This window comes from Schistocerca serialis, chromosome 8 (assembly GCF_023864345.2).
Source record: "Schistocerca serialis cubense isolate TAMUIC-IGC-003099 chromosome 8, iqSchSeri2.2, whole genome shotgun sequence".
NCBI classification, from domain to species: Eukaryota; Metazoa; Arthropoda; class Insecta; order Orthoptera; family Acrididae; genus Schistocerca; species Schistocerca serialis.
The window spans coordinates 178,302,682-178,446,860 of NC_064645.1; positions in this window are offsets into that span (position 1 = coordinate 178,302,682).

The following is a 144,179-nucleotide window of genomic DNA, read 5'->3' on the forward strand; positions in this document are numbered from 1 at the left end:
TTTCTGGGATTGCGTCATTAAGGAAGCAATGCATATCCGTACAGCTGATAACGTTATCAACAGGGATGCGGGATTTCAATCGAGTACAGCCTGGTACCCTATATTGGCTGCTGTTAAATCACGACGAGAAAGCAAAGAGCTTTCGGTAATAGACTCGTCATAACGTTGGCAGCATGTTAGTAAACACAGCGTCAGCGCACGCGCAGAACGGCCGCACTGCGTTTCCCGGCAGAGGGCGTTTGAGTCTGGCGCCATCTATCTGCAAATTTTTGCGCATGCGTGGTTTCAGCGCCTGCGCAGTCTTCACGCGCGTGCAGTATATACAGCGGCGTCGACATGCGGATCTTGTCAGTCGTACCTAGCCACCAGCGAGGTTCAACCACCTGATGATGTCGGACAGTTGCTCCGAGGAAATATTGTGGGATTTGCACAACGTCATCCGGTGGCACACCCATGAAGACTATTTACAACATATCCGCCAGGAAAGCCTGAAGAGTCTCAAGGATATACCATTTTCCGAATGAACTGCAAATACCACACACCTAAATCGACTTCACAAATTTGGAAAAAAAGAGAAAACCATTCCCATCAACCATATTTTGTTTATACGTCACCAGCGACATGGAAACTACGCGGTCCAGTCTCATTAACGTGGCTACCGCCTATGCTGGACAATATTCAATACCCACTCGCAGATGGCAGGTGGCAACACCACAGCGGAAGATGTGTAAAGCATGTCAGGAGGACGCGGACAACAGTGCAGTCGTTTTAATGCAGAAAGGCGGCGATTTATCTGCCGATATAACCATTGGCTTTCAGGCCTAGGGAGGAAGCATTTCCGAAAAGGCTAAGTTTGTAAACTGTTCGCACGCCGCCGTGGTTAAAGTATACCGTGCATGGCCAAGTGCCCCCGGTAGCTGAATGGTTAGCGTGGCGGATGGTCAATCTTCCGATTCCCGGCTGCGTCGGGGAGTTTTCTCTGCTCATGAACTTTGTGCTGTGCTGTCCTCATCATAATTCTATCATCCTCATCGACTGCAGGTCACCGCAGTGTTGTCAAATTGAAAGACCAGCACCCGGCGAAAGGTCTGCCCGACAGGCGGCCCAAGCCATACGACCTAAAAAAAAAAAAATGGCCAAGTGAAGCTACCCAAAATTGCAGCCAAGGCAACTGTGGTGCACCATGGCCCATGGCGTGAACGACGGCTGCACAGATATGTATGGGGAATAGACGTTCAACTGGTGAGAAACCTATCGCCCAGAAGAACGAAGTGGCAATCAACAGTGTCTCATTAAAGACCGATCAGCGAACGTTGCTGCGTATGAGCCTTCGCGTCTGGCGCCTGGTTTATGCACCCACGCTAACAGCTGTTCATCAGTGACGAAGGACGGAATTAGCACGCCAATACCGCAACTGGACGTGCCTTTTGAGATGAATCACTTTTTATGCTCCATCGGACAGATAGCCGTTGGCGTGTATGGCATGAAACGTCTGAAAGGAAACAATATGCACCCCGGCAACTATGGGCTATCTTGTCCTTCTGGAAACAACAAAGGATCAACAGAAGTAGGCTTCTGTCCTTGGGGTCCGTGTCCACAGCTACATGCTGTTTGTTTGGCCTCGGCACAGTGGTATCTACCAACAGGACAATGCAACGAGTCACACAGATCGCAGTGTACATGCGTGGTTCAAGAGGTCTGGAATTAGTTTGCGGCATTCCTCTGGCCACCAAAATCTTCCGACTTAAACCCATCGAGAGTATCTGGGGACACATCGGTCGGACTGTTCGCACCATGGATCCTCAACCATGAAACAAAGAGCAGCTGACCATGGCTACGGTGTCGGTATGGCTCCACATCCCCTGTCAATACTTTTCATAACTTCATTGACTCTCTTCCTGCACGCCCACCCTGCAAAGGGTGACTATTCAAGCTTTTGGTTCAAAATGGTTCAAATGGCTCTGAGCACTATGGGACGTAACATCTTAGGTCATCAGTCCCCCAGAACTTAGAACTAATTAAACCTAACTAACCTAAGGACATCACACACATCCATGCCCGAGGCAGGATTCGAACCTGCGACCGTAGCAGTCCCGCGGCTCCGGACTGCAGCGTCCAGAACCGCATGGCCACCGCGGCCGGCTCAAGCTTTTGACTTTCGTGTCATTAACGCGACTGTATAGCGTATTGGTCCTTCGACACCAGGTCTCCTATCTTTCCGCAGTGACCCAGATCGGACATTGCCTATACATGACGGGATCAGTATGGAAGGAAGTGGGCTACCGATGTGATGAGTTTGCACTTTTTTATGTCTGTAGATACTCCGACAGTAAATACCACAGTAGGTGGTTAGGTTCAACAGTAACGCACACCCCTAAAAATGGCAATCACAGAATATGGACAGACGGACCTAGGTACAATGGAGGTAACTGCGAACAGACACTGTGGAACAGAAGAGATATTTCAACTTACCGACGGAAGAATAAAGTATGAAAATGTCAAGGGAAAGACAAGAATTTGGCGGTATAATTCACTTAGAAATGAAACACGTAGGAAGTGCAAAGAAGACAAGGCAAAATGGCTACAGGAAATATCTTAAGACACCGAAAAAAATTACCATCGTAAAGACTCACTCAGCATACAGAAAAGTTAAAGCAGCCTTCGGACAAATTAAAACTAAGGATACTTTGGGTATTCGATTGATAAAAGCTGATGAGAGAGCGGATAATTTAAAAGAGTGCACTGTAGCCCTCAACCAAGGAAGGAACTGTAGTAATAGAACAGGAAATAGGATTAGGTATGGGAGACATGGGATCCAGTATTAGACAGAAGCACAGTTTCAGAAGACTGGTGAGCAGATAAGGCCAAAGGGATGGATAAATTTGCTTCAGAATTCCTAAAATCGATGCAGGTGGTGGCACCAAGTCGACTTCTTAAATTTTTGTGGGGAATTCATGAAACTGTCGACATACCACCAGACTTTCGGATAAATATCGTCGACACATTACCGAAGAAAACAGGGGCAGACAAGAGTGAGAACTACAGCAAAATCAGATTAACGTAGCATGCAGCCCAGCAGCGGACGAGAATAATATAAAGAATAGTGGAGAAGATTATAAAGGAGTTGTTAGGTGACGATTACTTTGCACTAAGCAAAGCTAAATGAACTACGGATGTAGTTCTGACGTTGCTCTCTATAATGGAAGGAAAACTTACAAGAAATCAAGATAGGATTTGCCGACGTGCAAAAAGCATTCGACAAAATAAAATGGTGCAAAATATTCGAAATTCTCAGGAAAATAGGGGTCAGCTATGAGGAAGACGGATGATACACAACATGTACAGGGTGTTTCAAAAATGACCGGTATATTTGAAACGGCAATAAAAACTAAACGAGGAGCGATAGAAATACACTGTTTGTTGCAATATGCCTGGGACAACAGTACATTTTCAGGCGGACAAACTTTCGAAATTACAGTAGTTACAATTTTCAACAACAGATGGCTCTGCGGTCTGGGAAACTCTATAGTACGATATTTTCCACATATCCACCATGCGTAGCAATAATATGGCGTAGTCTCTGAATGAAATTACCCGAAACCTTTGACAACGTGTCTGGCGGAATGGCTTCACATGCAGATGAGATGTACTGCTTCAGCTGTTCAATTGTTTCTGGATTCTGGCGGTACACCTGGTCTTTCAAGTGTCCCCACAGAAAGAAGTCACAGGGGTTCATGTCTGGCGAATAGGGAGGCCAATCCACGCCGCCTCCTGTATGTTTCGGATAGCCCAAAGCAATCACACGATCATCGAAATATTCATTCAGGAAATTAAAGACGTCGGCCGTGCGATGTGGCCGGGCACCATCTTGCATAAACCATGAGGTGTTCGCAGTGTCGTCTAAGGCAGTTTGTACCGCCACAAATTCACGAAGAATGTCCAGATAGCGTGATGCAGTAATCGTTTCGGATCTGAAAAATGGGCCAATGATTCCTTTGGAAGAAATGGCGGCCCAGACCAGTACTTTTTGAGGATGCAGGGACGATGGGACTGCAACATGGGGCTTTTCGGTTCCCCATATGCGCCAGTTCTGTTTATTGACGAAGCCGTCCAGGTAAAAATAAGCTTCGTCAGTAAACCAAATGCTGCCCACATGCATATCGCCGTCATCAATCCTGTGCACTATATCGTTAGCGAATGTCTCTCGTGCAGCAATGGTAGCGGCGCTGAGGGGTTGCCGCGTTTGAATTTTGTATGGATAGAGGTGTAAACTCTAGCGCATGAGACGATACGTGGACGTTGGCGTCATTTGGACCGCAGCTGCAACACGGCGAACGGAAACCCGAGGCCACTGTTGGATCACCTGCTGCACTAGCTGCGCGTTGCCCTCTGTGGTTGCCGTACGCGGTCGCCCTACCTTTCCAGCAAGTTCATCCGTCACGTTCCCAGTCCGTTGAAATTTTTCAAACAGATCCTTTATTGTATCGCTTTTCGGTCCTTTGGTTACATTAAACCTCCGTTGAAAACTTCGTCTTGTTGCAACAACACTGTGTTCTAGGCGGTGGAATTCCAACACCAGAAAAATCCGCTGTTCTAAGGAATAAACCATGTTGTCTACAGCACACGTGCACGTTGTGAACAGCACACGCTTACAGCAGAAAGACGACGTACAGAATGGCGCACCCACAGACTGCGTTGTCTTCTATATCTTTCACATCACTTGCAGCGCCATCTGTTGTTGAAAATTGTAACTACTGAAATTTCGAAAGTTTGTCCGCCTGAAAATGTACTGTTGTCCCATGCATATTGCAACAAACGGTGTATTTCTGTCGCTGCTCGTTTAGTTTTTATTGCCGTTTCAAATATACCGGTCATTTTTGAAACACCCTGTATAAGAAGCAGCAGGGAACAATCAGAGTGGAATGCTCGGATTAAACTGGATGCGACACAGAGGTGCTGTTTGTCGTTTCTACTGTCCACACTATAGTTTAAAGTAGCAATGACGAAAATAAGAGAAAGATTCTAAAGTGTCATTGTGAATTGATATCAGTGTTAGCATTTGCTGATGACATTGCTGTTTCTAGTGGCCGGTTGTGATTCGCAATTTCATTAGACAATGAGTTATAACTAAAACTCTGTGCAACGGATTAAATCAATTAGAAAACGGTGGCCCTGATGTAACTGTAGTCAGGGATGAAATAACAGCTATATAATTGATTAAAGAGATGACCTAACTATGAAGTGGAATAGGACTCTAAATGAAATAAATTTATTACAACAGTTCTGCTATTTAAATACATGAATGTAAATGAAATTACAACAGCTAGCAAATACAAAAACGTTAAGAACAGAGAGTGAATAATCGTCTGAGATGTGAATCACTCATGTTTCGGCAAAGACTTGAAAGTAATGGGAACACGTGAAGTCATCATCTGATAAATCAGTTGTGAAAGTTCAAACTCACATTGCCTGCTCAGTGCTTACATGATTAGGCCAAAAGAATTGTTAAATAAAACATGCATACTACGTCAGAGGATGAATCACGAAAGACGCCTCAAGCTTTGCAAGAAATTACTAGGTTCGCAGCAGTTACATGGCTCTATGTTCGTGCCTACAAATAATCTGAGTCTCGTTACCCATTCGCCTAAGAACGCCGAATCTCTGCACGATATGGAGTGAAAAACTTTGTTTAGCATAATCCGCTACTGACTGCTACTGGTCGAAAAGGAGTACATAATCGCTAACTGCCATGGAAGTAGGGCTCTTTCACCGATATCGGAGAAGAAATAAGACCTCGTTGCCAAAGGAAAACATGTGATTGCTTAATCATTAATTTTCCCTTCGTGGAATACACCATCATCCGTACGTGGATTTCTCATCCTGGTACTAGTCCAACAACAGTCCTCCCTTGCCGTGAATAAATCTTCATCTTCAGATATTATCTCTTCTTTATTTATGGTGTGCTGGGGTTCCTTCCTCTTACAGATGCTTCCTCACAACAATGAAACTTAAACACAAATCCTACGATATCATTTCCCAATTCGACTTGTGTTTCCGTCAAGTTTTAACTACGTAACAGCACAATATCCTTAAATCGTTTAGCCACTAGTTCAGTGCCCCCTCGCATCTGGTTCAATTAAACTCTCTTTCTCATACTCCAATGAGCGTAGCCTCAAAAAACGATTTCACTGTTTCTCAAAATGTCACTTAATAAAGATTCATGTAACACCTATAAGTTATCTTCACTTATGGTGCGCTCCCTCAGTGACTAACAATTATTGACTAGCAATTATAGTCATCCGCCCTGTACCCAAGAATCACACCTACGTTGACGGAGTCTCCAGCACACAGAAATTACTATATAATAAAACAATCTAAAAATTAACACAAGTACAAAACCCAAATTGATCTAATAACCAGTGTTAACATATTATTTATCTAGTAACAAAAAAATAATATCCCCAGGAACGAAGAAGAAGAAGAAGAGATACTTGCAGAAAAATTTTGGCCAGTGCACATAAAACTACTTACTATCCAGTAAGATCCTTATGGATGCATCACAGAGATCTTACCCCTTACTGTTTGTCAGCTGGCATTTATATAGGCTACCTGAGTTTCCATCTCCATGCCTGTCATATCAACAAGTAACTAAAACACGTTCATTATAAGAAGTAGTTTGGTGACCCATTACATTACTTCCTCAACCGCGCTACCGTGCTACAAAACGTCACTGTTGATTGAAATATTCTCTCCTTATTCCGCTTCATTGCTTACAGCCTACTGTAATTTACACATAGAAAAATGAAAATAAACGATCAACGTTCCTGCATTGATGACCCACACACTCCATGTTCTTTACCATGATGGGACCAGCATTCTCGTTGAGGTAGTCTAACCCACTGTGCATTGTTATGCCTCGGAGGGCATCTACTTCCGAAATTTTCTCCTCGTCACCTTCTTTAAAATTTAACAACAATTCTCGAACAATCTTCACGAAAGGCGTATCACTTCCAACAATATCAATTTCTTGCTGTAGATAATTCGGCAGTTTCGCAACAGACTCCGACCGTCAACAGCTCCATCAGTGTCTGAGTGACATGCTTTTTCGTTGTAAGTAAAACCGTTCAAATTGACGCCTACCAATTCCACACATTATTTACTGGCTTGCCTGCAATGTCTTAGACCGAGTGTCAAATCAGTTTACGCGCTTCAACCTCCTGTTGGGCAACCTTCTTTATTTTATGTTGGCGATTGCCAAGATTAACAAAATTATTGGACATCCATAACCTTCAGTAATGAATCATACATAGTTCTCGTAAACAACATGATGAGGGTAAAAGTCACATAACGATCGATCGTGACACCAAACACCTTATTCAGTAACGTGAAGAACATTAAATGAGAAATAAGCGAGCCACTGTTACTGATTTCTCTCAGCTCCGCAGTGTGTCTCACCATAGTGTACAAGATATCAGTTATTAACGCCCACAAAAGACCGAAAGACTAGTTGATCTATATCTTGCACACGCAAAAAAAAGTTTTGCATCACCCCGGTTCCCAGAACTCCTGAAGATAGACGTTTACTGTGGATATTGTATGACAGACACAGTCCCTTTGACTGTTCAGAGACGCCGGCCGCGGTGGCCGAGCGGTTCTAGGCGCTGCAGTCCGGAACCGCGAGACTGCTACGGTCGCAGGTTCGAATCCTGCCTCGGGCATGGATCTGTGTGATGTCCTTAGGTTAGTTAGGTTTAAGTAGTTCTAAGTTCTAGGGAACTGATGACCTCAGATGTTAAGTCCCATAGTGCTCAGAGCCATTTGAACCATTTGAACTGTTCAGAGATGTAACTAAAGCCGCCAAAAGACGTAAACAATCTTGCGTGAGCAGCGCCTATTAGACAGAGGGAGTCCGACAGCCGATCAGTTCACGTCATTGTACCAAGAAGGAGGTACACGGCTCGTGTTGTCTGTAGTTCAACCATGACTAGACGGTCAATAACGCGGTTTAATCACGTCCGCATTGTTACTTTGTGCCAGGAAGGGCTTTCAACAAGGGAAGTGTCCAGGTCAGTTAGGTTTAAGTAGTTCTAAGTTCTAGGGGACTGATGACCTCAGATGTTAAGTCCCATAGTGCTTAGAGCCACTTGAACCATTTGACTAGGGTGGCCAGCATGTTCCCCAGACATGACCCCTATTGAACATGCCTGGGATAGATTAAAAGGTCTGTTTATAGACGACGTGACCCACCAACCACTCAAAGGGTTTTACGCCGGATCGCCGTTGAGGAGCGGAACAATCTGGACCAACAGTGCCTTGATGAACTTGTGGATAGTATGCCACGACGAATAGAGGCACGCATCAATGATAGAGGACGTTCTACTGGGTATTAGAGGTACCGGTGTGCACAGCAATCTGGAACACCACCTCTGAAGGTCTCGCTGTATGGTGGTACATAATGCAATGTGTGGTTTTCATGAGCAGTAAAATGGGCGGAAATGATGGTTATGTTGATCCATATTCCAGTTTCTCTCGGAACCGAGGTGATGCAAAACTTTTTTTGACATGTGTATTATTCCTCAAAATGTTTTAAAGCGTTTTCAACGAACACTAAAGTGTACTTCTCCCATAGATTCGTCTCAAATCTGGTAGCTACGATTACACAGTTCCTTACATGTCTAATAGATTCATCTCCTTCCTTTTGTGAAGAGTTAGCCACTCATATTCCCTACATTCACTCGCATAGGGTCCATACTGTTTACACTTTAAACGAAGTATTAGTGATGTCCATCGAAATTACAGTGGGTACATCTTATCGTACGCCAGCGCTGTCCATGTGGCTAGTGTAGCCTCTAGATTCTCTCAAATCAGGCTTTGGTCTCTCGGTCATCAAAATGCCCTTAAATAATGGAAAGCGAGATCTGATTCCTGTTCTGTTGTTTCAAAATTTCTAGACTGAGTCATCTTGCACTCAAACTCTCATCAGTCTGGGTACTGCCTAATAAAGCCTCAGAGTACAAGTTATAATGGACGTATGACCGGAACAACTAAGTAAAACGCAGACATAAAACAATATCACAGGTTTACTAACCTCTCACAAAAAATGAAATTCTCCATGAAATTCGAAAAGCCGAAAAACTGCATCAACAAGACAGAGAAATCAGCTCCGAAGAATGCTGAAAAAGAACCACATTTATTAATTATTCGTACAAGTAACTTAATTTTAATTCTCCGGCCCGTCCTTACTGTTCTAACTGCGGATCAGAGATTCAAGGTAGACAAAATCTCAGGCAGGCTTTGCCAAATATGCTAGTGTACAGCTGTAAAGTGTGCACATCCGTAGGCTCATGTATGTTAATTAAAACTGTCCACAGCGGATGAAAATAATTAAAAGAGTGTAGCCCTGATGGTCATGAAACAAAAACGTAGCAATAAGATTAATGAAAGTTATCATCTGACTGCGAAATGAAATAGAACTCCAAATTAGATTAATTTATAACGATAGTTGTGCCGTTTAAATAACTCTCCACGTTAGTCGAGAGCGCTTATGCGCTGCTTCCTGGTCTCGGGTAGGTGCGCCGGCCCTGGATCGAATCCGCCCGGCGGATTAACGACGTGGGCTGGTGTGCCGGCCAGCCTGGATGTGGTTTTAGGTGGTTTTCCACATCCCACTAGTTGTATACCGGGCTGGTCCCCACATCCCGCATCAGTTACACGACTCGCAGACATTTGTAACACGTTCGCACTATTTCATGGTTTACACTAGACGCAGACAGCTGGGGTGCACTGATTCCATCCTGGGGGATATGGGGTGACGACAGGAAGGGCGTCTGGCAACCCCTTTGAATTAACCAAGACAAATCCGATTGTAGCCATACCGACCCTGCGAAAATTGCGGCACAAAGGCACAAGCAAAACAAGAAGAAGATGAGGAAGCTCTGCTGTTTAAATACTTGTATATAAATTTTATTACAAGATCTAACAAATGCAGAAGCGCCAAAAACAAAGAATGAATTATCATTTAACATGAGAGGCACTAATGTGTTGGAGAAGACCTTAATGTGCTTCTAGGCGCTTCAGTCCAGAACCGCGCGACCACTACGCCCGCAGGTTCGAATCCTGCCTCGGGCATGGATATGTGTGATGTCCTTAGGTTAGTTAGGTTTAAGTAGTTCTAAGTTCTAGGGGACTGATGACCTCAGATGTTGTCCCATAGTGCTCAGAGCCATTTGAATCATTTGAACCTTAATGTGCTGGTAACATGTGTGCCCTTCATGCAGCAAATCATGGGTCAAAGTTCAAACCCACGGCGCCTGCTCAGTTACTGCGCGATTATACGCGAGGTTAGATGAATCATGAATAAGCCCTGAAATTTTGCGAAAATTTCAATGTTGGCAACAGTTACACGATCGTCATCATCCGCCCGCTTACGCTCGCCGAAATTTTGTAAGTAGTGGAGCAAAAATCTGCATGCGCCATGATCTCTGCTGATTGCTACTGGAGGGAGGAAGTCCTTACTCGCTGCCTGCCATTGAAGAACGGCTCGCCTGCCGACGGTTGGACAAGAAGTGATTCCTGCTCGCACTTCTTTCTAAACCTCCAAGGTGAGTCTGCACGAATTCATGTGCGCCAATGAGAAGCTTATACAATATTCTAACCAGTGGTACACTAGTAAATAAACCAGCTATTGATAAGTTTTTCACTACTAACTTATAGAAGAAATCACCTGTTAACAATCCTGACTAATACATCTTCTCTGCAGTTGCGGTTTTTCGCCAGCCATTACAATGGGCTTCACGTTAGGAGTTCCTGGGCAGTAGCGTTTGGCTCGTACTCTCTGCTAAATGATTGCTGTTAACCAATAAGACGTTCAGTTGCAAATTTTCAACAAGGTTCGGTCTGTTTAAAGTGGAGGACCAAGGCTTACTCATTCCTCGCGGTACCGTTCCACTCACTTTCTTCTGGAAAGGAACTCCCATCGCAAAAACAAAGTTCTATTGTGAAGAGTTTCGGTCGCTTACACTAGCTTTTTAGACTCGTGAGTTGACCAGAACTCAAGTGATCGTTCTCTACGTTACCTGATTTTCACAAGAAGGCAGCTAGACCAGACATAGCGTGAAGTGTACTTCCTGAACCGCTGTGCAGGTGGCAGTAGGACAGACACGACCCACAAACAAACCCAGAACTCTGCCGGTTTAACTTTAGGATGCAAAGGGTCCGCTGTTGATATTGTTAATATTACACACCTCGGCCTCACCGATCACAGGGTGAGTTCCATTCTGGGATTTACAAACGGCAAGAATGCATGCAATTCCCATCAGTAAACAGAGAGAGAAGTAAGATATTAATAGATTTTCTGATCTAAGTTCCTTGCTATTAACGTCAACATTCATTTGCTAATACTAATCAAACTCAGAAGAAACGATTTAAAATAAAAAATTGAAACATGTTTCTGTTTAGCAGTAGACTGTCACGTATTACCATGGTCAGTGAAAATGCTGAAGAATTACAAGAATAACACGTTTCTTGTAGTGGCCATTTTCGCAGCAGCTGTATATAAATTGCAGTTGTTTCAAAGAAAATGCCTTTTTGGCATGCTGCACATCGAAATTTTTATTTTTATTTATGCACCCAGACGCCTTTCATGTTTTTTACAAGGCATCTTCAGTGGGTCCTGAAATATGACATGATTTGTCCATTTTTACACATACGTTATGCTTTCACATCTAGGTTATACATTGAAAACAGTTTGCGTAGATGCAATGAATTAGAAGTTACCTGTAAGTACCTTTCTATTTCATAAAAAAAGTCAAGGAACTGTTTATAAATCTATAACCTAGATGTGAAATCATGACCTATGAGTAAAGGTGGACAAATCATGTAATATTTCAGGACACCCACTGAAGATGCCTTGTAAAAAAGGCGAAATGCGTCTGGGTGCATAAATAAAAGTAAAAAATTCGATTTGCAGCATGCAAAAAAGGCATTTTCTTTGAAACAACTGCAATTTAATTACAGGACTTGTTGAGTGGAATGAATATGGACTGAGAAGAAACCGATGGAAAATGAAATGAGAAAGAGTCACAATGTGATTAGCAAGAATCCTAACAACTAAATAGGTGTCTAGAAGGTAGACGAAGTTAAGGATTTATGCTTCCTCGGAAGAAAAATAACACATGGCATACGACCTGAGGAGAACATAATAAGCAGACTAGCACAGACAAAGAGGGAACTCCTGACCAAGGAAAGTCTACTAACATGAAGCAAGGGCCTTGGTCCGAGCAAGAAATCCCTGAGAATGATCGCATGCAGAACAGCATTATGTTAGTGAATCATGGACTTCGGGAAAGCCGCAAGAGTAGAGATACGAAGCATTTGAGATGTGTTACTGCTGAAGGATGTTGAAAATTAGGTGAAGTGATAAGGTAAGATTTGGTGAAGAAAGGAACATACGGAAGGACTGACAAGAAGAAGGAGCAAGACGACAATACCTGTGTAAAGACATCAGGGACTAACTGCCATGTTACTAGAGGGAGCGGTAGAGGATCAAAACCTTAGATTGGAAAGTTTGCAGCAAGTAATTGAGGACGAAAGTTACACGTTCTGCTCTGAGAGGAAGAATTTTACACGGGATACGAACTCAAGGCTTTAATATTAAATCCGTTAGGAAGCCGATGTTAAAAAAAAGGAGAAGTTTCTATTGATATTGCAAATAGCAAATTAGATACACGAAGGCTCAAACCGAAATCGACACAGACCGATGAACTGCGTGTATCCGTTGTGAGTGTTGATTCTATTCTTATCTAGGTTACTTTCATTCTTTTTTATAAGCTATGCCAACGATTACATCATTTATACTCGCTGCCTGGGTTCCAACCTAGCAAGGCTCTACAATTCACATTCTAGGTGCCAGACCTGTACTTCTACTACCTGACATAATAGTTGGCCTACGGCAATATACAATAATAACATGCAGAGACATAAAATCATCAATTCTAGTTAAATATATTCAAGCTCTCTCAGCAATTCGACGTCAAAACGATGGTGATTACTGCGACACCAGGATTACATCTGAGGGAATCGAGCGGAGGCAGAATGTATCACCCTCAGAGGCGTCTCAGTCACAACAGTTCAATTGTAGAAGTAAATCGGAAAACGTTGTGATATTGTGACGCCGGTTGCTTGGACGCGGAAGGACTGGGAAAGTGTGGGTGTGAACATCACCCGCAACACCGAAAACTTTCAGAGCTGTATTTATCTAACATGCAAGGACATTTAATGAAATCTAGGACAAGGCATGAAGATGAATACAGATTTGCCAGTATTGAAACCTGAAAATACCGTAACTAAACTTTTTAAGCCAGTCCATAAAAAAAACTCTCATCCCTTATTACAATATGAAACAGGTTTGCCAAGATTAACAACATTTAAGGATCTATCAGTACAGAAACGTGAAAGTAATTTAACTAAAATGTTCAAGCCAGTTCATTTATGGGAACATTTCATTATGGCTAAAACATGTAACTGGTTTGACAAGATTAACAACATTTAAAATTTACCAGTATTCAAATGCGAAAGTAAAAGATGGTTCAAATGGCTCTAAGCACTATGGGAATTAACATCTGAGGTCATCAGTCCCCTAGACTTAGAAACTACTTAAACCTAACTAACCTAAGGACATCACATACATCCATGACCGAAGCAGGATTCGAACTTGCGACCGTAGCAGTAGCGCGGTTCCTGACTGAAGCGCCTAGAACCGCTGGGCCACAAAGGCCGGCGCGAAAGTAATTTAACCAAACTGTTAACATTAAATGTGTAAATCAACACACCAAAAGTCTCCAGAATGAAACTTAGCTAATCTCTGGCAAACCAAAATATTATCAAACCCCATCAAAAAAAATAAAATAAAATTATATATATAAAGACAGTCGATCCACATCAACCGAGCTAATGGCCCGAAAGGAAAGTTAACAAAACGGACGGCTAGAATTCCTGGCTCTCGCCTTCTAGGACACAGGTAGAAGACACATGTGACTATGCAGATACATAATATAGTTAACAATTAGACAAGTTGAATTCTTTCTAAAAGTAACGCGCCACCATTTGACACTTTTATTTAAGTACAACCGAGGTTCCGGCCTTTTATGCCATTTTTAAGTATTAGATTTTATGTCTTTAAAAGACTGCAGGGCACTCAACATGTTGTGAAGTTCAAATTTGACCATAAATTAAGAACCAACTTTGGGCCTGACTACACGTTAAGTGTCCTACAATATTTTAAAGACATAAAATCTAATACTTGAAAATGGCATAAAATGCCGAAACCTGGGTTGCACTTAAATAAAAATAAAACAGTCAAATAGCATTGTGCTCCTGTGAAAAATATTGTATGACTATTGCTCAGTAACATCAAAAACTGCTTAAGTGCAAATCTGGTGGCGGATGGAGAAAGCGGAAATGGAGAGGGGGGGAGGGGGTTAATCAGACAACACCGTAACGTCTAAGGCAATTATATTGGGAGACTGATATGACTCTTGCAGAATTTGCGTACCAGTTATAGAACCACTGCTAGGCAATAAATTGACAGCAATGCACTCAGAGAAGTTTGTAATTAGAAAACCTCTCAAACCGAGGTAGCAGGTTTGAAAAAACCACTTCCATCAGGTCCCTGTAGACAGGAATCAGTTTAACAGCTAACCATTAATCAAATTCAAATATCACGCCTTTGGTGTGCCGAAACGAACTCACGTGCCGGCACGTGGAACAGGCTCAACGTTAAGCAAATGCGAGCCTGCGGGAAGCGTTTACAAGCAGCGCGCGCGGTAACGCTGGCTGTTCAATTCAGATTTGGAGACAGTACGTGAACGGAAACCACGAAATTCTAATTCTAATTAGAAGGCTGTGCCGAAGCACGAACCGGGAGATAAGGCCCTTCACTAAGTCACAGAGTAAAGACCAAAACAAAGGCTCCTACTATAACAGGAGAGACGCTAGGAGCGCCAAACACTGAGACCAGTTAAGTTGGCCCCGAGCAATGCGAGAAAGTGGCTCAAATGGCTCTGAGCACTATGGGACTTAACACCTGAGGTCATCAGTTCCCTAGAACTTAGAACTACTTAAACCTAACTAATCTAAGGACATCACACACATCCATGCCCGAGGCAGGATTGGAACCTGCGACGGTAGCGGTCACTTGGTTCCAGACTGAAGCGCATAGAACCGCTCGGCCACAGCGGCCGGCGCAATGAGAGTGTTCCCAAACGTGCTTACTGGGAAGATCGTGCGAGGTGTCAGGTGAAAAACAACTTCCAGTGTTGTCCGAAGCTCGGCGGTGCAGCAAACGGCTTCTTCCCGTTTGCTCCCCTCAGAGTGTGTCCGTGTCGATCCACTGAGTTGCCTTCCACCCGTGCTCGTCGGAAACACGCCCAGCGTGTTCAGAAGACACAGCGGCAACGAATCATATGATTCGCAACACGGGGGCCCACATCCAGCACACATGCCGTTCTCATAAACGAAGCTCGCGCATAGCTAACCACCACTTCTCCTCGCCATCGCTCATGTCGGCCGTCCGATACCAAATCTTCGTCTCGTAGCTTTTGCAAGCCACGGCGTCCACGCTCTACAGATAAGGCTATATGTAGCGCGACCCATCGATTCTCGTACGTCTTAGACATTATTAGCCGTATCCTCGGATTATCTAAATCAACAAGTATACTCAACAAGGCACTGTATCATTCGTGGCGGAGGGTACTTCGTACCCTCATGAACTATTATTTATTCATTCCATTCGCTATTGATGGAGCATTCTCCAGTAAAGAGTGAGAGATTCATTGTGGAAACGTCCGCCCCGATAGCTGAATGGCCGCCGGCACGGTAGCTCAGCGTGTTTGGTCAGAGGGCTGCGTGCTCTCTGTAACAAAAAAACGAAAAAACAAAAAAAAACCTGAGTCAAGGAATCAACGATCAACTTGATTGGATGTCTTGTGACGTCTGCCCAGACCGAAAGCAATGAACTATATAGAACAACAACAAAAAAAAAAAATGGAAAAAAATTGTCAGCGTGACGTACTGCCGTCATCAGGGGCCTGGGTTCGATTCCCGGCTGGGTCGGGAATTTTCACCGCTCTGGGACTGGGTGTTGTCTTCATCATTATTTCATCCCCATCCGGAACGCAGGTCGCCCAATTGGACGTCGAATGTAATATGATCTGCACCAAGGCGGCCGGACCTGCCCCGTAAGGGGCCTCCCGGCCAATGACGCCAAACGCTAATTTCCATTTCATTGAGGAAAAGAAACTTAGCTGTGGTTAAGCCATCTCTTCATCACATTTTTCTTCCACAATTCTTATGCATTCGACTGGCAAAGTTTGTATGCATGATTCTGTAAAGGTCTGAAATTAAAGGAAAGGTACTGTCACGACACATAGGCTACTGTGAGTGCGTGTTGTGCTTCGCCCAAAGACACCTCCCTCGGTAAGTGCACTGCCTGTAAAATGCAAATTCCGGTTCGACTCTCAATTCGGCACAGTCTTTCAGTCTGCCGTTAGGCTTCAAAATCGGAGCAGAGTACGCTTCAGAGTGCAAGATCATTCTAGAAGTAATATAATTCTTCTTAAAAGCAGTGGAGGAAAATATTAATGAGTGACAGTTTATAGCACATGAGATGGCAAGCAGAAGAGGGACATGAACTCGACCGTGTCATGGTGATGAAATTTCGGCGAACTGGAGCTGTGGCGTAAGCTTGGCCTCGCCCCTGCGTACTCGAGCGTCGCACTTATGAATATGCTTTCCGGGCCATGTACGGCCCCTTTCTCACATTGGAAGATATTTATCAATATCTTGGCCACTGAGCTATTTACCGTCAAGGCTCCTGCAGCCGCCATGGCGTATGGGGCAGTACCTCCCCCTTACTAATCGGCCTATTCTGCTTGCTATATAAAATATGACCGTGGATCGCATGTATACCTAATGGAATTTTTCTAATTGAATAAGGGTATCTTCCCGAACAAGTAATACCGATAAGTGGGGGGAAGTGTACAACAGATGTTCCTGATAGAAAAGTCTACTAAAAATAAAAAAGTAATTAAACCGAACAGGGCTACAATTTGGAAAAATGTTATTTTGTGCATTCACTCACGAACAACACTGGACAGAAAACGGGTACCACTGATCATGAATCCAAAAGTTGTACTAATGAACGAAAAGGAAATAATTACGGTCGCCAGCCCGCTAGGTCGTTTTACATCCAAAATCCTATACAAGATAATCGGAAAGAAAAACATTTATTATTAAACACACTGACGTGGCAACTGATGGTCGTCACGTTTTTGGACACTAATTTTACGTGAGTATGTAATGATAAAGAAAACTGGGAAGTGGCTTTTAGGCTAAGTTAGTCACTAAATTTTGAAAAAGGCAATCGAATAATGTATGTTAGTATTGAACTTCGTTACGTGGACGATGACTTTCAGAGACCTCAACGTAACGTCATCAAAGAAATTTACAGAAAGGTAAGCACTTTTTACTTTGCAGTTACTTAATTTTCAAAATGGATTTCATATTATTGTCTGAACGACTGGACCTTTTTTCTACTGACTTGGACAGAATTAAATACTAGAATACGTGCCAAACCAAACAGCCATGTGCTCCAAGCTATATGTGAAATAAATAAAACTTCGGCACTCCTCATTTGTGCATTTTCTTTAGATTTGGATTTTTCCAGAGATAGATTCTCAAACTTCGGTCAGCATATAAGGAAAAAAGGGAAAAAGGACCCTGCTTGATAACAATGTCTGGGGGCCATGAAGACACAATCGCCCTGAATTTCACTGATTATTATTTAAATAAAGTTCATTAATCAAATCACATTCAGTTGTGCTGCTGGGTTAGCCGTTAATACTTTCTACCAATGAACAGCCTTACTTCAATGCTGTGCGCGCGACGAAACTCGGAGCCGACGACGAATCTGTGTTGCTGGAACTGCTGCTGTTGTTGAAGACGGTAGCATCTGGTGGGGCCACGGCTAATTACAGGAACGGGCAATCGTAATTAATACAGCCTCTTCCGCCTGTCCACTGTCCTTCCTCCGCTACTAGTCATCTGGCAGGCGTACGTACGTGTTGCCGCCGAAATAGTACTCTCCACTGAGAGAGCGTTAACACCACACATCCGCACACTACAAGCGCTGAAACGCCTGTCGCTCTCTCCGCGCGCTCTGCGCAACAACCCCCTACCCAAGGATTTTACAACGCACTAGCACTGCTATTATCGTCGCTAGTCGATGCAGATAACAATTCCTTTGGCTTTTTCACAGAGCTTATAAGTGTCACAGTAAAACACAGATAAATACAATAAAACGTCAACAGACTTCTAACTAAATGTACACATACAGTGAAGCAATGTCCTTACTTATTAAAAAGAAAGCATTTAAATTACAAATATTTACATACAATTAAAAAAATTATATATCGGTAGCAGATGGCCTGCCACCAGGGTGCCATCTCGCTCTCGTGGAGACACGCATAAAGCCGTCGGCACACGTGCCGTGCTTTTGAACGTCACCGTTGATCGTGCCGAGTTCAACGTGCGGCTGAACGCTCAGAAGCGAAGCGACTTGTGCGTACGTTACGTGTGCCCCACCGCGGTATACGCGATCGCATCGTGCTCCAGCTGCAAAATTAGAAATTCGTGGTAAGGTCTTGTGGGACCAAACTGCTAAGGTCATCGGTCCCCAAGCTTACACACTACTTAATCTATCTTAAACTAACTTACGCTATGGTCAACACATACACCCATGCCCGAGGGTGGGCTCGAACCTCCGACGGGGGAGCCGCACGGACCGTGACAAGGTTCCCGAGACCGCGCGGCTACCCCTCGCGGCGCTCCAGCTACAGTTGTCGGCTGTGTCTAGCTCGTAAATCACACTGTTTATGAAATGATTCCCACCCCCATGAACCATGGACCTTGCCGTTGGTGTGGAGGCTTGCGTGCCTCAACGATACAGATGGACGTACCGTAGGTGCAACCACAACGGAGGGGTATCTGTTGAGAGGCCAGACAAACGTGTGGTTCCTGAAGAGGGGCAGCATCCTTTTCAGTAGTTGCGGGGGCAACAGTCTGGATGATTGACTGATCTGGCCTTGTAACACTAACCAAAATGGCCTTGCTGTTCGGTACAGCGAATGGCTGAAAGCAAGGGGAAACTACAACCGCAATTTTTCCCGAGGGCATGCAGCTTTACTGTATGGTTAAATGATGATGGCGTCCTCTTGGATAACATATTCCGGAGGTAAAATAGTCCCTCATTCGGATCTCCGGGCGCGGACTACTCAAGAGGACGTCGTTATCAGGAGAAAGAATACTGGCGTTCTACGGATCGGAGCGTGGAATGTCAGATCCCTTAATCGGGCAGGTAGGTTAGAAAATTTAAAAAGGGAAATGGATAGGTTAAAGTTAGATATAGTGGGAATTAGTGAAGTTCGGTGGCAGGAGGAACAAGACTTTTGGTCAGGTGAATACAGGGTTATAAATACAAAATCAAATAGGGGTAATGCAGGAGTAGGTTTAATATTGAATAAAAAAATAGGAGTACGGGTAAGCTACTACAAACAGCATAGTGAACGCAATATTGTGGCCAAGATAGACACGAAGCCCACGTCTACTACAGTAGCACAAGTTTATATGCCAACTAGCTCTGCAGATGACGAAGAAATTGATGAAATGTATGAGGAGATAAAAGAAATTATTCAGGTAGTGAAGGGAGACGAAAATTTAATAGTTATGGGTGACTGGAATTCGAGAGTAGGAAAATGGAGAGAAGGGAACACAGTAGGTGAATATGGATTGAGGGTAAGAAATGAAAGAGGAAGCCGTCTGGTAGAATTTTGCACAGAACATAATGTAATCAAAGCTAACACTTGGTTCAAAAATCATGAAAGATGGTTGTATACATGGAAGAATCCTGGAGATACTAGAAGGTATCAGATAAATTATACATTGGTAAGACAGAGAATTAGGAACCTGGTTTTAAATTGTAAGACATTTCCAGGGGCAGATGTGGACTCTGACCACAATCTATTGGTTATGAACTGTAGATTAAAACAGAAGAAACTGCAAAATGGTGGAAATTTAAGGAGATGGGACCTGGGTAAACTGAAAGTACCAGAGGTTGTACAGAGTTTCAGGGAGAGCATAAGGGAACAATTGACAGGAATGGGGGAAAGAAATACAGTAGAAGAATAATGGGTAGCTTTGAGGGATGAAATAGTGAAGGCAGCAGAGGATCAAATAGGTAAAAAGACGAGGGCTAGTAGAAATACTTGGGTAACAGAAGAAATATTGAATTTAATTGATGGAAGGAGAAAATATAAACATGCCGTAAATGAAGCAGGCAAAAGGAATACAAACGTCTCAAAAATGATACTGACAGGAAGTGCAAATTAGCTAAGCAGGGATGGCTAGAGGACAAATGTAAGGATGTAGAGGCATATCTCACTAGGGGTAAGATACATACTGCCTACAGGAAAATTAAAGAGACCTTTGGAGAAAGGAGAACCACTTGCATGAATTTCAAGAGCTTTGATGTAGACCCAGTTCTAAGCAAAGAAGGGAAAGCAGAAAGGTGGAAGGAGTATATAGAGGGTCTATACAAGGGCGATGTACTTGAGGACAATATTATGGAAATGAAAGAGAATGTAAATGACGATGAAATGGGAGATACGACACTGAGTGACGAGTTTGACAGAGCACTGAACGACCTGAGTCGAAACAAGGCCATCGGAGTAGACAACATTCCATTATAACTACTGGCAGGCTTAGGAGAGCCAGTCCTGACAAAACTCTACCATCTGGTGAGCAAGATGTGTGAGACAGGCGAAATAGCCTCAGACTTCAAGAAGAATATAATAATTCCAATCCCAAAGAAAGCAGGTGTTGACAGATGTGAAAATTACCGAACTATCAGTTTAATAAGTCACACCTGCAAAATACTAACGCGAATTCTTTACAGACGAATGGAAAAACTGATAGAAGCCTACCTCGGGGAAGATCAGTTTGGGTTCCGTAGAAATGTTGGAACACGTGAAGCAATATTGACCCTACGACTTATCTTAGAAGTCAGATTAAGGAAAGGCAAACCTACGTTTCTAGCATTTGTAGACTTGGTGAAAGCTTTTGACAATGTTGACTGGAATACTCTCTTTCAAATTCTGAAGGTGGCAGGGGTAAAATACAGGGAGCGAGAGGCTATTTACAATTTGTACAGAAAGCAGATTGCAGTTATAAGAGTTGAGGGACATCAAAGGGAAGCAGTGGTTGGGAAGGGAGGGAGACAGCGTTGTAGCCTACCCCCGATGTTATTCAATCTGTATTTTGAGCAAACAATAAAGGAAACAAAAGAAAAATTTGGAGTAGGTATTAAAATCCAGGGAGAAGAAATAAGAACTTTGAGGTTCGCCGATGACATTGTAATTCTGTCAGAGACAGCAAAGGACTTGGAAGAGCAGCTGAACGGGATGGACAGTGTCTTGAAAGGAGGATGTCAGATGAACATCAACAAAAGCAAAACGAGGATAATGGAATGTAGTCGAATTAAGTCGGGTGATGCTGAGGGAATTAGATTAGGAAATGAGACACTTAAAGTAGTAAAGGAGTTTTGCTATTTGGGGAGGAAAATAACTGACGATGGTCGAAGTAGAGAGGATATAAAATGTAGAATGGAAATCGTAAGGAAAGCGCTTCTGAGGAAGAAAAATTTATTAACATCGAGAATTGATTTAAATGTCAGGAAGTCGTTTCTGAAAGTATTTGTATGGAGTCTACCCATGTATGGAAGTGACACGTGGACGATAAATAGTTTAGACAAGAAGAGAATAGAAGCTTTCGAAATGTGGTGCTACAGAAGAATGCTGAAGATTAGATGGGAAGATCACATAACTAATGAGGAGGTATTGAATAGAATTAGGGAGAAGAGGAGCTTTTGGCACAACTTGACTAGAAGAAGGGATCGGTTGGTAGGACATGTTCTGAGACATCGAGGGATTACCAATTTAATATTGGAGGGCAGCGTGGAGGGTAAAAATCGTAGAGGGAGACCAAGACATGAATACACTAAGCAGATTCAGAAGGATGTAGGCTGCAGTAGGTACTGGGAGGTGAAGAAGCTCGCACAGGATGGAGTAGCATGGAGAGATGCATCAAACCAGTCACAGGACTGAAGACCACAACAACAACAACATGAAATGATTAAGAAATGGTTCAAGTGACTGTAAGCACTATGGGATTTAACATGTAAGATCATCAGTCCCCTAGACTTAGAACTACTTAAACCTAACTAACCTAAAGACATGACAAACATCCATGCCCGAGGCAGGATTCGAACCTGCGACCATAGCAGGAGCGCAGTTCCGGACTGAAGCGCCTAGAACCTCTCGGCCAAAGCGGCCGGTTTTACGAAATGGATGCGCGTAAAATTCCTATATTATCTCTATCAAAAAGTACATGTTTTTCTTATCAATACCCTAGTCATGTTGATCTGTCTCTAGCCTACATACACAAAACTTCAGTGTCCATGGACATATAAAGAAAAACGGATAGTACCGTAAGGCAAAACTGGAAGGCTGAGTAAGGAAATTGGCGTATAAATTTTCCACTATAAATAATTGTCCACCTGAGATAAAAAATGTTTCATCATTTTCACTTTTTAGCAAAACCCTAAGTCATTGTAACTTGGTTCGTTGGTTGATTTGGGGGAGGGGACCAAACAGCGAGGTCATCGGTCCCATCGGATTAGGGAAGGATGAGGAATGAAGTCGGCCGTGCCTTTTCAAAGAAACCAACCCGGAATTTGCTTGAAGCGACTTACGGAAATCACGGAAAACTTAAATCAGAATCCAATGTGCTAACTACGGAGCCGCCTCGCTCGGTGTACTTACCTGATCACTGTCTCTATTAAGTAGTAGAATTTTTACAACATATGAATTACAAAACTTAAAAAGAGGTCAAATTATCTTACTGCAAGTAGGTAAGCTCTCCTGTAGATTAATCCAGTGGATAAAACTCATTCCTCAGATAGAGAGCAAATAACAGCTAATATTATTGTACTTGCTTGTATTGAACTAATAAGAACGTACGAAAAACGCATGGGTTTCAATGTTGCGGGACACGAGCCACCAACATATCGCACCGTTCATTGTAAATCCGTGACGCTACTTATTCAGCTAAAACGGCCACATATCGGCTCTGAGTATATCTAGCATCTTACGGTCTCCTGAAAGCTTTAATCGTAGTTATATTACTAACTACAATTAAATTATAAGTTGTACCCAGAACAATGTGGTTTTGACTGATTTTCAGCACGCCGAAGGTTTGAAATACCATACGAAAGTTAAAACAGTTACCACGAATATTACTTTCCTCGTCATTTTACGAACAATCATGCAGTTAAGGTGTAGGTTTTCGAGAGATCCTCAATTTGCTGGTGCTCAGAAACGGCATATATACATACGGGCTTCAACGGGAAGCCAATATGGCGCGTCATAACTCCGTGCTGAATGGAGATGGCGCACATGTGATTGAGGTGAGGTTGTGACGTCTCATTGGTAAACGTTCGAAGGCACGTTCGGAATATCGATGGCAGATATTGCCGTGCATATTTGGAAAGACTTCCCAATGTGCTATTCCACGCTGTGACGTCAGAAACTCGGCACGCTCAACGCTCAATGTCCGGATGCATGGCCTGTGTGCCGATAGCTTAAGACTTTCCACTTCCGTCAGCCGCTCCCGAGGGCATCGCTTCGCAGTAGCTGCATGTGTCTGGTGACTGTCCACTAGCTCATCGCCTCATGGAGCTGTGTCGTCATGGAACGGAGCTGCTTATCACTGGACCGCCTATGACCTGGCACCCTCGTGTGGACTGTGTCGTTTCTTATCTGTCCTGGTCCTCGCCACTTCGACGTTTACGGACTTAGCGTGAATTTCTGTTATAAAGTTGTGCGGACATTCGTTTTCAGAAGCTACTCATTGTGTAATCTTGTTAATAATGAGGTTTCTAGAAAAGTGTGTATCTCAATACTGACAGTCAAACCACTCGATTAATGACACTTCAGTCCGCAGCTCGTGGTCGTGCGGTAGCGTTCTCGCTTCCCATGCCCGGGTTCCCGGGTTCGATTCCCGGCGGGGTCTGGGATTTTCTCTGCCTCGTGATGACTGGGTGTTGTGTGATGTCCTTAGGTTAGTTTGGTTTAAGTAGTTCCAAGTTCTAGGGGACTGATGACCATAGATGTTAAGTCCCATAGTGCTCAGAGCCATTTGAACGATTTTGAATGACGCTTCAGGAGTAATTGTGCGGACCTCTGTCACATGTGCACCATCTCCATTCAGCACGGAGTTGTGAGGCACCATATTGGCTTCCTATTCCAGTCGATCTAAAAACGAACCCTTTATCATAAGACAATCTAAGGATAGTACATGAAAGAAGAGGAGAGTTAGAGTATTAACAAACGTAACACGGAGAATACAAACTACATGTGGAAACTGAGGATGGTTCATGAGAATGATTTGCAGTACATCATCGGAGTGCGAACGACAGCCAAGTCGGTGAACGAAGTTACGGACATAGAAGAGATATGAGTCACACAAGAAAGAAAATTTAGAGAGAAATAGGAAAAATAGCTGCGTCAAAAGCCTCAAGACACTCTAGGAAAAACTACATAGAAGTAAAGCTACAGTTGTATTATCAGAGGAGCAGAGAAAGTTAAGACATGAAAGTATGTAGATTTGCAGAAGTTGATTTTCTTATCACTTCCTAATACAGTAGAGTGGTTGTTTGATTTGTGGCGAGACATTTCCCTTTCCAGATACCCTACAACTATCAGCGGCATTCCTTGACATCGCATGTGTCGAATTTATGTCGTCTCTGAATTAAGTTTAATTCTTAGCACCAATTACTATTGTTTTCAATCAATTAAATGAAAGCTGGTTTCTTGTAGTTCCCTCAAAATAAGACAACAGAATCAGCAACACAACATTCGTATGCGACAGCGGGACAAGGAAAACGACAAACATTGCCCAGCTACAGAAAAAAACACAACTGAAACGTTATTTCAAACCACAAGCTGAATCAGACAAAATCAAGCATACAATCCTGTAAGTTTCTTTTTACTTCCCATATGATTCCAGTAGTTAGCAATTATTTCAAATGAGCCTTACGACGTTTTAGGTCTCGTTAATGCATATTACTGGCCTTCCCAAACTTGCGTTGGTACTTACGCAGAAGCTTTAAGTAACTAAGTTAACAAAGCGAATAAATTTTGTAATTACCTGATATAGCCGGCGTCGAGAGACTTCGTAAACTTGATTCCTGCAAATTTTTTATGAAAATTTTTGTCTGCCAAAATTTCAGTGTAGAAAACTGTGATTACAAGTTTCAACCGCTTAAACGGTCATCCTTAGATGCGTAAGCTGTTACAAGCGATCACAAATTAGAAATACTTTGGAATACAATAGCATTAGCAAAAATGATGTGAAAATTACCGAACTATCAGCTTAATAAGTCACAGCTGCAAAATACTAACACGAATTCTTTACAGACGAATGGAAAAACTAGTAGAAGCCAACCTCGGGGAAGATCAGTTTGGATTCCGTAGAAACACTGGAACACGTGAGGCAATACTGACCTTACGACTTATCTTAGAAGAAAGATTAAGGAAAGGCAAACCTACGTTTCTAGCATTTGTAGACTTAGAGAAAGCTTTTGACAATGTTGACTGGAATACTCTCTTTCAAATTCTGAAGGTGGCAGGGGTAAAATACAGGGAGCGAAAGGCTATTTACAATTTGTACAGAAACCAGATGGCAGTTATAAGAGTCGAGGGACATGAAAGGGAAGCAGTGGTTGGGAAGGGAGTAAGACAGGGTTGTAGCCTCTCCCCGATGTTGTTCAATCTGTATATTGAGCAAGCAGTAAAGGAAACAAAAGAAAAATTCGGAGTAGGTATTAAAATTCATGGAGAAGAAATAAAAACTTTGAGGTTCGCCGATGACATTGTAATTCTGTCAGAGACAGCAAAGGACTTGGAAGAGCAGTTGAATGGAATGGACAGTGTCTTGAAAGGAGGATATAAGATGAACATCAACAAAAGCAAAGCAAGGATAATGGAATGTAGTCTAATTAAGTCGGGTGATGCTGAGGGAATTAGATTAGGAAATGAGGCACTTAAAGTAGTAAAGGAGTTTTGCTATTTGGGGAGCAAAATAACTGATGATGGTCGAAGTAGAGAGGATATAAAATGTAGGCTGGCAATGGCAAGGAAAGCGTTTCTGAAGAAGAGAAATTTGTTAACATCCAGTATTGATTTAAGTGTCAGGAAGTCATTTCTGAAAGTGTTCGTATGGAGTGTAGCCATGTATGGAAGTGAAACATGGACGATAAATAGTTTGGACAAGAAGAGAATAGAAGCTTTCGAAATGTGGTGCTACAGAAGAATGCTGAAGATTAGATGGGTAGATCACATAACTAATGAGGAAGTATTGAATAGGATTGGGGAGAAGAGAAGTTTGTGGCACAACTTGACCAGAAGAAGGGATCGGTTGGTAGGACATGTTGTGAGGCATCAAGGGATCACCAAATTAGTATTGGAGGGCAGCGTGGAGGGTAAAAATCGTAGAGGGAGACCAAGAGATGAATACACTAAGCAGATTCAGAAGGATGTAGGTTGCAGTAGGTACTGGGAGATGAAAAAGCTTGCACAGGATAGAGTAGCATGGAGAGCTGCATCAAACCAGTCTCAGGACTGAAGACCACAACAACAACATAGCAAAAATTATGCAAAAGTTGTTGGAAGTACTTACTAGGATGTAAATAGCGCTGTCTACATCAAGAGGAACATAAGGCTCATGGTCATTCCAGTGTTGACAACCTTAAGTAAATGTCAAATATAGAACAAAATATAGTAAAATTACATGGATATGATCCAGTGTCGATGTCAATAAAATTCCAGTGATAATATAGCTTCAGATCGTATTTTCAATATATATATATATATATATATATATATATATATATATATATATATATATATATATATAAGATAAATACTGTTCCAAGATTATTGTAGCTAATTGAATGTGACTTAATGTAAGTCATTCTGTCTGGCCACAGTACCAGTCAAAGTTAAAGCGATCAAGACAGCAAGTAGACTGTGTGGCACTGTGTACTTGGGCTCATATGTTATCGAAGACGCCACCCGGTGGCAGTGCAATATACTGAAGTGAAATGGGGTGTACTGCAGTAGCTAAAAGGGGGAAGTGCTCTAAAGCAATTAGAAAAAAATGATACAACCATACAACCAATGGTTACAGCTGTAAAATGATTATAATTTGTGTAATACATCTGAAGCTGCACAGACAGAAGGCGCCCACCAGTGGGTTAATATTGTGAAAAATAATAATATGACATCGGGGGAATGAACAGTAATAACATTTCATTCATTACAAAACACTGATTATTACACACCCAGAGGCTAAAAAAACACATTGGACTTCACTGTACAATACGATAGCCAGAACAAACACCCTCTATGTATGATAGCAAGTATAATTAAAATACAATTTTACTGATGTAATATTGTTATGAGAGATATAAAACATTACCTATGGCATTCACGTAGCAACTTTTCGAACAAAATAGAATGGTCTGAATAACTGTCTGGTAATGGAAGTGATACTAATCAGATGTCTACGTGAAGTATTTACTGATTTTCAGCATTCATGCTGGTTGTTGTCAGTAGTATTAGTTACACGCAGAACATGTCTGTATTATGATTTTTACAATATAATAAGAGACAAAGCAGCAAACCAACAGTGCAAACGAAACTAAAGTGTAAGAATAATTCATAAACCAATGTTATTCTGAAAGAAAATTCAGTGCAATGTAGCATATACAACTATTCATACAGCCTGTCGTCAGGGTTTACAAGATTAGATTAGAATTAATAATTAATTAATTAATAGGAATGCAGAGGTACTGGTCAATGATATGTAGACCTGTCTGTGTTACAAATTCTAGATGTAGAACTAATGTTTTTGTGGAAGACTCTGTAATGTAATGTATTGTAAAATATACAACATTTATGAAGGATGATAAAATAGAAATAATCATTATTATGGAATCTTTAGTGGAATATACGATATATAGAGATGTTTCTACGTTGCAATCGTAACCAAATGCTAAACTGAAATGAGAAGTCAGTCTTACTACACACGTCAGCCATAAAAAAAAGAATCGTAAACGACATGGTAACGTGAGCTCAGGCAGTGTCCTCAGTCAGTTCAAAAGAGTTTGTGAAAATAGGGAATGGCCAACATTGATGCTGGATGCCTAGGTTTTCGGCAAAAAGCTTATTAATTAACAGCATTATGATACATTGGCCTTTGACTGCGATAAAGGCTTGAGTAAATAGTAAGTTGTAGTGTGATGTTACTGCCACTAACTGCCCATGGAAATGCACCATGCTGCACGACGTGGAAAATTGAGCTTAGCGGGTGCCTCGCCTGAGTTTAGGGTTCTAGACAGTGAGAATATAGTTATTATGTGGTACAGCATGCGACATTTTAATTACTCAATGGCGCGTAGTGTGTATGTGTCAGGGACCAAATGTCTATGTAATTATGAGGTCTAAGGGTACACCCGATGTTCTCAAGGTTGTTTCGAATACATTCACAAGTTTCTCTGGAAATCCTTTAAATCCTCCATATAGTCCCCGGTCTCTTCCCATAAGATTTACATATTTTTGGAGTTATCAAGAAAGAGATTCGTGGCCATCGATTAGGTAGTAATGAAGATGTGCAACTATGTAAGCAACCGCAAATATTTTCCCATGTCGGCATTGACCATATTGCCTCACAGTGGGGAGAAATATAATGACAGTTACGGTGATTACCTTTGAAAAAAGGAATAGTTTACTTACATTTTTCATCTACCTCAAAAAAATGGCTCTGAGCACTATGGGACTTAACTAATGAGGTCATCAGTCCCATAGAACTTAGAACTACTTAAACCTAACTAACCTAAGGACATCACACACATCCATGCCCGAGGCAGGATTCGAACCTGCGACCGTAGCGGTCACGCGGTTCCAAACTGACGCGTTTAGAACCGCACGGCCACACTGGCCGGCTCATCTACCTCATTTTGAGTTGACTGCCCCTTATAAAACTGGCCCCAAAATATTTAATGCGCTTCAAGACAGGCAGTTCAATTTACATCATTCACAGCTGGTTGCGTATGATGTAATTTATGTCGACCATCTTAAAGTGCAGAAAATATATTTTGTGCCAATTTCATTTTGCTCACCCTGTGTAAGCTTGGCTTTCATAATCTGGAGTTGCTCACAGAGGAGTTTGTGTTAACCAGTGATGCTCAGGCATCATTCCAGAATAGAAATAGCAACCCATGTCTTCATTTGTTTCATATATATTCCAAAATCTGTATTCCCCTGCGGCCTCTACTCACTATGGCTCCATCTAGTATCATTGAAGTTATTCCCCGATTTCCAAACATGTGTTCTGTCATCCTGTCCCTTGCTCTGGTTAGAGTTTTCTGTATAATCCTCTCTTTGTCGATAATACAGAGAATGTAATTCTTTTTCTTATCTGACCACTTAATTTTCATCAACCTCTTATAACGGCAGATCTGGTACGCATATTACACAGAGCCCGTTATCTACACTACAGTTCATCAAGAGTAGTGACTGGCATATTGTGACGAGCCAGTTGCTCGGCCACCATTGACCAGACGTTTTCAATTGGCAAGAGGTCTGGAGAATGTGCTGGACAGGCCAGCAGTCGGACATTTCCTGTATCCAGAAAGGTCCGTACAGGACCTGCAACATGCGTTCGTGCATTATCCTGTTGAAATGTAAGGTTTCGCAAGGATCGAATGACGGGTAGAGCCACGGGTGGTAAGACACCTGAAATGTAACGTCCACTGTTCAAAGTGTCGTCAATGCGAAGAAGAGGTGACCGAGACGTGTAACCAATGGCGCTCACACCATCACGCCTGGTGACACGCTAGTATGGCGATGACGAATACTCGCTTCCAATGTGCATTCCCCGCTATGACGCCAAACACGGATGCGACCATCATGATGCTGTAAACAGGACCACGATTCATCCAAAAAAAATGACGTTTTGCCATTCGTGCACCTAGGTTCGTCGTTGAGTACAACATCGCAGGCGCTCCTGTCTGTGATGCAGCGTCAAGGGTAACTGCAGCCATGGTCTCCGAGCTGATAGTCCATCCTGCTGCAACGTAGTCGAACTGTTCGTGCAGATGGTTATTGTCTTGGAAACGTCCCCATCTGTTGACTCAGGGATCGAGACGTGGCTGAACGATACGTTACAGCCACGCGGATGCGTGTAATCTCGACTGCTAATGATACGAGGCCGTTGGGATCCAGCATGGCGTTCGTATTACCCTCCTGAACCTACTGATTCCATATTCTGGTAACAGTCATTGGATCTCGACCAACGCGAGGAGCAATGTCGCGATATGGTAAACCGCAATCGCGATCGGCTACAATCCGACCTTTATCAAAGTCGGAAATGTGATGGTACCCATTTCTCCTCCCTACACGAGCCATCACAACAACGTTTCACCAGGCAACACCGGTCAACTGCTGTTTGTGTATGAGAAATCGGTTGGAAACTTTCCTCATGCCAGCACGTTGTAGGTGTCGCCATCGGCGCGAACCTTGTGTGAATGCTCTGAAAAGCTAATCATTTGCATATCACGGCATCTTCTTCCTGTCGGTTAAATTTCACGTCTATAGCACGTCATCTTCTTGGTGTAGCAATTTTAATGGCCAGTAGTGCAAACGAAATAATGTGATCCTGCAGACACGGTATGACGCAATTGTAAATGTCAATTAGAAATTGGTTTTCTTTGAACCAACCGTGAGACTATTTTGTTGCAGTGCCTTTTGTTCAGACTGTGCGCGTCTTAGAAGACGAAGCAGCGGCGGTCGTATCCGCTTAAGGCATGGGCGATTGTGCCTGATTATCACTACAGTGAAGGAACAGTTTGGAGATCTCCAGCGGGGGTTTCGGCTGCTGTGCCGTTGTCGCCCTGTCTGGCGCCGGCTCTTGCTCCGTCCGCTGGAGTCTCCCATGGCAGTCCGAGCCACTTAGAGCGCGGCGAGGACTCGCCGACCAGCCGGGGGGCTGTGGCAGGAGGAAATAAAACGGGCTGACGCCAAACACAGGCCTCGCGGAGCGAGCCGTTGTAAAAAATACAGGCGGTGCCTCGGGGAGACGGCGCGCTAGGCGCTGACGCGGGGGCGAGTTTCTGCGGGACAAAGCCGCGCGCGCGGGCGCCGTTTGCCGGCCATTACGGCGGCGTCCGCTCTAAAAGTTCCATTTAGATAATTGTCCCCGCAGCAGTGGCGGCGGCAGCAGCGGGATGCGGCAGATGGCCCCGGCGGGAGAAGCGAGCCGCGCCGAGGCTGCCGTTCCCGTCCGTCAGGGGGCAATAACAAAGCCGTCCCGCTCACCAGCTCCAAAGTGAAGAGTCTAACCGTAAAGATTAGCGTACCTCAGCACCGACAACTGCGAAACCAATGTGTTAAGTGAAAAGTGGTAAATGGGATCTGGATAGGTTGTGGTAGTTCCAGCGTACGTCGTGGGGAACATCATTAGCGTGGTGTCGTTCGTCCTAGACACCATGACGGCGTGTCTATTCGTAACTGATAATTCTGAGGTTGGTTCCCGACATCTCCAGTACCTACTTGAGAGAAGGTGAGTTTCTTCGCCGAGATCGCTTGTAGTTCCTTCTCTAGCAGAGATGGCAAAATGGAAGATATCGAAATAGACGACAGAGGGATAGAGTAAGAATTAAAATCGCTCGAAAGAGGAAAGGCCACTGCACCTGATGGGATACCAGTTCGATTTTACACAGAGTACGCGAAGGAACTGCCCAGCCCATCGCCCCCCCCCCCCCCCCCCCTTCGTGCAGCGGTGTACCGTAGGTCTCTAGAAGATAGTAGCGTTGCAAAAGATTGGAAAAGGGCACAGGTCATCCTAGTTTACAAGAAAGGACGTCGAACAGATGTACAGAACTATAGACCTATATCTCTAACGTCGATCAGTTGTAGAATTTTGGAACACGTATTATGTACGAGGATAATGACTTTTCTAGAGGCTAGAAATCTACTCTGTAGGAATCAGCATGGGTTTCGAAAAAGACGATCGTGTGAAACCCAGCTCGCGCTATTCGTCCACGAGACTCAGAGGGCCATAGACACGGGTTCCCAGGTAGATGCCGTGTTTCTTGACTTCCGCAAGGCGTTTGATACAGTTCCCCATAGTCGTTTAATGAACAAAGTAAGAGCATATGGACTATCAGACCAATTGCGTGATTGGATTGAGGAGTTCCTATATAACAGAATGCAGCATGTCATTCTCAATGGAGAGAAGTCTTCCGAAGTATGAGTGATTTCAGGTGTGCCTCAGGGGAGTGTCGTAGGACCGTTGCTATTCACAATATACATTAATGAGCTTGTGGATAACATCGGAAGTTCACTGAGGCTTTCTGCGGATGATGCTGTGGCATTTCGAGAGGTTGTAACAATGGAAAATTGTACTGGAATGCAGGAGGATCTGCAGCGATTTGACGCATGGTGAAGGGAATGGCAACTGAATCTCAATGTAGACAAGTGTAATGTGCTGCGAATACATAAAAAGAAAGATCCGTTATCATTTAGCTACAATATAGCAGGTCAGCAACTGGAAGCAGTTAATTCTATAAATTATCTGGGAGTAGGCATTAGGAGTGATTGAAAATGGAATGACTATATAAAATTAATCGTCGGTAAAGCAGATGCCAGACTGAGATTCTTAGGAAATGCAATCCGAAAACAATGGAAGTAGGTTACAGTACACTTGTTCGCCCACTGCTTGAATACTGCTCACTAGTGTGGGATCCATACCAGATAGCGTTGATAGAAGAGTTAGAAAAGATCCAACGGAGAGCAGCGCTACAGGATTATTTAGTAATCGCGAAAGCGTTACGGAGATGATAGATAAATTCCTGTGGAAGACTCTGCAGGAGAGACGCTCAGTAGATCGGTACGGGCTTTTGTTGAAGTTTCGAGAATATACCTCCACCGAGGAGTCAAGCAGTATATTGCTCCCTCCTATGTATATCTCGCGAGGAGACCATGAGGATAAAACCAGAGAGATTAAAGCCCACACAGAGGCATACCGACAATCTTTCATTCCAATAACAATACGGGACTGGAATAGAAGAGTGAAGCGATAGAGGTACTCAAGGTACCCTCCGCCACACACCGTCATGTGGCTTGCGGAGTATGGATACAGATGATTGTAGATGTAGATGTAAGCAATCTTTATTGTCGGTTATGGGTTTCGGCAGCATGCTTTCCGTCTTCAGATCTCGATAAGAGGTTACCTCATGTCTTCTATGCCAGTTGTACAAGAACTTTTTCTAAAACAGTGACATGTATGTGAGGGACTAGATGAAAAGTGCATGGAAAGTTAGGGGTAAAACCACAGTATACAGAAATAAACAACCGCTTGTGTCCAATACCCAGTTAGTCTAGAGGCTAGCGGTGCCTGGCTGCAGTGAAGTACACAGTAGTGTGTGGTATGGGACTGTGGCGTCGATAGTTACGATGCCACAACGTAGTTGCACGCTTTCGTAAGTTGGCACTACGAGAGAAGACTAACTACGCCGACCACAGCGCCCTCTGGCCGACGCTGTGGAGCTCAGGGAGTGCCGTCTGGATTTCGGCCCATTTCGTCAAGAGCACACGGCATGGAAATATCGCTTCTACTACCGAGTGGGCTAGCTTGCTATTGAGACTTTGTATTAGTTACGTTCAGTTAAAGTTTGGACAGCAGCGAGTATTTGTTAGCTGTGAGATTATACAGAACAGACATTCTAACTTCACAGGATTGGACATTGACTACGGCTTCACACCTACGTGCTCATGCTAGCCAAAGTTATGTATGCATTTGATATTTACTTGTGTTTTGACTCTGTTAAAAGTGTTAAAGTTACATGCAGTACCGAAGTGCTTCACCTCTCCTGCTCCTACTGGCTTACTTCACTTTCGGCCTATATTACAGAAGCAGTTCACGGGAGCAGACCCACGCGCCGCCTATCCAGGCCGGATACTAAAGGGACATGAGCATTTGGCTAATTACTCAGTATATTGTGGTTTTAACCTTCACCTGCCGATGCATCGTTCATCTCGTCCGTCACGTACGTGTTTTAGAAAAAGTATTTGTACAGCTGCTACGGGAGACATGTAATAACCTTTTATAGAGATCTGAAAATGATAACCATGCTTGCTGAAACCCCGTAATCGACAGTAAATGTTGTTTATAAGCGACGCGCACTTACCACTCAGGATAAGTAAATTAATTGCCAGTAACGCCGCTGGACCACAGCCTCCCACGCAGCAAGCTTCGGGCGCCAACCGACGGCCGCTACACTAACACGTCCTCCACAGCCGGGGCAGGCACAATCCCTTCCGCACAGTATAACAGGCCGCCACAAGCTGCCATCCGCCCATAGTGTATAATGAACGATGCCTCCAAGAACCCAAGTACACAGCCTCTATCTTCCAGTGATCACATATCACATACTTGGGTATCGACTGGTACACTATGGAACATCCTGTTTGGATCTGATTGCATTGTATTCGGCAACACATTGTGTTAAGAAACATTTTCACATACCTGGTTTCTGCCTTCATAGCCAAAGCATCATTGCAGAATACAACAGCTATATCGTAATCGCATTAGGAATTATATTAGTCACTCATTTAAAAGAGCCCACTGCTCTCTCTAGCGCGCTGTAAATGGTGTAGAGCTGTTGCGAGACGATGATTTTATTCGCCATCGCTAATGCAATTCGTGGCAGCGAAGTGATCTGGATGTGCCAATAGATTTTACAGTATCAGCGGCGTGTGATGGGAACACGTGGCGACGTGCAAGAGTGGCAAAAAGGAACAGTTGCGTCTGGACTTGCCCGTGACAAAACCGCGTACAAAGTTGTTTGATTTGTCAATATGTCAACGCAGACTGTCCAGCGTGTCTACAAGAAATGGTGCCATACAACACAGTGTGAGAACAGTGGTCGGAAAGAGATCCTGATATGGACCGACGAATGTCAGGACTTGGAAATCAGAAATTCTGCAAGAACTCGTGCTCTCAGTGAATCTCAGTGATACAGATATTCTGCAGCAACTGCTGCTGTCAGTGAATCTCAACCATTTTCGCATCGAACATATCAAAGGGGACCTAACGCAGTGGACATTTGGAGCAGAGTAGGGGAAAGTGTCCTAAAATGACATATTCTAGTAAAACGACATAACTTGCGTTTCGTGATACTAGCACAAGAGGCAGCACTTTATGGTACAATTTTATGTTCTTATGTTGGCGACACTGTTGCATGAGAAATGACGGCGTTTTCTTAGAAACTTAAGTGTTACATGCAGAATCTGTGCACATCGTGTTTTACAATTTGTGATAATTGTTCTTGTGGCATACTACCCCTGGATCTTTTGATTTATAATATTTCTTACACAGAAGGTGAGTGAGTAAAACTTCCTTTGCAAACGTTTTAAGTCTATTTTTTATATTTAGCGCAAAGTGTTTATGGAATTCTGAAAGTTCGGATAAAACGACATATCACAAATGTCATTTTACCCCCAAGAACAGTATGTGCTTCCTGTCTATCCATTCATTTATCATTACAGTAATATATAGTTCATTATTAATATCATTATTTCGTTAATAATGGTTCGAAATTGTGGGAGAATTGGTAATCGCTAGTCATGGGATGCAGAAGTATACAGAATGCTATTTCCGGGATGAGATTTTTCACTCTGCAGCGGAGTGTGCTCTGATATGAAACTTCCTGGCAGATTAAAACTGTGTCCCGGACCGAGACTCGAACTCAGGACCTTTGCCTTTCGCTGGCAAGTGCTCTACCATCTGAGCTACCCAAGCACGACTCACAGCTTTACTTCTGCCAGTCCCTCGTTTCCTACCTTCCAAACCTACCTTGGAAATGAAGCGTGAGTCGTACTTGGGTAATTCAGATGGTAGAGCACTTGCTCGCGGCCGTGCGGTTAAAGGCGCTGCAGTCTGGAACCGCAAGACCGCTACGGTCGCAGGTTCGAATCCTGCCTCGGGCATGGATGTTTGTGATGTCCTTAGGTTAGTTAGGTTTAACTAGTTCTAAGTTCTAGGGGACTAATGACCTCAGCAGTTGAGTCCCATAGTGCTCAGAGCCATTTGAACCACTTGCTCGCGAAAGACAAAGGTCCCGGGTTCGAGTCTAGGTCCGGCATACAGTTTTAATCTGCCAGGAAGTTTCAGAATGCTATTGATGCCATTAATAACAAGCAAATGAGCTGGCAGTATGCCTCAAAAATGTTGGTATGGTGTAACATATCGATACCACCCCATGGGCGCCAAAGTTTTCAATGGAATTGAACTTTCTGTCACATGCTGATGACAGTCACGCGGGATCTGGAGGACCCCGTGGTGCGCGCCCACTGAACCACGCCTCCAGTGGCTCTGAATTACGAGTGCCCTCTGCGACTGGAATATAGGATCGCTGGAGGACTTCAGGTAGCCCACTTGTGCTCAGAGTCACTTCGCTACGTGATGCTACAGAGATGCCACCTAGTGGTGGCTCTCACACGGTCGTTCATACTTTAGTTCAGAGAGCCTCAGCCTTGACATTGAGAGTTGGACTTTATTTCATGCTGCGTTATTTCTAATGAGGCTTCATAGACTTGGAGAAATACAAGTTAAGTAAATTTTCCGTTTGCTGCATTGACTTGTTTGGTAATAATTTCTGTTCATGTCCAGCTTTCTTACAACAATAATTGCTGCACCATTCTGTGAGTTACCACTCTTTACCATTGCCTATCATGTCGTACACAACAGTTCGACGTTCTTCAGTCTATTTCAAACAGCGTAGTACAAGACAAGAATGAGCAAGTTCTAGGTTTTCACAATGATTTAGGTGTGTTTCGTCAAACGATTCCAACAGAGCTAGAAATTGAACTATTAAGTCATATTGAATACCCTGAATCAAGGCTATTTGGACTTACATTGAGTGATGTGAGCAATTTGGCATTTGAGTTAAGTAAGAGGAATGAAACTGGCAATCGATTGAGCAAGCAGACAGTTGTAGCATATAATTACCTACTTAATCTAATGAAACAAAGTGAGATCCCCTGCTATGCCCGCAGGACAGAACAGTTAGTTTAATTTGTGGGAAGGGGCCAAAATGAGTGCCCGTCAGTTGCACTCTAATATACTACTTTATTCATTTGACCAACATTACAAGTGTAAAGGAAACATTAAAACAGAGCAAGCCAAACATTAATTTTAGAACTTACTTCTCGGCTAAATCCGCCATTCAGTCTCACGCCTAAACGGCAAGACAACTTTAATTTAAAACCGGCTGAAGGCCAATCACTTAAGATTCAAAAAGAAGAATTTGAATTTTAAATGGCAGAAGGCCTCATCTTAAAACATCTCTCTAAATTAGGCTGAAGGCCCAAACAATTTCAGGCCTTGAGGGCAAAACAACTTTAAATTAAAATCGGCTGAAGCCCAATAACTTACGACTCAAAACAGGAATTTGAATTTTAAAAGGCAGAAGGCCTTATCCTAAAATTTCCTTAAATCAGGCTGAAGGCTCAAACAATTTCACGCCTTAAGAGCAAAACAACTTTAATTTAAAATCGGCTTGAAGCCATACATAAACAAACAACAAGGACAATTAAGAAAAGGCAACACCTCAAACAGCACTCAGAAGTTTCCAAGGGTCGGCCAGAAATTCAAACACTAAAGCTCGCGTAGGTGAGACAGGCAGTCGGCCCAACAATTCTCAATCCAATGGCAACCCAACCGAAATACAGTCAACGGACCAAGGAACAGGATAACTTTCGCTCCACACGACCAGCACACAACAGGGAGTTAAATGGAACATCGCAGAAGGTATCGGCGCCCACAACGAATTACACATTTAGCTGTCAAACACCACGCCATCCTGGACAGCCACAACACGACGAAGAAGATACACTGCCTCAATTTACGTCAACGGTCAGGGCAGGTAACCGAAACGTTAACGGCCACAAGGCAGAAGATTCCGCTGGTGCACTTCAATCCAAAAATAACCAAGTTAAACTCCACAGGAGGGTGGCTAGAATTTTGCCAATTTGAAAACACACGTAGTTGCTTGCGGGAATGTCCCAATAGACCACAATGAAATTCAAACGACACAATGTGAACAGATGGGGCTGTCTGGTAGATTAAGTAAAGTGTTAACTTTCGTGTCCGGGATTGGCGAGCCACGGATCTCGTAGCAATGGGAACAGCCCCCACACTCCGACCGCGCGTGGACGCCGCCAGCGTCCCTTGCCAGACACGCGCCACGGAGACTTCTCGCTGCTCCACGCCAACCAACAAACTGCCTGCACACGGCACAGCGGGAAACTACAAGCGCGAGGCCAAAGATAGTTCAAGGGTGCGAATATCGATACACGCTGTTGCTGCGACTCGCAGAGAGAGAGGATAACAGCATAATCGCGGTAACTGCGGGAGACTAATCACAGAATAGCAACCAAGGTTTAATCCAACGCATAACACGAGCCAGCCATGGCACACAAAGAATGAGAATTTAACAGTTTATCTACAATACACTAAACCACACTTTCATAGTGTTTATATGTGACCGTTGTAAATAATAGAGAATATCTGTAGATGACATAAGAGTATGTTATTTTGAAGAAAGATTCTCATGACATGACATTGTGTTAGCTTTCTAGTCATACACTTTAATAATCACATAAGGTGCAATGAAGTTTTCTTTCGTGAATCACAATGTAGTTAATAGTTTTCAATGTTAACCTGCAAAAAATAAAGATTAGAATTTAAAAAATGTAAACATTGTAGAATTTTTCCCTTAGGTTGTGCCATTTTAGGATGTCTTCCTCGACACAACAAAATGGTATTTCTCATAGTGGTACATAAAGTGATACATAAATCTGAGTCATCATTTCTTTCAGTTGGTCAAACAGTACAAAAACTGGACCGTAGTAGTCCGGGAGCGTTTTCTTTTTCCTTTTTTTTTTTTTTTTTTTTCATCAGTCTACTGACTGGTTTCATGCGGCGCGCCACGAATTCCTTTCGTGTGCTAACCTCTTCATCTCGGAGTAGCACCTGCAACCTCCGTCCTCAATTATTTGCTTGACGTATTCCAATCCCTGTCTTCCTGTACAGTTTTTGCCCTCTACAGCTCCCTCTAGTACCATGGAAGTCATTCCCTCATGTCTTAGCAGATGTCCTATCATCCTGTCCCTTCTCCTTATCAATGTTTTCCACATATTCCTTTCCTCTCCGATTCTGCGTAGAACCTCCTCATTCCTTACCTTATCAAACCACCTAATTTTCAACATTCGTCTATAGCACCACATCTCAAATGCTTCGATTCTCTTCTGTTCCGGTTTTCCCACAGTCCATGTTTCATTACCATACAATGCTGTACTCCAGACGTACATCCTCAGAAATTTCTTCCTCAAATGAAGGCTGGTATTTGATATTAGTAGACTTCTCTTGCCCAGAAGTGCCTTTTTTGCCATAGCGAGTCTGCTGTTGATGTCCTCCTGGCTCCGTCCGTCATTTGTCATTTTACTGCCTAGGTAGCAGAATTCCTTAACTTCATTGACTTCGTGACCATCAATCCTGAAGTTAAGTTTCTCGCTGTTCTCATTTCTACTACTTCTCATTACCTTCATCTTTCTCCGATATACTCTCAGACCATACTGTGCACTCATTAGACTGTTCATTCATCTCAGCAGATCATTTAATACTTCTTCACTTTCACTCTGGATAGCAATGTCATCAGCGAATCGTATCATTGATATCCTTTCACCTTGTATTTTAATTCAACTCCTGAACCTTTCTTTTATTTCCATCATTGCTTCCTCGATGTACAGATTGAAGAGTAGGGGCGAAAGGCTACAGCCTTGTCTTACACCCTTCTTAATACGAGCACTTCGTTCTTGATCGTCCACTCTTATTATTCCCTCTTGGTTGTTGTACATATTGTATATGACCCGTCTCTCCCTATAGCTTACCCCTACCTTTTCAGAATCTCGAACAGCTTGCACGATTTTATATTGTCGAATGCATTTTCCAGGTCGACAAATCCTATGAAAGTGTCTTGATTTTTCTTTAGCCTTGCTTCCATTATTAGCCGTAACGTCAGAATTGCCTCTCTCGTCCCTTTACTTTTCCTAAAGCCAAACTGATCGTCACCTAGCGCATTCTCAATTTTCTTTTCCATTTTTCCGTATATTATTCTTGTAAGCAGCTTCGATGCATGAGCTGTTAAGCTGATTGTGCGATAATTCTCGCACTTGTCAGCTCTTGCCGTCTTCGGAATTGTGTGACTGATGCTTTTCCGAAAGTCAGATGGTATGTCGCCAGACTCATATATTCTACACACCTGAGTGAATAGTCGTTTTGTTGCCACTTCCCCCAATGATTTTAGTAATTCTGTTGGAATGTTATCTATCCCTTCTGCCTTATTTGACCGTAAGTCATCCAAAGCTCTTTTAAATTCCGATTCTAATACTGGATCCCTATCTCATCTGAATCGACTCCTGTTTCTTCTTCTATCACATCAGACAAATCTTCACCCTCATAGATGCTTTCAATGTATTCTTTCCACCTATCTGCTCTCTCCTCTGCATTTAACAGTGGAATTCCCGTTGCACTCTTAATGTTACCACCGTTGCTTTTAATGTCACCAAAGGTTGTTTTGTCTTTCCTGTATGCTGAGTCTGTCCTTCCGACAATCATATCTTTTTCGATGCCTTCTCATTTTTCCTGCAGCCATTTCGTCTTAGCTTCCCTGCACTTCCTATTTATTTCATTCCTCAGCGACTTGTATTTCTGTATTCCTGATTTTCCCGGAACATGTTTGTACTTCCTCCTTTCATCAATCAACTGAAGTATTTCTTCTGTTACCCATGGTTTCTTCGCAGCTACCTTCTTTGTACCTATGTTGTCCTTCCCAACTTCTGTGATGGCCCTTTTTAGAGATGTCCATTCCCCTTCAGCTGTACTGCCTACTGCGCTATTCCTTATTGCTGTATCTATAGCGTTAGAGAACTTCAAACGTATCTCGTCATTCCTTAGTACTTCCGTATCCCACTTCTTTGCGTATTGATTCTTCCTGACTAATGTCTTGAACTTCAGCCTACTCTTCATCACTACTATATTGTGATCTGAGTCTATATCTGCTCCTGGGTACGGCTTACAGTCCAGTATCTGATTTCGGAATCTCTGTCTGACCATGATGTAATCTAATTGAAATCTTCCCGTACCTCCCGGCCTTTTCCAAGTATACCTCCTCCTCTTGTGATTCTTGAACAGGGTATTCGCTATTACTAGGTGAAACTTGTTACACAACTCAACTAGTCTTTCTCCTCTTTCATTCCTTGTCCCAAGCCCATATTCTCCTGTAACCTTTTCTTCTACTCCTTCCCCTACAACTGCATTCCAGTCGCCCATGACTATTAGATTTTCGTCCCCCTTTACATACTGCATTACCCTTTCAATATCCTCATACACTTTTTTTCTATATGTTCATCTTCAGCTTGCGACGTTGTCATGTATACCTGAACTATCGTTGTCGGTGTTGGTCTGCTGTCGATTCTGATTAGAACAACCCGGTCACTGAACTGTTCACAGTAACACACCCTCTGCCCTACCTGCTGTAGTGTGGCCCAATGCACCGCGAATTTCCCACTTTTCAAACGATGCTACGCGTCGAGTACACCGACGAGTAACAGGTTTTAACCCAGGGAGTAAGCAGAGGCTGGTTTACGCTGGAGGTGATTATTTTTTGATATTTCGAGGGTGTTTTTGGTAAATGATGAATAGGGGCCACTCATTCAGAAGACAGTGAGCACGAACCACTATAATTATTTCCTAGTTTTCTGGAACCAAGTGTTCCCTTATTTTCTGTGTCTTGAAAGATGACAACAGCCACATTCATGTGGCTGCACGCATGCATTCCTAGTTTGACGAACACCTTATCGCACCTGCACTGGTCTGCTAAACCGTCTCATCGCAACCCTATAGTAAATTTCTGAAACTACTTGCAACATCGACTCAAGCATAGACAGTGACGTCGCCCACAATCTGGTAGTTCTGCGGAATGTAATCATAAATGAGCGGCGTCAGCTGGTTATGGTACTCTCTCGATCGCCAAAACTTATCGATTGTCAAGACCAGAGACGTATAAGCTAGATGTCTGGAGTCTATTGGATACGTATTACAGAGGAAAGAACGATGTTCTCCTCGCCTTCCCTATTTGGTGGCACACAGCTAACGTGAAAATAATTCATTTGAATATTAGTGCAATAAATTATAATACTTGAATTAATGGGTAAGACAGCATGTTCGTTGTTTGCGTATATAATATGAGCTCTGAATTCTCGTCTCACGTAACTGTCGCTCCAGATAAGGTCTAATATGCCACATACTATCTCTCATTAAAAACCATCACATCTTTAAACTGACATATTTTCCGGAACGCAGTAAGAATGCGGTACACGAGATTATATTTTATCACCTAGTTCTTGTATTACTACAAAACATACAAATGCCTTTATATTTCGGCCACTGTACTCAACCAGAAACTGATATCGAGTAGGATTTTAGAATGTCCATAACTGACATGATATTATTATTCTTTAGTGACCACCGAGTCACGTCAGTTTTGGCAAGGTTTCATATTCCGCGCCGTCGATCCCTCTTCATCGTTTCGTACCTCTGACCAAAACCAGAGGCAAGGCGTATCTTCTAATATTTCGTTAGTGATAAGTTGTGTGACTCCTGTGGGTGACTAATGTTTTGTCTCTTCTGTTTTTTCTCACACATTCTATATGCAAGATGAGTGGCAAAATTATGTGTTCTTTATTCTTCTCTTTTCCTGGTCTTACCCAGTGTCTTCACAGGGTCGGCAACTTATTCTGCATTTGATAATGTTAGCGGCAGAGGATAATCGGATGCCCTTCCTGTCGCCACCCATCTCCCCACCCTGACTGGAATATGTGCACCCCCTGCGCCTATGTCTACTGTTGTCCTGTGTGAAAGTATGTGAAAGTTTTCGCAATGTTTGCGAATCATGTAACCGAGGTGGGACTAAGGACCAGCCTGGTATTCACATAGTCGGATGTGGGAAACCGCCTAAAAACCATACCCACACTGGTCGGCACTCAGGCCCTCGTCGTTCATCCGTCGGACAGATTCTATGCGTTGCCAGCGCGGCACCCCGAATCGTGGAAGCGGCGTGCTAACGCGTCTGGCTATCAGGGCAACTAAGATGTTGGTAACGACGGAGTTTCATTCTCCTCCTTCACCATCGAAATCCGTTTCTCTGTTATTCTTTCCAGACGGTCAGTCACAGTGAGTAAACGTATTTAACTATCTGACTTAGTCCAACTGCCGTTATCGAATTCGTTAAGGAACGGATTGTGATCTGGCAAGCAGGACTGCAATTTAGAACAGCTAATTGCGGATCGGAAAGTACTGCTTATTGAATGAATTGTTCTCCAGTCTCCAAGAAACCTGAAGCCACATTATAATTCAGTAAACCCTTCATATGTATCAACACGCAATGAAACGCTTCACCACCATAAAAGAATTGTACACGGTCAATCTCTAATACGTGTCCGATTATGAAACCACACACTGCAGCGTGTCTACACCTTTTGAGCTGGCTGTGATTCAGATGCTGTGTCCAACAACAATAATTCCTAAAACATTGTTGGTGGGCAGAGAACACTTCTCTGCACGATAAATTTTAACCAGCTGTGGACAATCGACAGTTGACGTTCCGATATTGAGCGGAACGAAAGAACAGTGTCACGAACAACGTACAAGTAGTTGATCGACGTTTGAGAATATACGATCCTCACAATATCTTTCATTTTCCTAACCTGGCGAGGAATGAAATGCGAAGAGAACAGATTGTCAGGTGAAACGCAGGTTTTTTGCAGTGTGGTGGTTGGAAAAGTTAACGTCATAGAGGACGTATGTTAATGGTCACAGTACGAGAATGAATTTCGAGTAAAAATAATTATTTAACGAACACAAATGTTTATGATATCACGTTCTTAATTAGGACTAAAAAGTATAAAATAATTTCTCCCAGCTACATAGATTTCCTAACCCAATACAGATAGTCCTGAAAATTTGGGACTATAAATTTTTAATAGTTAGGAAAATAATTGTGAGATTCAAAATGAAAAACCTAGGGCGTGTGCAATGGGTGCAATATTAAGAATGTGATCTATTCTTGCATCACTTAGTAAGTTGGTGATGATGTTTGGTTTGTGGGGAGCTCAACTGCGCGACCATCAGCTCCCCTACAGAGTCCCAATTTTTACACATTTCAATGTTTATTTAGATCCGTTCTAGCAACTGTTACTAATGATGATGATGAAATGATGAGGACAACACAAACACTCAGTCCCCGGGCAGAGAAAATCCCCAACACGGCCGGGAATCGAGCCCGGGATCTCGTGATCCAGAGCCAGCAACGCTAGCCAGTAGACCACGAGCTGCGGACGGTTAGTAAGTTGTGTAATACTAAGGAGGTGCATTATACGTGCATCAGTTATTTACTGCATGCGTCCCACGTTTTATGTTTTAAATCTTAGAAGTATTTTCATAACTATTAAAAATTCAGAGTTACAAATATTCCGGGCGGTCTTATAGGGTTAGGAATCTGTATGGAGCTTGGAGAATTTATTTTACACTTTTCAGTCCGATTTAAAATCGTGGTATAGAAAACATTCTTTTTCATTTAAATAATTATTATCTTCTTTCCACTGTTGTGTCTGTGAAACTTTTCAGTCGATTGCCAACATTTCTTGTTGTTGAGATTACGACACAATCTTTTTGCACATTTAAAACTTATTTCACTTTTTCTTCACCTAACTCAACCAATATGCTGCTTACAGATATTCGAGCTCACACCTTGGCTTACCAGCAATCAATTTGCGACTGGAACAGGAAATTGGGCAAATGGCAGTTTTACAGAAAGTATCCTCCGACACAGACCAAACAAGATATCTGGATGATATTACATTGTCACTCAGTTCTGAACTTCGTTCAAAATTTGAAGTTCCTTGCTAATTGGGAAGTTAGTTTAAAATCAACTGCACAATTTATACCGCACAGGCAAACAAGAAAGCGACCTAACCTACTAATGTTTACTGTTTCCCATAATTGGCCGACAACGGAAAAATTTAGCCGTCAGCATCAGGGATTGTGCTGCACACGGTGAATTTATGTGGTACAATTGAACATTTAGCTTTGGGCGTTGGCTACAACGTGATTGAAACTACTCGATATTGCACGTTTCACGTGTATCTCTGCGGCATTGCTACACGAGCTGCCAATGACATTTAGCGGCTGCAGAAAAATTAGAAAACACCGGAACTACAACACATCACCCTGTGTAATATGGTGTAGGAAAACCCTTTCCTTACAAAACAGCCTCCAGTCGTGTCGGAATGGATAGAAACACGTCCTGTATGGTTTTCAAGGGAATCTCTTTGCACAGTTACAGCAAAATAGTGGCACGTAGAGGTAACGATGGAGGAGGTTGATAGCGAAACATGCGCGCTTCTCTCCAAAGTGGACTTCATAGACTTGAGATCTGGTGACTTTGGTGGCCAGAGAAATGTGAAAATTCATCCTCTTGCTCAGAAAACCAGTCCCGGAAGATGCGAGCTGTGTGGTGCATGATCATTTATAGGTCTAAGTCGTAGTTGAATATTCACAGAAGGAGACTGCGATTTACCGGTAAGCGCTGCACGCAGCCTCTTGATGTAAAGTCAGGAACTACTCGAACGATTGTTAACGGTTCTAAGGTCGTGAAACTCGGCAACGACCTGGATAGTGGCGGGCTGATCACATTCCCCTTCATGCCGCATGCGATGACGCCATTTTCAGAGGAAGTCACGGTGGTCGGTCGCAACGAATTGGCCCGTCTAGAGCCAGATATCGGAATTTTCCTTTGTAAGTCTATACCAACAAAAGATCCGCTATTACATTAACTGGTTAATACCTAGGTATGGTTTGGCATCAAAAAATTAAACATTTCCCATAAAGAGAGCAAGTTATGCTGGAGTTGTTGTTGTTGTTGTGGTCTTCAGTCCTGAGACTGGTTTGATGCAGCTCTCCATGCTACTCTATCCTGTGCAAGCTTCTTCATCTCCCAGTACCTACTGCAACCTACATCCTTCTGAATCTGCTTAATGTATTGATCTCTTGGTCTCCCTCTACGATTTTTACCCTCCACGCTGCCCTCCAATGCTAAATTTGTGATCTCTTGATGCCTCAAAACATGTCCTACCAACCGATCCCTTCTTCTAGTCAAGTTGTGCCACAAACTTCTCTTCTCCCCAATCCTATTCAATACCTCCTCATTAGTTACGTGATCTACCCACCTTATCTTCAGCATTCTTCTGTAGCACCACATTTCGAAAGCTTCTATTCTCTTCTTGTCCAAACTGGTTATCGCCCATGTTTCACTTCCATACATGGCTACACTCCACACAAATACTTTCAGAAACGACTTCCTGACACTTAAATCTATACTCGATGTTAACAAATTTCTCTTCTTCAGAAACGATTTCCTTGCCATTGCCAGTCTACATTTTATATCCTCTCTACTTCGACCATCATCAGTTATTTTACTCCCTAAATAGCAAAACTCCTTTACTACTTTAAGTGTCTCATTTCCTAATCTAATCCCCTCAGCATCACCCGATTTAATTTGACTACATTCCATTTTCCTCGTTTTGCTTTTGTTGATGTTCATCTTATATCCTCCTTTCAAGACACTGGAGTATCACCAGTGAAATAAAGAGATGTAAATGTCGTGTGACTAGGGCCTCCCGTCGGGTACACCGTTCGCATGGTTCAAGTCTTGATTTGAGGCCACTTCAGCGACCTGCACGTCGCTGGGGATGAAATGATGCTTAGGACAACACAACACCCAGTCCCTGAGATGAGAAAATCTCCGACCCAGCCGGGAATCGAACCTGGGCCCTGGAGATTGACATTCTGTTGCGCTGAGCACTGAGCTACCGGAGGCGGACAAATAAACAAATAAGTGGATATGATTAACTGCATGCAGGAACAGCTCTCTGCTTCGAACGCACCCCCATTACGGGACGCCATATTGGACGATAAGTATAGTGCCACCACCAATCAGAACTATATTAAACTACAGGGTCTGAAGAGGGAGCATTCCACCGAGTCCCACAACATAGTCTACATTTTTTTTCAACTGCAACTGGTCGAGTTAAAAAATGAGTTGCATTACTTACTGAACGCTATCCGTATCACATGTTCCAGAGTATGAGACCATCTTCTGTTTCAAGCTGCAAGATGAAGCACCACCGACAAAGTATCGGTGAACAATCCCCACGTGTTTTTCTAAATAGTTTCAAAAATTTATAGCATTCTATTAAATATAAAATTGCGTCCATGAAGAATAAATAATACGTTCCAAACCTCTCCTATTTTCTGTTGCTCTCATGAGAGAATAGGGCTTCGACGAAGCTCCGAAAGCTTACTCGATATCGAACGAGAATCTTCAACTATACAAATGTTTTTCTTTCGTTCTTGGCCTCTTCCTGCACTGTCCCCCTCCATGACGTCCTTGGTCTTCTTTCATTTCTCTTACCATGTGGATCCCAGCAGAGCGCTTGTCTCTCTGCAGTCTCCAGGCATTTGGGATGGTGAGTCAGATCCAGGTCCACTTGGCTCTCTTCATTTGGATGGTGACAGGTTCTTCGTTTAACATATTATACAGACATTAACTGTGTAGAACGCTAAATGTTTACGAATTCAGCACAAAAAACAAACTCGTGCCTAACAACAACAGAAACTGTATAAAATAGCAGAAACTTCATATGGCGGTCTCAAGTGCGATTTCCTTCTTGTGATTGTAAAACCAGTCACTCGATTACAGCGCAGACCAAAAAACATCATATGTTTCTATGTACACAATCACTTGGGCAGAAAACTCTCCCCTACACCTTCAATCATTACTCGATTAGTTCTTCTGATCTTCAACAGTCTGCTGTTGAAAGGTTCCTAACAATTTCATTTCTTTCTTCTCCAATACCCGAGAAGTAAACTATTTCAGCACCTCCAATTTGTTAAATGATATGTTTTTGTAAGTCAAATAGGAGCATGCTTTCACTACAGCGAATATGATGATTAGGCTGTATCTTCATTGAATTCAATAAGAAGGTAACGGCCCAGTAGCAAGTCTCTTTCTTTTATTCGATCCTGTCAGGTCCATTCAGAGGAAGCGCTTTACGGGTTATGCGATCCGTTTCCTGTTCTCCGGCAGTCATAAAGCGGAATCTGGTGAAAACAGATACGGCTTGATAGAAGGAAAAGTTTCTTAAAGGAAGTGCTTCGACTGATGACACGGACCTTGTCGGCCGCTGATCAAAAGCTCCGGCAGAAATCGGTAAAGGGCTGCGAGGGCCCACATCCATCCCCACCTGGCGTCTCCCACTCAGAACTTTCCGCTGTGCTCAAGTCGCCGGCTGAGTCCGTCTGCAGGCTTTCGCGATCGCTATGGAGCCTGCAACCTGCTGGTTTCTGTCGAGGGAGATCCAACGCAGGAATGAAGAAGTACGCACCTGCCAACCCTCACGTGTGCATAATTAAAATGCAGCTAACCACAGAGGTTTAGTGTGTGCTGTAGTTATCGCATAGTAGCAAAACTTGATAGATATTCTAATGTGTTGATACGGAACCAATTCACGCTGGGAAAGAATTAGTTTCAATTTTGGCCACCAGGTGCAAATCTGGCGCGGTGAATGCAAGAAAGACATACAGAAATGTTTTCAGTAGTAATGGATTAGGAATGGGACGTGAGAAGAAACGGGCGAACGAATGTAAAAGGCATCATGTTGATTTTATTATTAACCATCGTTTACACAATTTGTTCAATGTGAGCACCGAAGACGAGATGCTGCATACGTAAAGCGATGTGATCAACAGCTGCTCTCAGCAGTTTCGATAGAAGCTTGGAAACATTTAGCTGTACTTCCGGTCTCCAGATCATGTAAAGACCCAACGTGTCCGTGGTAAACTGGCTCTTTTAGATATCACCAGAGCCAAATTCACATGGATTCACACCGAGTGATCTTGCAGGTTATGTAACTGGAAAACCACGTGGAACATTGTAATAAACAGATCATTCACTACGCGAGCGACATGTTGAATGAGAACAGTCGTTTCCACCCAGTTATGCTCTTATAAAGCACGAATCACATGTTTTGCGATAACGTGCAGACGTCAGGGTACCCCTGACCGCCCTCTGGTGGTATTCTCTTCAGCGAAGAAAGGATCGAAAATAAAGCTGAGTGTGAAGCCACACCACACGGCAACATACAGCAGCTGCAATGGTTCTTCTTTAACAGTACCACAAATATGGCAGTTCTGTGTATTCGCAACACTTTGTAGTGTGAAACGTGCCTCGTCATCCATAGAATCTTGCCCGGCCACATCGCATCAACTACAATTCGTGCCGGAAACCGAAGAGCAAATTGTGAACGTCGCTGCCGTTTCAGTTGCTGCATCGACTGAATCTCGAACGGTTAGTAGTGTAAAATAGACCTCAAAACTTCCCGTAGTGTTGACCATGGGGCGAACAATTCTCGTGATACTGCACCAACACAGGCACTGCCCGGGACACATGCTGCATAGTCAGTTACAGCAACAGCAACTTTGTCAATAACTTATACCGGGAAAGACGAATTCCTATTCCAGGTTCACACTAATCTCACTTGTGTTTTCTAATTTCATTATCTTCTTCTTTAAGCCATTTGATGGCGTCAGGCCTTTACTCATATCTTTCAGTGCAGCACTGTAGTATTGCTGGCGTTCACATAAAACAATACCACTAACAGGGTCTCCATAGTCATAGTGTTCACTCACGTTAAGGCTCGTCAAATGACAGTGTGGATATCATACCATCACAAAAACAGTATACAGCACCAGATTTAACCCTAATGGCCACAAATGAAACTATTTTTCTTTCCAGCGTAAATTGGTTTCGCAATAACGCACTAGCATATCTACCATGTTACGCTGCCTTACGATGATTATGGCCCACACTGTAAATCAATGAGAACCTGCACTGAAATTAGTTAATATCGCTTCGGAATTTACGCAGCAGCTGAGAGAGAATGGAGCAGACAGTAGTGCGCTCTCTGAAGAATATTAACTCCAGAGCGTCTTTTTCAAAGAGTCCTGAATGTGTGTGCGCCATCACAAGTAGTAAGCGATGTTAGCACACAACATAATCATAGTTGTAGGGGCCCAGTCTTGTACCCGTAGTCTAGGGGTAGCGTCTTTGATTTATAATCAAAAAAACGTCTTCGGTCCCGGGATCGATCCCCGCCACTGCCTAAATTTTGATAAATAATCAGCATTGGCAGCCGAAGACTTCCGGCATAAAAAGTCAGCCTCATGCTGCCAACGGCCTTGTCAAAGAGGGCGGAGGAGCGGATAGAGGTTCAGGGCACTCTCTTGTCCTAGGGGTGGGAAATTGCCCCTAAAGGCGGAAGAATCAGCAATGATCAAGGACATGAGGATGCAGAAGGCAATGGAAACCACTGCATTAAAGACACGTAACGTGTATCCACAGGACATGTGGACTGTAATTGAAGAAGTGTCGTGATGATCTCTCCATTAGCAAAAGATTCCGGAATAGTCCCCCATTCGGATCTTCGGGAGGGGACTGCCAAGGGGGAGGTTACCATGAGAAAAAGATTGAATAATCAACGAAAGGACAACGTTCTGCGAGTCGGGGCGTGGAATGTCAGAAGCTTGAACGTGGTAGGGAAATTAGAAAATCTGAAAAGGGAAGGAAATGCAAAGGCTCAATCTAGATATAGTAGGGGTCAGTGAAGTGAAGTGGAAGGAAGACAAGGACTTCTGGTCAGATGAGTATCGGGTAATATCAACAGCAGCAGAAAATGGTATAACAGGTGTAGCATTCGTTATGAATTGGAAGGTAGGGCAGAGGGTGTGTTACTGTGAACAGTTCAGTGACCGGGTTGTTCTAATCAGAATCGACAGCAGACCAACACCGACAACGATAGTTCAGGTATACATGCCGACGTCGCAAGCTGAAGATGAACAGATAGAGAAAGTGTAATATTGAAAGGGTAATTCACTATGTAAAGGGAGACGAAAATCTAATAGTCATGGGTGACTGGAATGCAGTTGTAGGGAAAGGAGTAGAAGAAAAGGTTACAGGAGAATATGGGCTTCGGACGAGAAATGAAAGAGGAGAAAGACTAATTGAGTTCTGTAACAAGTTTCAGCTAGTAATATCGAATACCCTGTTCAAGAATCACAAGAGGAGGAGGTATACTTGGAAAAGGCCGGGAGATACGGGAAGATTTCAATTAGATTACATCATGGTCAGACAGAGATTCCGAAATCAGATACTGGATTCTAAGGCGTACCCAGGAGCAGATATAGACTCAGATCACAATATAGTAGTGATGAAGAGTAGGCTGAAGTTCAAGGCATTAGTCAGGAAGAATCAATACGCAAAGAAGTGGGATACGGAAGTACTAAGGAATGACGAGATACGTTTGAAGTTCTCTAACGCTATAGATACAGCAATAAGGAATAGCGCAGTAGGCAGTACAGTTGAAGAGGAATGGACATCTCTAAACAGGCCCATCACAGAAGTTGGGAAGGAAAACATAGGTACAAAGAACGTAGCTGCGAAGAAACCATGGGTAACAGAAGAAATACTTCGGTTGATTGATAAAAGGAGGAAGTACAAACATGTTCCGGGAAAATCAGGAATACAGAAATACAAGTCGCTGAGGAACGAAATAAATAGGATGTGCAGGGAAGACGAAATGGCTGCAGGAAAAATGTGAAGACATCGAAAAAGATATGATGGTCGGAAGGACAGACTCAGCATACAGGGAAGTCAAAACAACCTTTGGTGACATTAAAAGCAACGGTGGTAACATTAAGAGTGCAACGGGAATTCCACTGTAAAATGCAGAGGATCGAGCAGATAGGTGGAAAGAATACATTGAAAGCCTCTATGAGGGTGAAGATTTGTCTGATCTGATAGAAGAAGAAACAGGAGTCGATTTAGAAGAGATAGGGGATCCAGTATTAGAATCGGAATTTAAAAGAGCTTTGGAGGACTTACGGTCAAATAAGGCAGAAGGGATAGATAACATTCCAACAGAATTACTAAAATCATTGGGGGAAGTGGCAACAAAACCCACTATTCACGCTGGTGTGTAGAATATATGAGACTGGCGACATACCATCTGACTTTCGGAAAAGCATCAGTCACACAATTCCGAAGACGGCAAGAGCTGACAAGTGCGAGAATTATTGCACAATCAGCTTAACAGCTCATGCATCGAATCTGCTTACAAGAATAATATACAGAAGAATGGAAAAGAAAATTGAGAATGCGCTAGGTGACGATCAGTTTGGCTTTAGGAAAAGTAAAGGGGCGAGAGAGGCAATTCTGACGTTACGGCTAATATTGGAAGCAAGTCTAAAGAAAAATCAAGACACTTTCATAGGATTTGTCGACCTGGAAAAAGCGTTCGACAATATAAAATGGTGCAAACTGTTCGAGATTCTGAAAAAAGTAGGGGTAAGCTATAGGGTGAGACGGGTCATATACAATATGTACAACAACCAAGAGGGAATAACAAGAGTGGGCGATCAAGAACGAAGTGCTCGTATTAAGAAGGGTGTAAGACAAGGCTGTAGCCTTTCACCCCTACTCTTCAATCTGTACATCGAGGAAGCAATGATGGAAATCAAAGAAAGGTTCAGGAGTTGAATTAAAATACAAGGTGAAAGGATATCAATGATACGATTCGCTGATGACATTGCTATCCTGAGTGAAACTGAAGAAGAATTAAATGATCTGCTGAACGGAATGAACAGTCTAATGAATACACAGTATGGTTTGAGAGTAAATCGGAGAAAGACGAAGGTAATGAGAAGTAGTAGAAATGAGAACAGCGAGAAACTTATCATCAGGATTGATGGTCACGAAGTCAATGAAGTTATGGAATTCTGCTACCTAGGCAGTAAAATAATCAATGACGGACGGAGCCAGGAGGACATCAAAAGCAGACTCGCTATGGCATGAAGGCATTTCTGGCCAAGAGAAGTCTACTAATATCAAATACCGGCCTTAATTTGAGGAACAAATTTCTGAGGATGTACGTCTGGAGTACAGCATTGTATGGTAGTGAAACATGGACTGTGGGAAAACCGGAACAGAAGAGAAACGATGCATTTGAGATGTGGTGCTATAGACGAATGTTGAAAATTAGGTGGACTGATAAGGTAAGGAATGAAGAGGTTCATCGCAGAATCGGAGAGGAAAGGAATATGTGGAAAACACTGATAAGGAGAAGGGACAGGATGATAGGACATCTGCTAAGACATGAGGGAATGACTTCCATGGTACTAGAGGGAGCTGTAGAGGGTAAAAACTGTAGAGGAAGACAGAGAATGGAATGCGTCAAGCAAATAATTGAGGACGTAGGTTGCAAGTGCTACTCCGAGATGAAGAGGTTAGCACAGGAACGGAATTCGTGGCAGGCCGCATGAAACGAGTCAGTAGACTGATGACAAAATAAAAAGAAAATGGGCCCAGCATCAACGGGCTGTCACAATGTAAAGAACACCATAGCCTCTGGTTAGCATACCTTGCAATTTGAAGATAAACTCCGATACAGAGCGTGATGGACTATTTCCCTGCTGGGCAGGTTTTTCAGATTTCTCACGCAATGAAAATATCTGTTACGGGCAGTCACTAACATACCAAGGTGACAAAAGTCATGGGATACCTCCGACTATCGTGTCGGACCACACTTTGCCCGGAATACTGCAGCAACTCATCGTGGCATGGATTCCACAAGTCACTGGAAGTCCTCTGCAGAAATATTGGTCCATGCTGCCCCTACAGTCGTCCATAACTGCGAAAGTGTTGCCGCTGCATCGTGTTGTGAACAAACTGACATCTCGATTATGTCCCATAAATGTTCTGTGTGATTCCTTTAGGGCGATCTAGATGCCCAGATCGTTCGCTCGAATTGTCCAGAATACTGTTCAATCCAGTTGGTAAGAATTGTGGTACTGTGAGGTGGCGCATTGCCATCCATAGTAAATTCGTAGTTGAAACTTCCTGGCAGATTAAAACTGTGTGCCGGACCGAGACTCGAACTCAGGACCTTTGCCTTTCGCGGGCAAGTGCTCTACCAACTGAGCTATCCAAGCAGGACTTACGTCCCGTCATCACAGCTTTACTTCTGCCAATACCTCGTCTCCTATCTTCCAACCTTTGGTAGCTCAGTTGGTGGAGCGCTTGTTTGCGAAAGGTGAAGGTCCCGAGTTCGATCCTCGGTGCAGCACACAGTTATAATCTGCCAGGAAGTTTCATATCAGCGCACACTCCACTGCGGAGTGAAAATCTTATTCTGGAAACATCCCCCAGGCTGTGGCTAAGCTATGTCTCCGCAATATCCTTTCTTTCAGGAGTGCTAGTACTGCATGGTTCGCAGGAGAGCTTCTGTAAAGTTTGGAAGGTAGGAGACGAGATACTGGTAGTAGTAAAGCTGTGAGGAAGGGGCGTGAGTCGTGCTTGGGTAGCTCAGTAGGTAGAGCACTTGCTCGCGAAAGGCAAAGGTCGCGAGTTCGAGTCTCGGTCCGGCACACAGTCTTAATCCGCCAGGAAGTTTCTTACCAGCGCACACTCCGCTGGAGACTGAAAATGTCATTCTGGAAACATCCCCCAGACTGTGGCTAAGCCATGTCTACGCCATATCCTCTCTTTCAGGAGTGCTAGTTCTGCCTGGTTCGCAGGAGAGCTTCTGTAAAGTTTTGAAGGTAGGAGACGAGATACTGGCAGAAGTAAAGCTGTGAGGACGGGGCGTGAGTCGTGCTTGGGTAGCTCAGTAGGTAGAGTACTTGTCCGCGAAAGGCAACGGTCTGCAGGTAGATGAACATAACTGAGTCGTGCACGGCTAGTGTTCATGCCATTTATTGTTTCTCATCTTCTATTACGGTACTGCCGCTCCGTTTTCTTATTCCATTTGCTGGCACCACTAACTTCCTGCCTTACTTGTCCGTGAGTGGCAGCAACAGCGCATATCGACCGATAGTATTTCCGGGTCGTCATGTGTCTGGCAGTCGGTTGGAGACGGAGCAGCAGTGTAGTCGGGACGTAGCAGCAGTGAAGTCGGCGACGGAGCGCCGGTGAGGCGCGGACAGCCAGTGCTCGCCGACCGCTGACGACACACATGAACTGTCCGACGGAGGGAGATTGGAGCGGGGCGACCGTTGGTTGGTCGTTCTGTTGGTCGTCTAGCCGGCCGACGTATATTTGGTCCCTCCACCGTTTCCGGGCCTAGGAGTCGGTCGGTCGGCGTGGAGTAGTATGGAAGTCTCCTTCGCGCATACTCTGGCTGTGGCCGCTGGCGGTGTGCACGGGCGGTTGGAGTGTGGGGTGCTGGTTGCGAGATCAAATGGCTCTGAGCACTATGGGACTCAACTGCTGTGGTCATCAGTCCCCTAGAACTTAGAACTACTTAAATCTAACTAACCTAAGGACATCACACACAGCCATGCCCAAGGCAGGATTCGAACCCGCGACCGTAGCAGTCGCGCGGTTCCAGACTGAGCGCCTAGAACCGCTAGACCACCGCGGCCGGCTGCTTGCGAGTGCTACGAAGTTCGTCGCCCAACGATCTTGGACATGAAAGTCGAGTCATCACTTCGCCTACTATCAACCTTCAACTGCTTACATTTCTTCGTTTGACCCTGGTTGTCTCTTTTGGGACATTCCCTGAGCAAGAACGTGTGTGTATTCAAGTCGGCTAAGATTCCAGCCGTCTTCCTGTGGAGTCTAACTTAATTTATTCCCTGCTATTTAAGCTGTCCAGCGTTATCTTCTGCCTTGTCGCTGTTGACGTTCCGGTTACCTGCCCTGGTCGTTGACATAATTTTCGGGAGTGTATTTTCCTTGTCGTGTTGTTGCTGTCCACTGTGGCTTCTAGTTTGACAGCTGAGGTATTGCTGGTCGTTGTGGGCTCCAATATTCTGTTTGTCGTTCTATTGAAATCTTGTGCGCGTTTCGCTGATTGCGTGGAGCGGAACTGATTTTGTTGACTGAGCTGTCAGCTGTCTGTCAGTTAGGTTGCCTTCAGATTAAGAAGTCGTTGGTCAGACAGCCTGTCACGCCTAAATGGGCGTTAGTGTTACAATCCCAGACCGACCCTTGGAAACTTCTGAGCGCCGTTCCTTGTGTGTTAGATAGCAATAATTTCCCTGTTATTTGTTGATGTGTGGTCTTCAGCCGAGTATCAGTATCTCTTAAAATACTTTTCTTGTGTTGCCCTTAAGGCAGGAGATTGTTATTCTGTATAGGGGCCTTCAGACGAAATTTATATAATTTGTTTTAAGATACGACTCTCTGCCTTTTAAAATTGAAACTCTTCTTCCTAGGGCTTAAGCGTTAAATTATTTGTTGATGTGCGGCCTTCAGCCGAAATTTAATATCTCTTAAATTAATGTTCTTTTCTTGCCGTTAAGGCATAAGATTTTTATGCTTTTATATGGGGCCTGCAGCGGAATTTTGCATGAAATATTTTATGATAAGGCCTTCTGCCTTTTGATTTAAACTCTTCTTATTGCTTAATATGCGTCCTCCAGACAAGTTCCATTAAAATTAAATTGCTAAGGCCTTCAGCCTGTCATATTGAAGATTTAGGTAATATTCTTGGGTGAAACCTCCAGAAGAACCTTGTATTTCAATTTCTTGTGGAGGCCTTGTGTCTTGGATTTTGAGCGTGGCCTTCAGCCCATCTAAAGTTAATCAAATGAGGTCAATTAAAGTTTTTAGTCTTTTGCATCCTACTTGTAGTATTGTGTGTTGATAAATAAAGTTTGTATGTTGAGTGCAAGTGACAGCAACTTATTTTGGCCCCTTCCCACAACCTAATCCTCTCTGTCCTGCTAGCCCAGGCATTTCAGTAACCATTTCCAGTTACTAACCGGTTCAGTTCCGTCTTAACACAGCCCGCATCATTCTGCAGACACCACCAGCTTTCACAGTGCCTTGTTTGACAATTTGATCCATCCCTTCATAGGCTCAGCGCCGCACTCGAACCTTACCAGCATCTGTTACCAACTGAAATCGGGACTCAACTACGAGGCCACGGTTTTCTGCGGCCCATCTGATGTGGACACGAACCCAGGAAAGACGCTACAGGCGATGTCGCGTTGTTACCAAAAGCACTAGCGTCGGCCTTCTGCTGCCATAGCCCATTAACGGGATTTTGCACCACGCTGTCCTAACGGATACTTCCTTAGTGCGTCCGACTTTGATTTCTGCAGTTATTTCACACAGTGTTGTCTGCTAACACTGAAAACTCAAATGTAGCTGCCCTCAGTCGTTAAGTGAAGATCGTTCAGCCTTGCGTTGTCCGTGGTGAGAGGTAATGCCTGAAATTTGGTGTTCTTGGCAAACTCTTGACACCGTGAAATGAGTTATACCAACACAAGTACAAGGATAGCGTACCTATATGGACAAGAAAGGAGGCATGAAGGGCGCCAACAGAAATAACAATCATCGATTTATTGCACCATTACACCCGCACATCATGATATATGAGACATTATGACAAACAGTGTGCGTAATGAAGGCCGCACAATTTTACCAATGTAAGAAATTAAAATAATACTAGCATAAAATTAACTAAAGTGTCTTGAAGGGAATGTTTATGAGAAGAACACGACAGGGCCGCCAGGAAGGATGCCACAATCCTTAACTCAGGTGCACCAAAACAAACAACGGACACCAGGCCGCGCCAACAACGGACACGTAAGGCACGCAACTACTCTCTGCATTGCCGTTCCGCGCGTTCCACCCAAGTAATAGCTACCTGAAACATTTTAATACTTGGGACAGTACACCAATGATCAGCAAATTTAAAAAAAAAACAATAACATGACATAAAAATACAATAAAATAAGAAAATCACATCACATGAGTATGAGCTTAAGGTCTTTCGGTTATTAGCAGATTACGAAAGGTAAAGGGGCATGTGCCACTATTAATTCTTGCGTGATTACATTACTAAATGTCTCAGTTTGAAATTAACGCAACAAGAATTAAATCATTTAAGTGCTAATGTTACTTTAAAATAATAATAAAATTATTTCATACCCACAAAGCCAAGAATGGCCCGATCAGTACTCCTCAGTGAAGCAGTTCACGCAAATGGTACTCCACGGCTCCGGGCACACAGCCCCATACAAAATGCAACACAACCACAGCGACCCGGCGTACTACCAGAACCACCAGGTAGTAAACCAAAATCGTACTAAGCCAAAACAAGGACCGATTTTTAACATAACGAGACCTAGCCCCGGCCGGACAACAGACCAAATGCCGGGAAATCCATAAGAAACCTCAGCCAACTTAACACCAAAACAACAGTTTATGAACAATATGCAAAACACAAGACCTCTCAGTCCAAAGGCTTCCCTTTAGTCGCGAAGGTGGCTCCGACCCGCCTGCTGAGGTGCCAAGGGTCGTGCGTAGTGCCGAATCAACCTTAACCTTCGTTAACGGAAAGTGGAAGCACCACAAGACAAAATAAACTCCAATCTAACTGCGCAAGGCAACTCTAAGGAGTGCCACTCGAAGACTATGCACTTTAAGATCAAACATAAAGCACCTAGACTAACGTGCTGCTGAACGACGCACTTCCATCACCAGCGTCTAGTAGAGTACGGAGAGGAGCGTACCCCATCGATATATATCCATGGGGCGGTAAACGAGGATAGCAATCTCAGCGACGGAGAGACAGGATGAAAGACATCCCGCCGCACATAGAAGGTATTTCAAACTCAGGCTCGACAAAATACAACAGGCGAGATTTTGCTCCCTTTGCGAATCAAGTTAAACGGCACACCACGCTGTCCACACTATTAACCGTAAAATCACGGTCCGGTCTTCCCATCGGGCCCCACTCGGCGTCCAGACGCAAAACAACCCCAGCCGAGCCGAACCGTCTTCACGCCAAGGCAGCCACCTCCAACCTCTTCACACGCCTTCAGCTAACCCCGGCCAGCGATCACACACGGAAACAACCGCCTAATGCCAAAGCGCCATCTGAATGAAAACTCAGCACTAACATCGATACGGACCTGGAGATAAGCGAGCACCGTAACAGCCGGCCGCGGTGGCCGTGCGGTTCTAGGCGATGCAGTCCGGAACCGCGGGGCTGCTGCGGTCGCAGGTTAGAATCCTGCTTCGGGCATGGATGTGTGTGATGTCCTTAGGTTAGGTAGGTTTAAATAGTTCTAAGTTCTAGGGGACTGATGACCTAAGATGTTGAGTCCGATAGCGCTCAGAGCCATTTGCACCATCTGAAGCACCGTAACACTGTGGATCCCGGAATACAGTATTTACTATCGATTTCCGAAAGGGAGTGTCCCATGCGACTAGCGCCATCTACCATTCCGCTTTCAGAGTCGGCAAAACCCCGTCGTGCGGCCACAATAACGTCGGAAACCTTTCCATGTGAATTACCTAAGTAGAAGTAACAGATCCACTAATGCACTGCCTTATTACACCTTATAATACAGCCATCTGTCTATGTGAGTGTGGGGTCCCGTCACATCTATCATGTCACTGTGATGATGAACTGGCACAGATTGGAGAACCATGGACCGACGTAATCGTGTCTGTCACCCAAACTCAGTGCAACTCGAAGAGTCGACGGGTTGGAGCCGTTGTTAGACGGGTTGACGTCATTGTTGCTGTCAGAGGAGGCAGCACTGTGTTCTAAAATTCACAATATTTATACTTACAATACAACTAAACATTTAATCATGGACTATTCTTCCTATACTGTAAAACATCGTACTTCCTCGTATTGGAGCCTCATGGCCAAAACTGCGTCAGGATACAGTAATGGGAAAAATTATGGTCTTCGTAACAGCGTGAATGATTTTGATAAACGTTAGAAATATATAGTGAAATGCTTAAGAATATGAGTCTCGTTATTAGCATGCAACAACACGTGTCTTGTAGTTTCATATTGTTAGTGTGTACACAATGCCATCATTTCTCTTTGGATAATCAGTCTTCTCACTGCTTCCTGCGGGCAGACACGACTTCGCCTCCCGTACTTAACTGTCCGTGTCAAAGTAGCTGCCTGCTGCACCAAACATCCTCTATTATTTGATGAATATGTTCATCCCTCTGTCATCCCACGCAGTTTCTACAATTTTTGCTATCCATAGCTCCCTCACCCTCACTCTCTCTCTCTCTCTCTCTCTTTCTCTCTCTATCTTTCTTTCCCTCTGGTACGATGGACATTATCTGTAATGTTCATACACATGTACTGTCATCCTGTTCCTTTTTCTAGTCATTGTTCTTTACATATTGCGTCACTCCCCGGTACTGCAGAGAATCTCTTCGCTTCTAATCCTGTGAATACACGTAACTTTCAGCTACCTGCTATAGCATCAAATTTCAAACCATTCGAATCTCTTCAGTCATTCCTGTACAATGCTGTGCTCCAGATATACAGTTATTGAAATTTATTCCGCGAATTGAGGCTAATATTTAATAGTAGTATCCTTCTTGGTCTGTTCTAGTCAGCTTCTCATGTCCTCTTTGCTTCGTCAGTGATGCATTAATTTGCATCCAATGAGCGGGAACGTCCTCGCCTTATGTTCTATGTGATCCACAAATTGCAATATGCACCTCATGTCATTTCCTCTTCCGTCTTTTCTTTAATTTTTTTGTTAACAGCCAGTCCATATTCTGGGTCCAAATCTTGTTTCTTTCATTCGGTAGTCTTGTAATTTTTCCACACTTTCACTGAATATTTCAATGTCAACAGGGATTTTTATTCTTTAACATTACCGAGCTAGGTGGCGCAGCGGTTAGCACACTGGACTCGCATTCTAGAGGACGACGGTTCAATCCCACGTCCGGCCATCCCGATTTAGGTATTACGTGATTTCCCTAAATCGCTCCAGGCAAAAGCCGGGATGGTTCCTTTGAAAGGGCATAGCCGACTTCCTTCCCCGTCCTTCCCTAATCCGATGAGACCGATGACCTCGCTGTTTGGTCTCTTCCCCCAAAAACAACCCAACCCTAACCCCAACAACGTTCTTAAACATTGAATTTCAGTGTTACTGCTTAAACTTTTGGCTGCGACCAGAAGAAACTAATTAGTTTTGTCGCAACTGTAGATTCTTTGATTGGTCTAGGAGAAGGCTCATCAAACTAGAACAGATGAAGTATTAGTTCACTTTATTACATAAATGAATAAAAGATTTACTTGATTTTGACTCACACGTTTCCCACAAAAGTTTGGATAATTTACAGCTGTCGTGAACTAATAAAGCATCAGTTGATACACTGGTTAACACACTTTTCTCTTGCACTACAACTTTCAACACTACAATGTTCAAGCTGAGCCCTCGAACTGGGGCTGAGCTCTTGCATGCTCAACACTATACCGACCTCAGCGTGAGGGCGCTGCTGATGTTGTGTGGGAGGTGTGATCCTCCGGAACGCCTCCCTTACGTCACTGCAGATTGCAGTGTACCGTCGATAACTAACGCTGCTGTGCCAACGCAGTCGCGGGACAGCTCCTCACTTTCTCTTATTTTCGTTATTCATTCTTTGATGTAAAGGTTAAAAAGTAAGGAAGAAAGACTGCGTCATTGTCTTACACCATTTTTAACCTGAACACATCTCTGTTGATCTTCTATTGCTGTTGTTCGCTCTTGTTCTTGGACATATGGCATATTTTTCAATCCGTAATGTGTGATATTTTGAGTATCAAATGTGCAGAATGTAGCCACAGTATTCGAACTAAACAAAACGTGTACAAGATTTATATAAAAGGTTACTATCCTTACCAGAAATGATCATTCAGTGCAGAAGGTGATGTACAATTTTGTACTGTAGTCTTCTTTTGAAAACCAGTATATTTGCCAAGATCGCTACGTCAATACAATTACTGGAGTACTACCTTCGGCAATATGTGTTGATATCCTAAGATGTATAAAAAGGAAACATGTCAAGGTTACAGTCTTACAGTCACAAAATAAAAAAAATTACAGGGGTATACACAACAGCTCTGTGACTAAAAAGACGCACTCATAAAACAGGCAGTGGTAGTTTCATCATACAACGCTTGTGCCACTCTTTCACATGAAGATTATGCAATATGCTGTAAAATAATAAGTCTCCAAAATTCTGCTCATATAATCTGATACAATCCTAAGTCAGTGTATAATAAAGAATGCCCCAAATAAGCAAAATGTTTCTAGTTAATGATGTACCGTAAAATATCGAGGCATTACAATGACATGTCAGGTGTTCTATTATATTCACAACAATGAGCACGCGTGGCACGAACAAGAGAGATACATGGTATATTTTGCCACTACATGGTGTAAAGCCTTTTTGGCTGCGAGACAGCAATTGACAATTAGATTTTGAGTACAACGGGAGATAGTGCTGAGATGTCACTTAACGGCTAATGTAACAAGGTCACACTTTTGTTTTACCAACAAATTAACAGAAGAAATGTAACTTCCAAACAGTATACACCAACTAAACATAAGAATAAATTTACCCAATTGTATATAAAAGAAACAGTATGCTGCAAATTGTCATGGATGGCTGCCCACATTATCAGATAAAAGTTTAGGACATTTTGTGGCGTAACGATGCCATAATAGATTACATACATTAAAAAATTCATGCCGTAAAATGCATTTAATGGAATTAGTGGTAAGGGAAAGCTACACAGTCGAGATTTACAGAATTATGTAATAGGATTTCAACTTATCGATAGGTTTCGCTGGAAGCGAAGGAAGACAATCAATAATTATGTATTAGGAAGTTCTAAAACAAGTCCCCAAACGATATAGGAGAATATAGGACAGTAATATAAAATACAATCCCTGCGAATAAACTTTTTTTACTGAAAATATGCACCAATATGAAACTACAGACAAAATATAACCTTTACTTTTTTACTTTTTCCTACCTCTAGATCAATGTGCCATTACTGTATCAGTGAAACTTCAGTTGGTATATAACCAATAGGCATCATTTCTGAGGATACATAGCAAGGCTACCTATGAGAAAAGTTAACATAAGTTATACTTATCCGCCGACTACGTTATATAACGTCAGTGGTACCTAATTTCACGTCATACATCAGTCAGCATGAGTACCTAAATAATTATACCATATTTAATATGCGCATTGTATCTGATGTACCCGACCCCTGTGAACCACTGACCCTGCCGTTGGTGGGGAGGCTTGCGTGCCTCAACGATACAGATAGCCGTACCGTAGGTGCAACCACGACGGAGGGGTATCTGTTGAGAGGCCAGACAAACACGTGGTTCCTGAAGAGGGACAGTAGCTTTTTCAGTAGTTGCAGGGGCAGCAGTCTGGATGATTGACTGATCTAGCCGTGTAACACTAACCAAAACGGCCTTGCTGTGATGGTACTGCGAACGGCTCAAAGCAAGGGGAAACTACAGCCGTAATTTTTACCGAGAGCAAGCAGCTTTACTGTATAGGCCCCGGGAGTAGACAACATTCCATTAGAACTACTGACAGTCTTGAGAGAGCCAGTCCTGCCAAAACTCTACCATCTAGTGAGCAAGATGTATGAGACAGGTGAAATACCCTCAGATTTCAAGAAGAATATAATAATTCCAATCCGAAAGAAAGCAGGTGTTGACAGATGTGAAAATTACCGAACAATCAGTTTAATAAGCTACAGCTGCAAAATTCTAACACGACTTCTTTACAGACGAATGGAAAAACTAGTAGAAGCCGACCTCGGGGAAGATCAGTTTGGATTCCGTAGAAATATTGGAACACGTGGGGCAATACTGACCCTACGACTTATCTTAGAAGCTAGATTAAGGAAAGGCAAACCTATGTTTCTAGCATTTGTAGACTTAGAGAAAGCGTTTCACAATGTTGAATGGCATGCTCTCTTTCAAATTCTGAAGGTGGCAGGGGTGAAATACAGGGAGCGAAAGGCTATTTACAATTTGTACAGAAACCAGATGGCAGTTATAAGAGTCGAGCGACATACATGAAAGGGAAGCAGTGGTTGGGAAGGGAGTGAGACAGGGTTGTAGCCTTTCTCCGATGTTATTCAATCTTTATATTGAGCAAGCAGTGAAGGAAACAAAAAAAAAATTCGGAGTAGGTATTAAAATCTATTGAAAAGAAATAAAAACTTTGAGGTTTGCCGATGACATTGTAATTCTGTCAGAGACAGCAAAGGACTTGGAAGAGCAGTTGAACGGAATGGATAGTGTCTCGAAAGGAGGATATCAGACGAACATCAACAAAGGCAAAACGAGGATAATGGAATGTAGTCGAATTAAGTCGGGTGATGCTGAGGGAATTAGATTAGGAAATGAGACACTTAAAGTAATAAAGGAGTTTTTCTATTTGCGGAGCAAAATAACTGATGATGGTCGAAGTAGAGCGGATATAAAATGTAGACTAGCAATGGCAAGGAAAGCGTTTCTGAAGAAGAGAAATATATCACCATCGAATATAGATTTAAGTGTCAGGAAGTCATTTCTGAAATTATTTGTATGTAGTGTAGCCATGTATGGATGTGAAACATGGACGATAAATAGTTTGGACAAGAAGAGAATAGAAGCTTTCGAATTGTCGTGCTACAGACGAATGCTGAAGATTAGATGGGTAGATCACATAACTAATGAGGAGGTATTGAATAGGATTGGGGAGAAGAGAAGTTTGTCGCACAACTTGACTGGAAGAGGGGATCGGTTGGCAGGACATATTCTGAGGCATCAAGGGATCACCAATTTAGTATTGGAGGGCAGCGTGGAGGGTAAAAATCGCAGAGGGAGACCAAGAGATGAATACACTAAGCAGATTCAGAAGGATGTATGTTGCAGTAGATACTGGGAGATGAAGAAGCTTGCACAGGATAGAGTAGCATGAAGAGCTGCATCAAACCATTCTCAGTACTGAAGACCACAACAACAACATCTGATGTACTTGTAGAATTTTGATTTACGTATGGCTCGTACTTTGCATTGCAACTACTGTATGTACTTATTGTTATAAGATCGACGACATACGCAATGTAATATTATTTTATTCACATTGCGGCATAACGTACATTACAAGATTAGCTTCCTATTACATACTAACGATATGATCAAATCGGAGTTTCCCTCCTTAGCTCGAGGCCTAAGTCATACAGGTACACTGACTCCCAAGAAAGTACACTCCTGGAAATGGAAAAAAGAACACATTGACACCGGTGTGTCAGACCCACCATACTTGCTCCGGACACTGCGAGAGGGCTGTACAAGCAATGATCACACGCACGGCACAGCGGACACACCAGGAACCGCGGTGTTGGTCGTCGAATGGCGCTAGCTGCGCAGCATTTGTGCACCGCCGCCGTCAGTGTCAGCCAGTTTGCCGTGGCATACGGAGCTCCATCGCAGTCTTCAACACTGGTAGCATGCCGCGACAGCGTGGACGTGAACCGTATGTGCAGTTGACGGACTTTGAGCGAGGGCGTATAGTGGGCATGCGGGAGGCCGGGTGGACGTACCGCCGAATTGCTCAACACGTGGGGCGTGAGGTCTCCACAGTACATCGATGTTGTCGCCAGTGGTCGGCGGAAGGTGCACGTGCCCGTCGACTTGGGACCGGACCACAGCGACGCACGGATGCACGCCAAGACCGTAGGATCCTACGCAGTGCCATAGGGGACCGCACCGCCACTTCCCAGCAAATTAGGACACTGTTGCTCCTGGGGTATCGGCGAGGACCATTCGCAACCGTCTCCATGAAGCTGGGCTACGGTCCCGCACACCGTTAGGCCGTCTTCCGCTCACGCCCCAACATCGTGCAGCCCGCCTCCAGTGGTGTCGCGACAGGCGTGAATGGAGGGACGATTGGAGACGTGTCGTCTTCAGCGATGAGAGTCGCTTCTGCCTTGGGGCCAATGATGGTCGTATGCGTGTTTGGCGCCGTGCAGGTGAGCGCCACAATCAGGACTGCATACGACCGAGGCACACAGGGCCAACGCCCGGCATCATGGTGTGGGGAGCGATCTCCTACACTGGCCGTACACCACTGGTGATCGTCGAGGGGACACTGAATAGTTCACGTTACATCCAAACCGTCATCGAACCCATCGTTCTACCATTCCTAGACCGGCAAGGGAACTTGCTGTTCCAACAGGACAATGCACGTCCGCATGTATCCCGTGCCACCCAACGTGCTCTAGAAGGTGTAAGTCAACTAGCCTGGCCAGCAAGATCTCCGGATCTGTCCCCCATTGAGCATGTTTTGGACTGGATGAAGCGTCGTCTCACGCGGTCTGCACGTCCAGCACGAACGCTGGTCCAACTGAGGCGCCAGGTGGAAATGGCATGGCAAGCCGTTCCACAGGACTACATCCAGCATCTCTACGATCGTCTCCATGGGAGAATAGTAGCCTGCATTGCTGCGAAAGGTGGATATACACTGTACTAGTGCCGACATTGTGCATACTCTGTTGCCTGTGTCTATGTGCCTGTGGTTCTGTCAGTGTGATCATGTGATGTATCTGACTCCAGGAATGTGTCAATAAAGTGTCCCCTTCCTGGGACAATGAATTCACGGTGTTCTTATTTCAATTTCCAGGAGTGTATTAATGGCAAAGCTGACTCTCTATCACACTGGAGAACTTTGGCTTCATATGTGAAGCCACCATATGTTGCTGTCATCCATAAATTAACGTAGAATTTTAAGTAACAAGGAAGTACTACTAAAGTGTACAAAAATGTAATTATAGCTCCAAATTGCCTTAACTCGTGTACTAATCTTCGGTTATTGGCTGTTTCTCGTATTTTGTTGTAATAAGATTGACGCTGGAACTATGACTACAAGAATTCTTAGCCCAGTGTACCGTTACAAAGTAGTTAAAGGTCTAGTCAAGTGAGTTCGTGAAACCAAATGCTATATTACCGAGTATTATACACAAATACTTGCTTATTTTGACCTAGAACACGAATTACATTGTAACAGCACAGTTCTTGCAACCAGTTCTACTACCATTCATATAACAACAAGTAGAGGAGAGCTTCATTAACCAAAGGTTGCAAGCTGAGTTAACAATATCGAAGATTTATATACTGAGTATTATAAATGGGACTTAACATCTAAGGTCATCAGTCCCCTAGAACTTAGAACTACTTAAACCTAACTAACCTAAGGACATTACACACATCCATGCCCTAGGCATTATTCGAACCTGCGACCGTAGCGGTCGCGCGGTTCCAGACTGAAGCGCCTAGAACAGCTCGGCCACAACGGCCTGCTGAGTATTATTCATTTTTATATTTATTTTCTTGTCACATAGTGTAGGTCTCCTACTATTTTAGCATGGTACCGACATACTGGAGAAAAGTAAACTGCTATGGAGAGAACATTCTCGAAGTGTCCTGAATGTATGTTTTTATCGTTTCTACTTGGTTTGGAGGTCACTTTAGCCCTGGCGTGGGCCCGACTTAGACCTCTGACTACGCCACTTGTGTGTTCATATGCCTTACCAATTCGATGTCGTTGGAAAGATTTTAATGATATGTTGATCGCTACGTGTTTACCAGACCAGTTAACTTGAATACTTTGACCTAGAGAGACGGCCGAGGTGGCCGTGCGGTTATAGGCGCTGCAGTCCGGAACCGCGGGACTGCTACGGTCGCAGGTTCGAATTCTGCCTCGGGCATGGATGTGTGTGATGTCCTTAGGTTAGTTAGGTTTAAGTAGTTCTAAGTTCTAGGGGACTGATGACCTAAGATGTTAAGTCCCATAGTGCTCAGAGCCATTTGAACCATTTTGAACCTAGACGTTGAACTACACCGTAACAGAGCGCTGGGCCAAGGATTCGTGTAATCTTATTTCTAGTACCAATCTTATTAGAACAAAATACGAGCGGCGGTCAATAATCAAAGGTAGACGAGTTAAGGCAACCATGTGCTACACGTACAGTTTTGTGCAGTTTAATAGTATTTTCTTGTTACTTAGGAAGCAACATACTTTTGCCTCATACATGAAGCCAATATTCTGTATTGTCATAGACTGTAAGCTTTACCATTATTACTTTCTTGGGAGTTAGTGTACTGTATGACCTTGGCCTCGAGCTAAGGAGGTTGGCACCGATTTTGTCAAATCGATAGTACGTCACAGAAAGGTAATCTTGTGATGTATGTTACGCCTTACTACGAACAGAAGATTCTCATGCTGCATATGTCGTAATCTTATGACGAAAAGAGTAACATAATACTTACAACGCAACCCACGAGTACACTAGGTACAGTACGAATATTAAATGTAAAATAAATATGCTGGCTAATGTAAGACATGAAAATAAGGAGCCATTGCTGTTTTATAAGGTAATCGTTTTCTAAGTGTAATTTATGTCAACTTCCCTCGTAAGTATCCTCAGAAACTGTTGTAAATCAGCTGCCGTTTTACTTAGACAGTGATGGCAGGTTAATGGAAAGATGAAAAAGTAAAACGTATGTTTCATATGTAGTTCAGTACTGATACATATTTTTAGTGAAAATATTTTATGCATGAACTGCATTTTATTTTACTATTCTACTTTGCGTGAGGGCTTGTCTAACAACTTCCTATTAAATAATTGTTAATTGTCATCCTTCGCTTGCAGTAAAACCAACCAGTATGTTCAAATCCTATTTCATAATTCAAGCTGTCCGCAAAGCCTCATCGTTACGACACAAATGTTCAAAAATGTTTAGCTGATGTAGTAGGCAGCCATCCATGACAATTTATGGGATACTGTTTCTTTTATATACAACTGTGTAAACTTTGCTGTTTTAATTACTTGGTGTGTACTACAGTGATGATACATTTCTTCTGATAATTCCAGTGTTAAACAAAAATGTGACCCTGTCACACTAGTTGTAAATGGCGTCAGACAGTACAGACCGCTATCTCTGTCATACCTTTAAGCACTAGCTTAAGTTATACTCCGAATCCAGTCGTCAGTTACTCCGTCGCAGCGGGTATGGATTTATACAACGTAGCTGCTAGACGTGGTATATGTCTTGTTTGTGACAGGCGTACTCAAGAGTTGTACACAGGGTGTTACAAAAAGGTACAGCCAAACTTTCAGGAAACATTCCTCACACACAAATAAAGAAAAGATGTTATGTGGACATGTGTCCGGAAACGCTTAATTTCCATGTTGGAGCTCATTTTAGTTTCGTCAGTATGTAAGCTCAATGGAGCACGTTATCATGATTTCGTACGGGATACTCTACCTGTGCTGCTAGAACATGTGTTTTTACAAGCACGACACAACATGTGGTTCATAAGCGATGGAGCTCCCGCACATTTCAGTCGAAGTGGTCGTACGCTTCTCAACAACAGATTCGGTGACCGATGGATTGGTAGAGGCGGACTAATTCCATGGCCTCCACGCTCTCCTGACCTCAACCCTCTTGACTTTCATTTATGGGGGCATTTGAAAGCTCATCTCTACGCACCCCGGTACCAAATGTACAGACTCTTCGTGCTCGTATTGTAGACGGCTGTGATACAATACGCCATTCTCCAGGGCTGCATCAGCGCATCAGGGATTCCATGCGACTGAGGGTGGATGCATGTATCCTCGCTAACGGAGGACATTTTGAACATTTCCTGTAACAAAGTGTTTGAAGTCACGCTGGTACGTTCTGTTGCTGTGTGTTTCCATTCCAGGATCAATGTGATTTGAAGAGAAGTAATAAAATGAGCTCTAACATGGAGAGTAAGCGTTTGCGGACACATGTCCACATAACATATTTTCTTTCTTTGTGTGTGAGGAATGTTTCCTGAAAGTTTGGCCGTACCTTTTTGTAACACCCTGTATACTTTATGTTAGAACACCAGGTATGTCATTGTAATGTCTCACTATTTTATGGTATTTTGCTATTTAAAAATTTATTTACTTATTGCAGGGATTCATTGCTATGCGTTGACTTTGGACTGTATACCTCCGATGACGATGATGATGATGATGAGGTCCCATACTCCGAGGAGCGAAGGGGACGATGCGGTAGACCCGCTCCGCCGACTAGGCGAGGTCCTAGCGTAGGTGGTCCGCCATTGCCTTCCCCCGACCGTAATGGGGATGAATGATGATGATAAAGACGACACAGCAACAACCAGTCATCTCGAGGCAGAGAAAATCCCTGACCCCGCCTGGAATCGAACCCGGGACACCGTGCGCGGGACTCCATCCGACGAGCAGAATTGTTTTCAATGTTGTTTTTAATAGCTTATGGCATAATCTTTATGTGACAGAGCGGTGAAAGCTTTGCAAGATGTAACTACCATAGCCCGGGTTTATGGATACACAGTTTTCGTCATGGGGCTGTTTTGTATGACCTACAAGATTTTTTTGTTATTTTTTGACTGTTAGCATGTAACCTCGACATATTTTGTATTAGTTGGTCTGAAGATGACAACACATTTTGTCGGAACTAGTAATCCAGTAACTGTGTTAACATAGCGATGTTTCCAAGTAAGCCGGCCGGTGTGGCCGAGCGGTTCTAGGCGCTTCAGTCCGGAACCGCGCGACCACTACGATCGCAGGTTCGAATCCTGCCTCGGGCATGTATGTGTGTGATGTCCTTAGGTTAGTTAGGTTTAAGTAGTTCTAAGTTCTAGGGGACTGATGACCTCAGATGTTAAGTCCCATAGTGCTCAGAGCCATTTGAACCATTTTTCCAAGTACACTGGTTTTCAAAAGGAGAATCCAACACAAAAACTGTTATTGTGCTCAGTTTGTTTAAATGTTGCGGTTTAAAAATGCACCGGTAGAGTACACGTACCTGCTCAGCTTACATTTTAAGGCATGCCCCTCCCCTCCCCGTGCGGAATTATCAAGCGTCATCCTGCCTCGTCCTCCTTACATTTTCAGATACAACATTCACAGCGTCATTAGCCGTGACGCCCTACTTTCACTTATCTCACTTACTCAAAAGTCTTTAAGAGAAGAAATAAATATGGGTCACCGGTCAGTAACAACGGGGTGAAACGTTTGCTGTGTATAAACTTTGAACTACAAATTTAAAATAATATTTTTTTTAATTTTCTATTTTATTTTATTGACTTATTTTGAGTCATGATGCGGCCGGCCACGAATCTTCTTCTGTGTCAACCTCTTCATTTCAGAGCAGTTATTTTGTTTTAGTAATTAGATGGTGGTTGGAGAGGGAGCCAGTCTGGTATCCTTTTAGAATGCCTTTTAACTGAGCATGTATCCTGCATTTCCGTGTGTTAACCACAGTAGGAACATACGATCCGTACCATATTTTTCTTCATTTGTTGAGGAACGCTGTACAAATCACCAGTCCCTGTTCGTTGTGTCCACGACACAGAAAGGAAAAACCGCTGAGGTCGAATATCGAGAAGACGTACTTTCCGACATGCCACCACCATCACTTATGACAAAAACTAATCAGTTTGGAAAGCTGAAAGATATTTCTTGTAACGAAAAGTAACATTTGTAATCGATACGCAAACCGGGTGAAATGCGACAAGACAAGATAATCAGTTGTTGCAATGAATTTTAGTCGCTTCAGCTATAAAATAAGATGTAACAGCTTTTTTCCGTAGCCTTTAGCTTCAACACCGAGAAGAAAAGGGATTGAGGGAAAACTAAAAGTCCGTGAGATCTTAAGGGCAGTGCACGTTTTACCTATTCCTTCTCCAACCATTTCGAAGTATTTTTGTCAGGGACACTCCTGCAGGTATTTAAGAAACTTTTCAGACCATCATATGCTGACGTTTATCTTTATTTCTTTGTAACAAAGCTTTCTGTAGCGGCTTTCGAACAGATGTGCCCATATTTCTGGTTTTGTGTACGTGCGTGTTAGAAATATAATTGTGAATACAGCCAGTTGCAATCTTCACAATTTTGTAAGACGCAACCAAGGCGACCAACTCAATGCTTCCTTTGTCGTCTGTTTCACAGTATGACTTTACTTTCAATGAATACTTTGCATTTATAACTTACTCTCACACTTCGTCATTTGTACAAAACTTTCATTGTCTTGTGTAATTCCTCTTTGTGTTGCCATTTTAAAATTTAAATGCTGATTCATGGACGTAGGACAAGTGCCAGACTTACTTTGCACGTAGTCGCAAAGATTGAATTAAATTGCAGACAGCAACGGATACCTGACTCAAATATTTGCCAAGGGTACGGCAAAGATAAAATTCGTGACCAGGAAGCTAAATTATACATTTTAAATCATACATACTACAAAACAGTATAAATAAGAGGTAGGTATAAAAATAACTGGCAGAACCTGTTAACGTGAAATATTTGTGTGTATCGTACAGCGTCGTATTGTAAATAACGATCTCCGATGAAACGAGCTACAAGACTAATATTAAAAAATTATAGTTATTTACAATATGGAGCGGTACCAAGCCCAGGAAAGTTTCGCGTTGGGTACATAAGTGTTAGGGATTGTGGAGTATTACGAGGGAAAATATTTCTCTTCCCATATTAAGTTTCCTGGGTATACTAAAGATAGTGGAATATTTTGTATCGAAGATGCATGAGACAAAATATTTACTTCTTATAGTATTACCTTCCATCTGCAGACCTTTTAAGACAGACCTGCTAAACGCACAGTGAATGTAATGGGGAGGCAGGAGAATAATCATAGTCCTGAAGTCTGATCGACGATACACTATGTGATCAGAAGCAACTGGATACCTGGCTGAAAATGACTTACAAGTTCGTGACGCACTCTATCGGTAATGCTGGAATTCAATATGGTGTTCGCCCACCCACAGCCTTGATAACAGCTTCCACTATCGCAGGCATAAATTCAATTAGATTCTGGAAGTTTTCTTGGGGAATGACAGCCCATTCTTCACAGAGTGCTGCACAGAGGCGAGGTATCGATGTCGGTCGGTGAGGGCTGGCACGAAGTTGACGTTCCAAAACATCCCTAAGGCGTTCTATAGGATTCAGGATAGGACTCTGTGCAGGTCAGTCCATTACAGAGATGTTATTGTCGTGAAACCACACCGCCACAGGCCGCGCATTATGATCAGGTGCTCGATCCTGTTGAAAGATGCAATCGCCCTCTCCGAATTGCTCCTCAACAATGGGAAGCAAGAAAGTGCTTAAGGATCATTGTTGGCTCCTTGCAACAAGCGAGGCGTCGCTTGGCATTTACCGACATGATGTGTGGCTAATGAGCAGCCGCTTCATCATGAAATCCAAGTTTTCTCACCTCCAACCTATCTGTCATAGTACTTGCAGTATATCCTGATGTAGTTTGGAATTCCTGCGTGATGGTATGGATAGATGTCTGTAGATGTCAGGTGCCTCTTCACCTGTCAGCGATCTCTATCAGTCAACAGACGAGGTCTGTCTGTACGCTTTTGTGCTATACGTGTCCCTTCGCGTCTCAACTTCACTATCACATCGGAAACAATGAACCTAGGGATGTATAGGAGTGTAGAAATCTCGTGTACAGACGTATGTCATTAGTGACCACGTTCGAAGTCAGTGAGTTCCGCGGAGCGCCCCATTCTGCCCTCTGACGACGTCTAATGAGTAATGAGGCCACTGATTTGGCGTACCTGGTAGTAGGTGGCAGCAAAATGCACCTAATATAAAAATCGTATGTTTTTGGGGGTGTCCGGATACTTTTGATCACACCGTGTATGTGGATTGTATTTAGTTATTACTTTGTCTGAAGATGTTCGTAAATTGTGTAACATACGTATTACAATTAAACACGTCTATAAGTAATGATTCGCGTAGTTGTGTTAATCTGGTTTAGATAATATTATTGTAAGAAAATGGATAAAGAATTAAGAAAATTTGTTCCACGTGTCGGCCTCGCCTCAAAACTTTACCATCTAATCATACAATGAAGGCTTTCACGACCGGATGGTACTGTTGTTGATAATTCTTCCGGGTTATATAGCTGTGGTCCATGGAATACTTCTGTTCCGAACGTTTCATCCAATACTACGTTGGACATCCTCAGAGGTATGGCTGGTTCTGTTGAGGCCTGCAGGACCCTTACAGGACCAGTCATACCTCTGAGGATGTCCAACGTAGTATTGGACGAAACGTTAGGAATAGAAGTATTCCATGGACTACGGCCATATAACCCGGAAGAATTATCAACAACTTTACCATCTGTTAGTGACTTCACTGCTTTTCTGAGCTCTCCAGAGGAGTGCCTCATGGATCAAGAAAGGGCACTTCATAATTTACACACACACACACACACACAAAAAGACACACACACTCACTGCACGATGCGGCATGTCTCAGTGGAGGAGGTGAGGCTTGGCGAAGCCGTGACGACAAACGGCCTAATTTCTGCGCAGCGCGCCCCCGGCTCTTTGGCGGCAGGCAGCGCGCGCCTGACTTTTGTTCTGCCTTTATTGTTCCGCCTTGCCGCCGCCGCGGTGCGCAGCGCCACGCGCGACCTCATTAACGAAAACCAATACCCGATACCTCGCCTTGCCCCGCCTCTCCTCGGCCGGGCTCCTGCGCATTCCTGTTACTAGCTACGGGCCCCACTTTCGCAGTACGCGTCCCACCTCCCCCGATCAAACTGCCATTTACTTCCCCGAGCTCTGTTAGCCGTTACCTGGCCGTGCCTGCAGTCGGAGCAGCGTGTAGCAGAAACTGCGCACCAGGTGTCGTTTCCTCTCCGTCACGTTCTGGAGTGTTGTACAGCAACTAAATCCAGTGACTGCGAATTTCCCTCCTTGTGAACAACCGAAAGGCGTCAATCAATCAGCCTCTCATATAACTGCATGGTTTTTCTTCGTCATCTCCTGCAGAGTATGTGTTAGCCTGCTTTTGCAAATATTTTCATGCCAGGGAGGGGAAGTTTACGCTTGGAACATTTTTTTAAAATTTTAATTTTAATTTATTGGCTTTCGATTCGCGCCCGTTCAGCCAGCTCAATAGTGGAAAGACGATACTACAATGTAGTCGAGACGACTTTCTTGTCAGTTACAACCATACGAACGAAAGGAGAACATAGCACCCAGTCTGACCCAGACAGGAATCTATCCAGTATCCTTCTTTTGTGAGCAATCTACCACGCTGACACCCATTCCTCGTCCCCTCCGCTTTGAGGCGGACTAGGAATTAAATTAAGAGTGTTCATTTTACTATGACTGAAAATCCGAACAGCATGACCCATAACCACTTGTCCTAAACGTGACTGATCATTCGTTTTGAATGAATGTGGGTGTAATTACATTACTGAGCGTTAAAATTGCTACACCAAGAAGAAATGCAGATGATAAACGGGTATTCATTGGACAAATATATTATACTAGATCTGACATGTGATTACAAAAGTGGCTCTGAGCACTATGGGACTTAACATCTGAGGACATCAGTCCCCTAGAACTTAGAACTACTTAAACCTAACTAACGTAAGGACATCACACACATCCATGTCCGAGGCAGGATTTGAACCTGCGACCGTAGCGGTCACAAGGTTCCTAGAACCGCTCGGCGTGATTACATTTTCACGCAATTTGGGTGCATAGATCCTGAGAAAACAGTACCCGGAACAACCACCTCTGGCCGTAATAACGGCCTTGATACGCCTGGGCATTGAGTCAAACAGAGTTTGGATGGCGTGTACAGGTACAGCCGCCCACGCAGCTTCAACACGACACCACAGTTCATCAAGAGTAGTGACTGGCGTATTGTGACGAGCCAGTTGCTCGGCCACCATTGACCAGACGTTTTCAATTGGTGAGAGATCTGGAGAATGTGCTGGCCAGGGCAGCAGTCGAACATTTTCTGTATCCAGAAAGGCCCGTACATGACCTGCAACATGCGGCCGTGCATTATCATGCTGAAATGTAGGGTTTCGCGGGGATCGAATGAAGGGTAGAGCCACGGGTGGTAAGACATCTGAAACGTAACGTCCACTGTTCAAAGAGCCGTCAACGCCAACAAGAAGTGATCAAGACGTTTAACCAATGGCATCCCATTCCATCACGCCGGGTGATACTCCAGTATGGCGATGACGAATACACGCTTCCAATATGCGTTAATCGCGATGTCGCCAAACACGGATGCGACCATCGTGATCCTGCAAACAGAACCTGGATTCATCCGAAAAAACGACGTTTAGCCATTCGTAGACCCAGGTTCGTCGCTGAGTACACCATCGCAGACTCTCCTGTCTGTAATGCAGCGTCAAGGGTAACTGCAGCCATGGTCTCCGAGCTGATAGTCCATGCTGCTACAAACGTCGTCGAACTGTTCGTGCAGATGGTTCTTGTCTTGCAAACGTGTCCATCAGTGGACTCAGGGATCGAGACGTGGCTGCACGATCCGCTACAGCCATGTGGATAAGTGCCTGTCATCTCGACTGCTAGTGATACGAGGCCGTTGGGATCCAGCACGGTGTTCCGTGTTACCCTCCTGAACCCACCGATTTCATATTCTGCTGACAGCCATTGGATCTCGACCAGCACGAGCAGCAATGTCGCGATACGATAAACCGCAATCGCGATAGGCTACAATCCGACCTTTATCAAAGTCGGAAACGTGATGGTACGCATTTCTACTTCTTACACGAGGCATCACAACAACGTTTCACCCCGCAACGCCTGTCAACTGCTGTTTGTGTATGAGAAATCGGTTGGAAACTTTCCTCATGTCAGCACGTCTTAGGTGTTGTCACCGGCGCCAACCTTGTGTGAATGCTCTGAAAAGCTAATCATTTGCATTTCACAGCATCTTCTTCCTGTCGGTTAAATTTCGCGTCTGTAGCACGTCATATTGTTGGTGTAGCAATTTTAATGGCCAGTAGTGTGAAAACACAAGGAACTGGGTAAATTCAGGTGGAATTTCTTGTTTTAACTTCGCAGTATCCTCCTGGGGAAAGTAGTCGGAAGCAATCTTCGGAGCCAAGTCAGGTGGCGACGATCTGTTGCTACACTCTGCCACCACATTCGGCTGAACATCCATAGACGTGTGGTCACACTGTTGCTCTCTCTAAATTCAAGAGTAGGGATACCGTCTTCAGATTTTCAGACTTTAGGCTGAAGGAACTACTCGCTTCCTTTCCTGTTTTTTGATATGAGAAAACGCCTAACACACCTGGCAGTTTCGTCTTGCTGACTGGCTAGCATACCCCCACCAAGTATTTTCTCTCTTCCTGTGCGGAGGTGAGGCAGTTTGGATTTTGAACAGAAGTTAGCAGTGTATTGAAGAGTCGAGTTGCAGCGCTCTGTCACTGCTCCGTAGTTTAGTAAATACGACGTGACTGCTATGTGCACACGTGAACAGTGATCTTTTTGATGGGACGTGGTCCGATTTTGAGCCAGGATTCCCTACATCGATTAAACTTAATCGTTATGAGCAGTAGGGGATTCCCATGAGTGATTATTTTGTACCGTTTTACGGAAATTCAGACAGAACCGAAATTGGTCCTTTTCATATGATTAGGTGGCCAGTTAGTTTTCATGGGACTGCTTTCATGAGCTTGCTCTTTAGATTCTATTATTAATGGAAAGAAATGCTTATGATTATTTTTTCAGTCTGAATCTATTTGTTTGGGCAGTTGTGCATCCATGTTGTGATCTGCAATTCACTCTAAATGATCATCAGTTCGTTGTTACTCTTTGTTAGTTCGGAACCACAGGTTTAGTATTTTTTTGTGTGTTTCATCTGAGTGCAGTATCACGAGTACTATCTGTCTGTTAAATAAATGTTCATTATGTAGCTATTTCTTCCGTTGAACTTTGCCACAACGTGCGTATCATTCTGATGGCCATTGCATATAACATCACTCACCTTTACAGAATATGTATGCATATACATTGTGATAACAAAACTGCCAGCATCAAGCATGTGCTATATAACCATTACTAGTTACAAATATACGACATAAGTCTACTTTGCTCCAAGATATTACTTGTTTTTGTTTTCAAGTATTAAAGTCGATGTATGGGCACTTACTTTAATCAAAGCTAGAGTATACATGAAAGCAAAAATAAGTAAATAAATTACAACGAAAACAAACTTCATATTATATGACATCTTTATTTATGTTCTTGTATTAACGTATAATACTGTCAGTTTATGAGAAAATACTTTAATCAAGATTGACATTAACATGAAAGCCGAGGAATAAAATATTACAGAGCTATAGCATTTGCAATGAACTGCAGCTGTTTGTATGACCATTCACTTTATATTTAAATTTAAAAATAAGAACAAAGCTTCAAATGAACTGCTACTTATTTCTGTTCTTACATTAATATGATCTGGATTATTAGTAGAGGTAGATTCTGTTTATTTCAGCCAGAGACAATTGTATATACGTTTTAGTATTTGTAATGAACTGTAGCTGTTGATAGGACCATGTATTTAAAACGAGAGCAAGACATGTTCAAATGTAGTTGCGTTTGTTCTTGTGCTGGACTTTCTTTCAGTTTTCGCTTCCATAACATCACCTAATAACAAAATCGATATCATAGGTTTAATAAAGTGTGGGTGTAGCTACAAACTGTTTCTCTTGGCGATATATAGCGAGTGGAATACAGGTTTCACGCAAGTACCCTATGACTAATTGCTTCCGGTGCAGAGTTACAGGTGACGGATTTCAGGAGAATTACGCGACTTCGGAAGCGAGAGTGCGTGACTTGGGCGCGGACGTCGGCGGGCACAACGTCACCTCACGAAGCGGGAACAGCACGCCATGTCCACCTCCCAGCGTTAATTTAGGAGCAGAACCGCCCTACACAATGTTTGCGTACCTTTATCAGCAACACCCAGTTCTTGTTCTACAGCGACGCGTGAGGAGGTTTTTGTCCAATTAGTGCACGCATGTTACCTTTTAAACACGCAATCGAACTCTGTGTTTCTCACATTTCTCTTAGAACCGCGGATAATTTGAAATAGCCACACACACGAGGACGGGTTGAAGGCAGAGCAATTCGTTTGTGGCATTGTTCAAAACAATTCAACAGCCAAAATCGCAAATAACATTTTTTGCTTAAGACAACCGGTTGCAATAGGTCTTGTTGAAAAATATGTTTATTTTACGCCGACCTCTGGCACAAGATGTCGAATGGATAAAAATGGCACATTGTAAAAGGTTATCATTGCTAAAATACCTTAACACATAAAGCACCTTCTGCAATAGGCAACGTCCATATACATATTGCTCACAGTTCTTTGCTGCGTCATGCAAACACGATACAGCACAGCACATGTGCTGCACATCGTATGTAAATGGGATAAAATTGGGTTTGGACAACAGCTTACAGCAGGAGGTTTTTTACAACTTGGGAACATGATGTACTAAAGGTTATTAAAAGACTTACAATACGTATTGGTTCACAAATCGCGAAACCCTTGGTTCACACTGTTAATTTACCAATCACTAAGGGAGTTTTCCCCAACGATTAAAATCTTTATTCAAGAGTGGAAATAGGATGAAAGTTGAAATTTACTGACTCAATTTACTCCTCTCGGCATTCTCTAAAGTAATGAATGAAGCAACGAATCGCCAAGTACTTTCAAGACCAAAACCGACTGAATCTGGTAACTAAGAGATGCAAGGAAAGGCGAAATAGATGTATCCCAGGGAAGAGTGTTAGGTTCCTTTCAGGTACGTAAGTCCTCAAGTCCTTGCACACATTGTTCGTTATCAACAGAGTGATACTTGATGTGAATAAAGCTAACAATATACATTCTGAGAGGACTAATCAAAGCTAAGATTTCCATCGAGTTCGAAAGGGTATGATGCCCTAACGTTTTAGGAATGTATCTTGACCAAATTTAAACTGATAAGACCATGTAACTAATCTCTCCCAGAAACTCATTTCTGCATGTTTTGCTCTGGGAACTATTTCTTACGTTTGCTCCTCAGATGGTGTAAGAATAATTTAGTTTGGTTACTTCGAGTCTCTTGTAGCTTATTGAATAGTTTACTGGCTTCCAATTAATAATCGATTACACGAAATTTTTATCTTACAGGAAAGACCTGTGTGAATCTTGTCACATAACTCGGCCAGTGCAAGATCCTATTTTTGCTTGCTTTACTCTCCTTGTACATTTACAAACCCAGAATGGACGTATTTTTAACATTCGTACAGAAAAACTAGAACCGTTGCGCGATAGAAAGTTCGCGTCACGGTCTCTAGTAGAAGCTTTTTGGCTTAGGGGGGCGTGGTTCACGTGGAGATCGGAGTGACGTCGAAAAGGTGAAACTGTTCGCTCGGGGTGAGACGGCAGAGTTGAAGAAATTTGGAGGCGAGGCGAGTAGTGTGCCAGTAGTTGATGGCTGGTACAAGTTCGGCAGTTAACAGTCACTGGCTCTGAGCGCAGAGTCCATACCAGGGCCGGTCGGTGTGGCCGAGCGGTTCTAGGCGCTTCATCTGGAACCGCCCGGCCGCTATGGTCGCAGGTTCGAATCGTGCCTCGGGCATGGATGTGTGTGATGTCCTTTGGTTAGTTACGTTTAAGTAGTTCTAAGTTCTAGGGGACTGATGACTTCATATGTTAAGTCCCATATTGCTTGGAGCCATTTGAACCATTTTTTGCAATACCAGGAAGAGACACTCAGGCGGATTCTTGGACTGCATTTTTACATCGGTTACAACCGGCTGAAAACCTTTGGACGTGTGGAGCGCTTTCCGAGGGAAGGAGCATGTTGTGTGCTTCACCGACCGACCGGATCTGGACGACTTGGTTAGCACACTGGACTCGCATTCAGGAGGACGACGGCTCAAACCCGCGACCGGGCCTCCTGTTTCAGGTTTTCCATGATTTCCGTTAATCGCTTCAGGCAAATGCCCGGATGGTTCCTTCGAAAAGGCACGGCCGACGTCCTTCACCATCCCTAATCCGATGGGACCGATGACCTCGCTGTTTGATCCCCTCCCTCAAACCAACCAATCCACAGGACGTGGAGACGGAAGTTGAAGCTGTGTGTCGGCTCCACGCTGTCCTTCCTGGGTCGTTGTACGGATGAGTCTGGTGAGCGCCCGATTTGATTTATCTGGTGCGAGTGAGCCGAGCATCGGCAGTAACGATAGCTATAATTGCCGTTTCCTGTACCATTACCGTGTCTATTTAGTTAGTTTTCCGGTTGTCTGTTCAAGGTTCACTCATGTTTCATGTCGGAATTCTTGTTACTGATCCGGCTTCTGTCTCTAGGAAGGAAAGTTGTATGTGCAGTCATATAAAACTGCTGAAGATGTTAGTATATTTGATGCTCCAAGCTGAGCGTTATTTGAGAAGTACGGCTTCAACTTCGTAATTGGCTGCTGCAAGACGTCGGATTTTCGGCGGATCGTTTATATATTAAGCGGGTTCATTTCATGCACAAATCCTGCGCGTACTATTATTGAAGCGCACAATTGAAGAGTTTGGTGCAAGATGGAGGCAGCTCCACTTTTTCCAGTTTGCGGCAAATTAAAAAAAAGAAACGTTTTAAAAAATCAATTTTCACTGAAACGAAAAAGTTGCCAGCCTTGTTATAGGCTATGAGATATCTAGTGCTACTGACGAGAATACACACAAATGCATGCACTCACGTACGTGAAATAGCGTCCTGAATTTTGGAGCTGCCTCCGTTTTGCTCCGAAGAGAATGAAAAACTCTTTGTAGGAGCATTTTCTTCATAATTAACCATATTTCAGTTTAAAAAAACATTTATTAATAAAGAAGGTGCAACATTATTGTCATAATACATTAATTCTGCAGTTCTTCTCAGTCTTATAGCTCCCCTTCAGCCACCTCAGGATCGTTTGAAGCATCTGACGTCAACTGGTCGTAAAACCATATTTCGTTTTGCCCAACATATTTTCTGGCCAGTTCTTTGACATCTTTAAACTTTTGGCCTTTAAGCGGTAGGAGACAATCCTAAGCTTGCTGAAGATGGTCCATTGTTATGAGACTGGCAGATCCTTGGTTGCAAATTTGCGCATTATCGAAGACAGTCATCCCCACGGTCGCACTGCACTGAATAATATCTTCACCGATGTATGGCTGTTCATAGAGGAATATTTTGTACTTACTGATTAAATATTTTCCTCTTTTCTTGTTCAATAATGATACTAACGCTTCTTTACGAACAATTTCTTCAACGCATCAAAAAGTGGAAAATAAATCTCTGGTCCACTTCAGTGACATGAAACGCACGATGTATACAGCGGTCTGCTGAACATTACGTAACACAATCTCTTTCCTGCTATTGTTTGGGGGAAGAACGAGGCAGCTCCCGGAGCTGTCTCTATTTTCATGCACACTCGGAGTACAGGCCGCTCCAACTGTTGGATTTCTCTGAAACTACTGGGTTTCTTGCACCAAATGAAGGGGCTTTTTTCTTTGTATGTGATAGAATGTTCAACTCAATAGAGCCAAAAAGTGGAGCTGCCCCCTTCGTGCAGCCGGCCGGTGTGGCCGTCCGGTTAAAGGCGCTTCAGTCTGGAACCGCGTGACCGCTACGGTCGCAGGTTCGAATCCTGCCTCGGGCATGGATGTGTGTGATGTCCTTAGGTTAGTTAGGTTTAATTAGCTCTAAGTTCTAGGCGACTGATGACCTCAGAAGTTAAGTCGCATAGTGCTCAGAGCCATTTGAACCATTTGAACCCCTTCGTGCGTCAAACCCCTCAATTTCACTTGCCTACTTATTGGGTATTTATGCTATCACCTTGACTCTTTTTTTAAGGGCGTGGCCTCTTAATGTTAATTATTAAATCTGTCTCAGTGAGGACTTTATTTTGCGTGTGTTACTACTATCTTATAATTGGTTGTAATGTTACTCAAAAGGTTACATTATGTTTACTGTTAGTCGGTGATTCCTTAGCCAACCGAAAGCGTTTGCTTCGCGTTTAGTGCTCTGATACGCGTGGCGGTTACTTGTTTATCCCTCGCCCTCGTGGCGCGAGTTTGGTACAATTTATGATTTGCAGTCGAACTTCACGCTCGGTAACCGTGTTAGAAACAGCATTTAAATTTTGGTCGCCTTACAGGAGTCACTGATTTGACTCCGTTAACTCACTGAAAAATTTCTTGTTTTTCTTGTTGTTGTAATTTTGACTATCACGCGGCGACATTCGACCTATAGAAAAGGCTTGGCCAAATTCCTGTATTACATTCTGTATTTCTCTGTTAATTAGGCTACCATTTGTGTTTCCTTTGGTGGTGCTTGGGTGAAACTTGCCTGCTTAATAGAGCAGGCACAGCGTTCGAAAGCGGTGCCTAGTCTGCGCTCGACCAAACGTCCAGCCGGGTGCAGATGGTTCTGTAACACATAATCTTCCCGAGCCCATTACACCTTACCAAGACAGGGTTGTGTAGCAGGTCGATGTGTTTATTTGTCTCTTCATTATTGTGAACCTACTGCAGCTCTCCTTTTAATTTTTTTCTATTTCTAGCTTATGTAAGCTGTTGAAGTGTTAACCGGCTAATTTTCCAATTGAGTAATTCAACTAAACTTCGTCCGAACAGGCCTTGGAAGGCCCAGCGGTACCGACCGGCCGTCGTGCCATCCTCAGTCCACGGACGTCACTGGATGTGGATATGGAAGGGCATGTGGTCAGCACACCGCTCTCACGGCCGTATGTCAGTTTACGAGACCGGACAATTGAGTAACTACTTGGTTATTTACTTAACTGTGTCTGTCCAAGTGTGCCTCGGCCAATTGAATGGTTGTTACTCTTACTGCTTGTATGCACTGATGTTTTGTGAACTGGCCAAACACTTCGAGACTTGAGATCTGTTAATTTCATGAAGGCTGTCACTGACTATTTGTACCATTCAGGACGCAATATTTAACAGCAGTTTTGTCTGGTTATTTTTCTTGCTTCCCTTTCCCACCTTCATTTCCCAGAAATAAACTAATTTTCTTCTATTATTACATTCTGTATTTCTCTGTTAATTAGGCTACCATTTGTGTTTCCTTTGGTGGTGCTTGGGTGAAACTTGCCTGCTTAATAGAGCAGGCACAGCGTCCGAAAGCGGTGCCCAGTCTGCGCTCGACCAAACGTCCAGCCGGGTGCAGATGGTTCTGTAACACATAATCTTCCCGAGCCCATTACACCTTACCAAGACAGGGTTGTGTAGCAGGTCGATGTGTTTATTTGTCTCTTCATTATTGTGAACCTACTGCAGCTCTCCTTTTAATTTTTTTCTATTTCTAGCTTATGTAAGCTGTTGAAGTGTTAACCGGCTAATTTTCCAATTGAGTAATTCAACTAAACTTCGTCCGAACAGGCATTGGAAGGCCCAGCGGTACCGACCGGCCGTCGTGCCATCCTCAGTCCACGGACGTCACTGGATGTGGATATGGAAGGGCATGTGGTCAGCACACCGCTCTCACGGCCGTATGTCAGTTTACGAGACCGGACAATTGAGTAACTACTTGGTTATTTACTTAACTGTGTCTGTCCAAGTGTGCCTCGGCCAATTGAATGGTTGTTACTCTTACTGCTTGTATGCACTGATGTTTTGTGAACTGGGCAAAAACACTTCGAGACTTGAGATCTGTTAATTTCATGAAGGCTGTCACTGACTATTTGTACCATTCAGGACGCAATATTTAACAGCAGTTTTGTCTGGTTATTTTTCTTGCTTCCCTTTCCCACCTTCATTTCCCAGAAATAAACTAATTTTCTTCTATAATGCTCATTCTGCAGAGTGTACTTCATTTTGGATCGAAAATCTTGAAATTTCTTTCGAGAGAGTAGTTTTAGCTCTTTTATTGTACTACTATAGTTTTTGTTATTGTATTTAATATGCTTGCTATTAATCAATCTAGTACGGTTCTATGATTGTAAATTATTCTGTTTCTCAGTAGTCAACATCATAGAAGGAGTTTCGCTAATATATCATTAATAAATCTTAGTGTGTTGTGTTAAAATAAAGAGAAAGTTTAAAAGACGAGTGATGTTCAATGTCCCTTTGGCACTGTCTCTCCCACCACAAACAGCCTAACGTGGGTATAGAGTCCCAAAACTGACAAACTTATAAATAAATATTAATTAAGGGGTGAATGCCTCAACAGACGGCATCTAGTTGTGAGAAGGTAGTCACACTGCAACTGGTGTGGCGCTGATTAGAGATGTATGCTTGAATTGTGACATCACTCCACAGCCAGACAGATATTAAATAGTAGGATTTAGATTTCAGATCCATTCGTGAAGAACCACTTTAGGAAACCAAACCATCTTACAACAGGTAACATCACTTATATCAAATGTAGCTGGCGTAGTGGTGATCAATAGAAATGTCTATTTATTTTGTCTTTTATTTATTCGTTCATAAATCATTCAGTACAATAGCTTATTGTAAAACCATTAACGAAGTCGGATAGGTTAAGGTGACGATAGGGCAGGAATCTGTGTCAAAGGGAGGCTGCAAAATGGTAGATATGCCAACAGTGTGTGATGAGTCACGCTGCTCATTTCAGTAACTGTCTTAACCCTTTAGTGACCAAATGATTTCCATAAGTTGTAGACTTTTTATGAACACTTTATTGGGCTAAGGAACCATTCATAAAATCATAGTTTAAACCTTAAAAGTGAGAGTTCAGCCTAAGAGTGTAAAAAAATTAGTGGGAACTATTGTTTCCACCGAACTCTGGAGTAACTTCTCTTGCTAATTTAAAAAACAATGTATATCCTTTTTTTTAGTACAAAAGCATGTGTAACTTTACATGTATATTAGTATTTGTTCATATTGTCCTTAGAGTTCACTAAGGTGATGTACTATGGAACTTAGAGAAGCACGGTGCTACACACAAAGGTACCCGACAGTTGCTGCACATTAGTTTTGTTCTTTTCTTTGCTCTTGGTGCTACATTGGCTGCATCTTGTGTTTGTTGTACCTTTTGTAGGCAAATGAGTTCCAACTTTCTCCAGACGAACTTCGTCTGGCACTCCAGACCTGTCCCCTTTCTGGTGTTTGAAAATGAACAGGCCTTCCTCTTCGCTTATGACCTGAGATTCCACAGATAAGCTGCCTCGCCAAGTGCAATCTAAATGTTAGCTCGTCTGCTTCTGTCTTCTGTAGCTTCCACATAATATAGGAATTGACAGCTGCCAAATCTACAATAAAGAAAAACAGTCTGTGCCACCACTTCCATGAACGATAGCCTACAGCATACCGTTCACGCAGGTGATCAAATCTATCCACTCCTCCCACTATTTTATTATACTCTGCCACAGCCAATGGACAGAATACTTACTTCACTTCTGCTTCCATCTTTGTTTCTTCTCAAAACAGTTGTAATGTGTTTGGATTGTGGTAATTTGATAGTATACAAACAGGTTTGCTATCCTGCCACTTCACTGCAGCAACACATGACCTGACAGAAAATTCGAATTCTCCCCTGCTAAGTCTAGAATTTTTTTTCAGCATATCTGTGAAGTATTTGGTGACTCAAAATCATCATCAGAGTCAGCATCGATATCTGAATCTCCTACATCTTCTGGTAAAGCATACAAAATTTTGAAAACATCTTCTGCCATCATTCCAGGCATTCTAAACAATAAGAAACAAACAATAACTACGATGCCAATTACGCAGCCATATGCATTGCACTTCACCCAAGTTCAGTGGGAAAAATAATTCCCACTAACTTACCTTGTAATATTTACGTAATTTTCAGTCAAATCCAGCAAATATACACGAATACTATCTCCCTCAGTAATGTAAAAGTAGATAAATACGACACAAGTCACTTCACACGCAAAAGGAAAGCACACTGTAGAAAAAACGCTGTGACGGTCGAAACAATGGCTCGTTTTCACGCGGAAACTGCGCTTCTGCATTGATTGACTAACAAGGTAGAAATACAACCGCTTTCGCACACCTGTTGACAATTTACATGTAGTTAGCATACTCTAACAGAGCTGACAGCACAAGTTAGAAGTGGAAACACGGGTTACCACTGAACTTACAGCAAAAACAAATAAGTGGGAACTATAGTTTCCACTCGTCACTAAAGGGTTAAGCAAACAAGCCCGTTTCCTCACTCAAGGTACGTGACAAGGCCTGAGCAAAGGAACCATTCCAGCATTTCAATTTGCGAAAATCGGGAAATCGTGCAAAACCCAAGTCTGGATGGGTGGACGGGGAATAAACCCTGATCCTCCTTCTGAGACGCTGTATGGCGTCCAGTATTCTAGTATGACCATCCTGAACTCATAGATTCCATATATATACTACAGTCATGGGATCCTGATTAACACAAGTAGGAACATCATGGGACAATAAACTGTAATTTTCAATAGCTCACAGCAGAGTCTGTGCAAAATGCCATGGCCAATAGATGTGCAGTCGGCAGGAACATGTTGGGAGATGGCAGTGGTGGGGACTGCATGCAGGCGCTGTAGGGGAAATACTGAGTGCTGGAGGGGAAGTGCTGTTCTAAACTGAAGCTCTTATTTGTTGTAAATAGCAAGTGGAGCTCCTCCACATCTTCACTTTCGTGGTGACAACTCAAAAAGATCTTTCACCTGTGTTTTGGTTAGTATCTAATTAGAATCCCGCAGAAAATGCAGCGTTTTATTTTCACTTTTTTTGACTTTCAGAGAAGTATCATGAATAACCCGCCAGGTTAGCCGAGAGCACTGAAGCGCTGCTTCATAGGCTCGGGTAGGCGCACTTCTCCAGATCGAATCCTCCGGGCAGATTAACGACCCGGTGAGCTGGCCAGCCTGGATGTGGTTCTTAGGCGGTTTTAAACATCCCACTAGGTGAATATCGGGCTGGTCTCCACGTCCCGCCTCAGTTACATGGCTCGCAGACATATGTACACATTTGCACTTTCCCATGGATTGCACTAGTTGCAGACAGTTGGGGTACATTACTTCCGTGCCAGGGGGTGTGGGGTGGTGGCAGGAAGGGCATCCAGCCACCCCTTAAACAAACTACTCTTGCCAAATCCGATTAACCGTGCCGACCCTGCGTAACGGTACAAACAAGGCTCCAGTGATAGCTACAGATAGAAGTGTCATGAATGCTGAATTGTGAGTGAAACCTTTCTCTTGATGCTGGGTTAAAATATGCTTCTTTTGCCAAAACATAGTGGGGTGTACGGTATGTCACCTCACTAACATGTTGTGCAGACATAATTGCGAGAGAAGTCTGAAACAGTCGTTGATTAAGTTTATGAAGTGAGGAACTGAGGAAACGTAAGGTCAGTAGCTGATGAGAAAGCAAATCCTTGGTACAAAATAAAGAAGTAATGTCTTCAATTATGTTGTTCCCAAAGCCATAGCACTTCTCGTTTCACCACCTATCGATCGCTCTTAAAAGTTAAATTCTTTCGTTTAAAAGTCTGCCGTTAGTGGAATAACACGACAGATATTGAAATTTTGCATAATAAACATATTGCAAAATACTCTCCTTTTTACATGCTGTCATTTTCCAGAATCTCTTTTCGATATCTCAAATCATTTATGAAATATGACGACTGTTGTGAAAATTTCATTCTGGTTTTATCGCTGATTAGGCGCGATCGCAAATGAGTATGCTACATCAGATAAATTTTCTCGAGACGTGACAGATTGAGATCCAAAAGTGTAAAAAAAATAATTGTATATGTTCGATAAATTTTAGACACAGCAACATATTATGTAATACTCAAAAACCGCAAAATCATAGCAACCCGTATTTTTCATTTCCAATTTTTTCTAATTTCCTCCATGTAAATATCACAATAACTACGACCATTAACGGAATGATAGTCACATCATTAGGAACCTTACAACTAAGCTATAAGTAACGTAAAAATGAAATTTTTTGACGAACTGTTCCCGTAAAATGTTTTGAGAAAGATTGCAGAGCGTGCGGCTCGGTTCTGTCATCGCCGACCGGCCGAAATTTGGCAGACAATGTTGGCCTCCCCTTCGGAACAAACGAATGAACTCACCCAGCGCTCTGGACGAAAACTAGAAATTGCGCATCGGTCAAGGTATCTTGCGCAGATTCTGCTGCCGTCACCAAATTCGGACACATACTGATTAGGCGTTTCACCTTCACACACGAGGCATACCGCCATCTTCCCGTAACCAACAAATATTCAGATGTGACTTCTGAATGAGAACCTGCAGCATAATCTTTCATTATTGTGATCCACCTACTCCGTGTGGTTGCATTGAATTGCTGAACATGTACACGTCCATGGATGTAGTACGCTCCATGTCAACCTGATGCTTCTAGCTTGCCACGTTCGTGGTGTTGCAATTTTAATGTCCGACAGTGTATTTCATATGAGTCGTTGTTGTTCGAATGATGAAGGCATGAAGTATTATAATGTCTCTGTTGATGACAGTTTTTCTGGCGTTGAACCATCGAAAAAGTACTAAGAAGGGCAGCTCGTTTTGTATTATCGCGAAATACGGGAGATAGTGTCACAGACATGATACGTGAATTGGAGTGGCAATCATTAAAACAAAGGCGTTTCTCATTGCGACGGGATCTTATCATGAAATTTCAATCACCCATTTTCTCCTCCGATTGTTGACACCAGCCTACGTAGGGGGAAATGATCATCAAGAAAAATAAGAGAAATCAGGACTCGCACAATTTAAGTGCTCGTTCTTCCCGTGTGCCGTTCGAGAGTGGAACGGTAGAGAGACTGCTTGAAGGTGGTTCACTGAACTCTCTTCCAGGAACTTTATCGTGAACAGCAGAGTAATCACGTAGATGTAGATGTAGATGTAAATGTAGATGTTTTAATGCATTTTCAGGACTAACTGAGCAGTAACTTTATTTGAACGTGTTGAATCTTGTTAGTTGTGAGACGCAGCTTCTAAAGTGATCCACCTAATGACCTGATCACAGATTTTGTCATGCGATCATACCAATACCAATTACTGAATGACAATAAAAACATTTGATTCCAACAAAAGATTCATGGTCATTGACGCTGGAGCAAATAGAGGATCGCCAGATTGATCTGTGTTCAAGAAGTTATTGCTTTGTACGATGTTAATTGACAAACTAAATTTCCTCCAAGCAGTCACTGGCATAGAGGCTCTTGTTACTTTCCTTTTGTAATCGTTCTTGATTAACATTTCGATATGTCATCTTTCTTACTTCCGTTAGTACGGAGACAGTGTGTTTTCAAAAAGTATTCAGATACAGTCTCCGTATGGCTGTAAGATACGTTCAATGCACTTTGGCATTCTTGCTAAAGAGTGCAGAATTCTTGATTCGTCTTCGAATGTACTTCCACAATTTTTTGAATGTATTACAAATACTTCCTGTGTAATGGACAGTTTTGCTCATGACTGAGAAAGATAAACATTTGAATACACTTGTTGTTGTTGTTGTTGCGGTCTTCAGTCCGGAGACTGGTTTGATGCAGCTCTCCATGCTACCCTATCCTGTGCAAGCTTCTTGATATCCCAGTACTTACTGCAATCTGCATCCTTCTGAATCTGCTTAGTGTATTCATCTCTTGGTCTCCGTCTACGATTTTTACCCTCCACGCCGCCCTCCAATACTAAATTTGTGATCCCTTGATGCCTCAGAACACGTCCTACCAACCGGTCCCTTCTTCTTGTCAAGTTGTGCCACAAACTCCTCTTCTCCCCAATTCTATTCAGTACCTAATCATTAGTTATGTGATCTACCCATCTAATCTTCAGCATTCTTCGAAAGCTTCTATTCTCTTCTTGTTCAAACTATCTATCGTCCATGTCTCACTTCCATACATGGATGGCTACACTCCATACAAATACTATCAGAAACGGCTTCCTGACACTTAAATCTATACTCGATGTTAACAAATGTCTCTTCTTCAGAAACGCTTTCCTTGCCATTGACAGTCTACATTTTATATCCTCTCTACTTCGACCATCATCAATTATTTTGCTCCCCAAATAGCAAAACTCATTTACTACTCTAAGTGTCTCATTTCCTAATCTACACTCCTGGAAATTGAAATAAGAACACTGCGAATTCATTGCCCCAGGAAGGGGAAACTTTATTGACACATTCCTGGGGTCAGATACATCACATGATCACACTGACAGAACCACAGGCACATAGACACAGGCAACAGAGCATGCACAATGTCGGCACTAGTACAGTGTATATCCACCTTTCGCAGCAATGCAGGCTGCTATTCTCCCATGGAGACGATCGTAGAGATGCTGGATGTAGTCCTGTGGAACGGCTTGCCATGCCATTTCCACCTGGCGCCTCAGTTGGACCAGCGTTCGTGCTGGACGTGCAGACCGCGTGAGACGACGCTTCATCCAGTCCCAAACATGCTCAATGGGGGACAGATCCGGAGATCTTGCTGGCCAGGGTAGTTGACTTACACCTTCTAGAGCACGTTGGGTGGCACGGGATACATGCGGACGTGCATTGTCCTGTTGGAACAGCAAGTTCCCTTGCCGGTCTAGGAATGGTAGAACGATGGGTTCGATGACGGTTTGGATGTACCGTGCACTATTCAGTGTCCCCTCGACGATCACCAGTGGTGTACGGCCAGTGTAGGAGATCGATCCCCACACCATGATGCCGGGTGTTGGCCCTGTGTGCCTCGGTCGTATGCAGTCCTGATTGTGGCACTCACCTGCACGGCGCCAAACACGCATACGACCATCATTGGCACCAAGGGAGAAGCGACTCTCATCGCTGAAGACGACACGTCTCCATTCGTCCCTCCATTCACGCCTGTCGCGACACCACTGGAGGCGGGCTGCACGATGTTGGGGCGTGAGCGGAAGACGGCCTAACGGTGTGCGGGACCGTAGCCCAGCTTCATGGAGACGGTTGCGAATGGTCCTCGCCGATACCCCAGGAGCAACAGTGTCCCTAATTTGCTGGGAAGTGGCGGTGCGGTCCTCTACGGAACTGCGTAGGATCCTTCGGTCTTGGCGTGCATCCGTGCGTCGCTGCGGTCCGGTCCCAGGTCGACGGGCACGTGCACCTTCCGCCGACCACTGGCGACAACATCGATGTACTGTGGAGACCTCACGCCCCACGTGTTGAGCAATTCGGCGGTACGTCCTCCCGGCCTCCCGCATGCCCACTATACGCCCTCGCTCAAAGTCCGTCAACTGCACATACGGTTCACGTCCACGCTGTCGCGGCATGCTACCAGTGTTAAAGACTGCGATGGAGCTCCGTATGCCACGGCAAACTGGCTGACACTGACGGCGGCGGTGCACAAATGCTGCGCCATTGCTTGTACAGCCCTCTCGCAGTGTCCGGAGCAAGTATGGTTGGTCTGACACACCGGTGTCAATGTGTTCTTTTTTCCATTTCCAGGAGTGTAATTCCCTCAGCATCACCAGACTTAATTCGACTACATTCCATTATCCTCGATTTGATTTGTTGATGTTCATCTTATATCCTCCTTTCAAGACACTGTCTATTCCGTTCAACTGCTCTTCCAAGTCCTTTCTGTCTCTGATAGAATTACAATGCCATCGGCAAACCCCAAAGTTTTTATTTCTTCTCCAATGACTTTAATACCTACTCCGAATTTTTCTTTTGTTTCCTTTACTGCTTGCTCAATATACAGATTGAATAACATCGGGGAGAGGCTACAACCCTGTCTCACTCTCTTCCAAACCACTGCTTCCCTTTCATGCCCCTCGACTCTTACAACTGCTATCTGGTTTCTGTGAAAATTGTATGTAGCCTTTCCCTCCCTGTATTTTCCCCCTGCCATCTTTAGAATTTGAAAGACAGTATTCCAATCAACATTTAAAAAGTTTTCTCTTATTCTACAAATGCTAGAAAGATAGGTTTGCCTTTCCTTAATCTTTCTTCTAAGATAAGTCGTAGGATCAGTATTGCCTCACGTGTTCCAGTGTTTCTACGAAATCCAAACTGATCGGCTTCTACTAGTTTTTCCATTCGTCTGTAAAGAATTCGTGTTAGTATTTTGCAGCTGTGACTTATTAAACTGATAGTTCGGTAATTATCACATCTGTCAACACTTGCTTTCTTAGGGATTGGAATTATTATATTCTTCTTGAAGTCTGAGGGTATTTCGCCTGTCTCATACATCTTGCTCACCAATGGTAGCGTTATGTCAGGGCTGGCTCTCCCAAGGCCGTCAGTAGTTCTAATGGAATGTTGTCTACTCCTGGGGCCTTGTTTCGACTCAGGTATTTGAGTTCTCTGTCAAACTCTTCACGCAGTATCGTATCTCCCATTTCGTCTTCATCTACATGCTCTTCCATTTCCATAATATTGTCCTCCAGTACATCGCCCTTGTATAGACCCTCTATATACTACTTCCACCTTTCTGCTTTCCCTTCTTTGCTTATAACTGGGTTTCCATCTGAGGACTTGATATTCATACAAGTGGTTCCCTTTTATCCAAAGGTCTCTTTAATTTTCCTGTAGGCAGTATCTATGTTACCCCTAGTGAGGTAAGTCTCTACATCCTTACATTTGACCTCTCTCCATCCCTGCTTAGCCATTTTGCACTTCCTGTCGATCTCATTTTTGAGACGTTTGTATTCCTTTTTGCCTGCTTCATTTACTGCATTTTTATATTTTCTCCTTTCGTCAATTATATTCAATATTTCTTCTGTTACCCACCGATTTCTACTAGCCCTCGTATTTTTACCTACTTGATCCTCTGCTGCCTTCACTACTTCATCCCTCAGAGCTACCCATTCTTCTTCTACTGTACTTCTTTCCCCCATTCCTGTCAATTGTTCCCTTCTGCTCTCCCTGAAACTCTGTAAAACCTCTGGTTTAGTCAGTTTATCTAGGTCCCATCTCCTTAAATTCGCACCTTTTTGCAGTTTCTTCAGTTTTAATGAAGACACTTAGATCACATATTGTTACATGACGTGTCAACGGATCCAGCACACGCGGGAAGAAACGTGAGTGATGCTCATCAGTCGTCGTCGTCGTCGTCTTCTCTGAAGAAAATTTACCTTCAATGTGTAGTGAAAACTTTAATTTTCTGCAGTTTATAGTCCGCACCTCGTGGTCGTGCGGTAGCGTTCTCGCTTCCCACGCCCGGGTTCCCGGGTTCGATTCCCGGCGGGGTCAGGAATTTTCTCTGCCTCGTGATGACTGGGTGTTGTGTGACGTCCTTAGGTTAGTTAGGTTTAAGTAGTTCTAAGTTCTAGGGGACTGATGACCATAGATGTTAAGTCCCATAGTGCTCAGAGCCATTTGAACCATTTTTTTGCAGTTTATATTCCTCACACATCCTGTTGCATATTCATGGATGCTTTTCAGCTTCTCTGTTGAATCCATTTCCAGCCAAAGGAATGACGTATCCGACCGTATAATCGAATAACAGTGAACAGCGATTCCAATACGTCTCGAGACGTCTGTTAATATGAGGCGTTACCCGCTGCTTGGTAGGTCAGCGGAGCCATCGTGCGGCATGGTGTGCAGGCGGCTTTTAAAGCAATAGTCGTCTAGTGGCGCTTCTGCCCTGCACGTCTGAAAGCGTCGATTTAAACCAATGCTTTGCAGCGGAAAAGCCACTGAGAAGCTTTTCTCAGTGGCTCCCTGTGAAGGCAGCTTAGGGTTTCATTTCTGTATGACGCATCACGATAGACGTGCCTACGTGTTGAGGTTCCGATGAGAACGGCCGTTACCATATTGCATTCGCTACCGTCACACGGTCATAGGTTTCCGTAGCAGGAACACTGCGCATAGCCGGTAATTCCGGCAGCAGCCGTACATTTCCAATTAGTTGTGGCCAGTGACTGAGACCTACTTCTACTCATTGTGACCTCCAGTCACCGTGACCTTATGTTTTAACATGATAACGCAAAACGTACTATGCCCGTGCTGTCGTGACGCACTTGGAAACAGAAGGTGTTCAACTGTTGCTTCGTTCAGCACGTCCACTACATCTGTTATTTATTGAAAACATCTGAGCATGACTGATGAACCACCACTCTTCCGCAAACAACGACAGGTGAACTTAGGTAGGGCTGAGATAGCATGGAATAATGTACCCCTATCCGTCAAACAATAGTAGCTCAATTTGAAGCCCTGCAGGATGGTACTGGCAGAGGCGGTAGCTCTCTGTCTAAATTCACACCCTCTATACACAGAAATTACCTACAAATTGTACACGTGCTCTCCTACTGTTCTAAGCAAAAAGCCAAATTTCGTTATTGGAAATCCATGTGTTGCTGCAATTTTAATGATCAGCACTGCAATTATAAGCCAAAAAATATCACCACTGCAACTATACAAGTTCAAGTAGCTCCAAACACAAACTTCTTCCGTAATAAAGAGCTTCGCTGCTAACTTTGACTTTGCCTGAGTCTAGTGAATTTGCACGGCCTCTCAGAAACACAATCTGAGCTGACACGAACTCTTACACTGAACCACTAGCGACGGTCAGTGTATACATGTGACGCAAATTTTCTCCATCGCATACAAGTGTAGTGCTCTTCAGTTACGTACAATGAATTTAACCCTGATTTAATTCAAAACATGTATTATTTTTTACACATAACTTAAAATTTAAAATTTTATCTGTTAGTATATGTTTTTGCTATTTGTAATATTAATGTAATAGGACAAAAATTTATGTTTGTAAACAAAAAACAAGGAGTCAGACAGTTGAAATTTGGTTAGTGAGAGAGACGGAGTTTTGAGGCAGGCGCTTTCACGGGAGTTCACTTTCGGTAACTACGGGAAAAGTAAGTATTTTTGAGATAAATTCAGACACTGGAGAATGGAATGGAACCAGAAAGTGAGACAATTTAGAGAACTGATTAATCCAAAGTAGTTATAATAAGATCAGCTTTAGAGTATTGAAGAACTTAGCAGACGGATTATGAGATCATTGTTGGAGATGTAGTTGCAGTTTTAGTGCGACTTTTACGTGTAAAAAATATTCGTACCCTGAAGTGGCAGAACAGGTACTAAACACCAGGGGAGGAACAGGAGACTGGAGAAAAATAATGAAGGCGATGCAGAATATTATCGAGGAAAGGAGACATCGAGATATGTGAAGAGAAAGAATTTTTCGGACGTTCGTTAAAGAAACGTGAATGTACCGTGAAGTGGTAGTGGCAATGACTAGACGGTAATATAGTTGTATGTTTCTCTGTGAGAAGAGAATAACCGGTATTTTTAGCGAATGAGCGGACACTGTTAATAGAAAGTGAATACAGAACGAACTTTAGTCTTAAGGAATACACACACTTGGAATGGTGATGCGATTCTCAGAGACTTTAATCGTGAGGGCGAAGCATTAATTAATTCTGAGTGTGGGAATGCTGAATAAATAGAAGCCACATCAAGTAAAGAAATTATTATGTGGGTGTCCATTATTGACTGTTTTATGAAACGACTCATCGACTCCCTCTGCATAAACCACCATTTAGTGTTTGGACTTCACTGGTATAATTAAAACAAAATAACAGCTGAATCACAATCATACAACTCTATAGTTCTAAAAAGACTATTTTTCCTACTCGGTTAATTAAATACATTTCGAGAGGTAAAGCTTCAAAGCTAGTAAAAGGTTATCAGCAGTGGAAAGGCATATTTGTGCATTACAGCAAAACATACATTATCTCTCGTAGTCAGTTACACTCAATTCTCTATAAATATAAGCAGGTAACTTGTGTTACTTCACACAGTAATTTCGTTGAGTGCATACAGTATGTGTAGATATGTAATATAGTTATTCAACATTTCCTTGTTATAGCAGGTGGCTGAGTATACATTTAGGATGAAGAGGTAAAGTGTAAGTTCAACACGGTCGGATTATTTGTGAGTTCGTGTCAGGACAATTTGCAGTAGCGTCACAAATATATTTAGTGGCTATGCTTAAATAAAATACGGCCGATTTTACTTAATTTAGTAGTTAACATTAGTTTACCTTAGTATCCTTCCACTCAGCTGTTTGATGTGAATAGATGATTGTTTGGCTGTATTTACAATGGAAGACATTAGACATTGTAACAAATCAGTACTGAGTTAACATTTCTTGGTTTCCTGTAGATTCAGATGAAATGGTAGAAAGTGTTAAAATGTTAATTCGAATTTTCTTTAAAACTTGATAGAGAAGCAATTAAGAACAACATTAATAGTGATTTCTAAACATGTAAATCGCAATGAGAAGCAGATTCCTTTACTGACATCTTTTCCCAAAATATTCGAGAAAGTAATGTGCTGAAGAGTAGTAGCACACTTAAATGGAAAAAAATTTACGTAACATATCAGAACTTTGTATTCTAGAAGGATTCTAGATTGAGAATACTATTTATACATTCACTCATCAAATGGTAAAAGTCTTAAATAACAGTATAGCGCCTCTAGGTATTTTTGTGGCCTCTCCAAGGCCTTCGACTGTGTTCATCATGATACTCACTTAGAACCGATAGCTTTACACATAGCTTGTTTTTATCATGCTTGACAAACAGAATGCAAAAGTTATGTTGAATAATTCAGATAATGTCAGAAAGTTAGAAAATTTTAGCGACGGAGGTGGTTTCACAAATAAAGTTCCTCAGGGTTCAATTTTGGGTCCACTCGTATTCCTTATGTATGTGAACGACATTCCATTTAACATTCAACAAGCAAAATTGGTACTTTTTGCAGATGATACTAGTAGAAAGCGACAGAAGCCTTAGTAAATGAAATTTTCCAAAGTATTATTACGTGGTTCTCTGATAATGGACTCTCCCTAAATTTTGAAAAATAAACGCAGCACATTTAGTTCCATATAACAAATAGTCGTACCAACAATTGATGTAGTGCATAAAAAGGAGTCAGCAAGTAGGGTAAAATGCTCCAAAGTTTTGCATGTATACGTTGACAGAAACTTGATCTGGAAGAAGCACATTACTAAGCTTCTCAAACGATTAAGTTCAGCCACTGTTACTCTTCATATAACTGCTAATCTTAGAAACATACTTTCAACCTCTTGACATGTTTTGCATATTTCAACTTAAAGTTGTCATACGGAATGACTTTCTGTGTTAACTCCTCACGTATGAAGGAAATATTAATTGCACGAAAGCGACGACTAAGAATAAAACGTGGTATTCACCCACGGCACCTCGTCAAGAAGCTAGAAAATTTAACTGCACCGTCACATATCCTCGATAACGAAATTCGTCATAAATAACCCATCATGATTTGAGAACATCAGTGATCCACGTAGCTACAGCACTAAAGGGAAGAATGGCATTTTTACCCATTGTTAAAGCTGTCAATGTTTCAGCGAGGAGTTCAAAATGCAGCAATAAAAATTTTTGACCAGTTGCCTAATAACGTAAAATGTCTGACAAATTTTAAATCTGATTTAAAATCATTTGTCCTGGGCAACCCCTATTCCACTGATGAATTTCTACGTATAAACCGGTAGCCAATAAATAAATAAATTAATAAGTATTTAATCGCTGATGGTCCTGCGACCTCACTCATCCATGTGCGCCTCTTGCAGTGCTCTTTAATAGCAGAAAACAAGAATGCAACTCCACAGGAAATACTTTTCCTTAAAGGAAAATATACAGTTTCCATGTATCAGTATAAACAGGATACAAAACTAAAGCATTTTAATCGCACTCTGTAATTCCTGACGGTGTACCAATGATACTTAATATTATTACTTTAGTTTTAAACAATTGGCGTATAAAGTTACTTCTCACTACACTACCTCATCAAAAGTATTCGGAAACTTGCATGTAATGTTATGAGATGCGGACCCGCCAGAATAAAATGATGGGAGGAGGATAGTGTTGCTAGTGGACAAACAGTAAAAGCATAATGGGTTGATCGACAGAGTTCAGTGACTAGTTACAGGATGTCACCTGAGTAACAAATCAATCAAGGCTATTTAATCCTCACTAATGCTGCCCAAGTCGACTGATGGTGATGTGCTTATGAAGCGGAAAAGCGAAGCTAAATCAAGACCAGGTAGACTAATGGACAGAGACCGTCGAGCATTGTGGAGGGAGGTTGAAATAATAGCGTAAAAGCACCGAAAGGAATCACTCATGAGTTCCAAATCGTTACCAGCAGTCCAAGTGCCACAATGACAGTGCATAGGAGGTTGTCAATGCTAAGTGACGCTTGAGGTGGAGTAAAGAACGACGCAACTTGACAGTTGATACTGGAAACGAGGTGATTGATTTGTAGTGGTAAATCAGGTAAACACTGCGGCAACCTGATGAAAGTGATTGAATTTGGCAAATACCTGGAGAAAGCAACCTGCCATCATAAGTAGTGCTAGAAGTGAAGGAGGTGATGTTTTATGATAGGAGGGTGTTTTTATTGGTTGGACTGTTGTCCCCTCATTGAGCTTAACAAATAAATGAATACTGAAAGACATGAACACAGTTTACAGCTCAGTGTACTGCATACAATAGAGGAACAGTTTGTAGGCGATACTTGTGTCAGTACGCCAATGCACCTTGTGATCAAGCAGCATCTGTGGGGAAATGGTTTGTAGACAATAACATTCTTGAAGTGATAAGGCTTGGTCAGAGTTGCGACCTGAATCCAATGGAACACCTCTAGTAGGCTTTACAGTGTCGACTTCATTCCTAACTCCAGCGTCCATCGCTATCTTCTATGGTCTCGGCACTTGATCAAGAAAAGGCTGATATTCCGCCTCAGACATTCAGACACCTCATTGAAAGAGTCCACAGCAGAGCTCAAGCCGTCATAAAGGTGAAGAGTTGTGATAGGACATGCTATGGGCCTCTTATACGAAGCGTTCGCTACCACGCTTTTACGTATTGTACGGTACACATTTCAAACTAGAGAAAATACTAAAATACAACTTTTGGTCTTCTTCTTTGTACCAAATAGCAATGTACACGAGGTCGACAAAATGTAACACCCCTTTTTGGTCAACTATATCTCATTTAAATACAATTAACAGGAAACTTTAATCAGCAGAAAATTGATTTATTGCTTTACGAAATTTACAGATAAATTAATTACTACATTTGTGTAACTTGTAACCTCCCCACAAAAATTTTAATGACAGAAATAATAAATGAATAGGAGCCAAACGTCCAAACGTAACCTCCCTGCAATTAAATTTAATGACAATAAAACTGATAATCGCAATCTGACTCAAATATAAATTCTTCACAAAAAATTAAAGTCTATTCAGTGATAAGAAAATTCAATTAAACCGAAACATCGGTCTTTGGCCCTGTGTAAATCAATCAGAATTAAAGTCTTACCTCAGAATAACTGGATGTCAAATTTCTGCTCTTATCTTTGCGCACGGCTTGGAGGAACTGCATTTCAAATAATAATATTCCTTTTTTCTGTAATTTTACTGAAAATTTTCTTTAAAACAAGTGGAATGAAATGGGAAGTGCAACGAAATCTTTAGTTCAATAAAAAATAAAATTTTTGAAAAAAATGCTTTTGAAATTAAAAATTATTATTGGGGCACTTGTTGGAGAATAATTACAATAAATAAGTTTTACATTATCTAATGATTATATTAATTAACAGTATACCTCATTCAGCATCTTGACCAGTGTTGCTGACCGCCTACATCACATAACCGCACTGGGCTGCTACTACTGACCGACCGCTCTGCATGACGACTATTAGCGTACTGCACTGCACGACTACTACTGACAGAGTACTGCCCTCAACTAGACAGAGCTACAGACTCGCAACGACTGACTGACAGACTCGCAACGACTAACTCACAGACTGAGAACCGCTCACAACACTCGCGCGGTCAAGCGCATACTCTCTGGTCACAGATGCTACAATGCCTCGCCATCGCTGCTATGTTACATACGTGTTTCATAACCCTCCACTGGGGGGGCAAAAATTTGGCAGCGATGGTGAGTCATTTGGACTTGCCAAGCGCGGCAAAATTTTTTTTAATTAACAAAATCCTACAACTTACAGAATATTTAAATGTTGTGCACACGCACTAAGTACAAAATATATCAGACAAAGACAAAATGTGAATACAAAACATAGTAGCAAATCAGAAAAATGTATATACAAATTTTTTAACAGATAACAAAGTGCACAGGCACTGAAAAAATTCTTTAGCATATTCAGAACAAATAAACAGACTGGCAAAAAATATTATGTTGACAAGTGACGTGAGTGTACTCGCACTGGAGTTCAGCGAATCGAAAAAAATGTATAACCTACGAACAGAAATGATGTTACCAAAAAAAAATGATTTTCATTATGTGACAAGAATTAGGATAGGAAAGGGAAGGATTGCATCATGGTTGTAGCACTTTAGATTGCACACAGCTGTTCTGAAAGTCCATATCTTTCCACAGAAGTACAACACCAAGTGACACAACTTGAAGATCTTTTCCCATCAGAATTTATCAGTGTAGCCAAGACACTGAACTGTCGTAGTAATGTTCCATGTTTTCATTTTGGCAGTACATTACGTACACCAAACAGTGGGACCATAATAATGTCTTCATCGCTCACGGTGGTGGACAGCATGTCGTGTCAACACCACGCTCTTACAAGGCACACCCACGTAGAATTAGTGCAAAACCAAATATAGTGCTCCATGATCAGTGGGATAAACAGGACAAATGGAGATTGCAGTAATTCAGGGTAGTTAACTCATGAGGTGAAGGACATTATGTCACATAATATTGACAATTACAGTCTTCATTGATAGTTTGTGGCATTCATAGCCCAGTTATTGAACATTTCTGTACCAAGTATGTAGTATTACAGAAAAATGTTCATTAATTGTTTTACTTAGAATCAGTAGCCTTCTTTTCCTGGTTACAAAATATTATGAAATAATCGCATTCTTTTCAGTTACAGAGTATAATTAAGAATCATTAACCTTCTCCTAATTACAGTTAATTAATTATTTGTCATTCCAATAATAATCATTAGCCTTTTCCTAATTACAGTTGATTAATCATTTGTCGTTAATTAATCATTTGTCTAATTACAGTTAATTAATCATTTGTCTAATTACAGTTAATTAATCATTTGTCGTTAATTAATCATTTGTCATTCTAATATAGTAAGAATCATTAGTCTTCTCCTAATTACAAAGCATTATTAAACAGTCACATTCATTTCCAATTACAAAGTATGAACATTGAAAACAAGAGTTAATTAATGGCGTAATTAATAACAATTCATCGAGTGACATTAATTATTGGCACTCAGTGGCCACCAAGTATTGAATAGAATAAAACATAGTTCATCATTCAGTATTATTCAGATCATTACGAAGTCATTATTAAAAATCAGTTAATTAGTCATAGCATTAATAATCATGGGCATTATAAGTAGTCTCATTACAATAAAACATTGTTCCTCATTCAGTAGTATTCAGATCATTACAAAGTCATTATTAAAATCAGTTAATTACAATCATAGCATTAATAATCGTGGGCATTATAAGTAGTCTCATTACAATAAACAGTGGCAGTTATTAGCTAGTGACAAAGCATTATTTTATATATATATTTTTTTTTGTCTCATTAGGAAGTCATTACTCAAGTGACATACTATTCAGAGTTGATCAGTATTATTCAGACTTATCATAAACTAGTGACATTATGTGGGACTGGTAATACCTCTTTTAGCAATGCATTGCGTTGGGATCGATAATTAATTGGTGAGACATAACACTATTTGCTTTTGACCTATTGCTGCAAATGAGGACAGGTAACGTCATTCGTCATGAGTCAGCTGTAGCAAGGTTATGTAACAAGGCAGTATATGTGATCACATTTATAAGTGATAAACACAAATGGGTAAAAAATATAAATGCAAGTACTAGAACAGGTATAATAACTAACAGGTTTAGTAAGTATCATGAAAAGCTTCTCCTGGAAAAAATACAAAATGGATTATTGACCTGAAAGAAGAAACGCACACTATGCTGAAAAGCAGTGAACTTCGAATTAACAGGTAGTGAAATGTGTATAAAATGTGTTCCATAGCTGTCCTTTCCAAAACTTTCTGTCATCCTACTATGTAATATAACACCTGCTGTCAAAACAAACTGCAACAAATACTTAAATAATTACGTAGCATAAATACATAATTTCAACATTATCCTCATCTGTAAAGAAAACTTCATTATCCATATCATCATAACTTCATTATTATCATCACCTGTAGAGAAAAACTTCATTATTCATAATACCATTTCCTTCATCATTATTCATCAGTATTCATTATCATCTGCAAAAAATCACTTCCTTACTCATTATACAACTATTCTTTATCTCTAGCATATTTCATCACTAAAACTAAGATGTGTAGTTCAGTCTGACAGCCTGCATCAATCACCTTGTATTCTGAAAGAAAAAATTAGTTAAGACTGCTATTCTGTGATGAGTATAGTATAGTCTTGTTAATGCTTGTTAATCCTGATCCATTTACTCTTCCTCATAAAGTTATTGCATCTCCTTTCGTTTATCCCGTAGGTGAAATTCCCATTTCTGTTGAATTTATTTCTTACATGCATCATTTCTTTCTGAAATTGATGACAGAGATTAATGTCCTGCATTTAAATCATATACCCACTAAATAAGGACTGGTTTATGGTAACATACTGAAGCATACAGCATAACATGACAGAAAACGTAATATGTCAAAGACATTGACAGTGTTCAGATGCAAAAATGTACACAGAATATCACAATGCAGCAGCAAAAGGAAAAATGGAAAACAGTCACGATGTTGAGATATCATAGGGCAAAAAAAAAAAAATTTCAAAGTCGACTGGTGTGTTATATCTTAACTATTTCATAGTGCATACAAACAAAACTGGAGTACAATCATATACACAAAAAAAAGTGGAAAATGTGCACGGTCTGATGTGTCACGACAAGAAAAGCGACCTGCTAACCTTACCTTGCCGGGCACTTGCCAAGAAAAAATACGATAATCATCAGTAATCAGTCAGGTGAATATAATTGCATTAGTAAATGGCATCATAGTGTGTTGAATCATAAAGTGTCTTCATTCAATAAACGGTTTAATGTTTGAGATATGGTGGTTGCCTTTCGATTTTCTGGTTCTCAAAGTTTCGACGTGTACAACATTGGGGTGAGGGATGCTGCGAATCCGATATGGACCTGCGTATAGAAGTTCAAATTTACTGCACTTACCTTTTAATTTGCTGGATAAATAGTGTGTACGTACTAATATCTTCTGTCCAACGTGAAAGTCGCGGCGTGTACAAACCTGTTTTTGCTGTCTTCTCCGGCGCTCTGCGGCACGTTTGATGTTCTTCAGCGCAATGTCAATTATTTCGTGGTGTCTTAGTCGCCTACATTTGGGTAATTTTACTAATTCTTTAATTTTGTTCGGTGGTTCAACGTTTTTCAGTATAACAGTCGGAGATAGCATAGTGGATTCATTTGGAATGGAATTAATTACATCTTGGAATGAGAGTATGTGTGTATCCCAATCAATATGTCTTTTGTGGCAGTATATTCTACACAGTTTACCAATTTCCTTCATTAATCTTTCACAGGGGTTCGAAGAAGCGTGGTACTTGGATATATAGATCGGAGAAATGTTTCTAGCTCGTAACATGCGTGTCCATACGCTACTACGAAATTGTGATCCATTATCAGAAATTACTTTCATCACATGCCCTACATGAAATAGAAAATGTTTTACAAATGCTTTCGAAACAGTTTTAGCAGTAGCTTTACGTAACGGAGTGAAAGTAACAAATTTTGAAGTGAGCTCAACAGCGACAAAAATGTAGCAAAAACCTCTGTTAGTTCTCGGAATCGGACCAAAAATATCTACAGCGGCCATGTGTCTTAATTTAACAGGTATAATGGGATATAATGGAGGAATATGTGAAGTGGTGTCTGATTTAGCTTTCTGGCAAATTTTACAAGACGCTAAAACTCGTCGTATACGTTTTTCCATGTTAGTAAAATAACAGTTCTGTCTCAGTATAAGAAAACATTTTCGTGCTCCGTAATGTGCGTAACTTAAATGAGTGTACCAAATTAATTTGTTGACCAGTTCGTCAGGAATGCATAATAACCAATTGTTGCTGTCAGGATGAGAGCGGCGAAACAGAATGTCATTGCGTACAGTGTAGTGGTTTCTAATCGTAACATTATTCTTATCTTACCAAAGGTGTTTAATTTCTTTCCACACATTATCTTTATTTTGCTCTTGTGCTATGTCCTGTAGTGACGATGAAATAAAGTTTTCAAATGCGACTTGCTGAATGTACATGACACTGAAATTTGTTTTGCAGAAGTTGGTTGCTACGTCTTGCTGATTGTTGCCGAGAGAACGCGATAGTGCGTCTGCTATAACATTTTGTGTGCCGGGAATGTGAACAATCGTAAAATTAAATTCTTGTAAATAAAGTTTCCATCTACTTAATCTATCGTGTGTAAATTTAGCTGAAAGTAAAAATTGTATTGCTCTGTGGTCTGTGTAGACGGTGGTATGTCTGCCATAAAGAAAGTGCCTAAATCTCGTAAAAGCCCATACAACACATAATGTTTCAAGTTCTGTAACGGAGTAATTTCGCCCAGCAGGTGACAGAATGCGGTTTGCAAATGCGATGTTTTTGATTACTATTGAACCATCTTCTTCAATTTCCTGGAAAATATGTACGCCTAAGGCGGTGTTGGAACTGTCGGTGGCAATGGAAAAATTTCTAGTAAGATCTGGGTGCGATAATAGTGGTGCATTCAACAAAGCATGTTTCAGGTTCATGAATTCAGAGTGTGCTTGCTTATCCCAAGACCAAATACTGTTTTTACCTGTTAATTGGCATAGTCTAGGCGTGTCTAAAGCAGAATGGTGAATAAATTTACGAAGAAAGTTAATTAAGCCCAAAAAACTGCGTAATTGCTTCTTCGTCGTAGGAACACTAATGTCACGTAGAGCTTGAAGTTTTTCCGGATCAGGTGCAATGCCTTCTGCTGAAATCACGTGTCCAAGAAATTTTATGGAAGTTTTGCCAAAGTGCGATTTACTAAGATTAACTGTAAGTCCTTGTGCATGAAAAGTTTGTAACAGTTGTTCAAGAATCAGATTGTGTTCAGACCAGTTAGCTTCTGCGATAAGAATGTCGTCTACATACGTCGTAATTCTGTCTTTAAGTTCTGTAGGAAGTATTGTGTTCAAACCGCGAATAAAAGCTGCAGAAGAAATAGTTAAGCCGAACGGTAATTTGCAAAATTGATAACAGTCACCGAAACAAAGAAATGCTGTGTATTTTCTGCAATTCGGATGAAGTTGAATTTGCCAAAATCCCGATTTCAAATCTAGTGTAGAATAAACAGCTGTACCGTGAAATTTCTGTAAAAGTTCCTCTAGTGTCTGTGGTCGATCTGTTTCATTAATAATAATGTCATTAATGTGACGTGAATCAAGTACAAGGCGAAGTGAGCCATCTTTTTTCTTAACAATATGCAGCGGGTTTATGTACGGACTAACTGCTGGTTCAATAATTCCTTGATCAAGCATATCCTGCAATTCTTTTTTAACTTGTTCTCTGTGAATATATGGAATGGGATAATGCTTTGCTTTAAATGTATCGTGCTGTTTGACTTGAAATTCATACATAAATCCGGACATAGTACCAGGAACGTTGTCAAAAACTGGAGCTTGCTGTAAAAGTATCTTGTGTAACTGCGTTCGTTCGTCGTCTGTAGTTGCACTGCTTTGTCTAACTTTATCGGAAATCATTTGCATTACTTCGTAGTCCATTTCGTCTGGAGTATTATAGTTGTGTACGTACGTATCCGTTAACAATGTGGGATTACAGTCTATGTCACGTGTTGCGGAAATGACCTCTGTGCGGTTGATTGTTTGTTCTTCCGCAGATAATGAGTGCTGAAATTCTAAAGCAAGTTGTACATTTTCATCCTTTAACATTAAATAAGAATTCTGAAAATCAATGACTGCGTCGTGTTGTACCAGAAAATTCGTACCTAAAATAACGTCTGTTGTCAATAAAGGCACAATCCAAAAATTAGAGTGAAAAGTATGACCTCCAATACAAAATGATAAATGCGTCTGTAATTTAACGTCTACACCTTTACTCCATACTGCTCCTTTCACTTTTGTTTTGCCTAAAGGTAACGTCGGATAAGTATTCTCTTTGTTGCACTCGTTGAAAGTCTCCTCATTAATTACTGATATAGGTGATCCGGAATCGATTACTGCTGAAAATTTCGATGAACCAATTTTAATTTCGATAACAGGATGTGAAATGGTTTTCTGAATAACTGGTCTTTCCTGTAAAAGAGTGTCTCTGATGTCGTCAAAAGTAATTACATTTTCGTGAACAACATTTTGCGTGTCTAAGGTAGTGCTTGTATTACTGCAAGATGCGTCCTGTACATTATCTAGTCAGATTCTATCTGACGTGTTATTATTATTAGGAGGATTCTGTGGCATTTCGACTATTTGAACTGTTCTATTACTTCTTCCAGACGTGTTACGCTCTGGATGGTACCTACTGTCGGGTTCATTCATGACAATATGTTCTTGCGTATGATTTTGCTGTTGGTGAGACCGACTGTTATTATATGTACGCTGGTAATTGTGCTCATCGTTTTTACGTCTGTCGTAATAGTCATTCCTATACGGTGTATTGCGATGGGAATTGAAATACTGTCTTCTTTGTACATAGTTGTTTCTCTGCTCCCGTGCGTTACTATTTGTTGTAGCTGAGACTTTACGTGCACGCGGCGAAACATTAAAGCCTGGTTGACCTTGTGTATTCCATTGTTGGTTAGGTATGTTAAGCGGCTGACTTTCATGCTATTGTAGTGAAAAACATCTATTGTTACAAAAATGTAGTTGCGACTGCCGAAAATTTTGTACATACTGATGATTACGATTATATCAGTTAATAAAGTTACGGCGGTAGTTGTCATTACGGGAGTGCCTGCTGAAAATTGTCACATTCGGTAAAAGATTTGTCATATCGGGTTTTCAGCACAATGTTTCTTAATTCTAGATAGAGCAATAGTTAAAGAGCTATTTTGATAGATATAAAGGATAGTAGAAGAGAAGGCAGCAGTGCAGAAAACTAAAGATGAAATAGCACTACTACAGCTCGGGGCCCTATGCTCGCTACGGCACATATTCATTAAAGCGTAATGAATCCCCTGAGGTCTATTACGCAATGCAAATAAATTTTAGCTTTTGCGTTGCAAGCAATAGCGGTAAAATTCCAAAAGTAAATAGTTGTATCCATGTTAATTCTACTTTCTGCATTATAGGCAATGCTGTTGTAAATATAAAAATAAATTGTCGCATCTGGTTCAAAGCTAGCTTCTGCATTACAGGCAATAGCGGTGAAAGCATAGAAACAAATTGTCGTATACAGCTCAAAGCGTGTACCTGTGTTCTGTCATTATTAAATTCTTTACACTTCCTGGCGGATAAAAATTGCTCGTAATCTACGTTCTCGTCATTGAATTTGAAAACACGTTCGGGTTTGTGTGTGAATCTGTTCGTCTGTGTCATTCCGGATTTCCAGTTGCATAGCTTTTCAGATTTTAAGTCGCGTGGCTTTTCGGATTTTAATTCGCGTAGTCTCTGTAAATTGTTCACATTATACGCACTGCGTAAGTCTGACACATGTTCATAAAGTGGCGTCTGTTGTGGCATGTTATTAACTGAAATGTTTTTCATCTCTGTTACTTCTTGTTGTAAATTTGATAACTTCCTACGTAACATGTTGTTAGACGAATCGATCTCATTAATTGTCTGCTGTAAATTTTGAAATTCAGGTGTTTGGATAAATGAAACCGGTGCAGTATCGTCTGATTTATTGTCATTAGTATTTTCGATAACATCAATACGACTGGCCAATTCATCATATTTTTCAGTCAGTATTTTAACCTGATCATCGGTTTTAGAATCAGACGCATTAATCTGTTTTTGCAACTTGCGCGTAGTTTCGCTCAGTTTTTTAACATCAGCTTTGATAACATCACAATCCTGTGTTAGATCTAATTGTTCGAATCTATCTGTCACTGTTTGAATATTTACTGTGTGTGTATCTGTTTTTGATTTAAGGTCAGAAATTTCATCCCGTAATTCCGCGTTCAATTGTTCTATGGTATTAATTTTGTCGGACACTGTAGTAATATTGTTGTCTACATACGTATTCGCTTTCGCGAATATTTTACGTTTGTCCTCTTGTCTTTGTGCAGTGATTGTTTCCATGACTAGTCGTTTTACTTTGTTTTGATCCTGAATAAATCTGCGGAAACGCGTATCACTGTTCTGTATGTGCTGATTAAAGCGCTCGTTAATCTGAGTGTTCTGCTGTTCGAATTTCGCGTCTATCTTTGCGTCCATTGTGCGCGAAAGTTCTATCGTTATTGCTTTAAACTCGTCCCGTAATTGTGTAGCTTTTTCAGAGCATTGTTTAGCGACTTCGCTAATTTCGTCTCTGAGTGTTTCTGTTGCGGCTGTCTGCATTTCCCTTAATTCTTGCGCAACAGACTTAATTTCTTCGCTATTTTTTCGTGAACAAGCCTCAATTTCCGCGCGCAACTGTTCCTTAGTGTCATGGCACTGCGCGGCAACGGCTCTAATTTGTTCACTAAGCTGTCTGGAATTGTCGTCTAATTTTTCATTCTGTTGTCTGACCTGTTCACTAAGTTGTTTGAGATTTTCGTCATTATTGTCAAGTTTCTCATTTAAGTGTTTGTTATCTTCCCTAAGTTGTTTGAAATTTTCATTCTGTTGTCTGACCTGTTCACTAAATTGTTGTTTGAAATCTTCACTCTGTTGTTGTAGTAATCTTACCATAATTTGTTCAAAGCCAAAGTTAGCGTTTATACTCTCTGTGCTGTTTAGTGGTGGATCTGGAACTCTCTCGCTTACTGTAACCATTTGGTTATTCTGAGATTTACAAAAAGGTTTGTCAGTCGGATGTACACTGTCAGACGTTATTTCGGAATTAAATAGATCCGTCGTACTTTGAGTATCCTGTTCATTTTCATTAGACAAACTTGTCTGTGCGTTACTTGAGTTTTCCAAATCGGGTGTGTTAAGCTGGGCAGCGCTCATTACAATAAAGCGTTCTGCGTCATCAATTGTCGTCAAATTAACAGATGAGACAATTGAGTTCGTTAGTTCATTATCAGGGTAAAAGTCATCAGTAGTGGTTGGAATGCACTGATTGTTAGTGGACGCAGGATTGTCATCATCACACTGCGTGTCACTAGTATTATTGGTGAAGTTATTTAATTCGCTTATTTCGTTCATAATACCTCGCGATACACTATTCACAGTCTTTCGCGGCATTTTAACAACAGTCACAATTATTCACAAAACAATAAGCACAAATGCAAAAGCAACACACAAATACAATAGAGCAACGAATTGCCGTTGACCTGTAGAAAGAAAGTCACAAGATTAATAAAAGCATTGCGCTAAATCCTAATTATATCTAAGCAAATAAGAGCAGATATCTGACTGTTGCTCAAAAGACTCTCAACGAAATACGATCCTGGACTGGGTGTCGCCAAGTGTAACCTCCCCACAAAAATTTTAATGACAGAAATAATAAATGAATAGGAGCCAAACGTCCAAACGTAACCTCCCTGCAATTAAATTTAATGACAATAAAACTGATAATCGCAATCTGACTCAAATATAAATTCTTCACAAAAAATTAAAGTCTATTCAGTGATAAGAAAATTCAATTAAACCGAAACATCGGTCTTTGGCCCTGTGTAAATCAATCAGAATTAAAGTCTTACCTCAGAATAACTGGATGTCAAATTTCTGCTCTTATCTTTGCGCACGGCTTGGAGGAACTGCATTTCAAATAATAATATTCCTTTTTTCTGTAATTTTACTGAAAATTTTCTTTAAAACAAGTGGAATGAAATGGGAAGTACAACGAAATCTTTAGTTCAATAAAAAGTAAAATTTTTGAAAAAAATGCTTTTGAAATTAAAAATTATTATTGGGGCACTTGTTGGAGAATAATTACAATAAATAAGTTTTACATTATCTAATGATTATATTAATTAACAGTATACCTCATTCAGCATCTTAACCAGTGTTGCTGACCGCCTACATCACATAACCGCACTGGGCTGCTACTACTGACCGACCGCTCTGCATGACGACTATTAGCATACTGCACTGCACGACTACTACTGACAGAGTACTGCCCTCAACTAGACAGAGCTACAGACTCGCAACGACTGACTGACAGACTCGCAACGACTAACTCACAGACTGAGAACCGCTCGCAACACTCGCGCGGTCAAGCGCATACTCTCTGGTCACAGATGCTACAATGCCTCGCCATCGCTGCTATGTTACATACGTGTTTCAAACTGTCAGACATGTTACTGTTAAAAGCACTTTGGTCATGAAATAGGAAATTAATTGTCAAAATTCGATTATTTCATAAAACGTGAAAATTAATGTTTTGGATAAATTTCTGGCTAAGTGATGCACTGAACGTTACGTTCACTCTCAAGGTACTATGATCTTAAAAGAAACATAAAGCAGGTTCATTGTAATTAATTCTGAAATAACGAGTTGTACAAGTTTCTGTCATAAACAAACTATTACTAGGATCATTTGGTTGAAACGAGATTAGTATGTAAAATTTGAACCTTGTGTTTCCGCATGCACAAAAATTCCTTCTGTAACTAACGAGATACTAATTATTTTGTATCAAGTATTGTTAGTTCAAATGGTTCAAATGGCTCTGAGCACTATGGGACTCAACTGCTGAGGTCATTAGTCCCCTAGAACTTAGAACTAGTTAAACCTAACTAACCTAAGGACATCACAAACATCCATGCCCGAGGCAGGATTCGAACCTGCGACCGTAGCGGTCTTGCGGTTCCAGACTGCAGCCCCTTTAACCGCACGGCCACTTCGGCCGGCTATTGTTAGTCATATTTCTCAGGCAGAATCTATATACTGTTTGAAAAGCAATTCTAGAAATCATATTTGTTGTAGTCATTTATTATCTTCAAAACTGTAACTTCTTATGAAGCAGTCGGCTTTAATCGTAACTCAATTGATGTTACTTTGTTCAACAATACTTTCAAGGAACTTGTTTGGTTAAGAAAATGTATATAAGTAGTGAGCCTAAAAGGCAGCAGTGTGGTAGTATAGCACCAATTGATTCCAGTTTGTTCGAACATATGATCTGTAAAATCAGTTTCTTTGTGCTTGTATTGTCCAAACGTTTTAGAGAAATCTAAAGATTAACACAAAGTGCAAACTACGTATTTGCAGAAATTATTTAATACCATAGGCTTTTCAAATTGACTCCTGAGATTTCTGCAGTGTAGAAATTAATATAATGCCTCCCAGTTGATACTGAACTGGTGGAGAAAAGTCGTCGAAATCAATGAGAAAAGTAAAGACTCCAACCATTTCACTGAACTCAACACAGACTCGTAATCTACGAGTATGTTAATACAACATTTTTATCTAGAACCTAGTAAAAATACCGTGTTAGGGTGGACATATCCGATCAGCTGTCCAGACGACAGTAGTGGTTATCTTTGAGTCCCACACCAGGGAACTAGAGAGCGTGAATGGAGGGCTTTGGGTGGTAGGGCGGGGGAGGGATGGAGAGAGTGCTTGGACAGTCTCGGGCTGACCAGAAGGTAAGTTGTGGATTGATGCCACTGTTGGTACCAGGAAGTGAGCCGCCATATTGAGCCCAAGTTCGACGAGGCGGGGACAGTTGCTGACGTGTGACTGTGCGAGAGGATTTTGTTCGATTGCGCGCCTTGGATCGTATACAGAGTCACCCACATGGTTATTCGGAACTGCTGTGCGGCTTTGGCTGGTGGAACGCCTTGCTCGGAGTTTCGTGGACTTTGATGCCAAGTGCCTGCGCCGAGAATGTGCATCTATTAACCAACGTGGCTGTTTCGTCAAGACTACAATTATTTTGATGAGCATTTATGTTGCCTGTGTACCATGGCGCTCCAGACTTACATGGTCTGCAACACTTGAATATCAATCGAGGCCAAACTGCTGGGCTAAAATCCTTAGCGTTTGCTTCCAGATTTTTTTGTGCTGAATAAAAGCAGCCAGAACATATTGGACAGTACCATTTTGGGACCCGAAGTGATTCAGCGTTCGTTTATCGTTACTTTTAAGAATTATGTGGCTTTCCAATATTGGGAAATATGACTAGATGGCCTTTAGGCCTTTGAAGGTTTATGTGCTTCTTAAATTGTAGAACTTCTGTGCAGTCCGAAACAGATTTTGGATCACTACGCCGCAATGCCCTGGTGGAATAATATGTTTGACTAGCTGGCTTAATCCATATATCGCATGTTGCTGTTCTAAGGCATTTGTCACTGAACTTTGGTTATCCAGTTCAGTATCATTTTTATTACACAGTTGTCTGTTGCCGTTTTGAATTCCTCAAACCTCAAAGACATATTTATTCTTAAGTTGGCTCATTTTTAGTTTTTTGTGATACATTTCATTTAAGCTAGTGTACTCCTCGGATTATACTGGAATTTTCTTAAACAGATAAAATTTTCTAAATTTCTAGGATTAATTTACGTCAGTCCAAGCTCCGTAAATTCAAATATTTTAATATTTATCGGAATTTCCTACTGTGACACGGTTCAAGACTTTAACCCTTGCAATGCGAAAGGGAGGGGAAACTTTGTGCCCACATTTAAAAATAATTGTAATACTCGCATAATCAGATATTTTATATTTTAAAATTTGGAAAAACTTTATTGTTTCTGTTGAATTAATCTATCTGATCGGTGAAATGTTTAAATTTTTCTCTTCAACTTAGCGCAAAAGTTTAAGTCTTAGTAGTAAATGTCACTTTCCACATTGAATGTCATATTCAAAACTTACGGTTTCAGGACCTTACTTACGCATCAGTATCTCTTTAAACAGTATTTCGTGAATAAAGATGGACAAAAATTAATGAATTCGCAACTTTTAATTTTTTTTTTCAGGGTAGCCATAAAGTGCCTCCCTCCTTGATAGCACACGTTACTGAAAAAGTGTTGATGTTGCTAAGAGTGTCCTGTAAGGTGTTTTCATGTCCTGGACCCTAATAACACATCAGTACCTAGTTAAAACGTGTGTAGTTAATATAAGTCAACAACAACTAACGAATTTACTTTTTTTAAATTTTTTCTTCAGTGGGCATAAAGTAACAACCCTTCCCCCCCTCCTCCTCCCGCCCCCCCCCCCCCCCCCGCCATGCTAACGCGCAGTATGAAAGGCGCGTTGGTATTGCTAGGTTTAGAGAGTTTCATTTCTTTGGACCTAATAATAAATAAAGGAAATTCTGTTTTTGATCTGCTTATATTTGAAATGTAATCTTAGTTTTCAGTTTGTGGTAGCGAGTTGATTGTAACTGCCCTTCTACCCATGTCTATAGGTCTGGTCATGGTGGCTGGGTTCCCCAGTCGTTACCGCCCGTGATGGCACATATTTAAAAATTCTTGTTCTAAATTTGATAATGCATTTCTTTTGAAAACGTTTACAATAAAGATGAAAATGATTTGATTAGAATTAGTGTTTAGAAGGAACATCTCAAATAAATGTTCGTTGAAATTTGTTGCTCAGTTGCGAATGGTGTTTTAAAAATTACTTCCTTTTACTTGTTCCAGTCTGGTCCTCCCACCCAACAGATAATTATGTTCACTAGTAGGTGCCTCGCTACTTTTGGTTAGACAATGTATTCTACAACATGCATAAATATTTGTATTAAACAAATGCTGCCGTTATATCTGGCGAAACGTAATACAACCAACGGTCTCGCAACATTTCCGTATTCAGTAAGTTTAACTATTTTTGTAGCGTTAGAACCACAAGCTTTACCGGCATGGAGTTTTAAACAGAATCCGTAACAATATCTCCCGTTTGAGACGTCTTATGTCTCCACAGGTCTTTCCATTACTTAGTAATAGCAGTGTCTATAGACCGTGACTTTTAATATGGGCCGGCCGCAGTGGTCTCGCGGTTAAGGCGCTCAGTCCGGAACCGCGTGACTGCTACGGTCGCAGGTTCGAATCCTGCCTCGGGCATGGATGTGTGTGATGTCCTTAGGTTAGGTTTAAGTAGTTCTAAGTTCTAGGGGACTGATGACGACAGAAGTTAAGTCCCATAGTGCTCAGAGCCATTTGAACAATTTGTTAATATGGGCTGTACAGGATATCCACTAATGATTGTCGTTCAAACTGTCACAAATAATCGCTGAATTATCCACATCGCAGGGAATAAAACGATATCTCCGATTTTTCTTAAGCTTGAAAATCGGCACTGAATACGTGTCCTAGCGCCCCCCTATAAATCTTACCAAAAAAAAAAAAAAAAGCCTTTGGAATTTCCTGCTTCCATCGCCGCTAGAAAAGCTTGCTAGTGCTAGTTCACCCAGTTTCTCTCCTACTGTCTGTCGTACGCATCTCTCGAATCACGTCATCTTAGACTAGCAAATACTAAAGCCATCGGCACGCGAACAGTGCTTTCGTACGTCAACACTGAATGTGCCAAGTTCAACATGCTAGTGAACGCTCTGAAACGATGCGACTTGTGCAGATGGTACATGTTCCCAACGTGGTACACACAATGGCAGCATGTTCCATCGGCAACTGCCGGCAGTATCTGGCCGCAAATCACACTATTTACGAGATGGATAGGCGTACAATTCCTATGTTAGCTCATCTAAAACGCAAATTTGCTCCGTTGTCGGTATTGCTGCGCCACGAATTGTACAGGCTTCAATTTGGAAATTCTTGTAAATCTCACGCAGCTACGGCTGGTAGGCAGTAGTTAAGGGACCGACTGGCACATGGGATGGCAGGCACGAGCGATGTCGAAATTTTGCAAACGATTCCGGGAGGTAGGTTTACGGCACCGCTCACAAGCTAGATGGCGCAGCATGGCGGGCACTGTAAAATGTAAAATAATCAGAGCAGCACAGGTTACTGACGTACTGTGAAGAACCCATACGTTACACTTACAACTATGCGTGGGAGCCGAAGCGGGCTGAGGGAAAGTGACTTTGTACGAGGGTTGTCCAGAAGGTGAGTTCCGATCGGTCGCGAAATGGAGACCACTTGTAAAATCCGGTAAAGCTTTGCACAGATGTGTTGGGCAGTGTATCTAGTACGCCCGTCGATCGTGTCGCGTCACTCATTTCAGTTTTGAGTCAACAGTGACCACGTAAAGACGCGTAGAGAATAGCGCCTCCCGCCAAGTATGATGACCTGGTTAGAGATTTCGCCTGTGTCATGCAGCTCACATAACACAACTATAGAGCAGTTGCTACTTCATGCCAATTCTCTGCCGCACACTGCGGGGGCAATGAAGATGCTCCTGCAGCGTTTCCGATGAGAAGTGTTTGATCACCCACAATACAGTCCGTAACTGCGTCCCCCTGAGTCTAGTCTCTGCTCACAAGAACCGATGGCTATGAAGACAAAATTTTTCCACAGACAACGAGTTGCAGACCAGTGCAGATAACTGGCCGAAAGCAAAGGCGGTTGCTTTCTATGACGAGGATACTGGAATGTTGATAGAACACTACGACAACACTCGAAGTTCGAGGGGCGACTATGTAGAGAAGTAGGTGAAAGGTGTACCTAACTGTTGCAAATAAAACGTTTCAGGTTCTAACTGTGGTTTCCATTTCGCGACCGAACGGAACTTACTTTCTGGACAAACCTCGTAATTACCAAAGAGCACTCGATTTATCCCCTCCAGAGGCACTCTTTCAGTAGCGTAGCGAAAAATGTAAATAAGCTGGCTTGGAGGCTAAAAGCGGGCAGTCGTCTCGCCATTTTGTCCGCGCCTGGAACCAGAGAGAATGGTGACTTTTTAAGTTGTAAGCCAAGCACGATGGCCTTTTTGTGATGGATATCGGCAGCCAAGCAGCCCACTGAGGCTACCTGCAACCTTCGCAGCACGGACGCCCTTGGAGCTACATTGGAGCGAGGAGCGATAAGGCTGCTAGCCTCCGCTCCCTGGGTGTCATCGTCAGGCTGGCTGCAAGCTGCCGTCCTGAGGGGCGGGGCCGGGGCACGGACTCGTGGCCTCCCGTGTGCAGAGCTGTCTGCGGGCATTCAACGAGCTCTCCTGGGCGGAAGGCCCCAGGTATAAAGGTTAACTGTAACAACAGGACGGCTGTCGAATACTTCTCTTCGGCGCTCTACATGGGGTCCGCGAGTCGCTTTTGAGGGAGCAGTCAGTCAGTCGTGTTCCGGACCACGGGCAGAGTTGACACACTCGGCGGCCACTTAGTGTTGCGCGAGTACGATCGCCACGTCCGCAAGCCTGGGCAACCGGACGCCGACGCTGCAGATTCCGGCTTTCGTGTTGACGCTGACCCACACACGCTGTGCGACGCTATCATAGAGTTCAGGGCAAGGTAGGTTGTGTATTTTCGATGTAATAAAGTCAGTGACACTCTTGCCTGTGTTTCTCTGCACACTTCGGCGTGAGTCGACCCTCTCCCCTAAACCATAACTCTCGGTTGTTCTGACATATTACAACTCCCGGTCGTTTCGCTTTCCAACACAATACATTGCGTGGGAAAGTGTCCCTGCACGTCCAACACTTCGTTTTGGTGATAGAGTTGGTTTGGTGAATGGTGAGTGGGGTAGTGCCACTTGCGTCGGTACCAGCTCAGCACAAGATGGTGCGCTGAAGCCTAAGTTTTATTTGTACTATTTGTTATGTTTGCTCTCGTTCTCAGGGTTAGTCGTTGAGTTAGGGTACAAAATGTTTAGAGTAACCTGTGAAGTCACAGGAACCCGTGGACTAATCTTTGTTTAGAGGTATAGGTGGACGGGATAATTTAGTGCCAGTGTGGTGTCCATTTTTCAATTTGTCTGGGCACGAGTTGCCGTCTATCAGAGTTGTAGCAGCTGTTTGTTCTGTATGTATGCATATTGGTCATCTGTCTAGTAGTGATACTGAGAAGAGCGATGATTCACTGAAGAAATTAGTACGTGTTCCATTTTTTGCTGCTTTATCTCGGCAAAATGGCTCTGAGCACTATGGGACTCAACTGCTGAGGTCATTAGTCCCCTAGAACTTAGAACTAGTTAAACCTAACTAACCTAAGGACATCACAAACATCCATGCCCGAGGCAGGATTCGAACCTGCGACCGTAGCGGTCTTGCGGTTCCAGACTGCAACGCCTTTAACCGCACGGCCACTTCGGCCGGCTTATCTCGGCAAGTGCAAGAGTTAACAGAGCAGTTTGAGAGCACGGGGGAGAGAAATTTCGAACTTCATCGTGATTTAGAGGCTCTTACGGAGAGTCATGATCAGTCTCGAGACAGTAATTCTGGACTGAAAGTAGCCTCTGTTCCGTATGAACCGGGAGTGGTTGCAGTGATTAATCCCTTCTCGGGCAAGGCAACAGAGGACGTGACAATTTACGTTAAGGATATTATGAACGCTGCGAAAGCACTTCGGTGGTCGATGAAATAACCCTGCATGTTTGCTGATAACGCGTTTCGCGGGGGACCCCAATGTATATCCCAGGAGTGGGCCGCGGGATTGCGGCAGCGGTACCAAAACTAGAACGGTGCGAGATTTTTTTAGGGAGAGACTAAGTACTTGGTCGATGTAGCGCAGTCAGCCGCTTTGGCCGAGCGGTTCTAAGCGCTTCAGTCCGGTACCGCGTTGCTGCTACGGCGCAGGTTCGAATCTTGCCTCGGGAATGGATGTGTGTGATGTCCTTAGATTAGTTAGGTTTAAGTAGTTCTAAGTTCTAGGAGACTGATGACCTCAGATGTTAAGTCCCATAGTGCTTAGAGTCATTTGAACCATTTGATGTAGCACAACGAGTCTGTCGAAGCGTTCTCGGACAGAATAAATAAGCTAAACGCAGAGACTTAGGTACAGCCCCAGAATGCAGAAACTAATAGGGTACTGTTACAGGAGGCAGAAAATCGAGCGGTGGATCCTTTTTTTGCGTGGTACACCCGCTGAAATGTCACGGAAGGTACGGACGGAGAAGCCAGAGGACTTAGAGTCAGCAGTTGGGATCGCAACAGAAACAGAGGAGGTGGATATAGGCACAAAGCAGAGAGTGGACCATCGCGTGTTCGCTTCAGGTATAACACAGTTGCGGTCGCGAGGAGCTTAAGGAAGCAATGTAAGCAACCGGAGTGCTATGAGTCTGGCAGAGTGGGCCACCGGGCGTTTGAGTGTAGAGGCAGGAAGTTTGGAAAGCACAGGCAAGGTAAGCAACCGTTAAACGTAAACTGGATTGCTTGAACCATCGGAAGGCAGTTCTGATAGACTGTGACATGGCACACGTTAGTGCACAGACGCAATGTAGCTTGGTGGGTTTAGCGGGTGACAGGAAACAGAGATTTTTTATGGACACGAGTTCGAATGTGTCCGTTATCAGTTTGGTGGTAACGAGAAGGCTGGGGCCACCACGATACAAGCTACGTTGGGTAGGCGGTAGTAGGGTGGAATCATTGGGTACGGCAGTACCAAAGTTTTCAGAGGGGAAAAGTAAGTTCAGCGACGCATGGAGGTGTTGCTGTGCGTACTCGAAATTTATTGTGTTTCTCGGGTTAGATTTGCTCAACAAACATCACGCTAAGATTGATCTTTTGCAAAGCACTATGGATCTCAGCTGGACTTTGTTTCAACTGGGGGGAAAGAGTTGCGACTGAGATAATGGAGCAAAGTTCATCTATCATGGAGGTGAGACCACCAAGTTTCAGTGAATATCGATCGTTGTTGTTGTTGTTGTCTTCAGTCCCGAGACTGGTTTTATGCAGCAATCCATGCTATTCTATCCTGTGCAAGCTTCTTCATCTCCCAGTACTTACTGCAACGTACGTCCTTACTGTATTCATCTCATGGTCTCCCTCTACGGTCTTTACCCACCAAGCTGCCCTCCAATGCTAAATTTGTGATCCCGTGATGCCTTAGAACATGTCCTACCAACTGGTATCTTCTTCTTGTCAAGTTGTGCCACAAACTCCTGTTCTCCCCAATTCTATTCAATACCTCCTCATTAGTTACGTGACCTACCCAGCTAATCTTAAGCATTATTCTGTAGCACCACATTTCAAAACCTTCTATTCTCTTCTTGTCCAAACTATTTATCGTCCATGTTTCACTTCCATACATGGCTACACTCCACACAAATACTTTCAGAAACGACTTCCTGACACTTAAATCTATACTCGATGTTAACAAATTTCTCTTCTTCAGACACGCTTTCCTTGCCTTTGCAAGTCTACATTTTACATCCTCTCTAATTCGACCATCATCATTTATTTTGCTCCCCAAATAGCAATACTCCTTTACTAATTTAAGTGTCTTATTTCCTAATCTAATTCCCTCAGCATCACCCGATGTAATTCGACTACATTCCATTATCCTCGTTTTGCTTTTGTTGATGTTCATCTTATATCCTCCCTTCAAGACACTGTCCATTCCGTTCAACTGCTCTTCCAAGTCTTTTGCTGTCTCTGACAGAATTACAATGTAATCGTCGAACCTCAAAGTTTTTATTTCTTCTGCATGGATTTTAATACCTACTCCAAACTTTTCTTTTGTATCCTTTATTGCTTGCTCAATATACAGATTGAATAACATCGGGGACAGGTTACAACCCTGTCTCACTCCCTTCCCACCGCTGCTTCCCTTTCATGTCTCTCGACTCTTATAACTGCCATCTGGTTTCTGTACAAATTGTAAATAGCCTTTCGCTCCCTGTATTTTACCCCTGACATCTTTAAAATTTGAAAGAGAGTATTCCAGTCAACATTGTCGAAAGCTTTCTCTAAGTCTACAAATGCGAGAAACGTAGGTTTGCATTTCCTTAATCTTTCTTCTACGATAAGTCGTAGGGTCAGTATTGCCTCACGTGTTCCAACATTTCTGCGGAATCCAAACTGACCTTCCCCGAGGTGGGCTTCTACAAGTTTTTCCATTCGTCTAAAGAATTCGCGTTAGTATTTTGCAGCTGTGACTTATTAAACTGATAGTTCGGTAATTTTCACATCTGTTAACACCTCCTTTCTTTGGGATTGGAATTATTATATTCTTCTTGAAGTCTGAGGGTATTTCACCTGTCTCATACATGTTGTTCACCAGATGGTAGAGTTTTGTCAGGATTGACCCTCTCAATGCCGTCAGTAGTTCTAATGGAATGTTGTCTACTCCCGGGGCCCTCTTTCGACTCAGGTCTTTCAGTGCTCTGTCAAACTCTTCACGTAGTATCGTGTCTCCCATTTTATCTTCATCTACAGCCTCTTGAATTTCCATAATGTTGTCCTCAAGTACATCGCCCTTGTATAGACCCTCTATATACTCCTTCCACCTTTCTGCTTTCCCTTCTTTGCTTAGAACTGGGTTTCCATCTGAGCTCTTGATATTCATACCAGTGGCTCTCTTTTCTTCAAAGGTCTCTTTAATTTTCCTGTTGGCAGTATCTATGTTACCCCTAGTGAGATAAGCCTCTACATCCTTACATTTGTCCTCTAGCCATCCCTGCTTAGCCATTTTGCACTTCCTATCGATCTCATTTTTGAGACGTTTGTATTCCTTTTTGCCTGCTTCATTTAATGCGTTTTTATATTTTCTCCTTTCATCAATTAAATTCAATATTTCTTCTGTTACCCAAGGATTTCTACTAGCACTTGTCTTTTTACCTACTTGATCCTCTGCCGCCTTCACTACTTCATCCTTCAGAGCTACCCATTCTTCTTCCACTGTCTTTCTATCCCCCATTCCAGTCAATTGTTCCCTTCTGCTCTCCCTGAAACTCTCTACAACCTCTGGTTCTTTCAGTTTATCCAGGTCCCATCTCCTTAAATTCCCGCCTTTTTGCAGTTTCTTCAGTTTTAATCTACAGTTCATAACAAATAGATTGTGGTCAGAGTCCACATCTGCCCCTGGAAATGTCTTACAATTTAAAACCTGGTTCCTAAATCTCTGTCTTACCATTATATAATCTATCTGATACCTTCTAGTATCTCCAGGATTCTTCCATGTACACAACCTTCTTTTATGATTCTTGAACCAAGTGTTAGCTATGATTAAGTTATGCTCTGTGCAAATTATACCAGGCGGCTTCCTCTTTCATTTCTCTCCCCCAATCCATATTCACCCACTATGTTTCCTTCTCTCCCTTTTCCTACTCTCGAATTCCAGTCACCCATGACTATTAAATTTTCGTCTCCCTTCACTACCTGAATAATTTCTTTTATCTCATCATACATTTCATCAATTTCTTCATCATCTGCAGAGCCACTTGGCATATAAACTTGTACTGCTCTAGTAGGCATGGGCTTCGTGTCTATCTTGGTCACAGTAATGCGTTCACTATGCTGTTTGTTGTAGCTTACCCCCACTCCTATTTTTTTTATTCATTATTAAACCTACTCCTGCATTACCCCTATTTAATTTTGTATTTATAACCCTGTATTCACCCGACCAAAAGTCTTGTTCCTCCTGCCACCGAACTTCACTAATTCCCACTACATCGAACTTTAACCTATCCATTACCCATTTTAAATTTTCTAACCTACCTGCCCGATTAAGGGATCTGACATTCGACGCTCCGTTCCGTAGGACGTCGGTTTTCTATGTCCTGATAACGACGTCCTCTTGAGTAGTCCGCGCCCGGAGATCCGAATGGGGGACTATTTTACCTCCGGAATATTTTACCCAAGAGGACGCCATCATCATTTAACCGTACAGTAAAGCTGCATGCCCTCGGGAAAAATTACGGCTGTAGTTTCCCCTCGCTTTCAGTCGTTCGCAGTACCAGCATAACAAGGCCGTTTTGGTTAGTGTTACAAGGCCAGATCAGTCAATCATCCAGACTGTTGCCCATACAACTACTGAAAAGGCTGCTGCCCCTCTTCAGGAACCACGCGTTTGTCTGGCCTCTCAACAGATACCCCTCCGTTGTGGTTGCACCTACGGTACGGCCATCTGTATCGTTGAGGCACGCAAGCCTCCCCACCAATGGCATGTTCCATGGTTCATGGGGGTAGGGAAGATCGATCAGCAGGATAAAATAACAGACGGTCTGGGAAAGATAGTTTGGGTTTCATTGGATATCAGTTTGCTGAGGGAAATGCAGATGGACCGCTCTTAAGCAATAATGAACTGACTAGTTCGTATTGTTTTCCCGCAAGAGTTTAGCGCTTGCGAGTGTTGTTAATGGGGAACACATGATTCCTACTAGTGTGGATAACTTTGGTGGAGGGGAGGTGACTCTGTCAAAGGGTGCAATAACAGTAACTCTGAAAGTCTTAGAATATGAGAACTTCGAAAGGTCGAGTCAAGGGGAAACTCACAAGCAAACCGTGTGTTACCAGGCAAAGTAGATCATTTTAACGGCAGTGATCGAATGGTTATGGAGTACCTGTTGTTGAGGTTTAGTGATTTATTTCGTGCGAATGGAAGGTTACCAGCAATTCCTCTAATGCCAAATCACATACCGACAGAGGATAGTGCACTAATTTATAGGAAGCTGTACCGTATAGCAAAGCAACCGCAACCATTGGTAGAAGAACTTACTGAACAGCTATGGGATGGGACCACAGAACCGAGTGATAGTCCCAAGGACGCAAATATTGTCATCGTGTCAAAAATAATCGGCAGATGGGACAGGAAAATACAGATTTTGCTTGACTACGGATATATAAAAGCGTGAACTATTGCGTTTACTTATCCAACTCCAAACAACACAGAAACTTTGTGTTCTCTGGGTTAGATCTCGGGAGTGGATACGATGAATCAGAGGTGACGCCTGAGGATAGGACGAAAACAACGTTATTTATACTCAGAGTATTAAAACCAAAAACTTGGCCAGCCATTGTGGCCGAGCGGTTCTAGGCGCTTCAGTCTGGAATTGCGCGACTGCTATGGTCGAAGGTTCGAATCCTGCCTCGAGCATGGATGTGTGTGATGTCCTTAGGTTAGTTAGGTTTAAGTAGTTCTAAGTGCTAGGGGACTGTAGCGTTCTCGCTTCCCACGCCCGAGTTCCCGGGTTAGATTCCCGGCGGGGTCAGGGATTTTCTCTGCCTCGTGACGACTGGGTGTTGTGTGATGTCCTTAGGTTAGTTAGGTTTAAGTAGTTCTAAGTTCGAGGGGACTGATGACCATAGATGTTAAGTCCCATAGTGCTCAGAGCCATTTTGTTAGGGGACTGATGACAGCAGATGTTAAGTCCCATAGTGCTCAGAGCCATTTGAACCATATCTGAACCAAAAACTTTTGTCTATCTCGATGACAAAATTGTTTATTCAAAGGATTTGCCGGAGCATGTGAGATGTTTGGAAGATGTCTGTAGTAGACTACAATCGGCACGTTTAACGTTAAGAGTAGACAAGTGCCATTTTGCGCAAACTTAAGTAAACTATCTGGGATGACATCATTAGTGAGAGAGACGTACTGACCAATCCTCGTCTTACAGATGCAGTTCAGAATAATCCGATACCATGAACAACTAAGCAGGTACAGTGGTTCAGAGGCCTCTATAATTATTATAGATGGTTCATGAAAGACTTTGCAAAAATAGCCGGACCCTTGTGCAAGCTAATGACGAAGGGTACGAAATTCCTGTGATCCCTGGAATGCCAGAATTCATTTGAAAAATTGAAAGAAATGTTAGTTTCAGATCCAGTATTGGTTTTTCCGAATTTCAAGAAAGTGTTGCTTTCAAATGAAGGAGTCGGTTGTGTTTCGGGACAGATGGTAGATGGTCACAAACATCCTGTAGCTTATGCCTCAATGCAGTTAAACAAGGCGGAGCGTCAGTACTCAAGGGAGAAAGAGATTTTTCTAGTCATGTATGGTGTTACATATTTTCGGTGTTATGTGTATGGTGGAAGTTCAAGGTCGTGACAGACCAGGCCTCATTGAAATGCTTACCTGGTTTCAAAGATCCACATAGTGGATTAACTCGGTGGGCACTTAAGCTTAGTGAATTTGAGTACGATGTAACCCATAAGCGAGAGGGATAACAAGCAAAGGCAGATTCGTTAAGAGGCGGGGTAGCAATGTTAAGTAAGCTAGGGAGAAGGGCTGAAGAGTGGAAGCAGGCATAGGCAAGGGATAAGGAGTGCCAGGCATTTAAGTCACAGGCACATTTTGTTAAGCACGAGGGTTTTTGCGTAGAACAACGAGCTGTGGACCACATGTTGTGGCTCCACATAGTTGTCGGAAGGAAGTTTCTCAGCAAACTCAAGACCTTATGTTGTCGTGTCATGGCAGGCGGCGTGCGATGGATAGACTTGTGGCAGAGCAGTTTTCGTGGAGGAACAGGAAGCGTGAAGTGGAGCAGTATGTTAAGGACTGTGCGCTACGATCGTAGAGGGCTGACATTACGCATCAGAAAGTGCCATTGCGAGGGTTACCAGAGGCATCCAGACAATTTTCTGTGTTTGGGTTGGATATTCTCGAGCCATTTAATGAAACATTTGCAGGAAATAGATTCGTTCTCACGATCATCGATCTTCTTTCTCAGTTTTTGTCTGTGGTACTGTAGCTCAGGAGTTAGTAAACAAATGGATATTAAAAAACTGTGTGCCTATAAGTCGAAGGTTCATACCGCAGTGGCCTTCTCGCCATTTGATGTGACAGCAGGAAAATGCCATCTTCCTTTGACGTTTTTATTCCTAAATTAGGATGAAATGGTGAGTTGGTGAACAACTTTGCCAGATTAATTTGGGGAGTTTGGAGGAATGTGCAAATGACAAACACGAAGGTGCTACAACACCAGGAACAACCAAACAGACGCATGGGCAAATTACCGCAATACCACGCACGGCAATGGGTAATGGACAGTAGCCTCTATATGTCAAATGGGAAAACAACGAAATTTTTTACGAAATTCACGAATCATATCAGGTCGTGGAAATGACCTCACCGTTCAATGTAAAGATACAGTTCCCCACAAGAACGTCTGTTATGCACGTCAGTCGCATGAAACCGTTTAAAGGAATGGTAGAAGCGATACCACAGTTATCGGCAGCCAATCAGGAGGTCAGAGTTACAGAGGGTAAAAAGAAGGAACCTGGAAATGTTGAGCAACGTAAGGAGCCTTATGTGCCGTCAGGTTAAGGTCGCATAAGTAAGTTGTATAACTGTAATTTGTTGTTTTTTTTATTTTGTTTAGCATATCAGGGATTATGTATTTCTTTCTTTCTTACTGTAAAAATATTTGTTGTCTTAATTTTTTATGTTTTATTTGCGGAGTTGTTAGTTTCTCTTGTCGTTTTACTGATACTGTTTTTAATGGATTGTGCGTTCTCGAAAACAGATGTGACCGGGTGGCCAGCTACGGATTAATATGCGGACATTTGTGAAGCGAGTTTGTTTCTCGGGGTAGTAAATGGGACGGTTTGTGGAAAAGAGCTTATGCCAGCCCGAACGTGCTTCCAGAGTGTGGGTACTCATTGGTTATAATCCGTATTCTCGCCGGAGAATGTATGGTCGAATTGCTACGAAGGTGGCAGACCTACACAGCTTAAAAAACTCAAAAAACTCACGCTTCGGGAAAGCGGGATAATCATTAATGCCATGATTTGTGAGATAGTCGGGACGGAATTTCGTTTTCCTGCTGTGATTACGGGCTCATCCGTTTTGATACTATCGTAGAATACCTTATATTGAGCAGATTTAACGTATTTAGCGTATTTAAATGACGCACTCAGTCCTTGGAAAGATTAATAGGGTCGCAGAAAAGGGGAATTTCGATGGAATAAATGTGGCACCATGTCCTATATCTTCGGGAAGAACAGGAGCACAAGGCATTATGGTAGGCGTATCGGCCACCAGTTGTAGCGTATTTCTGGCATACTTTTGCCTACTATGTTTCTGCGTAAGACGCCAGACGACACGCCAATTACCAATAAAATGGTTGGCCGGTTTCGGTTGGGGAAGCAACTAGTTTTGAGGTCATAACTGGTGTGTAAGGGTATGGTAAGGGGCACATAGTAGCAGTGAAATGTGAGTCGATGTCCTGTATGGTAAATTCGGGAGATTGTCCCCAACATGTAAATTATCAGAGTTAAGGTAGTTGCGCAGGAGCACGATATTAAATATTCGGGACGAATCTTCTCGGAAGGAAGGGGGTAAGCTGCGCCACGAATAAGTACAGGCGTGGATTTGAGGTATTCTTGTAAATTTCACTCAGCCATGGCTGGAGGGCAGTAGTTACGGCACCGATTGGCACAGGCGCAGGCGATGTTGATATTTTGCAAACAGTTATACAGAGGCAGGTTTACGACACCGCTCACAGGTTAGAAGGCACAGCACAGCGGGCACTGTATATAAATATGAAGCAAACAGTGCAGCACAGGGAACCGACGTGCCGTGAAATACCCATACGTTGCAGTTACAACAGCGTTTAGTGATCTGCGTGTATGGGCTGGAGCGGGCTGAAGAAAGTTGACGTAATTATCAAAGAGCATTCCACTTGTCCCCTCCAGAGGCACTACGTGAGAGACGTAGGGGAAAGACGTATAAACAAGCGAGCCTAGAGGCTCAAAGTAGGCAGTCGTCTCGCTTTTACAACGGGAGAGAATGACGAGTGTTAAAGTTGTAGACCAACCAGGACGACCTCTTGGTAGTGGATATTGGCGGCCAACCAGTCCTCTGAACCTATCTGCAACTTAAGCTGCACGGATTCGTCACTGCTGTGGCGAAGCGCGTCGCACGTTGGACCTACACTGGCCCGAGGGCGACACGGCCGTCAGCAGCGGCGGGACCATGGTGTGAACTCGCGGCCTCCCGTCTGCAGAGCTGTCTGAGGGCACTAAACGAGCTGCTCTGTGCGGTCGGCCTAAGCCGTTAATGCTCACTATAGCGACGGCGGTCGGCTGCTTCCCTTCGGCGCTCAACGTGGAGTCCACAAATCGCGCTTGAGACCGCAACTAGCCACCACATATGCTGTGCGGCGCCATCGCCGAGTTCAGCGCAAGGCCGGCTGTGTACTTTCGATGGAATGAAGCCTCCGACATACTCGCCTGTGTTTTTCTGCAAGCCTTGTCATCACTCACTATTCTCTCCCAAATCATACCTCTCGGTCGTTCACCGAGCGAGGTGGCGCAGTGGTTAGACACTGGACTCGCATTCGGGACGGACGACGGTTCAATCCCGCGTCCGGACACCCTGATTTAGGTTTTCCATGATTTCCCTAAATCGCTCCAGGCAAATGCCGCGATGGTTCATTTGAAAGGGCACGGCAGACTTCCTTTCCCGCCCTTCCCTAATCCGATGAGACCGATGACCTCGCTGTCTGGTCTCCTTCCCCAAACAACCCCAACCCTCTCGGTCGTTCTGACGTATTACAGCCCCTGAGCTCGAGTGTTGTAACAGTATGCTACCATGTTATTCCGTCTGTAGTATAAATAAATAAAAACTTAAATATCTATAGACATGTTATAAGGCAAAAAAGAAAAGCACCATTTCAAGTCAATAAGGAGATCGTATTACAAAAGTTTAATTACAGATAGTGCGATATAAATTTACAATGGTTCGCCACAGAAGATAAAAATTATTTCATGAGTCTCACTTTCTAGTAATATGAAAAGGTCATTCGTTCTTTATCACTGTTCCTAGCTGGCCGGGGTGGCCAAGCGGTTAAAGGCGCTACAGTCTGGAACCGCGCGGCCGCTACGGTCGCAGGTTCGAATCCTGCCACGGGCATGGATGTGTGTGATGTCCTCAGGTTAGTAAGGTTTAAGTAGTTCTAAGTTCTAGGGGACTGATGACCTTAGAAGTTAAGTCCCATAGTGCTCAGAACCATTTGTACCATTTCACTGTTCCTATTCAGCAGCGGAACCTGTAGAACCCGTGAAAAACGAAACTTCAAAGTAGAAAATGCTAAATATCTTCTAGCAAGTAGTGCAAACTGTCTTGCAGAACAAGCCAATCGTACAAACTAACTCTTCAGAAAGAGTGTACTTATATTTGCATGACATAGAATGTTACAGAATATACAGGGTGATTCAAAACGAATACCACAACTTTAAAAATGTGTATTCAATGAAAGAAACATAATATAACCTTCTGTTATACATCATTACAAAGAGTATTTAAAAAGTTTTTTTTCACTCAAAAACAAGTTCAGAGATGTTCAATATGGCCCCCTCCAGACACACGAGCAATATCAACCCGATACTCCAACTCGTTCCACACACTCTGTAGCATATCAGGCGTAACAGTTTGGATAGCTGCTGTTATTTCTCGTTTCAAATCATCAATGGTGGCTGGGAGAGGTGGCCGAAACACCATATCCTTAACATACCCCCATAAGAAAAAATCGTAGGGGGTAAGATCAGGGCTTCTTGGAGGCCTGATGAAGTGCTTTCTCATGGGCTGCCTGGCGGCCGATCCATCGCCTCGGGTAGTTGACGTTCAGGTAGTTACGGACTCTCCATACAGTTGATTGTGCAATTTGCAGCTCTCTGCTAGCTCTGCGAGTCGATTTTCCTGGGCTGCGAACAAATGCTTGCTGTCTTGTGACAGCCAGAGCGAGAGCACCAGCAGCAGCGAGTACTGTTTGTATAAAGCGTTTATTTTGCATTTTGTTTACGACCTTCCACTAAGGAAGGGATTCTATTTGTGTTTATCTGCTCTGCATAGTAACTAACAGTTCTTGATAAAACTTTACGTAGTTTTCGTGTTAGATTTCTTAGTGTTTTCTTGATCGTTTAGAACAGAAAGCGCCCTAAAACCGTCTTTTGTTTGTTTCGCGGCCGTTAGCCACTAGTCACTTGAACCAGCAGTTGTCTTGTGACAGCCAGAGCCAGAGCACCAGCAGCAGTGAGTACTGTTTGTATAAAGCGTTTATTTTGCATTTTGTTTACGACCTTCCACTAAGGAAGGGATTCTATTTGTGTTTATCTGCTCTGCATAGTAACTAACAGTTCTTGATAAAACTTTACGTAGTTTTCGTGTTAGATTTCTTAATGTTTTCTTGATCGTTTAGAACAGAAAGCGCCCTAAAACCGTCTTTTGTTTGTTTCACGGCCGTTAGCCACTAGTCACTTGAACCAGCAGTTGTCTTGTGACAGCCAGAGCCAGAGCACCAGCAGCAGCGAGTACTGTTTGAATAAAGCGTTTATTTTGCATTTTGTTTATGACCTTCCACTAAGGAAGGGATTCTATTTGTGTTTATCTGCTCTGCATAGTAACTAACAGTTCTTGATAAAACTTTACGTAGTTTTCGTGTTAGATTTCTTAGTGTTTTCTTGATCGTTTAGAACAGAAAGCGCCCTAAAACCGTCTTTTGTTTGTTTCGCGGCCGTTAGCCACTAGTCACTTGAATCAGCAGTTGTCTTGTGATAGCCAGAGCGAGAGCACCACCAGCAGCGAGTACTGTTTGTATAAAGCGTTTATTTTGCATTTTGTTTACGACCTTCCACTAAGGAAGGGATTCTATTTGTGTTTATCTGCTCTGCATAGTAACTAACAGTTCTTGATAAAACTTTACGTAGTTTTCGTGTTAGATTTCTTAGTGTTTTCTTGATCGTTTAGAACAGAAAGCGCCCTAAAACCGTCTTTTGTTTGTTTCGCGGCCGTTAGCCACTAGTCACTTGAACCAGCAGTTGTCTTGTGACAGCCAGAGCGAGAGCACCAGCAGCAGCGAGTACTGTTTGTATAAAGCGTTTATTTTGCATTTTGTTTACGACCTTCCACTAAGGAAGGGATTCTATTTGTGTTTATCTGCTCTGCATAGTAACTAACAGTTCTTGATAAAACTTTACGTAGTTTTCGTGTTAGATTTCTTAGTGTTTTCTTGATCGTTTAGAACAGAAAGCGCCCTAAAACCGTCTTTTGTTTGTTTCGCGGCCGTTAGCCACTAGTCACTTGAATCAGCAGTTGTCTTGTGACAGCCAGAGCGAGAGCACCAGCAGCAGCGAGTACTGTTTGTATAAAGCGTTTATTTTGCATTTTGTTTACGACCTTCCACTAAGGAAGGGATTCTATTTGTGTTTATCTGCTCTGCATAGTAACTAACAGTTCTTGATAAAACTTTACGTAGTTTTCGTGTTAGATTTCTTAATGTTTTCTTGATCGTTTGGAACAGAAAGCGCCCTAAAACCGTCTTTTGTTTGTTTCGCGGCCGTTAGCCACTAGTCACTTGAACCAGCAGTTGTCTTGTGACAGCCAGAGCCAGAGCACCAGCAGCAGCGAGTACTGTTTGAATAAAGCGTTTATTTTGCATTTTGTTTATGACCTTCCACTAAGGAAGGGATTCTATTTGTGTTTATCTGCTCTGCATAGTAACTAACAGTTCTTGATAAAACTTTACGTAGTTTTCGTGTTAGATTTCTTAGTGTTTTCTTGATCGTTTAGAACAGAAAGCGCCCTAAAACCGTCTTTTGTTTGTTTCGCGGCCGTTAGCCACTAGTCACTTGAATCAGCAGTTGTCTTGTGATAGCCAGAGCGAGAGCACCACCAGCAGCGAGTACTGTTTGTATAAAGCGTTTATTTTGCATTTTGTTTACGACCTTCCACTAAGGAAGGGATTCTATTTGTGTTTATCTGCTCTGCATAGTAACTAACAGTTCTTGATAAAACTTTGCGTAGTTTTCGTGTTAGATTTCTTAGTGTTTTCTTGATCGTTTAGAACAGAAAGCGCCCTAAAACCGTCTTTTGTTTGTTTCGCGGCCGTTAGCCACTAGTCACTTGAACCAGCAGTTGTCTTGTGACAGCCAGAGCGAGAGCACCAGCAGCAGCGAGTACTGTTTGTATAAAGCGTTTATTTTGCATTTTGTTTACGACCTTCCACTAAGGAAGGGATTCTATTTGTGTTTATCTGCTCTGCATAGTAACTAACAGTTCTTGATAAAACTTTACGTAGTTTTCGTGTTAGATTTCTTAGTGTTTTCTTGATCGTTTAGAACAGAAAGCGCCCTAAAACCGTCTTTTGTTTGTTTCGCGGCCGTTAGCCACTAGTCACTTGAATCAGCAGTTGTCTTGTGTCAGCCAGAGCGAGAGCACCAGCAGCAGCGAGTACTGTTTGTATAAAGCGTTTTTGTACTTATTTGCTGCGCTTAGCGTTTAAATAGTTTTTCTGGGAAAACCTAGCGTAGTTTTCGCGTCTCGTATTTCAGTGAGTGTTTCTTGATTATCTGAGTAGCTCATCAGAAGATTATTTTGGGAATTTGTCACCGTATAGAGTAGGGTAAACATAGTCATGTGTAGGGACTGTGGTTGTTGTGAGCGGACGCAAGGGGAATTGGCCACTCTTCGGGGGCAGGTGGAGGCTTTGTCAGTTAGGCTCATCGAGCTCGAGGCGCAGGCGTCGGCTCGTAGTGGCGTTGGGGCAACTGTGGTGAGACCTATGCCTACTTCGGTGGCCTTGGAATCACATGGAACCCCTGATGTCGCTGCGTCTTCCGGCAGTGAGCATCTTACCGGTCAGCCATCACTCCAGGGTGAATGGCGGACAGTGGTGGGCTCGCGCGTGCCTGGCCGAAAGGCAAAGGTGGGATCTGGCCGCGTGGCAGCTGCCTTACCCCTTTCCAACAGGTACAGGGTGCTTCCTAGTGGTGATGACATCGTTTCCGAGCCACCACAGGATGCCTCGCCTGTTGGGCCAGTGGCCGATTCTCCGGCAAGGTCCCGACAGTCACAGAGGGCGGGCCTATTAGTTATAGGGAGCTCCAACGTTAGGCGGGTTATGGAGCCCCTCAGGAAAATAGCGGGTAGGTCGGGGAAGAATGCCAGTGTGCACTCGGTGTGCTTGCCGGGGGGTCTCGTCCGTAATGTGGAGGAGGCCCTTCCGGCAGCTATTGAACGCACTGGGTGTGACCGGCTGCAGATAGTAGCACATGTCGGAACGAATGACGCCTGCCGCTTGGGTTCTGAGGCCATCCTTGGTTCCTTCCGGCGGCTGCCTGATTTGGTGAATACAACCAGCATCCCACGCGGAGTGCAAGCTGAGCTTAATATCTGCAGCATAGTGCCCAGAGTCGATCGCGGTCCTCTGGTTTGGAGCCGTGTGGAGGGTCTAAACCAGAGGCTCAGACGACTCTGCGACTATAATGGTTGCAAATTCATCGACCTCCGTTATTGGGTGGAGAACTGTAGGGCCCCCCTAGACAGGTCAGGCGTGCACTACACACCGGAAGCAGCTACTAGGGTAGCAGAGTACGTGTGGCGTGCACACGGGGGTTTTTTAGGTTAGAGGGACCCCCCCTTGGGCGAAACGATAAAATACCTGACGGCTTACCAGAGAGGACATTATCATCGTTGATAAAGAACGTCCGTCCTCAGAGACCAAAAACAGGAAAAGTTAACGTAATATTGGTAGACTGCAGGAGTATCCAGGGCAAGGTTCCTGAATTAGTATCTCTTATTGAAGGAAATAGTGCGCATATAGTATTAGGAACGGAAAGTTGGTTAAAACCGGAAGTGAACAGTAACGAAATCCTAGACACAGAATGGAATATATACCGCAAGGATAGGATAAACGCCAATGGTGGAGGAGTATTTATAGCAGTAAAGAATTCAATAATATCCAGTGAAGTTATTAGCGAATGCGAATGTGAAATAATCTGGGTTAAGTTAAGTATCAAAGGTGGGTCAGATATGATAGTCGGATGCTTCTATAGACCACCTGCATCAGCAACCGTAGTAGTTGAGCGCCTCAGAGAGAACCTGCAGAACGTCGTGAAGAAGTTTCGTGACCATACTATTGTAATAGGGGGAGACTTCAATCTACCAGGTATAGAATGGGATAGTCACACAATCAGAACTGGAGCCAGGGACAGAGACTCTTGTGACATTATCCTGACTGCCTTTGTCCGAGAATTACTTCGAGCAGATAGTTAGAGAACCAACTCGTGAAGCTAACGTTTTAGACCTCATAGCAACAAATAGACCGGAACTTTTCGACTCCGTGAATGTAGAAGAGGGTATCAGTGATCATAAGTCAGTGGTTGCATCAATGACTACAAGTGTAATAAGAAATGCCAAGAAAGGAAGGAAAATATATTTGCTTAACAAGAGTGATAGGGCACAAATCGCAGAATATCTGAGCGACCACCATCAAACGTTCATTTCTGAGGAAGAGGATGTGGAACAAAAATGGAAAAAATTCAGAAACATCGTCCAGTACGCCTTAGATAAGTTCGTACCGACTAAGGTCCAAAGCGAGGGGAAAGATCCACCGTGGTATAACAATCTTGTACGAAAGGTACTACGGAAACAAAGAAAGCTTCATCATAGGTTTAAGAGTAGTCGAATCATAGCTGATAAGGAAAAGCTGAACGAAGCGAAAAAGAGCGTAAAGAGAGCAATGAGAGAAGCATTCAACGAATTCGAACATAAAACATTGGCAAACAATCTAAACAAGAACCCTAAAAAGTTTTGGTCATATGTAAAATCGGTAAGCGGATCTAAATCCCCTATTCAGTCACTCGTTGACCACGATGGCACCGAAACAGAGGACGACCGAAGAAAGGCAGAAATACTGAATTCAGTGTTCCGAAACTTTTTCACTGCGGAAAATCGTAACACGGTCCCTGACTTCAGCCGTCGCACGGACGCCAAAATGGAAAATATTGAAATAAACGATATCGGAATTGAAAAACAACTGCTATCACTTAGTAGCGGAAAAGCATCCGGACCAGACGAGATACCCTTAAGATTCTACAGTGATTATGCTAAAGAACTTGCCCCCTTTCTATCAGCAATTTATCGTAGATCGCTGGAAGAACGTAAAGTACCTAGCGACTGGAAGAAAGCGCAGGTCGTTCCCATTTTCAAGAAGGGTCATAAATCAGATGCGAATAATTATAGGCCTATTTCGCTTACGTCAATCTGTTGTAGAATAATGGAACATGTTTTGTGTTCTCGTATTATGACGTTCTTAGATAATACAAATCTCCTTCATCATAACCAACATGGATTCCGCAAACAGAGATCATGTGAAACTCAGCTCGCCCTATTTGCCCAAGAAATTCACAGTGCCGTAGACACTGGCGAGCAGATTGATGCCGTATTCCTGGACTTCAGGAAGGCATTTGATACGGTTCCGCACTTACGTTTAGTGAAAAAAATACGAGCTTACGGAATATCGGACCAGGTTTGTGATTGGATTCAGGATTTCCTAGAAGAAAGAACACAACATGTCATACTTAACGGTTCAAAATCTTCAGATGTAGAGGTAATTTCGGGAGTACCGCAGGGAAGCGTGATAGGACCTTTATTGTTTACGATATACATAAATGACTTAGTTGACAACATCGGTAGCTCCGTGAGGCTATTTGCAGATGACACGGTTGTCTACAAGAAAGTAGCAACATCAGAATACTCGTACGTACTCCAGGAGGACCTGCAGAGGATTAATGCATGGTGCGACAGCTGGCAGCTTTCCCTAAACGTAGATAAATGTAATATAATGCGCATACATAGGGGCAGAAATCCATTCCAGTACGATTATGCCATAGGTGGTAAATCATTGGAAGCGGTAACGACCGTAAAATACTTAGGAGTTACTATCCGGAGCGATCTGAAGTGGAATGATCACATAAAACAAATAGTGGGAAAAGCAGGCGCCAGGTTGAGATTCATAGGAAGAATTCTAAGAAAATGTGACTCATCGACGAAAGAAGTAGCTTACAAAACGCTTGTTCGTCCGATTCTTGAGTATTGCTCATCAGTATGGGACCCTTACCAGGTTGGATTAATAGAAGAGATAGACATGATCCAGCGAAAAGCAGCGCGATTCGTCATGGGGACATTTAGTCAGCGCGAGAGCGTTACGGAGATGCTGAACAAGCTCCAGTGGCGGACACTTCAAGAAAGGCGTTACGCAATACGGAGAGGTTTATTATCGAAATTACGAGAGAGCACATTCCGGGAAGAGATGGGCAACATATTACTACCGCCCACATATATCTCGCGTAATGATCACAACGAAAAGATCCGAGAAATTAGAGCAAATACGGAGACTTACAAGCAGTCGTTCTTCCCACGCACAATTCGTGAATGGAACAGGGAAGGGGGGATCAGATAGTGGTACAATAAGTACCCTCCGCCACACACCGTAAGGTGGCTCGCGGAGTATAGATGTAGATGTAGATGCCTGCTACATTTTCATCACTCGTTCTCGGCCGTCCAGAACTTTTCCCTTTGCACAAACACCCATGCTCTGTAAACTGTTTATACCAACGTTTAATACACCACCTATCAGGAGGTTTAACACCATACTTCGTTCGAAATGCACGCTGAACAACTGTCGTCGATTCACTTCTGCCATACTCAATAACACAAAAAGCTTTCTATTGAGCGGTCGCCATCTTAGCATCAACTGACGCTGACGCCTAGTCAACAGCGCCTCAAGCGAACAAATGTACAACTAAATGAAACTTTATAGCTCCCTTAATTCGCCGATAGATAGTGCTCAGCCCTGCCTTTTGTCGTTGCAGAGTTTTAAATTCCTAAAGTTGTAGTATTCTTTTTGAATCACCCTGTACTTTTGTTAAACTAAGAAGAGAGTATCAAAAGCTATCACAAAATGCGAAAGCTCGCAAAGGAGTGTTTGAATCCCGTGAGACGTCAACTGGTAATGCATCACCATACTCCTCACAGTTTCACACCTTTACCTGTTGCGCTACAACGAACATCTGTGTTATGTGACTGTACTTCGCATCTTACCATCTGCTAAGAATCTTAGCTGTAGGTGTGTTATTAACTGACGTTCAGCTGTAACTAACTGTACCGGGAACATTGCATTTATTATGGACCCTCACTGTGTCGTTGTCGTGAATCGGCGAAATTCCTCAATCGTCATAGGACGTTTCCCGTCGTTTTAGTACCACAAATCACAAAATTAACAACGGGTTTTCGAGAGATCCTCAATTCCTTGATTCTTATAAACGGCTTATATTCATATGAGCTTCAATGGAAAGCCAATATTGCCTCAAGCGACTCTGTACTGATGAGAGATGGCGTACTTGTGACGTATGTGGCGTTCATCCATCTCATTGATCATCGCTCAGACGCACGTTGAGATGGTTTGCTGGATGTTTTCCAACCGCTGTCTTCCTCACAGTTTTCACGCTCTATAGCACCCTCTAGTACCGTGGAAGTTATTTCCGTATGTCTTAAAGGATGTCCTATCGTCATGTCCCTTCTCCTTCTCAGCTTTTTCCACGTACTGCTTTCCTTTCCGATTCTGCGCTGAACCTCTCATTCCTTACCTTATTAGTACACCAAATTTTCATCATTCAACCTTAGCACCGCATCTCAAATACTTGGATTTTCTTCTGCTCTGGTTTACCCGCAGTCCATGTTTCACTGTCATAGAATGCTGTGCCGGAAAAGCGCATTTTCAGAAATTTCACTTTAAGACCTATGCTTTATATTGGTAGACTTATCTTGGTCCGGAATGCTCCTTTTGCCACTGCTAATCTGCTTTCCATGGCATCCTAGCGCTGTCCGTCATTGTTCATTTCGCTGCCTAGGCCGTAGAATTCCTTATATTCATATATTCCGTGTCCATCAATACTGATGTTCAGTTTCTCGCTGTTCTCATTTCTGACACTTGTCGTTATTTTGGTCTTTCTTCGACTTACTCTCAGTCCACATTCTGTACTCGTTTGCCTATTCATTCCATTGAGCAGATCATGTAATTCTTCTTCACTCTCACCGAGCATAGCAACGTAACCAGCGAATCGCATCATTGACATCATTTCACCTTGTCTTTTAATCCCACTGCTGAACACTTCTTTTATTTCCATCACAGCTTCTTCGATGTACAGACTGAACACCAGGGGCGAAAGTCTACATCCCGGTCTTACACCGTTTCTAGTCATAGCATTTCGTTTCTTGGCCTCCCACTCTTATTATTCCCTCTTGGCTCTTGCACGTGTTGTATATTAGCCGTCTCTCCCTGCAGCTTGCCCCTCTTTTCTGCACATAATTTCGAACACCTTGCACCATTTGACAATGTCGGATGCTTTCCCCAGGTCGACGAATCCTATGAACGTATCTTGATTTTCTTTCAGTCGTTCTTCCATTTACAAACTGCAACGTCACAATTAGCATTCTGGAGCTTTTACCTTTCCTAAAGCCAAACTGATCGTCATGTAGCTCATCCTCATTTTCTTTTCTATTCTCTTGTATACGTTCCTGTCAGCAATTTGGATGCATGAGTTGTTTTTCATGTCGTCCTTACGCTGTCCGTCATTGTTCATTTTGCTGCCTAGGCCGTAGAATTCCTTAAATTCATATATTCCGTGTCCATCAATATTGATGTTCAGATTCTCGCTGTTCTCATTTCTGCCACTTGTCGTTATTTTGGTCTTTCTTCGACTTACTCTCAGTCCACATTAAATTGACTACGCGATAATTCTCGCACTTATCAGCTCTTGCACTCTTCGATCTGTGTGGATAATATGTTTCCGAAAGACAGATGGTACAGCGCCGGACTCATTCTACACACCAAAGTTGTAACCTCCCCACAAAATATAATATAAATATTATGAGTAATGATTCTAATTTAGTGTAACCTCAAAACAAAATTCTTTCTCATTTGTAACATCCCTACAAAATTCTTTTTACATTAACCTCCACACAAAATTCTTTCTGATTTAATCTAAGCTCTAAATTCATTCACATTTAGCGTAACCTCAAAACAGAAAAATTCCTAAACCTTTCAACACAAAATTCATTCACATTTAGCGTAACCTCAATAAAAAAATAAATTCAGTAACCTGGTAATAAAACAATGTAAGAAACCTCATAATTAAATTGTCGCTCACTTATGACTTTTCAATAATTCACTGTTAATTTAACCTGGTAAATTTTGGGCGACACCAGTGCTGCGTCATAGCCCTGAAAGATCATTCTGAATAAAAATAGGAAAAAATTCTTACCTCAATGAAGTCGCCGGATATATCTGCTCTTACAATAAATTTTTCCGGCACAGCTCTGTGCAATGCTGGCCGTCCTAACTGTCATTTATGAAAGGGAGCAACTGATTCTTCTATTGCAATAATCGGGATGATCATGGATGGGAGAAATTAGTAAATTCTTTAAATTGAAATGAATGGTTGTTAAAAGTTACATTTGGTGAGCTAGATTATTATTACGAGATTTTTAAAACATTTACATGGGACTTCAGATATCATTACTACATATGCGCGAGGCTGCTTTTTACCTTATACTATAATACTCAGGCTCCGGCATCGCTGCACCGCGACCGGGCCAGCCAACACGATACACCAGACCAGACCAGAGCAGACTCCAGACAACCAACAACTTACTGTTACAGCTACACAGTTCCTACTGTAGTCAACACTGCTCTCTGGTCAGAGATTCTCTTATACCTTGCCTATTGCAGGCAGCGCATGAGCAATACATCGAAATTGCATCTGCTCGGACCTCTTACGTAACCCTCCACTGGGGGGGGGGGGGGGGGGGGGGGTCAAAAATTAGGCAGCGATGGTGAGTCAATTGGACTTGCCATGAGCAACAATTTTTTCTAAAATCTACTTAATTAACTAAGTTCACAGTCACAGAGTATATATATAATGTGTGTGTGTGTGTGTGTGTGTGTGTGTGTGTGTGTGTGTGTGTGTGTGTGTATAAGTGCAGAACATAAAATGACATAGAGTGCACATGCACTGAGTACAGAACATATCAAGCAATGACAAAATGTATATGCAATGAATACAAAACACATTAACAAATGACATAAAGTGCACACACACTGTATATACTTTTTTTACCATTTTACAAGAACTAGGATACGCAATGAGTACGAAACATATTAATAAATGACACAAAGTGCACACGCACTGTATATGTCTCTACCATTTTACAAGAACTTGGAAAGGAAAGGGAAGGATTGCATCATGGTTGTAGCAAAGTAGGTTGCACGTAGCTGCACTGAAAGTCCATATCTTTCTACAGAAGCACAACACCGAGTGAGACAATTTGAAGTTCTCTTCCCTGAAGTATGAATCAGTGTAGCCAAGACACTGAAATGTTGTATTAATATTCAATGTTATCATTTTGGTAGTACATTAGGTACACCAAACAGAGGGACCATAATAACATCTCCATCGTTCAAGGTGGTGGACAGCATGATGTGTCAACACCACACTCTTGTAAGGTACACCAACGTAGAATTAGTGCAAAAACCAAATATATTGCTCCATGATCATGAGGATAGACAGGACAAACGGATATTGCAATAATTTCTGGTAATTAGGTCAGAAGGTGAAAGACATTAAGTCTTATGCTAGTCATCATTAAGAATTACATTAGTCTATTAACCGACTTGAGTAATTGTTGGCACTCATTGCCTAGTTACTAAATATTTCTGTACTATGTATGGAGTATTACAGAATATTATTCATAAGTCATCTGATTGCACTAAATATTGGCACTCATTGGCCTGTTACAAACCATTTTTATGCGTTGTTCAGAAGTCATCATTCAAAACAAGAGTTAATTAATGGCATAGCACTAACATAATTCATCTAGTTGTAGTAATCATTGGCACTCATTGGCCAGTTACAAACCAGTTTTATACATTATTCAGAAGTCATTAATTAAAACAAGAGTTAATGAGTGTAGCTTTAAGCTACTGGTATTCATATATGATATCATGCAAGTGATGTAAGACAGATTTGAAATATAAAAACAGTGCCATTCATTGGCCAGTTACAAAGTATTCATATACTTTTATAAAACATTATTCAGTATTATTCACAAGTCATCATTCAAAATGAGAGTTAATTATTGGCATAGCATTTATAGAGTATAACAAAAAATATTATTCACAGAAATTATTGGGATAGCATTTATGCATTATTACAAAACATCATTCAGTATTACTCAGAACTCATCATTCAAGTGACATAAGACATATTTAAAATGTAAAACACTATAACTATTACTCAAGGTCTGTGGTCCAATAATACATAGCTCTAATACATCTGAGAAATTTGCATTATATTTAGTACTATGAATACCTCTTAAACTAGTAGCATTATTTGGGACTGGTAATACAGTTTTTTGAGTGCCTGCAATGCATTGCGTTGGGATCGATAATTAATTGCTGGGGCATGAAAATATTTGCTTTTGACCTATTGCTACAAATAAGGATTAGTAACGTCATTCGTCATGAGTCAGCTGTAGCAAGGTTATGAACAAGTAGAGTATATGTGATCACATTCATGAATGACACACACAAATAGATAATAAAAATGCAAGTACTAGAACAGGTTTAATAACTAACTGCATATAGCACATTACTTTCATGAATAGCTTCTCCTGGAAAAAATACAAAATGGATTATTAAGCTGAAAGAAGAAACGCATATTATGCTGAAAAGTAGTGAACTTTGAATTAACAGTTAATGAAACGTGTACTCAATATGTATGTACTCTAGCTGTCCTTTCCAAAACATTCAGTCATTATACCATGCGATATAAGACATACTGTCAAAATGAACTGCAACAAATGCTGAAATAACTACATAGCATCTCTTAACTAACAGTAAATATATAAACTTCATCATTATTCTCATCTGCAAAGAAAAACTTAAAAGTGGTGCGTTAAGTGGCCATATAAAATTCATCACTATCATCACCTGCAAAGAAAAACTTCATTATTCATATTACCATATTCTTCATATAACTATTCATAATCATTTATTATCATCTGCAAAAAATAGACACTTCATTATTCATTATTCATATTGCCATTTACTTTATACAACTATTCATAGTATAGAGTTTCTTATTTCTAGCATATTTCATCACTAAAACTAAGATGTGTAGTTCTGTCTGACAGCCTGCATCAATCGCCTTGTATTCTGAAAGAAAAAAATTAGTTAAGACTGCTATCATACGATATGTATAGTATATTCTTGTTAATGCTTGTTAATTCTGATCCATTTACTCTTCATCACAAGGTATTCCATTTTCTTTCGTTCATTCCGAAGGTGAAATTCCCATTTCATAGTAATCCGCTCTGGTTAGTTTAATTCATTTCTTTTACACGTTATTGCTTTCTGAAAATGATGAATAAGGATTAATATCTTGCACGTGAATCATATACCCATTAAATAAAAACTGGTTTCTAGTGATATAATTAAGCATACAGCATAGAATGACAGAAAACGTATTATGTGAAAAACATAGAGAGTGTTCAGGTGCAAAAATGTACACACAGTCTCATAATGCAGTAGCCAAGAATGTAGAATAGTCAAGATATTGAGATATCATAAGGAAAAATGTTAAAGTCAACTGGTGTTCGTTATATCTTAACGATTTCGTAGTGCATACAAGCAGAACAGGAAAACAGTCATACATACACGAAAAATGGAAAATGTGCACGGTCTGATATATAACGACAAGAAATGACTTTCTTCGTGTTCAGCTTGTATGTTGTGTAGTTGATAGAGACGAGAGTTGAAGACTTTAATGGAGAAAGAATTTGATAAAATTAGTATGTCACTAGATAGAATTGCATAATTGGTCATAAAATATGTAAGTTTATCTGGAAAAATGTGCACGGTCTGATGTGTAACGACAAGAAAAGCGACCTGCCAATATTACCTTGCCGGGCACTTGCCAAGAAAAAATGATAATAATCAGTAAGTGTTCATATAAATATCTGCAAATGGTATTACAGTGTAATAAATCATAAAGTATGTTCATTCAATAAAGGGTTTAATATTGGAGACATGGTGATTGCCTTTACTTTTTCTGGTTCTCAGAGTTTCGACATGTACTACATTGGGGTGAGGAATGCTGCGAATTCTGTATGGACCTGCGTATGGAAGCTCGAATTTACTGCATCTACGCTTTCCTCTGTTGGATAAATAATGTGTGCGTACTAATATCTTCTGTCCAATGTGAAAGTCACGGCGTGTACAAACCTGTTTTTGCTGTCTTCTCCGGCGCTCTGCGGCACGTTTGATGTTGTTCAGCGCAATGTCAATTATTTCATGGTGTCGTTGTCGACGAGATGTAGGAAAGGATACTAATTCTTTAATTTTGTTAGGTGATTCAACATTTTTCAGTATAACAGTCGGAGAGAGCATAGTAGATTCATTTGGTATGGAGTTAATTACATCCTGGAATGAGAGTATGTGTGTGTCCCAATCAATATGTTTTTATTGCAGTATATTCTACACAATTTACCAATTTCTTTCATTAGACGTTCACAAGGGTTCGAAGAAGCGTGATACTTGGATATATAAATAGGAGAAATGTTTCTTGCTCGTAACATACGTGTCCATATAGCAGGTCGAAATTGTGGTCCATTGTCGGAAATTACTTTCAATACATGCCCTACATGAAATAGAAAATGTTTTACAAATGCATTCAAAACAGATTTAGCAGTAGCTTTGCGTAACGGAGTGAAGGTAACAAATTTCGAAGTGAGTTCAACAGCGACAAAGATGTAACAAAAACCTGTATTAGATCTGGGAATCGGACCAAAAATGTCTACAGTGGCCATGTGTCTCAATTTAACAGGTACAATGGGATGTAACGGAGGAATATGTGAAGTCGTGTCTGACTTAGCTTTCTGGCAGATTTTACATGTTGCTAAAACTCGTCGAATACGTTTCTCCCTGTTGGCAAAATAACAGTTCTGTCTCAGTATAAGAAAACATTTTCTGGCTCCGTAATGTGCGTAACTTAAATGAGTATACCAAATTAATTTGTTAACAAGCTCGTCAGGAATGCATAGTAACCAAATGTTGCTGTCAGGGTGAGAGCGGCGAAACAGAATGTTATTGCGTACAGTGTAATGGTTTCTAATGGTAACATTATTCCTATCTTGCCAAAGGTGTTTAATTTCTTTCCATACGTTGTCTTTGCTCTGCTCCTGTGCTATGTCTCGTAATGACGACGAAATGAAATTTTCAAATGCAACTTGTTGAATATACATGACGCTAAAATTTGCTTGGCAGAAGTTGGTTCCGATGTCTTGCTGATTGTCGCTGAGAGAAC